This window comes from Dipodomys merriami, unplaced genomic scaffold (assembly GCF_024711535.1).
Source record: "Dipodomys merriami isolate MVZ:Mamm:240054 unplaced genomic scaffold, mDipMer1.0.p SCAF_15, whole genome shotgun sequence".
Taxonomy (NCBI): Eukaryota; Metazoa; Chordata; class Mammalia; order Rodentia; family Heteromyidae; genus Dipodomys; species Dipodomys merriami.
The window spans coordinates 18,561,726-18,705,904 of record NW_027202826.1 but is presented as its reverse complement, the minus strand read 5'-3'; the positions used below and the strand labels follow the sequence as shown (position 1 = coordinate 18,705,904).

The 144,179-nt window shown below is 40.1% G+C and overlaps 4 protein-coding genes and 1 non-coding gene across 10 annotated transcripts; 3 read left to right on the top strand and 2 right to left on the bottom strand.

Moving 5' to 3' along the window:
• The first annotated feature begins 23,891 nt into the window (after positions 1 to 23,891).
• On the top strand, positions 23,892 to 26,252 carry H2az1 (H2A.Z variant histone 1). Its single transcript, XM_070022336.1, has 5 exons — positions 23,892 to 24,072; positions 24,563 to 24,640; positions 24,979 to 25,092; positions 25,447 to 25,576; positions 25,817 to 26,252. Exons 1-5 carry the CDS (start codon positions 24,070 to 24,072, stop codon positions 25,876 to 25,878), a joined length of 387 nt encoding a protein of 128 aa, XP_069878437.1. The 5' UTR covers positions 23,892 to 24,069; the 3' UTR covers positions 25,879 to 26,252.
• Positions 26,253 to 27,335: 1,083 nt separating this feature from the next.
• Dnajb14 (DnaJ heat shock protein family (Hsp40) member B14) lies at positions 27,336 to 67,019 on the top strand. Of its 2 annotated transcripts, none has more exons than XM_070022334.1 (8): positions 27,336 to 27,556; positions 41,728 to 41,899; positions 48,423 to 48,568; positions 56,237 to 56,422; positions 58,361 to 58,455; positions 59,182 to 59,291; positions 59,954 to 60,126; positions 62,260 to 67,019. In XM_070022334.1, the coding sequence occupies exons 1-8, from the start codon at positions 27,424 to 27,426 to the stop codon at positions 62,382 to 62,384; spliced, it is 1,140 nt and encodes a 379-aa protein (XP_069878435.1). In that variant the 5' UTR covers positions 27,336 to 27,423; the 3' UTR covers positions 62,385 to 67,019. The 2 variants fall into 2 exon arrangements, with proteins under 2 accessions (XP_069878435.1, XP_069878436.1); XM_070022335.1 differs by lacking the exon at positions 27,336 to 27,556 and adding an exon at positions 35,618 to 35,800 and having other exon boundaries at positions 62,260 to 67,018.
• A 1,655-nt stretch (positions 67,020 to 68,674) lies between these two features.
• Lamtor3 (late endosomal/lysosomal adaptor, MAPK and MTOR activator 3) lies at positions 68,675 to 120,758 on the top strand. Of its 5 annotated transcripts, XM_070022330.1 has the most exons (8): positions 68,675 to 68,780; positions 69,333 to 69,379; positions 70,781 to 70,815; positions 74,804 to 74,862; positions 76,746 to 76,879; positions 78,730 to 78,793; positions 97,663 to 97,777; positions 120,401 to 120,417. In XM_070022330.1, exons 2-7 carry the CDS (start codon positions 69,371 to 69,373, stop codon positions 97,761 to 97,763), a joined length of 402 nt encoding a protein of 133 aa, XP_069878431.1. In that variant the 5' UTR covers positions 68,675 to 68,780; positions 69,333 to 69,370; the 3' UTR covers positions 97,764 to 97,777; positions 120,401 to 120,417. The 5 variants fall into 5 exon arrangements, with proteins under 5 accessions (XP_069878431.1, XP_069878429.1, XP_069878430.1 ...); XM_070022328.1 differs by lacking the exon at positions 97,663 to 97,777 and having other exon boundaries at positions 120,401 to 120,758; XM_070022329.1 differs by lacking the exon at positions 120,401 to 120,417 and having other exon boundaries at positions 97,663 to 98,078.
• Positions 84,988 to 120,811, bottom strand: Dapp1 (dual adaptor of phosphotyrosine and 3-phosphoinositides 1). Its single transcript, XM_070022327.1, has 9 exons — positions 120,711 to 120,811; positions 115,091 to 115,213; positions 110,382 to 110,515; positions 99,914 to 100,044; positions 93,317 to 93,364; positions 91,125 to 91,187; positions 89,885 to 89,970; positions 87,379 to 87,466; positions 84,988 to 85,076 (listed from the first exon to the last, which is right to left on the bottom strand). The coding sequence occupies exons 1-9, from the start codon at positions 120,809 to 120,811 to the stop codon at positions 85,008 to 85,010; spliced, it is 843 nt and encodes a 280-aa protein (XP_069878428.1). The 3' UTR covers positions 84,988 to 85,007.
• A 7,835-nt stretch (positions 120,812 to 128,646) lies between these two features.
• Trnaa-ugc (transfer RNA alanine (anticodon UGC)) lies at positions 128,647 to 128,716 on the bottom strand. The gene has a single exon. It is a non-coding gene; the product is annotated as a tRNA-Ala (tRNA).
• Positions 128,717 to 144,179: the final 15,463 nt, after the last annotated feature.

Below are 144,179 nucleotides of genomic sequence, written 5' to 3'. Positions count from 1 at the left end.
TTCTTGATCCATTCATCTACTGAGGGGCATCTGAGTTTGTTTCAAATCTTAGCTATGGTAAATAATGCTGCAATGAATATAGTTGTGCTAGTAACTTTAGTATGACCTTGTTTGTGATCATTTGGGTAAATGCCCAGAAGTGGGATTGCTGGGTCATAGGGGAGCTCTATGTTTAGTCTTTTGAGGAACCTCCATACTACTTTCCAGAGTGGTTGAACAAGTTTACACTTCCACCAACAGTGCAGTGGGGCTCTCTTTTGTCTACATCCCCTCCAGCAACTGTTGTTATTATATTTCTTGATAATGACCATTCTAACTGGGATGAGGTGAAATCTCAATGTTATTTTGATTTGCATTTCTTTTATGGCCAGAGATGTTGAGCATTTCTTCATGTGTCTATTGGCCATTCTTATTTCCTCTTCCAAGAAGTCTCTCTTTAAGTCTTTAACCCACTTATTAATGGGGTAGCAGATCATTTGTGTAAGCCACCCAGACTATGGTACTTTATTACTGTAGCTCTAGACAATTAGTATAATTAGATTAGGTAAAACAAATGATAACTTCTTGTATAGGCTTTCATTTAGCTGTTCTAGTTCTAGAAATACCAAAAGAACCATTTCATCCAGAAACTGTTAGTGTTAAAAGCATTTTTGAGAACAAGTAAGCAGATGGGAAGGAAGGGATTATGTAATTGAATATCAGATTAGAGGATTCAAAATTGGCCTAGGCATAGATTTTAGCTTGGCAATTACTACTCTACATCCTCTTATTTTGCTGTTCCAATCAAACTCCTATTAGGCTAGGTAAAGAGATGGCTGATTATTTTACTCCTTAATTCTTAATGATTTTAAGAGTAGAGAAGAAATCGGACATTAGTCTTATGATTCTCTAGAAATAGGCTTTTAAAGACCACTGCCCTGCTGGTAGCTCATACTTGTAATGCTAGCTACTATATGGTGCTGAAGACCTAGGAGAGGAAAAGCACCAGGAGTAATCTGGTCCCCTCCTACCTCTCATTGAGGCTTTTGATAATCTCCTTCTCTTTCCAAGGCCTCTCTCTATCCAGAGCCTCCTGTGTTTATTCATCTTCTTAACACTCAGGAGGCTGAGAGCTGGGGATCAAGATTCAAAGCTAGCCTAGGCTGAAAAAGTTAGAGACTCCAAAAAGTTAGAAGTGGAGGTGTAGTTCAAGTGGTATAGCACTAGCCTGGAGTGAAAATTTCAAAATTCCAGAAAGAGCATGAGGCTCTGAGTTCAAACCCCAGTACTATCTCACACACACACACACACACACACACACACATACACACACACACACACACACACACACACACACACACACACACACACACACACACACACACACACACACACACACACACACACACCAGAAAAGAGAGTTATCTGAGAGTTATTGACTATACTGTTCTATCTTTTTACCCAACCAGAACCTAACCACCTTTCTGGTGGAGGGGTGTTCCACTTTATGAGATAGGGCCTGCCTTTAACTACAGAAGGAGAGATGTCTCATGTTGGCTTCTGCAGCTTCCCTTACAATACAACACAGACATCTGCCTGAAGCCACAGATAGACATACTAGGCAAAACCAGATGTTATGTGTCCAGAGAATCAGGGATCACTTCAAATCCAAAACTAAGTACCTTATCCAAAAATGGATTCAGGTTAACCTATTTCTGCTCACCTTTTCTGTGTGTGTGTGTGTGTGTTTGTGTGTGTGTGTCTGTCTGTCTGTCTCTGAGTTGTTCTTGTTGTTGTTTTTGTTTTGGTTTGGTTTTCCTCAAAGCTAATGCTCTACCACATTAGCCACCGCTCCCCTTTCAGTTTTTTAGTACCAAATTGGAGATAAGAGTCTCACGGTCTCTCCTGCCCTGGCTGCCTTTGAATCGTGATCCTCAGATCTCAGCCTCCTGAGTAGCTAGGCTTACAGACAGACCTGAGCCACTGGCACCCTGCACACTTTTTCTTCTTGTCTTGGATTTCATCTTAGGACAAAGCAGGAAGATGATTATCTAGAGATGAACAATGAAGAAGAAGAAGAGAGGTTGACGTAAGAAAAGGAAGGGATTCAGCTGGGAGATGGAGAGACAAGGACTTGTCTGGGCTAGTCCTATTGGTCTCCAGGACTTTGGGAGAAATTCCTTTCAAACACTGGAAAGCAAAGCAGCCGGAGATGGCAGAGTGTTGCCTGTGTGCCTGGTTGCATTCAGCTTGTGTGACTTAAAGAAAGTCATACCCTTCCTAGGCTTCAATTTCTTCATATGTGTTGTGTTTCTCCAGGTGGTGGCTCACCCCTGTGGTCCTAGCTACTCAGGAGGCAGAGGTAGGAAGATCACTGGCTGAAACCCAGGGCAAAGTTAGAACAATAGCCTAGCTGCAAAGCAAACTAAAAACAAAAGGGCTGGGGGTGTGACTCAAATGATAAAGTACTTGGCTAGCAGAATGAGAGAGCTGAGTTGGTCCCCCAGTACCTCTGGATATGTTGTCATTTATAGAGAAAGAAAACAAAGCCCAGGGAAGTTATAACTTGTCCAAAGTCACAAGGTGAATCCAGCAGGGCAATTAGGACAATTGTTCCCCAAACGATGTTCACCCCCAACTGCTAGTCCGGGCTTCCCCCACCCCCTCCAGTATACCATTCGTTGCCTTCCGTCCCAGAAATGACCCACATAGGGAGATTAAATGTATGGGGGGAGGGGTTTACTCTTCTCAGGTAGTCATGTAGGGCAGGCTGCCAAGTTTCTTGAATTTCTTCTTCTTTTCTTTCTTCTTTCTTCCTTCTTCCTCTTTCCTCTTCATATCCCTCTTTTTCCTCTTCATCTTCCTCTTTTTCCTCCTCCTTTTTTCCTTCTCCTCCTTCTTCTTCTGTCTTTTATCTTCTTGTGCTAGTACTAGGATTTGAACTCAAAGCCTGGGTACTATCCCTTAGCTTTTTTTCACTCAAGTCTAATGCTCTACTTCTTAAGCCACATCTCTACTTTCAGCTTCCTTTTTCAAGCCCATTAATTAGAAATAGAAGTCTCATGTTCTTTCTTGCCCAGACTGGCAATCCTTAGATTTCACATAATCTAAGAAGAAGAAAGTAGTTTCATATGAAATAGAAAGTTACAAACCTAAAATGTCCGGTTTTGGGGCCTGACCTCTGGGCCTGGGTACTGTCCCTCAGCTCTTCAGCTCAAGGCTAGCGCTCTACCACTTGAGCCACAGTGCCACTTCCGGCTTTTTTCTTTTTGCTTATGTGGTACTGAGGAATGGAACCCAGGGCCTCATGCATGCAAGGCAAGCACTCTACCACTGAGCCACCTTCATAGCCCCTAAAATGTTTTCTATACTCTTACTATTTTTTCACTACTGGATATGGAATAAAATTTTTGCAATTGAATCTCAAGAGGTTACTATGGGGAAATGTGTAAAATACAGCTCAATCATCTGTTCTTGTAATTAAAGTAACTATAAGAAGTCATTATTTCAGCGTAATAAGTTTGTAGGAGCTTATGACATATTAATAGGAATATAGAGCTCAGAATAATGAGAATGACTTTTCCTTACAATTCACACCATTCCAGGAACATGGTGCTCTATTCTAGATATGATGCAAGAAGTACAAGAAAATAAGAGTAACAACAAACCATTGTGAGACAGGTAAAGATGCCGAAACTCCAGTTAGTTCAGGAGAAAGAGAGTGAAGGATTTGGTAGCTTTCTTCAAAGCCTTCAACTTGCATTAGTTAGGTGTACACCATGTGGCTGGAGGATAAGACAAAGATGAATTAGCAGAAACTCAGGTGTGTGGTGGCTGGCATTTTATTTCATGGAGAGGCCTTGGTGGGCAGCCAGGGGTCTTTTGTACTTCATTTCATGGAAGACAAGAAACTCTTTAGCATGTGACTGAATTCAGGAAAAATAAATTTGTAGGACACATTTTTGCTGTTTTTTGTTGTCATTCATTGTTGTTAACATTGGCAACATTGTTGCCTTTGAGTTCCATTGGGACCAGTTTTCAGAACTTAGATTGCAATCTTTTTTTTTTTTAATGCCAGTACCAGGGTTTAAACTGAGGACCTTAAGTTTATCATTGAAGACTGGTACTCTATCACTTGAGCCACAGGTCCCTATGCAACTTTTTGGCCACTAATTGGAGATAGGACATAATTGGAGATAAGAACTTTTCTGCCTAATCTGCCTTTAAACATCAAAATTCTCAGATCTCAGCCTCCTGAATAGCTAGAATTACCTACCCCAAGCTTGGGTTGCATTCTTTAACAAACATCAGGATGTTGAGAGACTGTCACTTCTTCATAACTATTTAATATTAATAGCTATTAATATTAAGACATATATATAATCTTTAAAATTACTTACAGTGGTATAGTGTTTGAGTTCACAAAATGTCCTTCATGAGGAATCTCACTCCATTCTTCAAGCATTTCTACAGAGCAGAAGCCAGTTCTGTCCCTGGAAGCAGGTTGAGAAGTAAAATGACCAGTCAGTGACTGTAGCAACCAAAAAACATATCATAGGGAGATATTGCTCTCTCTGTTCAAAGCACACTTTATTTGAGTCATTCCCCCACTTCTAGTTTTTGCTGGCTAATGGAGGATAAGAGTGTCACAAATTTGTCTGTGTGGGCTAGCCGAGATCCTCACATCTCAACCTCCTGAGTTGCTAGGATTCTTGATACCTGCCACCAGTCACTGGCTCCTTTCAATTGCTTTTGACAACATTTGTATATGCATTTCACTTTAAATCCCATATACACAAATTTTGATGCTAGGTATTTTGATTGCTGATTATAGCTCTGTCATAATTGGCTTTTGATTAGTTTTTTATTAGCATTAGTTTCAATCATATGAGTCTTTGTATACAAGAAATGAAGAAATACAATGACAACCCTTACTATCAATGGTATCCCTAGCACCTGGTACGATGTCAAACAGGTATTAGGCACATTAGGAATATTCATTAAGTAAGGGAGCTCTATCTGGCAGAGCAAACCACACAGACAAAACTCATGTGATTTAAATAAACATCTATATACCCATGCCTCAGCAGCATTATTTACAAGTGACAAAGCATATAGAAACAACCCAAATCTCATAAATGAATAAACAAAATATGGCATATGCAAACAATAGGATATTATTTCACCTTAAAATGAAATTCAGAGACATGACAACATGAATGAGCTCTGAAGATGTTATGCTACATGATATCAGATACACACACACACACACACACACACACACACACATTTTGAATTCTACTTCTCCAAGGTGTCTAGAGTAGCCAGATTCATAGAGATTGAGACAGAATAGTTGTGGCTGGGGCTGGGACACCAAGGGATAAGGAGATACTGTTTGAGGTGAGAAACATCTGGTCTAAAGCTCATATATATGGCCTTCGAAGTCATTCAGCACATGATTGGACAGACAAGAATGACTCTCTTATACTTCTTGTCGGCTTGTCATCTGACTGTCCTGATCATTTTCTTATGGCTCAGAAATGATGTTATAAATATCCAAATAGTCCTTGGCAGAAAAATGGTTCTGCATCCCTGGTAGAGTTTCCATTTGGAAAGAAGAAACTGCTCTGGGGATGGATGGTGGGGATGGTTGCACAGCAAGGTAACCAGATAAAATGAGTTCACACATTTAAAATGGATAAAATTATAAATTTCACGTGTATTCTAAGGTTTTTAAAGTTAAAAAATACATCAAAGTGGCTGTAGTTCAATGGTAGAGTACTTGTTGAGTATAAGTCCCAGGGTTCAACTCCAGTAAAACACACACACACACACACACACACACACACACACACACACACACACACACGAAATCATCAGCCAATCATTTGCTTTTAGTACTGTGGTATTATGTTATACCCCAATTCCACCCTGAGACTTTTGAGATTTAATGTGGCTTTTAAATGTTTTTCCTTTTTGGGTGGGGGGAGGCGGGGGGAGGATGGGAAGGGATGGGAAGGGGAAACAAAGAAGGAGGCTACAATGCTTGATAAGAAATGTACTCATTATCTTGCCCATGTAATTGTAACCCCTCTGTACAGTATTTTCACAATAAAAAAAGAAAGAGAAAATCAAGAATCATAAAAAATAAAATAAATAAAATAAAATAATCACTTGAGCCGGGTGCTGGTGGCTCCTGCCTATAATCCTGGCTACTCAGGAGGCTGAGGTCTGAGGATCACAGTTCAAAGCCAGCCAGGGCAGGAAAGTCTATGAGATTCTTATCTCCAATAAACCACTCAAAAAACCAGAAGTGGCACTGTGGCTCAAGTGGTAGAGCTCTAGCCTTGAGCTGGAGAGCTGAGGGACAGTGCCCAGGCCCAGAGTTCAAGCCCCACAACTGACAAAAAAAAAAAAAATCACTTAAATTTGAAATAATTTCTACTACTAAGATAATTATTATTTTTAAGAACTATAAACAATATGGAAGGAAGTGAATACTGTTCCCCTAGATGAAAAGTTAATTCTCAGTAAACATAATTTCTTAATTCATTTAGAACTTCTAATTATGAAGAGCTGAATTTTGAATGTATATTTATGTAAGTAGGGGCAGTAAAAACTGCTTACCATCATTCATGAAGGCATTTTACTTTTTTGTTTTTGATGTTATTTTGTAATATTTGAAGAATTTCTCCTAATAAACATGGCCATATATGGTCCCATGAAAAATAACCTATCCTTAAAACTACTGTGTGTATGTGTGTGTATATGTGCGTGCATGTGTGCATGTACATGCTATAATTGGGGCTTGAACTCAGGATTTTGGTGCTGTCCCTGAGCTTTTGTGCACAAGGCTAATACTCTACCAATTGAGCCACAGCTCTATTCTTGGGACTTTGGTGGTTAATTAGAGGAGTCTCACGGACCTTCCTGTTCAGGCTGAGCATATCTCAGACTCAGATTCTCAGATCTCAGCCTCCTGACTAGCTAGGGTTACGAGCCTCCAACATCTGGCTCTTAAAAATATTTTGCAGAAATAAAATGAGCTATGTAGAAAGTCAGGACCAAGTGTAGGTCTAGCCTTAACACATAATAAAGTAACACTGTTCCCCTTAAGGCAATGTGAATAATGGAAGTACATGACACTGTTTACAGCCGTGTAGATAGGAAAATAAGATATCCAGAGAAAAAATAAGAACAAAAATGGATATTTACTCATCCATTGGGAAGAATAATATTAACTTATTTTTAAAGAAATGGATGGACCTGGAAAAAATTATGTTAAGTGAAGTAAGTCAGGCCCAGAGACACAAAGGATTTATGTTTTCCTCTCATATGTGGAAGTTAGATCTAATTTAGAAATATTCAAGTAAACATAGATGTTTGTATACGTGTATTAATGGAAGTATGGTACTTGCAGTGGAAAATTCAAGCAGTATAATTTCTCAGAAAAATGAAGCTGGTACTTGAGATGTGAGGCAGGAAAATGAAAGGGAGGGAGTAGATGAATGAAGAGAGAAATGGGGGTGGGGGACGCAGTCATAATATTCAATGCATATCCTATGAAACTAGGAAAACAGAGGTAGCGTGGGATTGAGAAGGATAGTGGGAGAATGATGTCAGGGATAATATCAATCAAGATACATGATACTTATAAACAGATTTGTTGAACGGTAACCCCTTTGCACAACTACTTAAAGATTAAAATAACCACAACAACTACTACAAGAAGTTACATAGACCCATGTTGTTCAACTAGTGCCATACATCAGAGTGCTCCAGGACAATAGCAGGCATTAGAGCTCCAAAGCACTACAACACTCTTCTAGTGATTGTTCAGAAATTCTCCTCCCTACCACAAATCTCCTGCTCCTTAAAGATCCTTCCAGCTTTGAATGTTCACCCCCCCCCCACCCCATGATATTGGTTCTGCTTACAGTAACAACCAGCTTGAACCTTCTCCCCACTGTGATGGAATGCCTAACCTAAACAACTTCAAAGAAAGACAGACTTATTTTAGCTCGCTGTTTCAGAGGCTTCTGTCTTTTTCTGGCTTGTGGTGAGGGGACTTGGTGGAGCAGAGCAGCTTATATCATGGCAGCCAGGAAACAGAGCAGAGCAGAAACAGGAAAGCTCAGTGCAAGATACAACTCCCCAAGGACCGCCCCCCAACCCCCTCCACCCATGATCAGTCAGGCCCCACCTTGCACAAGCCCACCATCTACCGGAACATTATGGAAATTTTGAGCCCATCCATAGATTAATCCACAATGAGGTCAGAGCCATGATGATCATCTCTGGGACACTCTTACAGACACACCCAGAGGTGTGCTTTACTAATCTAAGCAAATAGATAATAACCATCAGAACTAGGTTGCTGATCATAGGCTTCTACACTTAGCTTGGTCCTTAGTTTTCAGTATCTAGCAGATACCTTCCATGTGTCTCCCTCAGACAAAGCTTCTTGCTACCAATCATTGTGTGCTGTCTGATCATTCTGATTACCCTAGCCACCTGGTATTATTATAATACTTGTGTAACACTTGGTTTAGATGCTCTATCAATACATAACACTAACGCATTTGATTACTTTCATCTCAAGTATTTCTAAATTATGTTTCAAACAAATAGCAATAAAATATTCACCTAGAGTCAGGTCTCAGTAGCTCACATCTATAATCCTAGCTTTTCAGGAGGCTGAGATCTGAGGATCATAGTTTGGAGCCAGCCCAGGCAAAAAAGTACCTGTGGGACTCTTACCTCCAATTAATCACTCAAAAACCAGAAGTATCTCTGTGGCTCAAATGGTAGATCACTAACTTCGAGCACAAAGAGGCTCAGGGGCAGCAACCAGGCCCTGAGTTCAAGCCCTACAACCAACCAAAATATGTCAGGGGCAGGAAAATAACTTAATGGCAAAGCATCTTGCCTACCAAATGCAACATCCTAGGGTTCAATCCTTAGTATCCCCCAAAAGAAAAGGCAAAACATACAGTTAAAAAATATTTATTCAGCATGCGATTGCTTTTCTTGGTGTTTTTTTCTTGTTTGTTTATTTGTTTTGAGACAGGTTCTCCCTACATAACCAAACTAGACTCAGACTTGCAATTCTCTTGGCTCTGCTTCCCAAGTTCTGTGATTGCAGGTGTGCACTACCCTGTTTGGCTTTTTGTATTGTAAACTTAATATCTTCAAAGTGTATTATAAGGAGTAAATAATTTCATGAGAAATGTCCTTATTATGCCAGACTCAGAATTTTGAATGGGTGAGTAATGAATCTATTCTAGACCTCAGTCAGCAAAACTTTCTGGAGAGAGCCAAACAGTAAATAAATATATGAGGCTTTGTGTGACACACAGTCTTCATTATTACTATTCAAATTCGCGTTTGTGGCAAGAATATAGCCATAGGCTTAACTCTAATAACACTTTATTTACCCAAGAAAAACACAATTAGTTTAAGTCAGGGGGAAAGTGACCCCCCCCCAATAAAAGTACTCAAATCTATGATCTTGAGCAGCTAACACCAAGTAGATTGTCAGTCGTTAAGATGGAATGTGGGTGAGTACTTACTAAGGAAGAATGTACAACCAAGTGCTAGTTACTGGTCTGATTCATAGTTGAGGACCCCTGCTTTGTAATGCATGGGGAAAGATAAGCAGCTATGGGAAATTACCTTCTGAAAACTCTAACCATTAATCTCCAATGTAAGTCTCAAATTTTGATTAGTTACTTATAGACTCCAAGTGCCATTATTCAAATTGCAGACTATTTGAGAGAAAAACTCTTGAAAGAAAAACCACACCTTATTCATAGTGCTGTGTGTGTGTGTGTGTGTGTGTGTGTGTGTGTGTGTGTCTTATGATTGGATGACATTCCTAATCAGTTCCTTAGGTCTCCTTGGGATTCAAACTAGTTTGTCCTGTACTGACTTAGATGCGTTTTAACCATTCTTCTCATTATTTGGACTTTTTTCCTCTTTACTCTTACTAGTTTTTGAGGGAGACACATTGCCTTGTGTCTTCATAACTTTCATGATCTTTACTGGGATTTACACATCTGGGTGCAGGGCTTGTGGAGGTTTCCAGTGTACTTTCATTTGGTAGTCTCTTGCAACTTTGTTAAGATAGAGTGATGGCTGGGTAGTGGTAAGTGGAGGGATAGTGTGGGTCTTGGTTGACAAATAGTCAATTCCATTTGTCTAGATACCATGAGGGACTCTACTTAGGGTGAGAAGCTTTATTTCAAAGGCTACTGCAGGTAGTAAGCTGAAGGTTTGTATTTATGTTAAAGTCTAATAAAGAAGAGTCATTGTGCCTGCTTGGATCTCTTCAGACAATATAGGTTTAAAGGTGCATCTCCATGTTCTAGAACATGTTTCCTTTCCCCCGAGTGATAATAAGGACATGAGGAGCTATTCCTATTGTGTAATACCAGGAATTTGGTTATATAAGGTGGGAAGGGCAGGCACTTAGCTTTATAGGAGAGGTTAGTGAAGGTAGAGTGAGATGAGCAGAAGAAAAAAAGCAGCTAATGTTATGTTGCATTAGGAAGTTATGGAAAGTGAAGAGAGATGGGTATACCTATACAAATAAATAAAACAGACACTAGGCAACACTAACGAGCAAGGAGAATAAGAGAAAAAAGTAAACAAAATAAAAAAAGAAAAAGAAGACACAAAGCTGGGCACAGGTGACTCACATCTATAATCCTAGCTATCCAGGAAGCTGAGATCTGATGATCAAGGTTCAAAGCCAGCCTGGGCAGGAAAGCTTGGGAAACTTTTATTTCCAGGTAACCACCAAAAACCCAGAAGTGGCGTTGTGGCTCAAAGTTGTAGAGTGCTAGCCTTCAGCAAAAGAGCTCAGGCCCTGATTTCAAGTCCCAGGACAAAGGAAGCAAGCAAGCAAGCAAGCAAGGAAGGAAGGAAGGAAGGAAGGAAGGAAGGAAGGAAGGAAGGAAGGAAGGAAGGAAGGAAGGAAGGAAGGAAGGAGGAAGGAAGGAAGGAAGGAAGGAAGTCTGCTGGTAAGATTTTCGGGTTGTGTGCTTTCCCTGAAGCTACATTTGGTGATCCTTGGAGATCACTTGATTTTTACCTTGCATTGCAACTTTATTATCAATAGCCAGCCAGAAAGGCTAAATTCTGGTTCCAAACTCCTTTCCACTTTCCTTCTGCTGCATTGCTTCACTGTAGTAGCCTGGATCCCCCATGAACTTCTTATTATTTCTCCTTTGTTCCTTTCTCCCTCCTCATAATCTGCTCACTTGGGTATCAATGGACTTGTCTCATTTGTGAAGGGAAAATAGTGAATGCTTCTGTCATCTTGTTCTGACTCCCTTCCAACTTCTTTATTTTTGCCAATCCTGGGGCTTGAACTCAGGGCTTAGGCTCTGTCCCTGAACATCTCTGTGATCAAGGTTAGTGCTCTAACACTTGAGCTACAACACCATCTCTGCCTTTTTCTGCTTATGTGGTACTGAGGAATCAAATCCAGGGCTTCATGCATGCCCCTCCCTTCTAACTTTATAACTTTTGAATGAGGTTGATGTATAGGCTGTTGTCTTTTGAACTACTTTAGCCATTAAGGAAAAAAATATCTATTAAGATGAGTATTTTTTGGTTATCTACTATCTGAAATCTCTATGAGATGTTTGGGGAAGAGGATAGAGTATGTAAGACTAAGCCAGGGGGGAACTGCCATCTTGAGGTTTAGTAGTGAAAAGGGACTAACAGAGACCTAAGGCATCTAGAAGTCAAGAAAAGTGTGTTTGGAGAAACCGTGCCAAAGAAGAAGGCAGAAAACATATGCATTTGGAAACTTGACAAATGTCACAGCCAACTGTTTTTGGAGGTCTGATGGGAATAAAAGCCAGATAGAAGTGAGTTGATAGAGAGACTTGGTGAAAGTCATCCATCTGCTTAGAAAAGATGATCAATGATAAGAATAGGCCACACTTGTGATCTGAAGATTGTGTTTAAAAACCAGTCAGGAAATAGACAAAAGTGGAGGTGTAGCTCAAGTGGCAAAGTGTCAACCTTGAGGAAACAAACCTAAGGGACAGCATCTGGGTTCAAGCCCCAGTACCAATACACACACACTCAGAGAGAGAGAGAGAGAGAGAGAGAGAGAGAGAGAGAGAGAGAGAGTCTTATATGGGTAAAAACTCACAGTCCTCCTACTTCTGCCTCCTGAGTGCTGGGATTATAGGCATGTCCCACCAGGCCTACCAACTAACCATTTTCTTTTTAGTTTCTCAAGCAGTTGTTGCAGTGATAGAAAAGTGAGAGACACAAGACAGAATGAAAGTTTATCTAAATAAGGCTTAATATCACTGTGGTGAAGTGAGCCTTGGCAGGCACAGAAAGCCAGGGCAGAACTCTTTACTTGTTGAGCAGGTCTACTTCTTCTACTGGTGGAAGTATGTTGGAGACAGATCAAATGTGTTTCCTGTTGCTGTTTATTAAAGGAAAGTTGTCGTTTTTATTTTCAAAGCACTTTGTAGCTCTTATGTCATTAATTAAATACAAGGTCTTTAAAGAGCTATTCATGGTCTTTCATGTGGTTGCTTTTTCCAAAGCCAGGACAATGAAAAAAAAAGTTTTGTCTTCAGTTGTCTCTTTATGATTTACAATTATGTTCTAAGAACAACTATTCATTAGTACAGGATGTCTAGCTGGTTGAACAGTTTCTTAAAAAGCTGAGTTCAAGTGCATAGCGACACTAAATACTGGCTGCAAAATATATTATAAGTTATGCAACAAAATCAAGTCACAATAAGCTGCCTGTTACTTCTTGGTATGAAACACAATTTGCTCATACGTGTGTGTGTGTGTGTGTGTGTGTGTGTGTGTGTGTGTGTATGCTGGTTTTTGAATCAGCTAAGATTACAGACATGAGCCACTGGCTCCTGAATTGCTTCTCAGTTTTTAAAGAGATGAAACCATCAAACGTTGAAACCAAAAGTCACATAACTAAACTTACCTAGTTGAAAATAAGATATAAGAATAAAAACAGGTGATTTTTTTCATATTATGAAATGCTTTCCTAACTAGGCTACCTTTTGAGCGGAACTCTTTACCTGACTTGTGCAACTATAACCCCTCTGTACAACACCTTTATAATAATAATTTAAATAATAATTTAAACTAATTTAAATAATAATTTAAAAAAGACAAAATTCAATGTAGGTAATTTTTCCCTTGTGTGTGTGTGTGTGTGTGTGCGCATGCACGCGCGCGTGCACGTGTGTGCATGCAGGTCCTGGGGCTTGAACTCAAATCTAAGCACACTTCGTGCTCATGCACTCTACCAGTTGAACCACAGATCTACTTCCAACATTTTTTTTTGTGGTTAGAGTCTTACTTTCTTGCCCAGGTTTGTTTCAAATCACAATCATCAGATCTCAGCCTCCTCTAGCTAGGATTACAGGCATGAGCCACAGGTGCCTGGCTAACTTTTCACTTTTATAAAATGAAAATGGGCTACATAAAGTGTTTTCAGTGATGATTCTTTGTGTTAATATTTCATTTTGATACTAAGCATTAGAGCTGTAAAAGAACCTTATATAGCTAACACAACTCCTCATTCTACGCAGAAGTGTAATGTTCAGCGTTAATTAGACAAAGGCTTCTTAGTTGAGAAATATGTCAAGTTCAAGTTGCCTTTTACTCTACTACTGCATCATGGCTTCTTATCTTTTGTGGTCCATGTTGCTACCTATGTTTGTTCAAGTTCCTTGCATTTGATGAATTGTTTTTTTTTTCTCTGCCCTTCCCACTATCTATTCTTCCTTTCATCTCTTGCCCTCTCCTCCTCTCCTTTTTTCCCCTTCAGCATAAAATCATTTCCTTATCTAAAATCAATATGTTTTTCTCATACTTCAATATTTTTGTTCTTATTTAAAACCCACTGGAGATTGAAAGTAATATTTCAAAAGTTCACTTGAAAGCATCATTTTCACTGTTAGAATATGGCATCAATTTCATTCTTATTTAATCCAATTTTTCAGTATTTATAGATGGTTATTAATTTTTAATAACATTTACTAAATACCAAAGCAAAAACCATAAAACAACATGTTTGCTTCTATCTCTACTCTTTTTCTGGTTGAAAAATTCTAATTTAAGAACATTTTTTTCATCCACTTTTTTTTCCTGTTGATGCCAGTACTGGGGATTAAATTCATCACATTTTACCACTTGAGGTACACCTTCACTTCCAGCTTTTTGCTGGTTAAATGGAGATAAGAGACAGGTTCGCTTCAAACTGTGATCCTCAGACCTCAGACTCCTGAGTTGCTAGGATCATAGTCCTGAGCCACCAGCTTATTTTTTTTTCTTTTTAAACCAGAAACAAATATGTAGTTTCTTTCTCCAATCCTCACACACAGATACCTTTTGCTGCCCTTTACTTCTTTCACTTAATGATGAATGCTGGAGATCACTCCATATCAGGGTGTAAAAATGCTCCTTCTTCATTTTCACAGTTCTCTCACTCCACTGTGTTGATGGCCCATAATGACTCACTAAATACTCTTTTGGTGATTATTTTCATTTTTTCTAATGTCTTGCTATTATAAATAATGCTATAATATATAATATATACCTACATGTATATGTTCTTTTGCATTGTTGCAAAATACAGTCCTTTTAAAAGTAACTCACATTTATAATCTTAGCTACTCAGGAGAGAGAGATTGAGTTCATCATGGTTCAGAGCCAGTCTAGCCAAAACAGTTCATGAGACTCTACCTTAACAGAAGAGGCTTGGCATAATGGTTTACATCTACTAACTCAGCTTTGATGGGAAGTGATGATAGGCTAACCTAATAAGCCTAAGCCCCCATTTCAAAAAATAACTGGAGCCAAAAGGACTTGAAGTATGGCTCAAGTGTTAGAGCACCTGCCCCAAGCTCCAGGACTAGCAAAAAAGGGGAGGGGGGAAGGGGAACAGCGGAGACCCAGACTCAGCCATTCAGCACTCTCATAGTGGGACTTGAACTCTGGGCCTGGGCACTCTCCCTCAGCTCTTCAGCTCAAGGCTAGCACTCTACTACTTGACCCATAGTGCCACTTCTGGTTTTTCTGGTGGTTTATTGGAGATAAGAGTCTCATGAACTTTCCTGCCGGGACTGGCTTTGAACCGAGATCCTCAGATCTCAGCCTCCTCAGTAGCTAGGACTACAGGTGTGAGCCACCAGTGCACAGCTGGTTAGCAGTATTCTTATATGAAAGTATTATAAATTTGTTACATAATTATGGATCTCATATATATATTCTATCTTCAAGTGCTAAAGTAAGTCATAATAGTCACTAGTTTAGTGAGCTCTTTCTGCAAATGAGTCAACTTTTACTCCTTACAACAATATTGATGGGAAATAGACACTTTCAGAGTAAAACTGTGGGCAACAGCACTAATTGCTATATTTTTTCCTCTTTTCCAAGGATTTTGTAAACATTTCTGGACTTTCAGTTTAGTTTGGAGACAAAAAGTGACATATTTCATCTTTGAGTATTAAAACAAGCATGCTGTTTCAACTTTAAAACAGGAAATAAAAAGTCACAAAAAAACCAATACGTAAATTTCCATATCCTGTGGTAAGATATGATGAATGACACAGACAGCCCTTGTCTAGAGTTGTTGGACTAAACTGATAATGGAGGAGAGATCTTTGACTGCTTCCTGTTGGGATTCTGAGTTGTTGAGAAAGTTTACTGAAGATTTAATGACTGCTTGATGAAACATTAGGATCCCAGAAGACAGTGAAACCAGTGTTCATCTAGGATGACAGTGATGTCTTCAGTGTTAAAACTTTATGTATTTTACTTAAGACAGACAAAATTTCAGGCATATGTGGACACAAGCATTAATTAAATTATCTTTGGAGAGGTTTTTAATTCAAAAGCACAAAGCCATAAAAAGAGTGGAGAAACTGCATCTGGTCCTAATGTCTCATGGTATTCCCTGCATTTATTTGTTTGCCTTTTTAAGTCGTACTAAGCCATGCTCGTGTGTGTGTGTGTGTGTGTGTGTGTGTGTGTGTGTGTGTGTGTGTGTGTGTGTGTGTGTCCCTAAACTAGGGCTTGAATACAGTTGAACACACTTGTCCATTAGCTTTTGTACTCAAGGTTGGTACTGTACCATTTGAGCCACATTTTCATGTGCAGCTTTTTGGTGGTTACTTGTAGATTTAATTCCATGAGGGAAACCTCGTGGGCTTTCCTGTCTGAGCTGGCTTTGAAATGTGACCCTCAGCTCTCAGCCTCCTGAGCAGTGAGGATTACAGGTGTGAGCTACCAGTGCTGGGCTACTTTAGATGTTTTCAGGCACAAGTGGAGCATTAGGTACAAGTCCACTGAAAACTCTTCAAATGCCATGGGAATGTAAATAACCAGCAGACAAGTTTTGTTTTAAGAGTATTTGATCATGCCTCAAACATCTTACACTTTGGACTGTTTGTTCACTTTCAGGCCACCATAAATTTCCTATGTGCAGTGACACTATCCTTTCTCCATGCTGGCGCCTATTAGGTCTCAATAAGTATCAACTTGGGGAAACTCCTTAAAACAGTTGCAATATCTAAGGATATTTTCTGATACAGAGTAGCTTTCACTTTTTTCTACAGTGTTAGCCAATGACTGACTCCAAACTGTCTCCTCCCCGCCCACATCCCAGGGTAGGCTTTGGCTTTATATGTCTTTAGCTCTGGAGTTTCAACCTGTGGAAGGGTGTGAATACATTTGTCTTGTCTTTAACTTTTGATTTACTTCACTCTCTTTCCTCAGGATTAACAGGGGACCTGGATTCCCTCTGATATGAAGAAAACTGTGAGGAAGTTCACATTTACAGAATAATTTGGTCAGTGGGCTTTTCTCAGTTACCACTGTAACAATGGGCATAAGGTATTTACATAACAACAAAGTTTTGGTAATATCTCAATTAGCTATAAAATCTACAGCACTATCATCATCTTCAGTAAGCAGAGTGTTAAAGGTCAAAAGCAGAGAACATGAACAACAACCCCCTCTTGCGCTGTCCCCCGACACATGAATATGGGAACACAACCTTGTTACATGGCTACAAGGAGATACCATGGTGCACACCGAGCACCAGACTTTACGCTTCTGTATTGTGTTTTCTGGCTGATTTTCATCTCTCAACTGTGTATATTCCTCTTGCTAGTCGCACATGGGTCAGAATACTCCTTGGAATATATCTTTTTGTTTTTGCTTTTTTTTTTTTTGTCGGTCGTGGGGCCTGAACTCTGAGCCTGGGCACTGTCCGTCAGCTCTTCAGTTCAAGGCTAGCACCTTACCACTTGAGCCACAGCCACAAGCCACTTCCGGCTTCTTCTGCTTTTGTGGTGCTGAGGAATTGAATCCAGGGCCTCATGCATGCAAGACAAGCACTCTAATAAGCCAACTTCCCAGCCCAGAATATATCTTTTAACATAATTTAAAAAGCACACAGTAAAACATTTATGGAGGGCACTATATTTCAACTTATGTAAATGTACAATGCTCATTATGTTAGGCTAATCTGCATATCTAGTGCCTCAAGTATTTATCATTTCTTTGTGCTGGGAACATTCAAACTATTTGAAATGTACAATTCATTGCTGCCAGTTATCCTATCATGCTACAGAATGGAAATTGCTTCTCTCATACAGCTACACCTGGGTACCTATTAACTAGGCTCTCCCAAGCCTCCCTTTCCCCCCAAAATACACCTTTCCCAGCCTTCTGCCCTTATTGCCAACATACCTACTAGAAAATTCCATATCAAGGTATATAAAGGTACTTTTCATAATTTTTAAAACTACTTACTTATACCCTCTGTTTATTCACATCTAACCTTTCACCTTCCTACTTTGGTATATGGTCTTCTTACTTTATGTTTCAGACCACCAATCTAAATAAGAAAGGTATTTTCTTTGACACACTTTCTCAAGGTCTTAGTATTTCTACCCTAAACCTTTTTCCTTCTTTTCTGCTTGCTTTCTTTTCTTTCTCTCTCTCTCTCTCTCTCTCTCTCTCTCTCTCTCTCTCTCTCTCTCTCTCTCTCTCTCTCTCTCTCTCTCTCTCTCTCTCTCTCGTTTTTTCTGGTCCTAGGGCTTGAACTCAAGGCGTAGGTGATTTTCCCTGAGCTTTTTTGCTCAAGACTAATCCTCTACCACTTGAGCCACAGTTCTGCTTACATGGAGATAAAGAGTCTCACAGACTTTCCTGGCCAGGCTGGCTTCAAACTTTGATCCTTGCATCTCAGCTTCCTGAATAGCTAGGAGAAGACTTGATTTTGGGCACCCAGTCCTATACCTTCTTATTTATTATACCCACTCACTTTTCCTTTAAGTGTTTTACAACCTTCTCTTGGTTTTACTGTTATTTCACTGCTAGCCAACTTTACTAGCATTATAGGTTTTAGTTGCTTTCTCCTCCTCTTCTTTGTTTATGTCAGGGTCTCACTATGTTAGATAGTCCAGGCTCAAGCTCATTACTGACCCCAACTCTCAATCCTCCTGCCTCAGCCTTTCTAATGCTAGGATTACAGGTGTGTCACATTACACCTGGCTAAAAAAATGTTTCTTTTTCATGATCTTTTTTCTGCACTACTTGGTAGATTAACACCCTAAAATTGAGGAATGAAACACCTTTCTCTTCTCAGAAATATTCATTGGTTTTTCAGTTCCTCAAGGTACAGGCTGCTATCTTTCTTCAAATATAGAGGGTGATGACCTACAGTGGTCTCCTGTTATTCCTGGCTTCCTGTCTGCAGTTTCAGTTGCCTGTGGCCAACTAGAGTCTGAAAATGTGAAATTGAAAATTGTAGAAGTAAATGATGTTTCAAGTGTTCTGAATGTCATGATGAAATATGGCACTATCCTGCTCCTGCTTACCCAGTGTGTCCACACTGCATACACTACCCACTCATGAGTCCCTGGTAACTGTCGTGGCTATCATATTGGATGTATTGATACTGCATTCATGTGTTAAATAGCCCTTTCATAGTAGCCCACCGATGAGTCCTAACATCTTCATCACTTCTTATTACTGTGGTACAGTATAACATCATAATAAGGAAATAAGTGCAATATAACAAAATGTTTTGAGAGGGACTATATTCACATGATCTTCATTAGAGTTATGCTCTATTTTTGTTATTATTGTCCTCTTTCCTCTCCTTCTTCTTGTAGGTATGTATAATAAAAACACAGCTTATAGAGATTAGTACTATGTGTGGTCAGTACTATTTGGGTTCTGGTGCAAGTGAGATGAGCCTAAATAAAACTGGTTCAAAAAAGCTGGGTGCCAGTAGCTCTTGCCTGTAATCTGGAGGCTGAGACCTGAGGACTGAAGTTCAAATCAGCCCTGGCAAGAAACTGTGAGATTCTTATCTCAATAAGCCAGAAGTGGGGGGTGTAGTTCAAGTTTTATAGCACCAGCCTGGAGTCAAAAACTAAAGGACAGTGCTCGGGTCCTGAGGTCAAACTCTAGTACCAGTATTTTTAAAAAGTGATCAAACAAAATAGATATAAATGTAAAGATCCAATGTAAACTTGATACTGCATTGTATCAAAAACCCTGCTCCATCTTATTCTCTCAGGTGTGACCTACCTTCCCACAATTCATTTTATGATCCAAAATGTTTTTGTTGTGTATTAAAAAAAAAAAAAACCTCCTGTAATCCTAGCTACTCAGCTTCCTACGTTGCTGCAGGAATAGCATCAATGAACCACTAGTGCCTTGCTCCAAAATGGTTCTTGAACTTTAATCTTCATTCTAGTCAGCAAGAAGAAAAGAAGAAATGGACCCTCTTTATTTAGGAACTTTCTGAATATTACACTCACCAGTGCTGCTTACATTATTTTGGTCAAAACTCAAAATTTATTTTGATGGCCAAAGGTAGTTTTTATTCTGATGACTATATGCTATGATTTCAATGTTTTTCCATCCAATATCAAACTAATATTGAAATGTAATCCCCAGTACAAAGGTGTAAAGGTGCTACCAAGTATGGGTTTTGGGAGATGATTGAGACCTATGGGATCTGCCCACACGAAAGGATCAGGAGCTCTATAAAACCCTTTCCTCACTTGAACTCAAGGCCTCAATATCTAGCTTTTTTACTCAAGGCTGGTGCTCAACGATTTCAGGCATGCCTCCACTTGCAGCTTCTTGCTGGTTGAGATTTAAGAGTCTCGTCGACTTTTCTGCCAGGGTTGGCTTTGAATTATGATCCTCAGATCTCATCTTCCTGAGTAGCTAGGATTATAGGATTATATAGCCATCAGTGTTCAGTCCATAAAAGGTTTTAATACAGAAAATATATGCTATATTGCCTATCCATCCCGTGGACTCAGCACTGTGTCCTTGATTTTTACCTTCTTACATTCCAGGACTGCAAGAAATTTCTGCTCATTATCAGTTATCTACCTCAGTGCTATAGGATTTTCCTATAGACAAGGGACACCATTTGGTCTGCTGAAAAGGGGCAGTTCTAAGACTAATAGGGGATGGGGAAAATGTAGATAGTGTTATCACTAGGAGTGTTATCACTAGGAATCTGCCACTTGTGCTTTCTAACTGCCATTTCTTTACACCAACCTGCCATTCTAGCCAAACACTTTCCTTAGTTTCATTCAACATAAGCTCTTCCAAAACACACTGGTTCACAATTTTCCCTGTCTTTTAAACTATTAAACTGGCAGCCAATCAGGTAGTTACTTTGTGATGGGTTTCCTAATGTGGCCTTAATGCTTAAAGCATTATCTGAATTGTCCTCCTAGTTTAATGTCTCAGCTAGATTGAGGGAAGGACTCAGACCTATATATCCTGTGTTGCAATTGCTACTGCTTGGCATATTGCCTGGCAAATAGAACAACTAGATGACCGCACTCTGTCTTTTCTAACCATCTGACAGAGCAAAGCTACAGTCACATATTCCATTAGCAGGGAGTGGTTATATCCTGGGTGTTAATGTATGGTACTGTATTCTGTTTGGCATTGAACAAAAAGGATTGAATAGTGCTGGAATATGACATACATATATTATGTACATGTATACACATGTATTATTGTGAACACAAATATGGAAAAGATAAGCCAACAAAATTAACATGTTTGCATAATTGCCTTTTCTAGGGCAGGAAAAGTAGTAGAGCTGTGAAGAGGAAAAACTGACATTGTCCTTGTCTTCCTTAAAAAAAAAAGTTTGACTATATGAAGCTAATTTTGGATTTTAGTTGGAATGTGGATCACTCAGTTTTGTATCCCTGGGGCAGGCTTCAGGTTTTTTGTTTCAGTATCAATAGCAGCAACTTTCATCCATCTCCCAATACCCAGTTATTTACTGAGTGATTACATTGACTGAGCACACACTATTATGTACTTTTTTTGTATGTGCCAGTATTGGGACTTGAACTCCAAGCATAGGCACTGTCAGCTTAGATTTTTTGCTCACAGCTGGTGCTCTACTACTTGAGGCACACCCTTGCTTTTGGCTCTTTGTCATTGATGGGAGATGAGTCTCATGGACTTCCCTACCTGGTTTAGCTTCAAATTGTGATCCTCAGATCTCAGCCTCCTATGTAGTCAGAATTACAGCTGTGAGCCACTGACATCTGGCTTATCACACTTTAAATACAATCTCCCTGAATCAACCACAGTGTGAAAAGAAGCGGTACTATATCCTTTTCTCCTTAGAACTGGAGGTTCAAAAATGTAATGTGACACCAGAAGGTACAGCTTCTGCAGGAAAGGGGAGGCTACTTACTTCTGAGTTTATTTTCTCAACCACTCTGCAGTGAAACAAGTGATTTCCTTTAGCTGGACTTTATAGTGGAGAGCTCATACAGAACCATCAAATTTAAAAAAGATACTAATGTTGATTTGTGAGGAAACGTCAGGAAACCTCATTGGAGCTGGGGGTAGCAACTGCACCAGGCTTCCTAGAGGGGTGCGTGTGTGTGTGTGTGTGTGTGTGTGTGTGTGTGTGTTTGGGATTTGCATTCTCAATCCAATTTCTAGCTCACAGCTGGCCCTCTACCATTTGAGTCACACCTTCAGTCTGGCTTTTCCCTAGAGACATAGTCTCTAGGGGCTTTGCTGAGCCGGCTGGCTTTGAATTTCGATTCACCAGATCCCAACCTCCTGAGTAGCTGGAATTACAGGCGTGAGTCATTAGCAACCGACTCTCATAGTTATATGTCATATCAACTTAATGATTTATCATAACAATTCCTTAGTTCTAAGGAGAAGAAAGAATAAGGCTTAGTTGTCAAACTTTCTGGGACTCTTTTCTCTAGCATTAACCTCCTCAAAACACGGAGGTCTAACAAGATAAAATCTTTCATTCTAAAACCCAATCTCAAGTACTGTGAGTTTGTTTGAAAATTCTCTTCATGTTGAAACTCATTACATTAATAGTGTCACACATTATGATGCACTATAAATTGCCAAGATTCCGATCACTACACTCCCCAAGCGGTCAGAGATGTCTACAGGTGTTATTAATCTATTCCTTGGGAGCCTAAGTAGCAGGCATGATGGTAGTACTGTGTGTGCAGTACTTTTTTTTTTTTAAACCCATCATTTGTAATTGATTACCCGGACCATCTGTAACTGCTCGCGATTCGTGTTAGTTACCGCAACTGACATTTACTGATCATCCATCATATTAGCAAAATGTTTAGAGTAGAAAAGTTGACGCATCGTTGCTTTGATGTTTCACTCAATCAACTTTACAGAGACACCAGGCTGTAGTTACAACTCACTGATGTGTAGTTTCCAGCAGAAATGTGGTTCGTGATGAGGAACAGGGTGAAAAGAGGAGGAGGAGGAGGGAGGAGGAGGGGGGAGGAGGGGGGAGGAGGAAGAAGGAGGAAGGAGGAGGAGGAGGAGGGAGAAAGAAGAGGGAGGAGGAAGAGGGAGGAGGAGGAAAAGGAGGAGGAAAAGGAGGAAAAGGAAAAGAAGAGGAGGAGGAGGAGGAGGAGGAGGAGGAGGAGGAGGAGGAGGAGGAGGAAAAGAATAAAAAGAGGGGGAGGAGGAGGAGGAAAAGGAGGAAGAGGAAAAGAAGAAAAAAAGGAGGAGGAGGAGGAGGAGGAGGAGGAGGAGGAACAGAAGAAAAAGAGGAGGAGGAGGAGGAAGAAGAGGAGGAAGAAGAGGAAAAGAAGAAAAAGAGGAGGAGGAGGAGGAAAAGGAGGAAGAGGAAAAGAAGAAAAAGAGGAGGAGGAGGAGGAAGGAGGGAGGGAGGGAGAAGGGAGGATTATTTACTCCCAACCGAGGGTAAAATGATCTTTAGAGACCAGTAGGACTGGTGGTGACTTGGTCCCATTGGTTGCCTCACAGGGCGGGAAGGGAGCGAGCCGGTGGCTGGGGACTCGCCCAGAAGCGTCCATCAAGGTGGTGCGTCGCGGAGCTTTCCCCACCGGCCGTGTCCGCGCCACCTGTCAGACGGGAGCAGCGCCCACCCCGCACCCAGCACGGAGGCGGGGGCCGAGGGGGGCGACCGCGGAGAGGCAGAGCGCAGACGGCTGGGCAATGGGGGAGGCCCGGAGCGATGCCTTCACGTCGGCCCCCAGACCCGCACTGGGGCACCGGGCGGGGTAGGCGATACCGCGACTGCAAGCCCCTCTCTCAGTCGCCGGGCAGCTCCTCCTCCCAGGCACGTGACCGCGGCGGGATGGTCTCTACGCCGCTGCAGCGTTGCTCGCAGTGTTTCTTTCCTCCCGCCGCCTTGCCCTTCTTTCCCCCCCCACCTTCTCGTTCCCGTCCCTCCGCCTCCCCCACTTCTCTCCTCTTGGACCAATCATAGCTCGAGTTGTGGAGCGCCCGCCCCTCTCCCCTTTTCTTCGCTTGTTCATTGGCTGACGCTCCAAGGACGCGTCCCGAGGGCGGGTGGCCGCCATTGGTGGGATGAGCAATCCGAGTTCCCGGATGAGGGAACATTCTGCGGTATAAAGGGAGCAGGGAAGGCGGGAGACAGCGCAGTTTGAATCGCGGTGCGACGACGGAGTAGGTGTCCGAGGCCTCGCCGTGCGTCCGACTAGCCTTTTCTCTGCCTTGCTTGCGTGAGCTTCAGCAGAATTCGAGATGGTAAACTTCGCCGGGGCGCCGGATGACTCCGCGGGTTTTTGCCGGCGGGAGAAAAACCCGTTACCCGGGCGGGGAGGGGAGGGGGGATGGGGGTGAGATGGTGACGGTTGGGGACGCGCCGAGCCGGGGTTTGGAGGCGCGGTGGGAGGTGTTTTGTTGGCTGGGAGCGGAGCAGCCTGGGATCTAGCGGCGGGCGGCGGCGGTTGGGTGGCGCGCGCGGCGCCGCTGGGGGCCGGCGGGCTGGCGGCGGCGGCGGCGGCGGCGCGCGGCCGCGGCGGCGGGGGCCGGCGGGCGGGGTCGCCCTTGGCGGCGCGCGGCGGGCCGAAGACCCCGGCGGGGCGCGCGCGCGCGCGCAGGCGCAGGCGGGGGCGCGCGCGGGCGCCCGGGACGCGCTCGCCGTGGGGGAGGGGCGGGCCGGGCCGGGCCGCCCTGGGGTAATCGTAGATTTCTCCCTTTCCTCCTCCGCGCCCGGGCGTCCGCGCGCCTGCAGGCTGGTGGTAAGGCTGGGAAGGACTCCGGAAAGGCCAAGACAAAGGCGGTTTCCCGCTCGCAGAGAGCCGGCTTGCAGGTAGGTGGCCGGGCGCCTGCAGTCGGCGAATCGTGGCGTTTGTGTCTTCGCATCCTCTTCTTTTTTTTCCCCCCCTCGTTGATCCCGAGCTCCCGATGGGCGTTTGGCCCGGGCGGGCGTGCGGAGTCGCGCCCCCCTCCCACCCCAGGCCTGCCGATTGATCATTCTGGTAAAATCGGGGGTCATGGGGGGGTTCCCCCCCCCGATCACGTGCGTACGGGCGCGTCGCAGCGCCGCGGTCCGTGCCCCTCGCCTGGGCGCGCTGGTGAGTTCCCCATCTTGGGACTCAATCGCGTTGTGCATTCGTGTTTGCCTTTTTTTTTTTTTTTTTTTTTAAGTTCCCAGTTGGCCGTATTCATCGACATCTGAAATCTAGGACAACCAGCCACGGACGTGTGGGAGCGACCGCCGCTGTGTACAGCGCAGCCATCCTGGAGTATCTCACCGCTGAGGTACGGGGGTGCCTCTGCCCGTAATCTGGAGAAGGTTTGGGGGTTCCGGGGGGCCCTGGGGGGGGGAAGCGAGCGGCGAGAGGGAAGGAAAGTGATGCAAGAAAACTCGCAGACCCGAAACGGCGGCGAGACGGGTGCGGACGCTAGGGGGAGCTCCGGGGAGCCCACCCAGCCCGGGTCTGCTGCTCTTGGAATTGTAATTGCGTGCCTCCTGAATAGCGTTTGCAAATCCGGCCCATTCAGGTAGTGGGAGGCGAAGGCTTGGGTATGGATTTGCATTCCTTAAGGGCTGATTGTGGGCTTTAGTTCTTGGCAGTAGGATACCCGGAAGACCGATGGGATTCTGCCTTCTAGGTACTTGAGTTGGCAGGAAATGCATCAAAAGATTTAAAGGTAAAGCGTATTACCCCCCGTCACTTGCAACTTGCTATTCGTGGAGATGAAGAATTGGACTCGCTCATCAAGGCTACCATTGCTGGTGGTGGTACGTAATTTACAGCAACTTCTAAGTTCCTTTAGAAAAAGGGTGGAAAAAAAATCTTTTAATTTCCATTAGGTTTTTAGATGGATACGTGGGATCTGGTTTATGTAACTTTTTCTTTATATTAGAAGTTGGTATTTCTAAAAGACATAGGTTGCATCATAAGCTGTCTTGATTTCATGTATTGTGATTTTAAAATGTAGATACAGTGAAAAATAGAATTAATCCCTGTCACTCTCCTAGGTGTCATCCCCCACATCCACAAGTCTCTTATTGGGAAGAAAGGACAACAGAAGACTGTCTAAAGGATGCCTGGATTCCTTGTTATCTCAGGACTCTAAATACTCTTAACAGCTGTCCAGTGTTGGTGATTCCAGTGGACTGTATCTCTGTGAAAAACACAATTTTGCCTTTTTGTAATTCTATTTGAGCAGGTTGAAAGTTTAATTAGCTTTCCAACCAACCAAATTTCTGCATTCGAGTCTTAACCATATTTAAGTGTTACTGTGGCTTCAAAGAAGCTATTGATTCTGAAGTAGTGGGTTTTGATTGAGTTAACTGTTTTTAAAAAACTGTTTGGATTTTAATTGTGATGCAGAAGTTATAGTAACAACATTTGGTTTTGTACAGACATTATTTCCACTCCAGTGGATAAGCTCAATAAAGGTCATATCCCAAAGTAGTGGCTTTAAACTTGTTTGATTGTAACAAACTTACTTCTTTTGAAGGTCTCATCATAATAAGAACTAAGTACATCTACTTAGGAATTAAGCAAGTTAATTTGTAGATAAAGCCAGATAATCCAAGCACAATTTTAAAATACTTTATAATAGAACTGGTAGAACATTAGATGCTGGAGTAGAGATGGTTGGTGGGTGTTTGTCCAGTGGCCTATTGGCCATTTGTGACAGGTAGCGGTATACCAGTCATCTGACTAGTGCACCTGGGCAGGTGGGGAAGTCCTGAATATAGCCACCTCTGCAGAACAGATGGTCAGTGTAGACTTGGTACACTGCTTGAAATCAAAATACTAAACACGGGGTATACTGGTCCCTTTTTAAAAACAGATTTGGGATTCCTACTGTGTAATGGTAGTAGTTGAATAATAGCATAACATGTAAGATTTGATGCTGGGTTGGGTCAAGTGGTTCATTTGACACTGGGGTCAGGCAAGTTGTATAGGTTTTAAGTTTATGAACATGTCCACACCTTCACAGGGGCCACAGATTGCACCTAGTTGCTCTTTCAAAGAATTCGTGGGCATTTCTAGACAGTTTTGAGTTGCTCCCAGAGGTGACCCGGTGTTTCCCTGAGGCAACGGTTACTTAGGTGCCGCTCTAGTTCTTCCACCAGAATTGCAGATTGCACGCGAGTGCGCCGGGTCGGCAGGTGGGGAAAGGGGTCAGGGTCCCAGCCCGCGGGGCGCGGGGCTCGGGGCGCCCGGCGGGCGGGCCCCTCCACCCGGGAGTTCCGAGGCCCGGTCCTCCCGCCCGCCGGCGGCGGAGGTCAAGGTTCGCGGCGCTCCGGAGCGAGGCCGGCGGCGGAGCCCCGCCCCGCGGAGCCCCGCCCTCGCCCCGCCCAGCCCGCCCGGCCGGAGTGGGTCCGGGGCCCGGAGGGCTGCGGCTCGCGCCGTCGCTGTCCGCGGGGGGCGGGGAGGCCGCGGGGAGGAGGAGGAGCTGCGAGGCCGGGCCTCCGCCGCGGGGCCCTGCGCTCCGCCCCGCTCGCCGCCCCGCCGCCGCCGCCGCCGCCGCCGCACGCCCCCTCCCGGGCCCGCCTCGCCTCCTCCGCCGCGGCGGCGGCTTCTCCCCGCGTAGCTGCGCTACCGGAGGAAGCGGAAGACGGCGCCCGCCATGGAGGGGAACCGGGATGAGGCGGAGAAATGTGTCCAGATCGCCCGGGAGGCCCTGGAGGCCGGCAACCGCGACAAGGCCCAGCGCTTCCTGCAGAAGGCCGAGAAGCTGTACCCGCTGCCCGCGGCCCGCGGTGAGCCCCCGCGCCCTTCCCCGCCCCGGCCCGCCCTCCTCCCGCCGCCCCCGCCAGCGCCCCCACCCCGCCGCCGCCCCCCTCCGTCTCGCCCCCAGCCGGCCCAGAGGAGACTTGTCAGGTGGGGTCCTGGCAGCTTTGCGTGTGGGGGGCTGGGTGCCCCCCCTCGCGTTCCCATCCCCTCCCCCCAGAGTGCCCAGGCCCCTCGGAGGGGAGAGGACCGGGCCCTCCGGGGGCCAGCCTCAGGTCTCACCGTCTCCGGATTCTGTAGAACACTGTTCCCAAAGCAAACATCTTGGAATACCTGAGATGACATTGCTTTTCCCTGGGAGGGAGAGGCAGAGCCCTCTAAAGACAGGAGCACACATTTGGCAAGAACGATCAAGAGTTTCTAATGATTTGCCAAATGCTCTCTGACTTGCTAGCACCATAATCATCAACAAATTAGGTAAATACATCTCTTAAGACATAAGGAATTAGTTGAATTCATCTTATTCATTGTCCTACTATCCAGACTTCAAAGTAATACAATGAACATTGGAACACTCACCAAGTGCCAAGAGTTCTTGGCATGTTGTGTGAATTATCTCATTAATTTCTCAGATCAGTCTTATGTAGAGGATTCGTTCGATCAGGACTTAGATGAATGAATGAATGAATGAAGAAAGGAAGGAAGGAAAATATCTTACCCAAGGTCACACATTAAGTGGCAAAGCCGGAGGAGTGGCTGAGCTTTTAGATCCAAAATGCCTTTAGCCACTACACCATTGCCCTGTCAATAGGGTAACGTTTTGCTTCAGGTTCAAAGTATTCCCAGATTAAGGAGGTTAAATGAGAATGTGGAGCTCCCTGTTTGACTTTGTTGCCTCCTCTCTCTCTCTCTCTCTCTCTCTCTCTCTCTCTCTCTCTCTCTCTCTCTCTCTCTCTCTCTCTTCTCTCTCTCTCTCTATCTCTCTCTCTCTCTCTCTCTCTCATTTCCTCTCCTCTCCTCTCCTCCCATCTCTTCTGTCTTTCTCTCTCCCTTCCCCCTCTCTCTTTTACATTGTGGAAACCCTTGGTCCCTTTACATTATTCTATCCCTTTACATTAGCTCTAAGGCACTGTACCCAGGAACAGGAAAAGAAGTGAAAGAAAAGAAAGCTAATATTTTTAATTGTAATAAAGGCAACAAATTTTACCATCGTAGCTGGACTTCAGGCATATCATTTAATAGTGGTAAGCTTGTTCACATTGTTGTGCGGGAGGTCTTCTGTACCTTTTAACTCTGAAACTACCAACTAAATTACCACCTAACTCCCACACCCTTTCCCAAACCATGACAATTACAAAATTATACTTTCAAGTTTTTTTGTTTGACTATTTTATATACCTGGTGCAAGTAGAATCAATTATACAGTACTTCCTGTGACTGCTTATTTACTTAGCTTCATCCATTTTGTACCATGTGACAGATTTCCTTTATTTTAAATGCTGAGTAATATTCCATTTGTATGTTATCTACATATTTATTACATATATTCATACATGTGTGCATATGTATCTAGCTGTGTCCACATTGTATTTTCCTATCCATCTGTCACTGGACATTTGGGTTCTTAAAACTCTTGGCTAGAATAATGTGAATCTTGCTACTAAGTGTGAGTGCAAAGATCCTGCTTTGAATTCTGGATATACACCCACAAGAGGGGGTTGCTGGATTATGTAGTGATTCTAATTTTAACTTTTGAGGAACCACCATACTGTTTTCCACAACTGCTGCTCCATTTTATATTCCTATCAACAGAGCACTCAAGGGTTCGCCTTTTAAACCGTCTTCCCTGACAATTTCTGGCTTTTGTTTGTTTTCAGAGTAGCAACTTCAATGGGAGGTGATATCTCATTTTGCTTTTGATTTGTATTTCTCTGATATTGAGTGATGTTGAACAATTTTTTTTTCATCTTCCTTCTGGCCATTTGTAGAAATCAGGCAGTTTATTTTTGAAGTTTTTTTAAAAAAATTCTTACATATCAGATGTCTATATAATTTGGTGCTATTTACTCCCATTCTGTAAGTTGTCTTTTCGCTATGCTGATGATTGTGTCATTTGCTGATTAAAAGTTTTAAAGTTTTATTTGCCTCTTTCTTTGTTTTCTGTTTTTGGTGTCATATCCAAGAAATCATGTTGGGGTACCCCTACTGTATGCATTTATGATTTCATTTAGTTGTTATCTAGTCGTAGAGATACAGTTTTAACATTAAACAAGTAGGCACTCCATAAAGAATGACTTAACTTGAGGCCTGGCTCATAACCACCTAAGAATACTTACTTAAATTAGACAAACTCTTTAGTCTTTGTCTTTTTTCACTTTAGTAGAGGAGACAATGTACTATCTCCTTGGTGCTCTGTGAGGATTAAATGGGTTAATACTTAATAGTAAATAATTGTGAGGATTTGAGATTTTTTAAAGGGGTCCAGACTTACACAGTCTATCCTATTTCTATCATGTAAACAACTTGAACCATTTTGTAAGACACTGAAATATGAACTCACAACAGTTGTTGCTATTAAAACACCAATGTAAGAGTGAGAGCTAATGGTACAAATGTGCTATAAGGGATGCATGTAATCACCAAGTAAAGTGATAGGGCCTCATAGTGGGGTAGTCTAAAAGCCTTAATTCGGATGCATTTTGTCTCTAACATCTTTATAATCAGGACAAGTTACTTTGCTTTTCTAAGCTTTAATTATATACAAAGTGAAGATGTCATCAAAGAGTTGATGTGACCTGAAATAAAGCTAACTTGCAAGTACTTTGAAGAATACATTTTACTTAGAATATTCTCAGAAAACACTTACTGGACTTAAGAATTCAAGAGAGGAAAGATCTAGATAGGACATTTGTAAAGATCTTGATAAAAGGTTTAGTGTAGAAGGGATTAGAACCGTTTTACAATGAGATTTAAATTTTTTATCCCAGAATTCCACTTAGTTTTGACAATTACCAAACTCTTATAACTCAAAAGTTGGTGGTGGTCCTTCAGATCCCCTGTGTTAATGCAAGAGAATATACTGCATTTTGATTTCCATTTTTTGTACAATTAAGGGAATAGAAAAGCATGAGACCAGATTCTAGCTAAGTTCCAAGATTTTTGCCCCCTTAAAGTTTTACTCTTGTCAGACAAGAAAGAAGTCTTACTTATAAAAAAAAAATTTAATTGGTGGCAGTTTTCCTTGAGGAAAAAGCAGTCTCTAAGTAGATGTAGGACATTAATGCTTTCCATGTTTTAGTTGAGTATGTCATTTTAGTGTGCTTGTTTCAGTGGATTTCTTGAATTGTATAAATTTCAAATGTTACACAGTTTTGATTTAGGTTTGAAAGTGTTAATATGCGTGGATTAACCACCAGTGAGGAAATTAAATATTCTGGTATAGTAATGTCATTAGTCAGAAAATAAGGTAGGTTTTGGTAGGGATATATTCTCGTTGTTTTAATGCTTTATTTGCATTGTTATTGTAACATTTTATTTTTTGTAGTAATTGGAGGACAGTTTGAAGGATAGAGCTAATTTTTTTTTCTCTTTTGTTCTAGAGATTGAACTCGGGGCCTCCTGCTTGCTAGGAAAGCCCTCTACCAGTTGAGTCATGCCCCCAACCCTGTTTTCTCCTGTGTCTTCTGGTTGGGTCCTGTAGTTTTTGTCCAGCACTAGCCTTGAACCCAGTCCAGATCCACCTTCGTATTGCTTCCCACATAGCTGTGATTACAGGTGCACACTCACTCTTAAGATAGTCTATTCTTTTAAAAAATATATTTCATTAAGATTTAGTGATTATAGATTATACATTCAAAATAATTCCATATCATCGTTAAGTGATTCCAAATGATTTGCAAATTTTAGTTAATAGACTAATTCAGGTGTTAAAATTAAAGAAAGAAATATTAATAGTATGACCTAAGGTATGTCATTTACTCCCTTGAGCCTTAATTTCTTTATCTATAAAAGGGGATTCATTTGTTTAGCTGTGCCAGGCAATATTATTGGGGTGCAGTGAATAGTAAAGCCCTTGTTTCATGGAGTTCACATTTTAGAGGAAAATTAAGTATCTGGCAGACATAACAGTGTTTCCATTCTGTCATTCACCCTTCCAGTCTCAGCCTCATTTCTCTTATGTGTAATCTCACAGGATTGTTGTGATTATCTATTATTGTTGTTGTTAACAGTGTCATGTATTATTACATGACAAAGATACTTGGATAGTTTATTACTATGGCAAAACTACTGGGATTGAGCCTTGGAGTTCAAGGCAACTTGGGAGGCTGAGGTTGGGAGGATTGAAATTTGAGACCAGCCTGGGCAGGAAAGTTTGTGAGGTTCCCCCCTCCTACCCCTCCCCCCCCCCCTCTCTCATGAGGAATTGGATGGGGTGGCATGAACTTGTTATGATAGCTACAAGGGGAAGATCAATATAGGTGAGTCGGGCCTAGGCACACACCCAGGCAGAAAGGAAGGCCCTATTTCAAGAAAAATCAGCAAAAATTAGTTCTGGAGGTGTGGCTCAGCATTAAGAGCATCTACCTAGTTAAGTACAAGGCCTTGAATTCAAGCCCCAGTACTGCCAAAAACAAAACTGATGAGACAGCTAGGGAGCTAGAGCAATGAATTAAATATACAAAAATGATGTGATTTTTTTAAAGTGATTTTTAAATGATTTTTTTTCCTGGTTATTTAGTAAGAGTAGTCCAAAGTTACCTTCTCAGACATTTTCTTCAGTAGTTAATATGGAAAGCTTTCCTGATGACACTGGATTTTGAGCCTCAGAAATAGAATTTATTCAAATCTCAACCTGGTAGAATCAGAGTGTTGAGTGCAAAGTTGAGCATGCACACTCAGCTCTAGTTGGCAGAAAGCCTCTGTGTCTACAGTTGTAAGGAAATTTTCAGTATCATAATTCCTAAAAATCTCCTGGTCACATTCAGCAGCTAACATAGATGATGTAGAGAAGAACACAAGAGACCTTATTTATGACCTTATTTATGCTGAGAATGAAAAGGCACAAATAGCACACATAAGATTTTCTTGGTCACCTTTTACATGTTAAATAGAAGCAGTCTCATGTCTGCCTGTAGAACCTTTAGAAAGTGATTTCTTCATGTTAGTTGAAAAACTTGTATTTAGAGTCATTTCTTCCACTCATTTTATGGTTTATAGGATAATCACAGTAAATGCTGAATTGTTTTAATCAGATTTCAAGGAAAGAAGCAGGGTCCCTTTCTTTCTCTAAAAATAGGTAGCTGTGACTTTTTAGGTCTTTGGTCGGTGGAAGCCCTTTATCCTAGTTGCTGAGTCTGTGTTTTTGGTTCAGGATCCAGACTTGAACTTGGTATCTGACGGTTTTGCTCATTGGCTAACACTCTACCAATTGACCCAGGCCTTCCTGAATGTTTTAATCACACATTCAGTAGTCTTTAATAGGTCCTTTGCTTTTTGGTATCAGAAAATGATTCAGGCCCCATTGCTTGTACTAGAGTTAACCTCATCTCTAATAAGCTCGGTTTCTGTTGATGGAAGGGTTATCTCAGCACCATGGATGGGCTGCTAGAGCATTCATTATTTGAGGACTTTTCCTTGCATAAGAATTAGGAAATGAGTGTATTTTCTCTTAAGAATAAATAGCTTCTGATTTTATACTATTATTTTCAATTCAAATTGAGTACTTCAGAGTTTTGTTTTGTTTTGTTGTCGGTCCTGAGGCCTGAACTTGGCCTGGGCACTGTCCCTGAGCTCTTCAGCTCAAGGCTAGCACTCTACCACTTAAGCCACAGTGCCACTTCCAGCTTTTTCTGCTTATGTGGTGCTGAGGAATCGAACCCAGGACCTCATGCATACAAGGCAAGCACTCTACCACTGAACTACCTTCCCAGCCCTTTAGAGTTTTTGCTGAAACTTTCTTAGCTTATATTTCTGTCCCTCTTCTTTAGAAGCTATAGTAATTTTCTATACTTAGTAGTTTGGCCTGTATTGTTAGTCTTAGTTCTTGAAGACATAGGAAATTACAGATATATCATGATTACTTATTTGATTTATGTTGCCATGTACAAATAGGTTCAAAGTGGTATCTTGTCAGTACTAACTCATCTATGCTCCCTACTTTCCCATTTTAGTTATCTATAGCACAGTATCAGTGATGGACTGCATATGTAGTGGTGGGCCCTCAAGGTTACACTACTCCATGATGTGAATTTGTCTGCCTGCCCTCATGTTCCTGCAAAATGGCAAGATGGTCTGATGATACTTTTCTTAGGAGATGTCCCTATTGTTACGCCGTGTGTGACTGTCAGCGTTAATGCAGACTGTATACAAAGAATATTCCCATATACCGTTCACTTAAGCAAACTGAAATTCTACAATTTGTTCTTTATTTTTTGTGTTTTTCCCCGAACCAATTAAGTGTAGTTATGGACCTGATGTACCACATTATCCTTGAATAATTCATGTGTGTTTTCTAAGACAAGGACTCTTGAACATAACCATAGGACAGTCATCAAAATTAGGATTTTCCTAAATGCAACCCATTTGAAAATTCTGCTGGTGTTTTCAGATATAAAAGCACATGCTGTGTTTTGATATGTTTTCTTCTGAACTTGTCATGTTTTTTTTTCTTGACTTTGGCATTTTTGATGAGCATAATAACCCAGTTATTTTATAGAATTGCCATCAATTTCTATTTGATACTTCTCATTTATTTGTTAAGAATACCATAAGGAGCGAAGTGTTAGTGTACCAGGAGACATGAGTTTTGAGTTGGTCCTTATTAGTCTGATTACTTTGATCTCTTAGTAAAGTTGGTGATTGCCAAGATTTCCTACTATAAAGGTGATGCCCTTTTGAATTGTAATTATGAAATATTTTCTGAGGATGTACCTTGACAATGTAAATGTCCTATTCCTCAACAAACTTTCACCATCTCCTTGTAGTTACTCACAGATGAGTCTTTCATGAATTAATTTCTGGTAGTTTCCAAATGATAGTTGTTGTTTTTTTTTTTTTTATCATTCCTTCTACATTTAGTTAGTCTTAATGGTGTGGATTCACAGATTCCTGTCTGTTCTTATCCTTACTCATTTTTATGCTCAGATGTAGACAGTGGGCACTCCTTCAAGCTGGCTCTTGTATCTCCTGAAATGGCTTCATTCCTTGACCTTAATTTCTAGCACAAACCAATTTTACGACTTAATTTATCTGTCCTAGGAATAGCTACTTTCCCAGAGAGCCTGATTCTTTTTAGTGGACAATGACATTTAGAAACATGTAGACACTAGATAAGCTCATTTCTAAAGAAAGGTCGTTGCTTCTGGCCCTGTAAGTGGGTAGAACAGGTAACTGTGCATAAGCATGTATACATATGTATGTATATGTATTTAATATGTATATTATGTTTGTTTCAATGTTGGCCTTCCTGTACATTCAGTTGCTATAGTAATGTTCCTGTACTCAGGTATCTGTAACTCACACATCCACACCTCCTTTTTCAATCCAATACCACAGAGTTCATTCTAGTATTTTCCTTCCCCTGGTGCCTACTCTTACTCTCTGACAATGAGAATCATGATTCCCACTTGTTTATTCCTTCCCACTGTGCATAACAAGTTGCTTTCTTGATCATTGGCTTTTGCCCATTGATACAGGCTCTCATAGGCTCTGTCTTAGCTGTGTTTTGGCAATAACTTGCCTTGGCCCAAGTCTCACACGCTCTGCCAGGCTTGGCTGCCAAAATAAAACTAAGAAGTCATCGAATAATTTTTATCCTACTATTTAAAAATTACTTGTCTGTGTCTATAGGGTATGTCATAGGATAACTACATCTATAGGATCAGAATGTAGCATCATTACATACTATATGCCCTCCTTGGTCTTTTAGTCTTGTTTCTGTAACTATCCATTTGGAACACCTTACCTTTTGATATAAGCAACAATGTATATATAATTTTGGATTCTTGAAGTTTAGTAGATTTCCAAGGAGGGCTTGTGGGAACTGTTTCCTAAGTTCTAGAATGTTGAAAACAATTCATCTGTAGCCTGACTGCCTGAAGTTAGATTAGTGGATACAAAGACCTGGGCTGGCATTTTCTTTTCTTGGGTATCTAAATCATGTCACTCCATTATTTTGTGCAAATACTACAGATGAGCAAAGCCTGAAGACAGTCTGCTTTTTAAATTCTTGATGTCATTTGATCTTTTTTGCCTTGCTGCCCAGTTAACTTTGAGTATGTATTCATTTATTTGTAGTGTGCATTAATTATTCGTATTCTTTGGTATGTGGTTTTTCACTTTGATTATGTAGTTTCAGATGTTCTTGTTTGTGTATCAGAATTTTTTTCCAATTATTGTTTTATTTTTTCTATCTCCTTACATTTTTCTTCTTTAGGACACCTATTCTACTTATATTGGATTTTGTTTAACTGTCTTCAGTATTTGACACATTTTTTCATCTTTATAACTTGTATTCTTTTTAATACATTCTTTTTTGCTAAAGTATTACAACTCTCCTAATTTTTTTTTCTATACGTTCTCACTATGTATCCTAGTTTGGCCTTGAATTTACAATCCAACTCTCTTCTGCCTTCTAAATGCTTAGGATTCCAAGTGTGTACCATCACATATGCCTTAGTTTGGTTTTTTTTTCATATTATTTTCCTGAATTGTATCACCTGATTATGGATAATTTCTGAGATAGTTGGAATTTAGATTTATGTTGTCCTTTCACATGTCCAAAGTTGTTTTCTTCTCTTCTACCTCCTTCTCTTCCTCCTCCTCCTCATCCTTCTCCCTTCTTCCTCTTCTTCCTCCTTTTTGGTGCTGGGGTTTGAACTAAGGGCCTAACACGTGTGTGGCATTTCTTGTTCATGGTTGGTGCTCTACCATATGAGCTAGATCTCCAGTCTGCCTTTTTGCTGATTATTTGGAAATGGAGTCCAGTAGACCTTTCTCACCATCCTTCAGTCCCATGAGTTGCTAGGATTATAGGCATGAGCTACTCACACGTTGCTATTTTGTTTTGAAGTAGTTGTTTATAGTGTTCATCTCTTTTTTGACAAGTCTGTATACTGTCAATGCACTCCTGTGATTCTCTTAAAAAATTTTAATATTGATTTTCTTTCCTCCTTACAATAACATCTTGTTTTACTTCTGTCATTTTCCTTTACTCATTTTTATGTGGTATTAGTTTGTTAGTCTTTTTTTTTTTGTCGGCCGTGGGGCTTGAACTCTGGGCCTGAACGCTGTCTCTCAGCTCTTAAGCTCAAGGCTAGCACTCTACCACTTGAGCTACAACGCCATTTCTGGTTTTCTGGTGGTTTATTCGAGAGAAGAGTTTCACGGACTTTCCTGCCCGGGCTGGCTTTGAACCACAATCCTCAGATCTCAGCCTCCTGAGTAGCTAGGATTACAGGCGTGAGCTACCAGCGCCCAGCGGTTTATTAGTCTTTCTAAATACACTTTTTGTGTTATGTTTAAAAATACTCCGCCCAGCTGCATAACTTCTCAGGCCTTTCTTCTCACTTTCATTTTGAGTTTATCTTTTTTTTTTTTCTCTTGTCCCTGTCCTCTTCAGCATAGATCTTCTTCTTAGCAGTTTCCCTTTGGAAGGACTTTGATGATCAGAGTTTTTAGTACCTGGAATGTTTTGTGCTATTAAGGCTTAGTTGTGAATTCTTGTACTCATGTGTTAGTGTGGAAAGCAAAACCCATTCCTTTCACACACTTTTCTCAATTTTACCTGCCATGCTATAAAAAGAGTTCATTATTTTTCAGTTACTCTTATTATTTGGTGGTGGTGGTGGTTCTCAGAGCTGGAAAATGCCCCCTTATGAGCCTCTGCTGCCTCTCATGAAGATACTAGTAGCCCATACATCTTTGGAAGTTTTTGTTGTTTTATTCCTACCTTATATTTGGGAATGTTGAGCATGAAGTTTTTTAGGTTTGTTGGCCGGGGGGGGGGGGGGGGGGGGAGGGGGGGGAGGGGTGGACATTAGGGTATGAAGTTTTGATTTTGCTCCTTTCTTGCTTTGAGTTTATGAGAGAATTTATAGAGCTTTAAATTTTAAATTTTAAGCTCCTGGCTGGGCTCAATGATAACACTTCTGTAACTCCAGCACTCTGGGATGAGGCAGGAAGTCTGTAAGTTTGAGGCCAACTTGTATTATATAGTAAGGTACAAAATAAACCAAACACAAAATGAGGTTAAAATCTAACTATTATCACATCTTTGATCCCAAAACACCCACAAAAATTTTATTTTATTTTTATTTAATTAATTTATTTATTTTTGCGGTCATGAGGCTTGAACTCTGGGCCTGGGAGCTGTTCCTCAGCTCTTCAGCTCAAGGCAGCACTCTACCACTTCTGGCTTTTTCTGTTTATGTGGTGCTGAGGAATGGAACCTTGTATGCATGAGGCAAACATTCTACCACCGAGCCACCTTCCCAGTCCCCCAAATTTTAATGTTTAAGTGTTATGAAAAACTACCATGCTGGTATCCATTGTGATTATGTTAAGTACAGACTAAATTATAGTGAAAAGTTGACTATATAATACATATTTGTTTTTGTCAAAGGCTAATAGCTTGCTATCTCATTTAGTACTTTATAGTCTACAACTAGATTGTTAAAAAAAAACACCTAATTTTTGTATATTTGGCCTCTTAAATTCATTCGCCAAGAAAATAATATGGCTTATATAAATAGTAAGTATTTACATATTTGCAAATTTGCCAAAACACATATGTGAGATGTAACTTTTGATATAACATTTGACATATCCAATATTCAATAGCTTTATTGGGAGAATAATTTGTATACCATATAATTCACTTATGTAAAGTATGATGTAAATAAACGAGTTTTTAGTATACCCACAGAATTGTGTAGCCATCCTGACAGTTTTAAAACATTTTCTCACTTAAGAAAGAAACCTTTGGGCTGGAGACATGGCTCATATAGTTGAGTACCGGCCAGGAGCAAGAAAGCTGAGCTCTAAGAGCTTCAGGTTCTGAGTTTGAGTATTAGTACCACCAGAAAAAAAAAAAAAAGAGAAAGAAAACCATACTCAGTCCTCATGCTACATTTCTTCCCAGTTAAACTCCCTAATCTGTCTGCTGCCCTTAAAAATAGCTAATCTGCTTTCTGCTTGTGTAGATTTACCCATTCTGTACCTTCCTACACCTCTTCCTCCTTCCTCTCTCTACTCCTTTCCTTTCTCTTCCTTGTGCTGGGGGTCAAACCCAAGCTCTTTAACAGACTAGGTAAACTAACATCCCAGCTTATATGTGTGTGTCATATAATTGAAATCATATAGTATGCAGACTTTTATGACTTCTTTCATTAAACATATTTTCACAGATGTCAATACTTGATTTCTTTTTTATCTCCAAATATATTCTATTGTCTGTCAAGTTCATTTTCTACTCATCTGTTCATCTGTTGCTAAATGTTTATTTTTTTTGTTATTCTGAATATTATTGCTATAAATATGACCCAAGTTTTTTTTTTTGTTTGTTTGTTTTTGTTTTGTCAGTCGTGGGGCTTGAACTCTGGGCTTGGGCGCTGGCCCTGCACTCTTCAGCTCAAGGCAAGTCCTTTACCGCCACAGCACCACTTCTGGTTTTTCTAGGTTTATCGGAGAGAAGAGTCTCATAGACTTTGCTGGGTTTCAACCATTATCCTCAGATCTCAGCCACCTGAGCATGAGCCACTGGTGCCCGGCTTGACCCAGTTTTTGTAATAGATGTGTTTCCATTCTTATGGATTTCTACCTAGTAATAAGATTATTGACTTATATGGCAATGATAGCTTTTTAATCATTTAAAGAACCTTCCATGCATTTTTCACCTTTTTATTTTCTGCAGGTAGCATATCAGTATACCAATTTCTCCTCATCCTTGTTAATACTTGCCATTATTCCTCATTTTATTATAGCCATACTGCTAGATGTGCTTGATGTGTTCTCTCTTTGATTTTCATTTCCATAATGGCTAATGATGTTGAGCAACAAAGTTGTGTTTCTTACCAGTCTTTTGTTTATCTCCTTTGGAAAAATGTCCTGGTTCTTTTCCCATTTAAAAGACAATAATGGCTTATGCCTGAAATCCTATTCAGGAGGCTGAGATGTGAGGGTAGATGTTTGGAGCCAGCCTAGGCAGACAAATCTGAGAGAAACTCTTATCTCCAGTTAACAGCAACAAACTGGAAGTGGAAGTATGGCTCCAGTGGTAGAGTGCCAACCTGGAGTAGAAAAGGCTAATAAATTAGCTGTGCTTCAGGCCCCGTACTAGCACACATACACAAAAGTTTACCTGGAGAATTAAAGACTGGGTTTTACTGTGCTGCCCAGGCTGGCCTTGAATTCATGGGTTCAGGTGATCCCCTTTGTCTCAGCCTCCTCAGTGAGAAATTGGTACTACAGGAGCTCACCTCTGAGCTCAGCTCTTTGTCCTTGTTTTTAAATGGCATTTTTGTCTGTCTGAAATATTGAAGTGTAAGGATTTTTTTAAAAATGTGTTCCAAATAGGTTTCTTTTTATCAGACACATGATTTGCAAATATTTCTCCCATTCTGTGGATTGTCTTCAGTCTATTCACAATAGCTGTTAAAACCAAAAGTATGAGGTGTGGCTCAGTTGTGAGAGCCCTGGCCAATGAGTGAAAGTATCAGGTCCCAAGTTTGAGTTCAGTTCTCAGATCAGAAAAAGAGAGAGAGAGAGAGAGAGAGAGAGAGAGAGAGAGAGAGAGAGAGAGAGAAATATATCAAATCAAAAGTAGTTTAGATGAAGTTCACTTTAAAAAACACCTTTTAATTTCTTTGTCATGTGTACAAATATTTGTAGAATATTTGGTTCAAACCTTAGTCATGAAGGGTTACTCTCATATTTTCTTCTTAGAGTTTTGTAATTTTAGTGCTTTTTTTAAACCTTGTCAGTTCATGTTAACTACTCAGTCTAGTAACTAGGATGGCAGATATACACCACCACATCAACTTTTAATTGGTTGAAATGAGGACTTCTTAACTTTGGCCTTGGCTGGCTGCAATGGTAACCATCCAGTCTCTGCTTCCCAAGTAGTTGGGTGGGAGCCTTATATCCAGCTAGTTTAGTTTTTAATATGGCAAGTTTCAAGCTTATACAAAGGAAAGAAAGTTGATTGATGAGTCCCTATAACACTGATATATTTTTTTACTACAATGAATATAGGCCCAATCTTATTTCATATTTCCCTCTATCCCCACCCTGATGCTGTTCTCCCCAGATTATTTTAAAGCACATCTTAGACATAATCATTACTAATACCTTCAGTGTTTAGATTTGTTCCTACATTTAACCACAGTATTTGGTGCTCATTCATATTTGCATGCCAGCCCATCTGGAAACATTTTTCCTTCTGTCTGAAATGTAACATTATTCTCAGTATTCTCTGAGTGAGGCAAGTCTTTTGTTTCTGTTTTTTGAGGTACTGGGGTTTGAACTCAGGGCCTTGTGTTTGCTGTGTAGTACTCTTTCACTTGAGCCAGACCTCTACCACTCTAATGAAAGTCTTTTAGAGATGAATTTTTCTCCTGTTTTCATTTGTTTGAAATGTTTTTATCTTGAGCACTTTTTGGAAAAGTAATGTACAACTCAAGTTAACAGGTTTTTTTTTTTTTTTTGTAATTATTTTAAAGATGGTATTCCAGTAGTTTTTGGTTCCTCTTGCTGCTGTTAAGAAATAAGCAGGAAGTGTAACTGGTCTGTGGATAATCTTATCACTGGATTTTTAAGGGTTTTTTTTGTTTTTTGTTTTGCTGCTGTTTTGTTTTTTGGTGGTAGTCCTAGGGTTTGAACTTAGAGGCTCATACCCCTAGCATACCCCTGGCCCTCACTAATTCTCTCATGTAAATGTGTCTCTCTTAAAAAGTTGCCAGTTTCACTATATGACAAAAGTACAATTATAAAGAACTGGTAGTTTCAGTTAATAACTTCTAAGTTTCTTAACGTCTTACTGCTGAGTGGCAATCGGTGTTGTATAAACAGCTGATTGCCGAAGGTCATTTACAGAGGTCCTATGGCAAACCTTTTTGAAGGACACAACTGTATAACTTCCTCTCACAATCTCATGTATGTTCCTGGATGTAAACAAGCACAGTATCCTTTTATCTTTGTGCAGCACTGTTGGAAATAATCATGAAAAATGGAAGCACTGCTGGAAGCAGCCCTCATTGCCGAAAACCAGCAGGTAGTGGTGATCAGAGCAAGCCTAACTGCACCAAGGACAGCACATCGGGTAGCGGTGAGAGCGGAAAAGGCTATACCAAAGACCAAGTGGATGGAGTGCTCAGGTAGGCACCAGTGTGACTCACGTCTCCATGGAGGCTGATAGCTGTAGAATTAATAGAGCAGACATGGAGGGATTAACTATGGGTGTTTCTTGGCTTCATATGGGTAAAAAAAAAAAAAATCAGCCTGTAAAGTATTTTAACTATACGGAAAGTTCCATTTTTTAAAAAATGAACTATAAATCACAGAAGTTCTTTGAAATACATTTTCAAGAGAAAAAGTATTTGAACTTCTGGCACCATCGATTGTTTACACCATCGTATTGAAAAGGAGATGAGTAATTGTATTGTCTTCTACATGGATGAAAGTGGGAAAATTCATGAAAGGAAAACTGAGGATAATTGGAACAGTGTTTTTAATTTCCTACTTAAAATAATAAAGGATATCCTATTTCTATTCTTTTTCTAGACCGCCTTTATAGATGTGCAACTGTCATATTGCCCTCCTTTTTTTGAATGTTTCCCTCTTATTATTCTCTCTGCTTCAGGCTATTTTAGTCTTACATCATGACACACTTCTACTGAAAGCAGAGGATTGGATAGAGTTGAAAAATTATGAACTGGGTTTTAGAGTTCTGGCCGTACTCATAAATAAAAACTGTTTTCTGGAAGTAAAATGAACCTCTTGAGTAGGAAACATTGGAAAACAGACTGTTTTGTTTTTTCTACATCTTAAGGACATTGTATTGATGATATACAGATGTTCTCCTAGGGAAACTAAAAATGGAGGAGTCTGAGCAGTGATTAACCCAGTAGTCCCGACAGGAGTGAACTAAACTGGATACTGAACTAGCTTAAGAGAGAGATGGTTAAAACTAATCAGACTAAGTCTTTCTCTTTTGCCCCTTTCCTGTTTCTCGTTTAATTTAATTTCTTTTCTCACCCCTTTTCCTCCACTGTTACTGTTTACATATTGTAATTGTACTTCAAATGTATGTGGAGATGCCAGTTTTAAAACTGAGTATCAATTTATTTGTATTTTAGCTTTTTTTCTTTATGTTTAATTGCAAACGTTAATTTTAACACTATCTGAACATGATCATAATAAAAATAAAAAGATTTCATTTTCTCCTGTTAGTGAAGCACTTTGAAAGCATAAATAAAACTACTAATCATTTTCACTATCATAGTACTGTTTCAGATGAGACTGAATACATGAGAACAAGCAAGAAATTTTTCTTTGGATTTCTTTCAGAAAAGCTAAAGCAAGCATGGTACCAAAATACAACTGGGAACCTCATCTGAAACAAATTGCATTTTCTAATAAGCATTCTCAGTGGATGAGCCAAATAAAATTAATTGTATTATTATATAACTGTTTTTCTAAAAAGACTAGAATCAACCATGTTTTGAAAGTTTTGGAGAATAATGTTTTGTTTTGTTTTTTAAAACCTAGGGTTATTTTACCAAACCCTTATTTTCTTCATTTTGTCCATCCTATTCCTGGGTATAGACAGAGAGAGGAATAACCCAAAAGTGTGGTAGAAATATGCAAGGGAGAACAGTATTATCTCTTCATTTTAGCATTTATTGCCCAGAAGACCTGACCTTAGGCAGGGGGACATTTTGAGAAAGGAAGATGAAAAAATAAGTGGGTATAAATACACTTTGTGTACTACTACAGTTGAACAGATGGAGATATAAAACATTGGGAGGGCTTCTGTCTGCTGGCTGGAGACAAAGTTGTTTTCTTGGAATTAGAAGAGATGAAAGCATGAGGAGAGTAGTGAAAGTATGGAACTTTGCAGCAGAGAGGAGGAAGGGGAATGGAAAGATTTCCAGTTTAGCCTTAAGGGCCCAGCCCTATTTGAGACCCTGAATCCATTATGGATAAAGAATTACTTTAATAGTATATCTGTATTAAAAGTTCTCTAAGCCAATAGTTATATTGCATTTTAAAGTTTTATATATGTGTGTATCTATGTATATACATACATGTATATATATATATAAATATATATATATATATTCCTTCTGGGACCAATTATGATTGGAACGTAACTCAAAATCTTTAAGCCACTAGCTTCTATGTAAGAGGTGCCCAGTTGAATCACGGGCTACTTATTCATGATTCATGGAGCAGATTAGCAGCCAAGATGTACATGTAGCATGCTTTTGTTTTTTGTTTTATCTATACACAAGGGACTTCTCTCAAGAAAGCATGTTATCTTGTTGGTTAGCATGATTATGCAAACAAGTTGCCCAGTGACAATTTGGCTCAACGGGGAGAAGCCATGCAATAATACCACACCCATTGCATAAGTAAGAGCCTGCTTACAGTAAGATTAAAGAAAAATTGTGCAACTTAGCAAACTAACATTCTGTGAAACTGAGTTGAAATATAGTAAAATACTTTATTTGAAGATAGTTTTAATATATCACTGGAAAATACCAGTGATTAAAAAATAAGAGCACATGAAACCACTAACTAGGCTATTATATTTATCATCAAGGATATTACTGTTAAATTTTTAACTAATCTGAACTTATGGGGATTTGAATTATGATTTGATTTAAGTTCTAGTTCTAACATAAAAAGAAGAGAAATCATTGTGCTAAAGTCATAAGAGAAATAATCCTTTGTCTCATAAATTTCTAAGTGTTAAACACCTGTTAAGTCTGATGATGTCTGTTTAAATAATCAGCTGTTGCGCATGGGATAAAAAGCAAATTGAAAGAGACTTCTCTCCTGAATACTATGCCTTCATGCATGTAAAAGAAGACAAGAAGTGTGGACCTGACATAGCTTATTCATTATTGAGTTCCAGACAGGTGTTTCTGGTCTTGTACAACATTTTTCTTCAGTGATTGGTCATGGGTTCCACCTGCTACTGCCCCCATACCTCCTTATTTCGTTTTATAGTTCTGGACCAAGGTTGAGGGACTGTATTTGTTGATGGCCTTCTTGCTGGCAGAGCTCCCAAACACTGCAGGCAGGGTATCCTGTGGCAGAGGACAAGGAGCACACACATAAGTGAATTATCCCTTCAAATCAGCTTTCTTTAAAAAATTACTTGGAAAGGCTGAAGGTTTGACTCTTACAGAAAAAAAAAATAGACTTTGAAAAGTGACAAATGCATATCACCAGTGAAAAGGAGCATGATGCACGACAGTATAGAGTAGATGTATGTCTCTTTCAGGTATGACATATTAGGCAAATGACTTCTCATTTGGAGCCTTACTTGAAATATATCATCTTAGCCTAACCACTGGTGGTGATGATTTTATGTCTCTACTGACTTCTCAAGAACTTTTCCTCGAATATGTCATGAAAAGTTGGGAGCAGGGATAATAGGGCAGAGCTGAATGCAGCTAGGAATCAGCGCAGTATTTGTTTTTCTTGTGTACTCTTTATTCTCTCTGTGGCAGCTCTTAGCTTTATCACCCAAACTAGAGCATTGAGAACTCCACATGGTCTTCCCTATGCTATTTAGCAACCCTTCTCTTACCTAGCATTTTCCATGGCCTGACCTTTTGAGTTGAGGAGATATCAATAAAAAAAAAATTTTAGAAGTGCAGTATGGAATATCATTGAATATTGTACACATTCAGATCAAACAATGGCTTAAGGAATGTTTATCACTGCTTTTTCTTTTCTCTATTTAAGAAATGTCTTCAGTGTTTGTAGCATTGTTCTTTGTTTCTTTGTCTCCTAGTATATTTTGTTTCTCCTCTATTCCAAGTGACTCTTGGTGCCAAGTACCTTTTTTTTTCACTATGACACATCACCTTATATCTGAACATGTCCTTTCAGAACCTCACCATTTTTGCTGTCAAATTGAAACAGCTATCCATCCATTCCTGCTGCCCAACAGTCTGCCCATCTGTCTGTTTACCTATGGTGAACAAGGTGTAACATCTACCTCAGACAGACTTTAGTCCAAGGAGTAATCAGACCAAAAACAAAAACCAAAAACAACAGCAAAGCCCTCTGAACTCAAAGCATATAAGGAGTGTACCAAACCTAGGGATTTGGATTCTTGGGGAAAAGAAGAGCTAAGCTGAGTTCTGAAAAGGGTGTAGAAACTAGCTAAGCAAGACAAGAGGCAGAAAAGGAGCTTCTGGGCATTGATTTGCAAGCATTTAGGGAACAGTGCCTGTGTAAAGTGCTGATTGTAAGAAGGAAATGGGAAGGAAAGGAGAGAGGTCATTGAAGTATGGCATATGCCTTTTCTCCTATGTTCTGGTTCTGAGACAACAAGATTTTCAAATCAAACAGATCTGAATTTCCATGAGGCTTCTCTGATGACTCTATTTCAAATACTAGCTTTACTCTTCCATTCTCCATTTCCCCTTCGTCACTTGATTTTTCTCCAAATATTATTCACCATGTGATGTCTTTGCATTTAACGTATATATTGATTAATTGTTTGTCCCCCTCTCAAGTGTAAATTTAGTGTGATTAATGTTTTTCTTTTTACTGCTATATTCATCATGATAGCATCTGAAATTGTGCCCAGCACTGTCAGTATGTCTTACTGAAGAAATAAGTCCTGATTCCCATTTGTTACTTGATTTTATGGTAGGCGCAATTTATGCAACCATTCTAAGCCTTTTTATTTTCTCACTGGTTAATTAGGTATAATAATACCTATCCAGTAAGGAACAAATGAAGTATTTTGTGTAAAAAAAGATAACATAATTCTTAGAGTCTTTTATGTGAAATCCTTGTAGTCAAATGTGGTTTGGAATTTAGAATTCTTCCTCTTCATTTAGAATAAAATTAAACATTATATAGTATCTAGCAGGGTATGGGGCAGCAGTCTATAGCATTTTGGCAGCAAAACATAAAAATATTCACACAAATGTGATAAAAGTTCTGTAGTAGTTTTTTATCCTTTCAAGTAAGTCTTAGCCTCTAAAAGAATTTAAGCCAGGTTTAGAATAACTAATTTTTCAGAGCTTTATGGGTATTGAATATGGACATGGGATTCTGGGCCTATACCTAATACAGATGATTTAGGAATTCTCTAAGTAACTTCCCTTGCCCTCCCCTCCTTTCTTCCTTTATGTCACATACTTTATTAATATACCTAGCAGAATGAGTCTCTAAAGATGGAAATTCTGTTTGTTTGCTGATACAGCTCATAGGAAATGTTTCTGTTTTTAAGCAAAATTGACTCATGTTAATTTTAAATATCTAAAGTAGGAAAAATCCAATATTATTGTATTACTATGACAGTTTTGTTGATATGATTATAAGAAAATGGCTGTATACATCTATAATTTTGTATAAGGCCTCATTTTTTTCACCCTGTCTGTAAAGCACACAATGAATGCTTTCACTGTAAAGTGAGAGGTAAGACTCATGCACCCTCAAGATACTTACTGTGAACTTGTATGTGCTAAGAACCGTGGTGGTTAATAGGTTTAGGGTTTTTTATTTTTAATCCATCTTGTCTCTACTATGCCCCTACTCCCCCTTTCCATTGTCCCAGATTAAATCCACGTGATGCATACACTCCACTACTTAGCTGCTCTTCTGCCTGTATGTCATGCTTTATATAATGCTAAATTAATCAGGTTGTGTGAGAATGTACATAGTGTTCTGTATTCCATTCAGAGTATTTCTTTTCCCATAAAATATTATACCTTAAATCAATTTCATACTTAAGGTATAAACTGTGTAATCTTTAGGAGTATGCACATCAGAATGGAAATTGTATATAACAATTTTTGAGTTTCATGTTATATTTTATTCATAAAGGATTCATGGCCTTTTTCATATAGTGACTCAGATATGCTAATAAGAATTCTCTCATTAGCATAATGATGCTTGATGGTCAAACCATAGGGTACTATAGTTGATTTCTAGACACTAACCTGTTACTTTTGTACTTGTTTAAATAAACACTACACAATTGACAAAATTATTAGAAAGTAATAGATATACATTTTTAGCCATGACATTAGTTTTGAAGAGTTTGGGGATTTATTTTATTCACTTCCATACTATATGGTTCTTTTTCTTTTGTGCTGGGTCTAGAGCTTGACCTTAGGGGCCTGTGTGCAGTTCCTTAGCTCAAGGCTATCACTCTACAACTTGAGCCATAGCTCCACTTGTGGCTTTTGGGTGGTAAGTGGAGAAAAGAGTCTCATGGACTTTACTGCTGGGATTGACTTTGAACGGTAATACTCAGATCTCAGCCTCCTGAATAGCTAGGATTACAGGCATGAGGCACCAGTGCCTGGCTTTATATAATTGTTCTTACACTCCTGTTTTACTTATAGTGAGTGTACAATCTTAATCTGCAATTATTATAAGCCTTATTTCTCTGTGGTTGTGATACTTGAACTAAGGACATTTTCATAGCTTATTCCTCTTAGACTGGGAAGCGGTAGAAGCAATGGTCTATGGCCAAAAGAGAGAATAAAGCAATTAAGCCTTAGAGGAATAAGCCATCATTAGATTTTGAGATATAATGCACAAATAGTTCTTTGTACTATTTTAATAAGTTAAAAATTAGAGACATTATTTGACCTTCTTCCTTGGAATTTACATCATAACATGCTTGCTTTTTCACAGCATAAACAAATGTAAAAACTACTATGAAGTACTTGGAGTTACAAAAGATGCTGGTGATGAAGATTTGAAAAGAGCTTATAGAAAGCTTGCTTTGAAGTTTCATCCAGATAAAAACCATGCACCAGGAGCAACAGATGCTTTTAAAAGTAAAGTAAACTTTTTAAAACAACTCCTTTTTTTTTTTTTTTTTTTTTTTAAGAATTTACCCTACAGTGTTTCAGAATAGTGAATTCTGGTTTTGGACTGATGCATTTAGAAAATAGCAAGGGTCTGAAAAATCAATTAAGTTAGAATTTAAATTTTAATTCTAAAACCCAGAGCCAAGCAAATGCAATTTGGTTGCTCAACAGCAAGAGGCCTGTTTGACATAGTCTTAAGCAGCCCAGCAGGTAGGTGCTGGCTTGCATGTGCCTGTTTTTGCACATTTCCCTGTGGTTGAGGTCAACTGAAAGTAGTATGCACTTTTTATGAGGTTGCTTCTGTTTTGTTTTCAGTACTGTGGTTTAAACTCAGTGCCTTGCACTTGCTAGGCAGACATCTTATTACTTGAGCCACAGTTTTCTTATATTTCTATTAAACCTGGAGAGTGCTTACATTCTTTATATGTGTTTTTAGCTACCATGGTTTTCTCTTAAATAGTTTCTCTTGCTTATACTTCATTTTCTTTCTTCATGATCTTCAACGTGGTTTTTTTTTTTTTTTGCCAATTTAGTAAATTAAGGTCAGACACCTGATTGTATAATTTCATATTTCATTACAATTTATTTGTAACAGTTAACTTGGAATTCATACTAAAATACTTGAATTTGTGATCATCTTGTAAGTTTGACATTCATAGAGGTCAGTATGCAATGTTTTTAATGTTAGGGTTTTAGAATAAGAGGAAAGAGATGCTCATTTTTAAAATGTTTCAAAAAGATATAAAAGACTCAATTGGGTCTTCCTTAAAATATTCAAATTATTGACAAAACAATTTAAAATTTTTATTGTTATTATTAAGGTGTTGTACAGAGGGCCTACCATTTCATAAGTCAGGTAATGAGTACATTTGTGGGTTTTTTGGGGACAATGTCACCCCTTCCTTTACTTTCCCCCTCCCATCCCTGCCCCTAAAGTTACATAGGTCATTTTCCACCCAGTGTAGACTAAATAGCACGATGCATTTGTTCACCCTTCCTCCGTCCCTCCCTTCCTGTGCTCCTTTCACACCCTCACAAGAAGAAAACAACAAAGCAAAAAATAAAATAACCACCACTAGAATACCAACAACAATAACAACAACAGAAAAAACATGTTTTCATTTCCTGGAGTTTGTTTCAATAAATCGTATTTTAAATGTTTAGAGAAGTTATGTCTTTGTGTTCCTCCCCTCAGGGTATCCCCCTTTAGTCTGGTTGTTTATATGTGAATGCCTAGAGTCCTGTATAGGTAGTTTTATTTTTGCAGGAAGTTGCCAAGGAAAATACATTAGGGAATCACTACTGTATTCCAATAAAGGCCTTGCTGTAACTGTGCAGCTGAAAGTGAAACACCACTTAGCAGAGCCTCCTCAGTTTACGTTGAAAGTGATATGTTGAGAGTGTAGGAAAAGCTACTGAAGTCCAAAAATGTCAGCTTACAAATCACATTTCTCTCAGTTTGTTGCATGAAGAAGGTATCCAGAAAACAAGGTTATTATTTTTTGTTATTTAAATCTATACCTTTTCTGTTATTAACAAAGGTAATATAGACAATACTTAAGTAAATTTCCAATGCAATTGTACACAAGTTGGAAAGTGATAAAATGTTCTAGTAGAATAGGTGTTTAATCTGTTTCATTATTGGTGCATAGTTTCTATGAAGAATTTTTTATCCCCCCCCATGAAGAATTTTACATTTTATTTAAACTTTAGTAAATGCAATATGTTTTTCATCTGTGCAGCCAGAGAAAAACTAGAAAAGTAACATTTTCAACAGTTATTTTTTTGGCATACATTCCCCTCAAAGGTAAAAGTTTCATGTTATAAATGAAGAACATTTAGTTTTTTGGTGTCTTAAAAATATTTTAAAATATTTGGCAGTGGGTTATTTTCATGTTTATATCTGTGAGGTGCTTTCAATGTGAATTTTTCATTAATGTTAAAATGTTACATTGCTGGATTGAAAGCATGTAGCTAGCATTGGTCTGGGACTAACACTGGATGTTAGTATTTCTTATTTCTATTTTGTATTTTGAAGAGGAGAACAGCCCCACAAGCTCACTAGACACTTTATGTGATTTTACAAAGATGGTTGTATTTTAAGTACAGTCATTTAGAGTTTAATGCTCTGCTTTGTAAATAAGAGACAACACTTATCAACATGTTTGGTGGTTATTTATCTCTAGAGGAGCAGCTCACATTATTTAATACACAAGAGGTTATCTGTAAGTCAGAATGCTAATTTATTAGTTCCAAAGAGGATCAGAATTGGGAACTATGAGCCACATTTCACCGGGGAGAAACTAGGTAGTAAAACCTGAGTTGTAGGCCAAGAATAGTTGTACACACCTTGATATCTCAGTTATTTGGGAGGCTGAAGCCAGAGGATTTCAAGTTTGAGACTGTCTCAAAAAGAAACAAAACAAAAGAATCTAAGCTGTAACTCATTGTCCCAGTGAACAGATATAATCAGGAACTATTACAAGCTGGTGTCATTAGGACAAAAATGACAAGCTTTATTCCTTCAACATGTAAGATTTTTTTCATGTTTTCTGAATCATCCTTTTTTTGTTGTTGGTGGTGGTGGTGGTTATGGGGCTTGAACTCTGGGCCTGGACGCTGTCCCTCAGCTCTTCAGCTCAAGGCTAGCGCTCTACCACTTGAGCCACTTCTGGGTTTTTGTGGTTTTGTTTTTGTTTTTTTAAACTCTTGGTTATCCTTGACTCTCTTATTTTTATTTTATTCTTTGGGTTGGTTGTGGGGTCTGAACTCTGGACCTGGATGGACACTGACCCTCAGCTCTTCAGCTCAATGCCCCCAAGGGCATGGCCCTAATGCCCTACTTCCAGTTAAGCCACACCTCCTACCCTCGACTGCCTCCCAATAATGCTGTCCTTTTATGGATCCATCAAGGGACTAATCCAATAATTAGAACAGAACCCTCCTGATCTAAAGATCTCTGCAAATGCCCTCAAAAACATACTAGAAAATAGGCCTTACTAGTCTTGTTAGGCATTTTTCAGACACATTTACAGTTGAGATTAACCATCAGGGTAGTGTTCAAAGTGGCAAGGTAGAGTGTTAGAACGTTGAGTACCATCCAGAGGTAACAAAGGCATATCTTCTTGGTGTCAGCGGAGTACAGACAGCAGTAATGACATCCCTTCTAGCCAAGGAGACCTGAGTGAAGTCTTGCCTGGCGGTAGTAAGGATTCCCAGGCTCATCCCTGCTTGGGATTCATCAGCCAAAGGAGGACCCTGAATGTTCATCTCCACCGGGAAGTAATGAGGTAGTTTTTCCTCTGTTCTCCTGGAATGAATAGTGTTGGGGGCAGAAGTTGAACTAAAGAATTGACAAAAAGCCGGAGTCTCATAATAATCAAAATGCCAAGTTTCAATTGAATCGCCTGTTCATACACCTAAGACCCGGAATCTCAACCAAGGTGAATTTTAAAAGTCAGTACTTAATTGCATATACGATGATAGAAAAGTTAGCATTTCCCAGCAAAGATTTTAAAGTACCTATTACAAAAGTTTAGTGACCAATTACAAATATATTAGCTAGAGAATTAGAGTCTCAGCAAAGTCTAGCAGAGAATGAAAGGCATACAAAATGTGAAAACATTCCAACTCAGAAATTGAAAATAACCATCAGCGATAAACAGAAGAGAACAAATGGTTTAAGAGGACCAACTAGAGTAATACTGAAGGGAAACTTACAACTCTAATAGAGAAGAGAAACAGCTTCAAATCAGTTTTCTTTTTTTGGGGGGTCCGGTCGTGGGGCTTGAACTCTGGGCCTCGGCTTCTACTTCACATATAGGGAAAAAGAAAAGCAAACCATCACAAGAAAAAGAAAGCGTTCAGGCCTATGACCAACAAAAAGAAAAAGCAAAAGAGCCAGTAAAATTGGAAACAAAATAATAGTAGTAAGCACCAGTGTCTCGAAAACTAGTTTTTTTTTTTTTAAAGATTAATAAGATTGGCAGCCTGACAAAGAAAAAAAAGCTAGAGTGACCATTACCATTAGATATCATCCAAAGGAGAGACTGAGGATACTGTGAACAGGTCCACATAAAAATAAACATTTCTAGGCTACATATGGTGGATCAATTCTAAAACAAAAAAGAAAAATCACAAATGGACTTCTCTGAAATAAATACGTGAATATTGTATAGAACTGCTTAGTGAATTAATATAATTATGAAACCCCAAATAGAAATTTCCAGGCTCAGATGAATTTACTGTGCGATTTTCTACCAACACTCCTTTTTTTGTGTGTGTGTAGCCAAAGCTGGTCTCAAACCCACAGTCAACCTACCTCAGCCTCCTAAATCCTGGATTAAGGTCATGAACCACCATGTCTGGCTTTTACCAAACTTTTAGAGAACTAAAAGCATTACTTCATACATTGTACCCAGACTGAGCTGTTCTTTCATTCTATTTGGAACGATTCATTTTCTTTAAGGCAGGGACCCTGGTGAGAGTGGAGATTGATGGTATTTATTTTCTCCACAATGTCTAGGAGTCCATCTGGAGTTTTTTTCTTTGAGATATAACTCAACACATTTCCCAGGTTAGTCTGGTCCTGAACTTGGGATCCTGCTTCCTCAGTAGCCTCCTTACTTCTGGGATTACAGGTGCCAACCAACTGGTCTGGTTTCATTTGGGTTTTGAGTAGACAGTCCTCGGTTTTCCTGTCTCAGTTAGCTGTTTCATAGTATTTATTCATAAAAATTCTACTCATCAGGTCCCAAGTCCAAAAGCAATAACAATACATGGGTTTCCAGAGTATCTTCAGGAGACAATTCAAAACAGCTGTAATGCTTTACATATAAAAGCAGGAACTACCTTATTCCCATACTGATGTTTCTAACAATCATTTCATAGATACAGCTGATATCTTATACTAGATTGCAAACCTCTTGCAATAAATACAGGTTATTTAAAAATGCTTTTGGCTCCCCTGTGGTGGCTGCCATAGGTACTGTTCAAGCAAATAGATGCTCATTAGGTAGTTGTTTTTAGATGACTGCATATTACATTGAAATTAATTTTACACAGACATTGTAGGGGAACTTTTTTCGTGTCACAGTAACTTGAAACTAGAATTCAAAGAGCTTTCAGGTATTCCATGAACCTTGTTTTATGAAATGTTAGTAAATGATTCATCTACCAGGGGATGCCTCAAATGGCGTGTGTGTGTGTGTGTGTGTGTGTGTGTGTGTGTGTGTGTGTGTGTGTGTGTGTGTGTGTGTGTGTGTGTGTGTGTGTGTGTGTGTGTGTGTGTGTGTGTGTGTGTGTGTGTGTGTGTGTGGTAATGGAACCCAATGGCTAGGGGACTTTTATGTTTATAATGTTACTTTTGTGTAAAACCTGAGCTAGAGGTCAAAATGATATACTTACTCAAAATGATACACTTATCAAGGTATTAACATATACCTAAAAATGAAGCATAGCAATCTATCTCTGCTAACACTGAGTGTCCAGTAGTAATATAAGTTTTAGGATTTAATGTTAATATACTATTGTCTGGTTTTTTCCTACCAGCCCCTCTCCCCCCTTTTTCCTTTTTGGGGCACTGTCATGGGGCCTGGGCGCTGTCCACTTAAGGGTAGTGGTCTACCATTTTGAGCCACAGTGCCATTTCTGGCTTTCTGGAGATAAGAGTTTCATAGCCTTTCCTGCCCCAGCTGGATTTGAACCCCTATCCTCAGATCTCAGCCTCCTGAGTAGTTAGGATTACATATGTAAGCCATCAGCACCCAGCTGGCCACTCTTTTTCGTTCAGACAGGTTCTCACTGTATAGCCACAGCTGATCTCAAACTCACAGTCCTCCTGCACAAATTCAGGGCTAGTGTAGCCTGGACAACATATCAATACACTGTCTCTAAGAAAAAGACTCCAGACTCAATGCCGGACTCCTAGACATTGCAGAGAAAATACCAATACTGTGTCCACTGTCATCAAGTTGAATGCCTTAAGGAAAATGAATCATTTCCAAATGGAATGAAAGAACAGCTCACTCTGGGCGGAAAAAAAAGGTTTCTGCTGTAGATTTTGTGGAGTAATGGGAGTGTACATGACCTACTGAGAAGCATTTGACTTCAACAATACTTACTTAGCCCGTTGAGCCCTTCGGGTCCTCATCTGTACAGCGGGAGTAGTAATGAATAATGTAATAAAGGATTTAATGCAAAAACAGTAACTACTCAGTAAGAGGGAAATACTGTTGTTATTGGTTTGAACAATCACCTCACCTGCCCTGGGGTTTTTTTGTTTTGTTTTACTTTGTTTTTGTTTTTTTGTTTTTTTTTGGATAGTTTTTCACTTGGTAGCTCAGGCAGCCAGCTTTGAATTTATAATCCTGCTTAGCCTCCCAAGTGCTGGGATTATAGGCATGCTTGGCTTGAGATTTGAACAGAAAGAAGTAAGTAGGGTTTTAAAGGGTGGAGCACAATTTTAATAAAAGATAGTTGAGACTTGCTGGGCTAGTATAAGAAGTTATGTTGAGGGCTGGGGACAGAGCTCAAGAGGTAGAGCACCGGCCTCGGTACAGTGGTGAGGCCCAGAGTTTAGTTCCTAATACTGAAGAAACAAAAAACAAACACAAAAAACTCTAAAGTATACAGTGGCCAATAATAGGATAAGACCAATAGTAATTTTTTAATATTCCATTATTTTCTAAAGTCACAAACAACTTTTAATCTTCACAATGATAGTTATTATCTTAATCTGCATTGCTTATGAACTCTATGATCTTCCACAATAAAACTATTTTTAAGTTTTTTAAATATGTTTTTTATTGTAAAAATAGTGTATAGAGGGGTTACAGTTACAAGTAACTGTAACATGAGTTACATTTCCTATCCAGCCTTGTTACCTCCTTCTTTATCCCCTACCATCCCTCCCCCCACCCCACCCCAAGTTGTAAAGTTCCTTTTCAACATAGTGTCTTGTAGGTCTCATGTTTACAATAGGTCAACCTGTATCCTTGTTTCAGCATTTTGTTATTTCCCTTTCCCTCCCCAAATTAGAAAAATATATATACAAGATGCAGGGCACCCACATCAAATACAGTGAAAACAGGTTATACTGGGAAAGAACATACAAAAGAACAAAAAGAAAAATCACATAGTACATTTTAAATATGTTAAAAGAAAACAATAGCAAGAAAGGAAAAAACAGTTATGTCCCTATCTTGGGGTTCATTTCACTTAATATTTTGAAAATTATTTTGAAAGGGTGGGTGTCCAGTACTTGAAAAGATAGGTATAATTTTTTTTCCTTTTAGATATTGAAAGGACAGTCATATCATGGTGTGGTGAACATGTGTAAATTCAGTGCCTTTGTTTGAGACAGTACAGTTGCAAGTTGAAGGCACTTACTGGTCTATAAAGTGAAATGCAGACCAGCCTGGACTCTCAAGACTCAATTTAAAAAATCTAGAAAAAACAAAGAATATTGATAATATAAATGATTGAAAAAAGTACTTATTTTTAAAAGAAATCACTATTATATCATAATTTTCTTGATTGGTTTCAAGTTTTTTTTAAGTAATACTGGCTTATCTGGAATAACTTCTTATAAGATAAAAATTTTGGCTTGCCAATTTTCATTCATTGTTTTTTCAGAGATTGGAAATGCCTATGCTGTTCTAAGTAATCCAGAAAAACGAAAACAGTATGACCTCACAGGCAATGAGGAACAAGCCTGTAATCACCAAAACAATGGCAGATTTAATTTCCACAGAGGTTGTGAAGCTGATATCACTCCAGAAGACTTATTCAATATATTTTTTGGTGGTGGATTTCCTTCAGGTACTTTAATGCTAATTATGAATACTTGTGTTTTGTGATGTCAGAGTTTTATAGCCTCCTGTTAGCTGTTTAGAGACTACCTACTTTGCCTTCATTTTTTTTCACCATGTTAGGGTCCTGTGATGATGTTCTGTAATGATAAGAGAAAAAAGTTAGGATTATTACTTATAGTCTGACTTTTCCTAGAACATATTTTCACTAAAAACTGGAGTCCAGATATTTGTTTTTTGTTTTTTGTTTTTGTTTTTTTTTTTTTTGGTTGGTCCTGGGGCTTGAATTTTGGGCTTGGGCACTGTCCCTCAGCTCTTCAGCTCAAGGCAAGCGCTCTACCGCTTGAGCCACTTCAATTTCTGTAAGACACTGCTACTGGAAATCCAGAAGCATCTTGATCTACAATATCCATTTGATCATTGTTGTTTGGAGATCTCTGTAAATATTTGATCAATAGCATTCTAGACGACTAATTTATTAGATCGATCTGGAGGTCCTCAGCGGTACTCCCATTGAAATGGTAATTCATCTGATTCCTATATAGTTTTTGGGTTGTTGTTAAGACGGAAATCCTTGACTAGACTGTCAAAGTGAAATAGTGGAAATTCCACTAATAAGAACCAACATAATGCTGCTTACATTTACTGGGAGTTATTTGTGTTGGAAGTAAATTGTCTTTGAGAATAAAGAAGTTAAAATGATAGTCCTGGCTTGTTAACAGTATTAACTTAAAGTGCTGAGTTAAACATTCAAGATGAGGAGAATCTTTATGAATATGACTTTACCTGCTGGTACTCACTGACTATTGTTAAGAAAGGCTGTAATCATCGATGGGATATTTTTACCAAAGATCCTTGAAGGAAAGAATAGATACACACACACACACACACACACACACACACACACACACACACACACACACACACACACACACACACACACACACACACACACACACACACACACACACACACACACACACACACACACACACACACACACACACACACACACACACACACACACACGAAAATACAATCTTCATTTTGACATATATGAATACATAACTTTCACAGAAAAGTAATCAAAACTGGTAATTTTGGCTGAAACTTTTAAGAACAATGAGAAGTCTTTGAGGCAATAGTGAACTTTTCTGTAGCTTATTTGCAGTTTTTTGCTAGTTATAAGTTTATTTTGCCAGTAATAACCTTCTCTGATTCATCACTTTTGAAAACAACTTGAATGTCCATCTATGAAACTTTAGACAGTTTTTTTAAACATGAATTAGACTGCTATCTCTTGATTTCTAGCAATGTTTGTGATTCATTTAAAGGCAAAATCAAACTTTCAGAGCAGTGATCTGATCCAAAGATTGTTATAAAAGAAAAAGAAAACAACAACAACAACAACAACAACAAAAAAACTATGCCCAGCACAGGGACTCACACTTGTCATCCTAACTACTCAAGAAGCTGAGATCTGATGATGATGTTGGTTCACAGCCAGCCTGGGTAGGAAAGTCCATAAGACTCTTATCTCCAATTAGCCACCAGAAAAAGCTGGAGGAATTGCTGACTCCAGTGGTAGAGCACTAGCATTGAGCCAAAGGACCTAAGGGATAGTGTCCAGGCCCTGAGTTCATGTCCCAGTACCAGAAAACAAAAACAAAAAAAATCAAAACTACCAAAAAAGTCTTCATGCATGTAAATATTGCTGGGGAATTCCTTCCCTGACTTTCATAAAAAATAAACTTTTGCCACCCCTTTAAAGAATGTAAAGTCTGGGAAGAATCATTCCCAATTTCCATTTACTCATCAATCATAGGAGGAGGCAGTAAATTGCTAAAAATAAACATCTATTATTTTCAGTCATCTTTAAGAAGAGAAAATACATTGTTCTAATTAGAATTATGACACCTCTAATTTAACCTTGCTTCTAATTTTCTAGGTAGTGTGCATTCATTTTCAAATGGCCGTGCTGGCTATAGCCATCAACATCAACATCGACACAGTGGACATGAAAGAGAAGAAGAAAGAGCAGATGTATGTTTGTCATAAGTTTAGAAATTATGAAATGGCCATTTTCTGCTTGAGGAAAGCAATTTGGGTTGTGTAAAAATAGGGAAAGTTGTTTAGGAAATGCGCTTTCTCTTACCAGAGATATTCAGAAGAGACTAGAAAATCCCCTGGGGCTACTATATGTCCAGGTCAAGATAGGGGTGTTTGGATAGTATGATAGCTTCAGGTTTGTTATTCTATGATTCTAGTGAAGATCCACTGTGCTATACATGCTATGAAGGTTCCTTCTTTTTTAGTCCTAAAGGATATGGAATTATACAGGAAAATTTAAATTAGAAGCAAACTTTTGTTCTAATGCAGTAGTATCTAAGTGCCAATAGTAATTGAATTACATGAGGTGGAAAGGGAAAAGGTGCTAGACTAGAAATTAAAAACCTGGGTCCTTGCATTTCCATCTTCCACCCTCAGATCCCAGATAAAATTAGTTTTGTGACCTGCAGTGTGTTGGTAGTTTCTATGTCTGTGTGAGAGAGAGACAAGGACTTACTCCTTTGTAAAGTGAGGTTGAATTATATCTGTGTTTCAAACATTGGAAAGGAATCACTGTACAATCAGACTTGAAAGCAGTGAAGATGATGATTAAAATGATGATCACAAATGTCCATTTTTGCCTATAAAAGTATATAATAACCATTGGGTTGTTGACAGTCTACATGTAGATTATAATTTGTTGTTTGATTTTTTTAACAGGGAGGTTTTTCTGTGTTTATCCAGCTGATGCCCATTATTGTATTGATCCTGGTGTCATTATTAAGCCAACTGATGGTCTCTAATCCTCCTTACTCCTTATACCCCAGATCGTAAGTAGCTAAGTGAAGTTTTACAAAAATTAATTCTTGTTCTTTCTTATCTAACTTCTGTTAAAAGGTTTCATGTTCTAAATTTTTTATGTGTACATTTAGTACAAATATAATAAATTTAAATTTTCAGATTTATGTTTTTAGTTTACATTTGTTACACTATGAATGACAGAAGTACTGTATTAAACTTGTATTTAATATGTTAAGTTATGTGTTGACAAGATATAAAAGAAAAATAACTTTAAAACAAAAAGAAAAATAATTGATATTACATAGATTTGTGTTACTAAGTGGGAAATACTAAGGTCAGGCCAAAACAAAGTTAATTCAACATTTCTTCTAGACAACTTGAATGTTACACAATGTATTTTAGGGTAACATCATATTGGCAATGACTTTATAGTCACTAAAAACAGGCTTAGTACACAATGAAAGTAAGTTATTTCTTCCAAATAAGACTTTGTTAACTAAAAATTGAGAGAACTTAGTAAGAACATAGTATTTTCAAAGTGTGGTCTCATGAAATTATGGTTTTAAGCAATTTGAGAGAATATAAATATTATTAGAATTATCTTTTAAATAATTTTTGTTACCTCAGTTTGTAGTAGCATATTGAATATCCACTTTAATTTTTTAAAAATGGTCTTGTATCTCTTTTGCAGTGGATCAGGGCAAACAATTAAAATGCAGACTGAAAACCTGGGTGTTGTTTATTATGTCAACAAGGACTTTAAAAATGAATATAAAGGAATGTTACTACAAAAGGTAGAAAAAAGTGTAGAAGAAGATTATGTGACTAATATTCGAAATAATTGCTGGAAAGAAAGACAACAAAGTAAGTCTGTCAAATATTTAACATCTTTTAAACATTTTTAGTCTTTGGGATTGATTACTATAAAATTCCCTTGTCAAAAAATGGCTCTCGCATTACCTAGTACATAATTGGAGCTTAGTACACAAAATTGTTATAGCCAAGCCCTTAAATCAGAGGGCTCCTCATCTACTCAACCAACCATGGAGACAAACACTTGCCAACCAAAAATATTCAAGGGGAAAAATTATGTCTGTTGCAGACTTTTTTTTTAAACCATTCTGGTTTTTTAAAACAAAAGGAGTAATTTGAAATAAACTGATAGAAGATAAGGTTAGGAATTGGAGATTTACATTTCAATTTAGGTCCTGTTATTCAGGGTGAGCTTTGTTTTATTAACTCTTAGGATTTTTGGAGTGTTTTTGGTGGTGGTGGTTTTTGGTTTTGGTTTTTGGTTTTCTGCCATTCACAGGGCTTGAACTCAGGACCTGGGTACTGTCCCTGGCTTTTATTTCTTTTCTTTTTCTCAAGGCTAGTACTCTACCACTTGAGTCACAGCTCTACTTCTGGGCTTGTGTGTGTGTGGGGGGGAGTAATGGGGAGCTCTGAATTAGAGATGTCTTATGGATGACTTTCCTACCCAAGCTGGCTTTGAACAGCGATCCTCAGATCTCAGTCTTCTGAGTAAGCTAGGATTACAGGCGTGAGTCACCAGTGTTAACTCTTAGGTTTAGAGAAGTGTATTATTTTAAAAGTGTATTATTTATAAGTAATTTTATATTATTTGTAAGTAAAATGTAAAGAGTATTATTAATTGAATTGCTAGTCCTAACTCAGCTGATTGAATTGTTACAAATAGAATATTACATTTTATTTATTTATTTATTTATTTATTTATTTATTTATTTATTTATTTATTTATTGTTGGTCGTGGAGCTTGAATTCTGGGCTTGAGTGCTGTCCCTGGGCTCTTCAGCTCAAGACGAGCGCTTTACCACTTGAGCTACAGCGCCACTTCCAGTTTTCTAGTGGTTTATTGAAGATAAGAGTCTCACAGACTTTCCTGCCCGTGCTGGCTTTGAACTGTGATCCTCAGATATCAGCCTCCTGAGTAGCTAGGATTACAGGCGTGAGCCACCTATGCCTGGCTCAAGAATATTACATTTTTTGGGCTGGGAAGGTGGCTCAGTGGTAGAGTGCTTGCCTTGCATGCACGAGGCCCTGGGTTCGATTCCTCAGCACCACATAAGCAAAAAGAAAAAAAGCCAGAAGTGGCGCTGTGGCTCAAGTGGTAGAGCGCTAGTCTTGAGCTGAAGAGCTGAGGGACAGCGCCCAGGCCCAGAGTTCAGGCCCCACCACTGGACCCAAAAAAAAAAAAAGAATATTACATTTTTTACCTGAGTATATATTAAATGTGGTCTCGCTGATATATGTAGACCAGGCGGTCTCTATTTTGGCCACTGTCTTCTATAAAGCAGTTGATCCCCCCCCCCACCCCTTTTTGATTATATTGTCTCTAAGTACTCCCACTTTTTTTTTGAAGTAAATTTCAAAATTACTATTGACAAGCAAGTAAGCAGTGAAATGGCTGAGAGGAAGGAACCAAGGCTGTTTCATTTGTGGTTCTTGTGTTTGTCATTAGTAACTGTCCTGTCCTCACACTGGAGCACAGAAGCACTTGCTTGTTCAATGAATGTCATTATTGTGGTTACACAAGCATTTTCCTGTTCCTTCAGTACCACTGTGTATATTTTTTTAATATAAAATCAGAGCAAGATTTTAAACTTTATGCTTAACTTTGGGAATTATGTGATACTTAACAAAAGATTAAGCAAAACCAACCACTACCTGCCTTGAATGACCAGTTTTCAGGATGAGGCTTCAGAGCTGTGCTTTTAACCCATTGTGTTCAAGACTAGGCAGGATTCTAAATCCTTATTTCTTTTTTGTTGTGTGACATACTAGACTTTAGGTAAGGTTTTCATTAAAAGAACAGTTTGCTACTAATAATGGATTTTAATATTGGTACTTGGATTTTTCTTTTTTCATTTAGCCACTTATTAAACATTGAAAATCTTCCATGAAGCATTTTTTAAAATTTAAGCAGCTGGGTTATATGAATTATTAATTAGCAAAAATATTTTTGTTTGATAACAGAAACAGACATGCAGTATGCCGCAAAAGTATACCGTGATGACCGACTCCGAAGAAAGGCAGATGCCCTGAGCATGGACAACTGTAAGGAACTGGAGCGGCTCACCAGTCTCTATAAAGGAGGATGAACTGGAATTCATGTTTATACCTTTTAGTATACTATTTATGGTTTCTGTAAATTTAGTTTCATCATGAGAGCTGAAGAAAAAGATTTGATATTAAAAACTACACTGAGTAGTTGGTTCCTGAAATCTTGGACTGTTTATGACCTACTGGCTTATTTAAGTCATAAGAACTGAAGACTAAAATTATTAATATTTCAGTATGCATCTGCAATTATTTTTCATCTTAAAAGCTTCTATGATTCCTAACTAAAAATGTCTTGAGAGGATTCTCACACCTGTAGCAACAGTTTTAGTGATTTCCCCATTATTTCCTACATCATGTAAATATTTATGAAATGATTGTTTTGTGTACAATACAGGAATTGCCTTTTTATTTAAATTATTTTAGTATTTGGCTTCATGAGACATTTATTTAAGTTGATGGAATACATGCTGTATGACCAGTTACATTTTCCCTGTTAGGTATTGAATATATGGAATTTAAAACAGCGAAACTTTTTCAAACAGAAAAAACAAAAATCCCCAAACTGTTTTAAGTAAAATCTTATAGCATTATCTCCTTAGAAAAAATGATATTTTAAATATTACCATTATATTCCAGAATATGTATTGAGATAAATGAGCTGAGTATGAGTTTGCTCTTTAGTTTCATGAATTGTTAAGCCATAATAGAAACAACATGCTATACTTATAGATTTTCAAGAAAATATGAAGATAACTAAAAGAGTTGTCAACAGAGAATTATAGTTATGCCATTTGCAATTCCATTAACTAAATCTTAGCCCCAAATGTTTCCTTACCATGCCTTTGAAGGTTGCTAGAATTTATGAAGGAAAGAACTAACTTTCCCCCCATGGAAATTTGCATTCCTTAGTGGCCATTTATGCAGGATTCAAAAGCAAATGGATTCTTCTACAAATAAGTAATGAGAAAAATTATATAAGCATACAGCTTTGTGCCTTTCATTGCCGACTCCTAAATAAATAAGTATATTTAATCAGTTACTGATCAGAGCATGATTGGTTTGGCCACATGTAACTGAGCAGTAACAGTGACATAGTAAGGCATCCGTTAAAAATTCTGAGCTAAAATCTGTTCTCCAGTGAGCATTTCAGTTAACCTTATAGGAATAAACCCCTTATAATTAAATCCATAGAATAAATTAGGGAAAAAAAGAGTAAGAAGTCAAGAGTTTTTGGTGCCTATATATTGGATTTGAAACTATTTGATTTCTGTTTAACCGTTGTAGTATTTTAATGTTTTTGCTTCATACAGTGCAGAAACGTTATTTTTGGTAATTTTTTTTGCAAGTGAGAATATGCTAGGTATAGTGGCTTTGTTTTTTTGTTTAAAGATTTTTTTCTAGGTCTAGTTGATTCATGGAATCTGTTGAATAAAACCACAGTAATGATATTCTCTTAAAAATGTTCTCTTCTATCCCCTTTTCCAAGAAAGCTAATAGAAATGCTTAAGTTAGCAGCTGAAACTGAACTTCCTGTCCTAGAAAACCTGGACAGCTTTTCTTGAACCTATATAATAAGTTTTGTTTATTTAAAAATAAGTTTATAGCATTCTAACTAATTTTGAAAGTTGGTATGTTTCAGAAAGATTTGAATGAAAAAAATTATTCACCTTTCCAGTTTTAATGGGGAATTTGCACTGTTGTGGATACTAACAAAAATTAAACCTATTGACTATTTCTCCTCAAATGCCAGTTTTAAGGGCATAGGTGAACTTGAGTGAAAATAAATACACATCATAATTGCATACCTGGCTTTTGGACAGTATTATGTTTCAGGTTCATTGCTGCATCCCTTTATATTTCATAATCTATTCTAAGAAACGTGTTTGATGAAATAAAAATGTCAGACTATTGTGAGAAGTGATTGATCGAGTGCCTGACAATTTAAGCCACATATAAAGTATGCAAGTAAAGACTGAGTCCTTAATGTCACCTATGTCATGGTGTAATGGCCCAATAAGGATTTGAATTTTAGGTTAAAATTACAAAGAAGACTTCAGATATCCTGAGATGCATGATTCTCATGTTTGCTCCTCTTTAACAAGTTAAAAAACAATCTCAGCATTTTGCTGTTATTTTCAGCTACATGAACTTTGAAGTTTCATTTGTTTAATCACGGCTCAAAGCCCTTGACTTAGCTTATTAACCTAGTTCTCTAACTTGTATTTTGTAAGTTTGGCAGCAGTTCTGTTCATTAATGCATTATATTTTTATCCCCATGCACATACACAACAATACACACAACACATACCACAATGTACAATAAATATACTACACATCGCACAACACTATTATTATTTCTATAAGGGGGAAAAGCAATAGTACCTTTTCTCCTCATCTTTTGATTTCTTTGTTCCCAGATAGACTAGTAGTCAGTAGTCAATCATTTGCACATTTTCAAATTTGATCAAATAAAATAATTGAATCTTCGGTAATGAGAAATTTCAAGTTATTCATTTATTACTGATCTAAGGGGAAAACCATCTTTTGGGAACTGGTTGCATTTGAGTGCCTAAGTGATTCAAACCATTGCATACTTCTGTGTGTGATTTGCAAAGCTTTGGTAGCAGAAAGTGCTGTCCTTAGGTATATGTCTGCCAGGGTATTCAGTTACTCTGCTTCTGTGTCAACTCAGGTGTTCACAAGAACAGGAATGTGGAATGCCAGCCTTTAACTTTAATTGCACTTTCATGCTTGATTTTTCTTCCTGTTCAACTTTTTCCACTAATCTATAAAATAAAGAGAAAAAAAGATGTGATTTCCCTTATATACTCAATATTTTAAAATGCAGCTTTTTAACATGTGACGTGCTAATGTTACTTACTGTATTCCTATTTCATTTTTTTTAATTGACTGCCTTTTTTTAAAGCAGTGAAGACCTGACAACCAAATGAGCCATCTTGTCCGTTAAACAAGTATTATCACATAGGACCAATGGTTAAAAGAGGAAAATGTGTACATTTATTTAGCATCTCCTGGAGCTTGGGTTCATTACTGTCCCTCTTCCTACTGCCTGAAGCAACGAACAGGACTATCTGAGCAGAACTAATGAAAATAAATGATAAATATGAATTTTAATCTTCAAAAAATGGCTAAAACCTCCAGTGGCCACATTGTACTAACTAAAGTTCACAAAATTCCTATAGACTGGTAAAAAACAAAAGAAGTCTTGACAAGTACCTCCAAACTTTTTCAAACAATTAAAAAGTAGACAGAATCTAGGCATAGTAGTAAGACATTTATAATCTCAGCACCTGGGAGGCTCAGGCAGATGTGAGTTTGACTCCAGCCTGATAAATAGCAAGACTCTGTATCAAAAATAACAAAAAACAGGGCTGAAGGCATAGCTCTGGTGGTACAGCCTAGCACACGTGAGGTGGTGGGTTCAGTGCCCAGAACTATGCTAAACAAAGTGGGAGGGTGAGGCTCTCAAGGAATTCTTGCACACTCCTTTAATAGACTGGCAGGTGATGTGGTCCTAAAGTAGATTTCTTTGGTTTCATTATTATTAAATAGATTCTTCCATATAAATGGAAACATCTTTCCTCAAAACATTAATTTAAAACATACTCCTTATATTAAGGATTATGTGACCATATTTCTTTTGTAAATTTCCCCTTGTGTAACTTTTTCCTGTTATGTGATTCCTTTTATCTGCTGGTGTAGGGGCCAATAGATTTGTGAATATTCTGTGATGTGTCCATGTATAAGTGTATATATATTTTTTCCAGCTAATACCTCAGATGTGTGATTGTTTAATATATACTACTGTATTTGCACAGAGCAGGGCTTCCATTAGTTATTAGCTGTGGGTATTTTTCTGAATTTGAAATCGGTTTAAAGAATTTTATTGGTGTGAATTCTTTGTTGCTTTTTTTTTTCATGCTTTAATGCAGATATTCCGAAGGCCCATCTTGACACATAATTGTATCATTTTCAATCTAGCAATCTGGAAATATGTAAGGATATGTGTTTCTTGAAATGTTTAGTAAGCTGTTAAAATTGGGGGTGACTGGTTGCTAAACTGTCTGATAATTTACATAGCAGATGACACCTGGCATGGATAGAGCAAGTCAGTCACTTCAGCACAAGACTGCACTTTCTATATACTGATACTCGGCTTTGCCATCTGAAGATACCATTAGAATAGTGAGATTTTTCATCAACACTGAAAAATTTTTAGTCATTACTTTTGAAATGAACTTTTTAAGTTGGCTGACTATAAGAAGAAACATGATGTTTTGTATTTATGTTAAGTGCTTTTTTTTGCTTTGCTTTTAGTTTCGATTGCTGTGTAAACTCTCCATTTAAAGTTTAATATTTATGTTTTAAAAAGCTACAGGTAATTTTCAAGGTGTGATGGGACTTTAATGGAAGCCTTGTAAAAGTTAAACTGATGAAAGAGATATTACTTTGTCTATAGTGCATTAAAGATTATATAATTAGGTTTAAAAATAAAGTGTCTGATTTATAAAATATTTAAGGTTATAGCAGACTTACATAAAATAAAATTTTCTGTGAACTCTTAATGGAAATGCATTTGATTTTTAATGAATGTTCTAATGAATGATTTATGAATTTTTGTCTTTCAGTCTGTAGTTTATCTCGGTATATTAATAAAACAGCTTTGTTCTCATCATAAGATTTGTCTATCATATTTTATACTTTATACTCTTTTTATTCAACTACTCAAAAAAACACTACGGATGCCTTATATATATCCTAGGTAATGAACTAGGTGCTGGGAATTAAATAACTGATTAAGATTTTTTGCAACCTGAGGAGTTTACATAGCAAAGAAAATAATAGTTACAATCTTGATAAATGTGATGAGAGTATGAGACCGTGTATCCAGGCAGACCTAAATAAGTCTGCAAGAGTTGAGGAAGGTTTCTCTGAGAAAATGAGCTTCAAGATGAAACCTCAAAGAGGAGGTAAGTCGGAGTAAAATGAACACCTTAAAATATTTCAGGCAGTTTGCTAGGCTGGTGGTCATAACAAAAAATTTCATGGAAATGAGAAAATCAACTAAAATCATAAACTTTCATTTCCCTAGAGAGACTAAGGCATCCTCCATTGGTGTGTGACTTTGCCATCCCAGGTGATGTCTGGTGCCACATGGAGTTTGCCACCGGAATCTGGGGAGTGGGGAGGCCAGGGATGTGGTTAAATATCTTGTGGTGCACTGTGCAGGCTCCAGAGAATTGAGTCCTTCACAGATCCACACCCCAGGCGATTGGAGACTCCTCCCTTTGACTTAAGTTTTCTAATCCTACTAGTTTTGTAAGCCTAATAACCAAGGCACCAAACAAAACACAAAGGCAGTATAGTCTTTAGGAGGTTCAGCCGCAGTCACAGGGAATCTGCCCACAATCTGGAGAACGCTTGGAGGAAAGAGCAGGAACAGGGACACCCGTGGGCAAGTCAAGAGACTGGAACACCTAGGAACCCGGGGCTTCTGGTTACAAGCAATCTGGTGCATGCTCTTCATTTTTTCAATATTAAACCTCCAAGTTTCAACAGCAAGGAAAGGTTTTAGGCCAGACACAGGTGGCTCACGCCTGCAATCCTAACTACTCAGGAGACTGAGGTAAGACGATCAGGGTTCGAAGCCAGCCGGGGCAGAAAAGTCCGTGAGACACTCATCTCCCATTAAGTTTCCCTACACACACACGCACACACACACACGCATACACACACACACGCGCACACACACACATGCACACACACACACACACATACACACACATGCACACACACAATACACACATGCACACACACACATACACACACGCACACACACATACACACATGCACACACACATACACACATGCACACACACATACACACATGCACACACAAGGCCGACGTGGGGCTGTGCTTCAAGTGGTAGAGCACTAGCCTTGAGCACAAAAAAGCTCAGAGACAATGCCCAGGCCCTGAGTTCAAGGCCCGGGACCGATACACACAAAAAGATGTTAAGATAAAGGCTCAGGAAAACAAGTGACACGCGTGCATCTTTTTCGTGCCAACCATGATGCCCTGCAGCACAAACCGTAGCGGCGACTCGGTGGAAATTCAGAGGAGAGCAATCCTGCGCGCTTCCTCCAGACTGCGGCGCGCAGGCGCACACCGCAGCCCGACTCCGCCCGGAAGGGGCGGGGCGTTCCGAGCCGTTGCGCGCGCTGGCAGTTCCTTCGCGGGGTTTCTCCGGAAGTTCTAGTCCTTGGCCATGAAAGCGTAACAAATGCTTCCGGGGGCGCCGACCGGAGGGGGGGAGGTGGGGGGTGGGTCACAAGTCATGTGACAGCAGCCTGCCGGGGATTCGCCTTGACTTCCAGGACGGTGGCGATATTCCCGTGGCCCAGACCCCCAGGTAACCGGCGCCCCCTCGCCTGGTGGCCAGGCCCGGGGGTGGGGAGTTGGCCGAGCGGAGGCCGCCCCACCGCCCCGCTTTAGGCCTGGGGCGGCTGGGCTGCCGCGGTGGAGTGAGCGGGCCCGGCCGGCCACCGCCGGGCACCGCCGGGCTGAGGAACTCCGGTTCCTCCCGCTCCCTGGCCCCCCGACCCGCGCGCCCCGGCCCCCCGACCCGCAGCCCGGCCCCCCGACGCGCGCCCCGGCCCCCCGACGCGCGCCCCGGCCCCCCGACCCGCGCGCCCCGGCCCCCCGACCCGCAGCCCGGCCCCCCGACGCGCGCCCCGGCCCCCCGACGCGCGCCCCGGCCCCCCGACCCCCGCAGCCCGGCCCCCCGACCCGCAGCCCGGCCCCCCGACCCTCGCGCCCCGGCCCCCCGACCCCCGCAGCCCGGCCCCCCGACGCGCGTCCCGGCCCCCCGATCCGCGCGCCCCGGCCCCCCGACCCCTGGGCTACCCGGGCCGACCGGGCTGGGGACGGGAGAAGGGAGAGTCACCGGGAGTTTCCCTTCCAGGCTTGCAAGATTGATCCTGCGAGGGAAAGGGGTTCGTCATGGCGGATGTGAGTTGTCACCCCCACCCTAGAGGCCGGGGAGGGCAGGAGGGTTGGAAGAGGTAGACCTGTTTCTCTTTTACTCCTTGTCCCGCTCCCCGTCCCCCCACCCCACCCCGCATTAGTTATTTCCTCGGGGGGTCTTTTGTGGGATACCCAAGCCTGAGTGGGTTGTCATGGTCCGGAGTTGCTGTCTGCAGTGGGTGTGGAAGACCAAGAAGGTGCCTGAGGTTGAGAAGAGTGTGTTCTTCTCCAGTCTCCTAATCCCGTTGGGACAGAAGAGAAACAGTGTATTTGGCACTGGAAATTTGAAACAATAGTTTCCTGACCATTATGTGGTTCAGTAGGTCATATGCTCTGAATCATTTTCTTTTTTCAGCAAGTGGTCATACTTGTCTTCATTAGGTTCGTGGTAGCAATCTGAAATGATTCCTAACCCAGATGCCTCTTCTAACAACATGAGTGGTTTGTGTATATTGTGTTTAAGATGAGAGCAGAAGATAGAGGCGGTACAAGAAATTATCAATTGGAGAACAGACTCTGATTCTTTGAAGTAGGGGATCATAATTGATACCGGAACATGACAACTCCTTTGTATAACTATTTGCAGATAATAAAAATATAGTGCTGTGTAAGAAAAAAAAAAACCTGATACCTGGGTTGCCAGTGAAATGCCCATTTAAGAGGTTTTGGTTCTTTACTTCCATGTTAAATAGTTGACATTGTCATTTGATCTTTAGTCATGTGAAGAAACTGTATCTTAGAAAAATTAATCAACTTAGTACCATTAGAAATAATGGTAGAGGGTGGGGATGTTGCTCAAGTGGTAGAGCAGTTGCCTGGCAAGTGCAAGGCCCTGACTGCAAAACTTAGTACTGAAAAATAAGTGATTCAGGCTTGTGTTTGGGAGGCTTAGGACTTAAGAGCATAGGTCACCCTGGCTTACATAGTCGTTCAGGGCCAATGAAGGATACATAGAGAGCCTTTATCTCTTAAAAAAATGGCGAAATGTCTGTTTATGGACATGGAAAAAGCTTAATAAATTCTTAAGTGATTACATTAGCCACAGACTGTAAAGCATTATGAAAAGTACAATCTAATTTTTACAGCTAATATGAATTTGTGTTTCCTATTTCCAGGTATGCTAATAATACATCTCAATAAATTTTACCAGCAGTGTCATGCTGTAGATTCTATGATTATCTCTATTGAACTGATACTGAATCTGAGACTTAGAAGAAAAGGTTAGTTAACTTGCTCCAATTCATACCAGTAAACATCCAAAACAGAGAAAGATAAAATACAGTAAGAAAAGTTGTAAGTGGTGACTTAACATCCCTAAAAAATAGGACAGGATTAAGAAAGCAGAGAGAGGCATATTAAAAAAAGATTTTTAATACTCTCTTGCAGGACCTAAAGCGATTCCTGTATAAGAAGTTACCAAGGTAAGAAACTTATTCAGTATATAAAAATTTATATTGTTACAATTATTTAGAATAATTAACAGTTTTATAGCACGCTACTTTTATGAGGTATTTTGTTATTCCTCTTTAGACTTATTTGTGTATACTATGTGAAATTAGCATTTTTTAAGTAACAAAACCGTGGATATGATAAGTGATGGTCTTCAAATTTGTAGATAAATATCATAGGCCTAAGGAAGGTATGTGATTTGCCTAAGGTTAAACAGCTAATGCATGCTTGAGACTAGAATTCAGATTTTTTAATTATTAAATTCTCTAAAATATACTGTCATAGCAGATAGCTGTTATACTTTGAAGTTGATAGAGCAATTTTAAGGAGGAAAATTATTAAGAACGTGTCTTAATGGCAGAGTCAACATAATCAAGAACACTAGTTTCAGACGGCTATTCACACTTGAATATCCACAAGACTTCCTTTTGTCTACAATAGTCTATTTCATGTACGATTTTAGAAAGGCTCTTGTGTTGTGGTTAACAAACACTTCCCTTCTACAAATTTTACTGGAGGATTTGTCCCTTGAATTAAATTCACATTTAGTTTATGACAAGTGCCACTTTTGTCTGCACTTACAACTTTCAAACAATTCAATTTCTGAGAGTTAAGGACATGAAAGAGAGAGATAAAACTTGAAGCATCGGAGCTGGGAGGGTGGCTCAGTGATAGAGTGCTTCCCTTGCATGCATGAGGCCCTGGGTTTGATTCCTCAGCACCATAGAAGCAGAAAAAGCTGGAAGTGGCACTGTGGCTCAAGTGGTAGAGTGCTAGCCTTGAACTGAAAACCTGAGGAACAGTCCCCAGCCCAGAGTTAAGGCCCCACGACCAACAAATCAAAACAAAAAAAATTCTTAAAGCATGCATTTTCACATTCCAAGATGAAATGGTTCAGAATTCAACTGAATAAATGTTGAGATAATAAAGCAGAATGATTTTGATGAGATCCTTTTTTCTTATTTTCCACATGCGAAACTATATAGAAGGTTGTGGATGTTAATTTATTTTTATAGTAAGGAAAGAAAAACTTCTTCCTTTGCAGTAATGGGGTTTGAATTCAGAGCCTCATGTTTGTTAGGCAAGAATTCTACAATTTAAGAGACACCCTGTTTGTTTTCCCCCTCCAGTACTATGGCTTAATTTCAAGTCCTGGAGAGCTCTTGATTCACTTTTTTTTCTCACACTCAACTTTTTTGCTCGCTTTTCTACTCATGACCCTCTCTACCACTTTCATCACTTCTGCTTCTTTTTTTTGCTAGTTATCTAGAGATAGAAGTCTCTCAGATGTGTCTTTCTAGACTGCCTCTTGATACCCCTAGCATTTATTACTTTAGCTATTTTTTAGACAATGTCTTATACTTTGGCCCAGGCTAGCCTTGGACCCCCATTCTATCTCTCCCTCCCAGGTAGCTGGGATTACAGTGGGGAACATCCTCTTGTTTGGATTTTTGCTTGACTTATTTTTTTGTTTTTTACCTATTAGCTGTGTCTTTACACTGATTACAGATCACTGGAAATTAATTATACTATTTTATAGTTTTATTATTACATATGTTTCTTCTGTTTTGAATAGGAAAACTTGAAGTATGTGAATAGCTATTATTGATTTCATGTTAATGTCATGCTTATTTATAGTCTCTTCCTAAAATTGTCAAATTATAGACAAACTAATTCTAAAAATCAGGAGTAAGATAGTCATAACTGATTTAGAACCATAGAAATGACCTTAAAAGTTGAAACTGCAAAGAAATTTTAGTAATCAGTGGGGGAAAATAACATTTGTCTTCAGATCTTTGAAACTTTTCAAAACATTTAAACTTGGAGTTAACATAGAGGAATGAAAGCTGATACTAATTCTGTGTATTGATGTTGTGAAATAGCTCCTAGATTTCGCTTAATGTACATTCTTTATGTCAGTGTCACTTTCTCTGACAATTTCATCACAACCATTTTTCTCACTTATGTCAATAAAACTTGTTTTCCCTATGTTCTTGTCCTGCCTATTTGAGTAGCTCTAATGTTTAATAAAAATAGTTGAAAATAAATTCTTGTTTCTTCTTCATGATGTTTTATCTTTTAAATGAAAGGGGGAAATCATGTAGGTTGTGCTAATCTGAGAGATAATTCAATTTAAGAGTTTTGTAAAGTTTAGCTACCTGCTTAGTGGTAGACCACTTGCCAAGCGCATGTAAGGTTTTGATCCCTACCACCACAAGGGGCTTGGGCACTGTCCCTGAGCTTTTTTGCTTAAGGCTGGTCATCTTCTACTTGAGCCATACCTCTGCTTCTAGCTTTCTGGTGGTTAATTTGAGATTGTCTCAGAGACTTTCTTGCCCGGGCTGGAACTGAATCTTGATCCTCAGCTCTCAGCCACTTGAGTAGCTGGGAGTACTGGCATGAGCCACTAATATCTGGTGATTAGGATTTTTTTTTAAATTTAATTTCAGCAAACTAACATGTAAATATGAATTGTGCAGATACTGCTTTAAGTTAAAACATTAAGGCAGACACAGGAAGGTGTAAATCCAGGGTATAGTAGGAGCATTAAACAGTTCTGAGAGTTGGGTACCTAGTTACTTTGGAGTCTGAGATCTGAGGATTGTGATTCAAAGCCAGCCCGGGCAGGAAAGTCTGTGAAACTCTTGATCTCCACTTAACCACCAGAAAAGCAGACGTGGTGCTATGGCTCAAAGTGGTAGAACATTAGCCTTGAGCTGAAGAACTCAGGAGCAGTGCCCAGGTCCAGAGTTCAAGCCCAGTGACCAACAAAAAAAACAAATAAATAAAAATCTCTGAGTTGTGCTTTACAGATAATTAAAAAGGCTTTGTGTAAGTACTAAATTTGGGGGAATATTTCCTCATTGTGGTTGTTAACACATTGAATTCTGAAGTGTATATTTCTTAACCACTAATTTTCCAACTACTTAAACTATTGTGTTTAACTACATTGATGGTTTAGTGCTTAAAGTGCAGTGATAAATTATGTCATTGTCAGTATCCACAATTGAAACCACTACTGTTACTCAGTAAACTTTTTTTTAACATAACTTTTACCAGCCTATGCTTTATAAGCATTATGCAGCTGAGCCTAGACATTAGGTCTTTCTAACTTCACAGCTTTGACATAACTTTTACCAGCATATGCTTTACAAGCATTATGCAGCTGAGCCTAAACATTAGATCTTTCTAACTTCACAGCTTTGACCATTTCAACCTAATGCTTGTTGTGTAAGTGCAGCTAAGGCTTTCCTTCTTGCTGCCCAACATATTGCGTTAGCCTAGAATGATCTTCCCACTCTTCTTCTATTACTGGCTGCCATAAGATCTCTGTTGAGATAGCACCTTCTGGGGAAGCCTTCTCTGACCCAGCTGCCTGCCTCAATCCCCTCTTTTGTAGCCTCTCATGTTCCCATGGATCTCATAATGGCACTTTCCCACAGCTGTAGCCTTACCTTTGTTATCATGCAATCATTCCGTTGATAGGCATTCAGCTTAGATGGTAAATTTTGTGAAGTCAGTGATGGTTTTTGCTTATCAGAGCATCATGAAGTATCAAGTGCTGTAAATACTAGGTACTCAATATTGGAAAGAATGAGAAAAAAGGAAAAAGCTTCTCTCTCTCTACAGACACACACACACTCACACACTTTTTCTCTGGTTTTCTGTCACTATAACCACTGTCAGTAACCTTGTCTGTTTTTGGTAATCATGGGATTAGCAATTTTAGTGCAAAATAATGATGTTTTTAGATCTTCATCAGTAAACTGTATACCTCTGAAAAGAGTAGTGTCAATGTGCAATATACATTTGTTGCATTTGAGTTACAAAAGCATAATTATAAATAATTGTTATCTGATAGTTTTACAGAAATGTGCATAAGAATTACCATTATAATTCTGAGGATCATTCTTTAAGAAAATGAAATATTTTATAATATTTAACTTTTTGTCTTTGTAGTGTTGAAGGACTCCATGCTATTGTTGTGTCAGATAGAGATGGAGTACCTGTTATCAAAGGTAAAGCCGAATACCTAAATGCAAAGATCTTGTTTGCTTTGAGCTAAAAAAGTGTGCATTTACATCTAGGTAGTGCAAAAGGCAAGAATATCATCCTTATTTAATAAAGATATTCATGGTTTTGAAGGAAATGTTTGCTTCTAGAATTTCAGATTCATTAGATTTATTACAGGCCCAGGTTTCTTTTTTTTCTTTTTTTTTGGGGGGGGAGGGGGGTCCAGTCGTGGGGCCTGAACTCTGGGGCTGGGCGCTGTCCCTCAGCTCTTCAGCTCAAGGCTAGCGCTCTACCACTTGAGCCAGAGCACCACTTCCGGCTTTTTTCTTTTTGCTTATGTGGTGCTGAGGAATTGAACCCAGGGCCTCATGCATGCAAGGCAAGTGCTCTACCACTGAGCCACCTTCCCAGCCCCACAGGCCCAGGTTTCTATTGAACATATTTATGGTATAATATATACCATAATACGGTATAATATATATCTATATCTAGGTGATGAAAATGAGCAGATAGTTAGAGATACATATGTTATATCCGTGTACCGTTACCTGTGTGTGTGTTGTTTGTATATAAATGTGTATCTTTTAAAGTTAATATTGCAAGTAGTTTTAGGATGGCTCTCTTATTTGGTTCATCATATACTGTTTCACTTTCTTAAATCAATTTTTTAAATGTTTATGTAAGTACATAATATAATGTTTATATAGTTATATAAGGGACTTTCATTTTGACATGTCCATCTTTGCATACATCTTGATTTTAGTCACCCCCCTCCATCATTCTTCCTAACCCCTCTCTCTTCCCAAGTCCATCTTATTGTTTCCATGTTCTCTCTTCACACATGTTTATAATGCATTTTTATAATAAGCACATACACATACATTTCCTGTAAGTGCTAGGTATATGTTTATATTTTAGGTCTGATATCACATATAAGGGAAACCATGTGACTTTTGTCTTCTTGAACCTGGCTTCACTTAATATGATGGATTACAGATCCATCCATTTTCCTGAAAATGACATAACTTCATTATTCTTTAGGGATATATAGTACTTCATTGTGTATGCATACACGTACATATACAAAATTTCTTTATTTCTCAGTTGTAGGGCGTCTGTGCTGTTTCCTAGCTTGGCTATTGTGAATAGTGCTGCAATGACCATGAACATGTAGGTTCCTCTGTTATATCCTGACTTACGTTCCTTTGAACAAATGACTGAAGAGTGGTATTTTAGTATCATAAGATAGTTCTCATTTTAGATTTTTGAGGAACCTGTATACTGATTTCCATAGTGATTACACTAGTTTATATTCCTACCAACAGTTTATTCGTGTTCCTTTTTCCCATATCCTTGCCAACATTTGTTGTATGCTTGATGATAGCTACCCCGGCTAGAGTAAGGTGGTGTTTCAGTGTCTAAAACCTTTTATATTCAGAATTACTTAGTCAACCAGAATCCAATAAGTTTTTGCCTGATTTTCAGCTTTTATTATTGTTAAGAATACATGATATTACAGGATAAATGTAGACTTGGTATATTTATTATTTCCACCTTCTGGTATGATCAGCATGGATAGTCTTAGTTATATTGAGATATTGTAACAATTATTATATTATCATAGATTAAATAATTTCATTTGGTTTGTCATGCCAGAGATAGAAACTAAAGCCGTTGCACATAATAAGCAAGTATTCTATCACTGAGCTATATTCATGCTCCTAATTACTAAACTTCCGATTTAAATTGATGAGATCCAATGAGTTAGATTACCGTGACTTCAATATTGTGAAACCGAATGTTGTGCTTATTTTTAATAAAGATGTCCTTAAACTTGTCTCTATCATCTTCTCAGTATAATTTTTATTTAAATCATTTACTCTTCCAGTGGCTAATGATAATGCTCCCGAACATGCTTTGCGACCTGGTTTCCTCTCTACTTTTGCCCTTGCAACAGACCAAGGGAGCAAACTTGGACTTTCAAAGAATAAAAGCATCATCTGTTACTATAACACCTACCAGGTAAGTTCATAATTATTAGATGAGGGCTGGGAAGGTGGCTCAGTGGTAGAGCACTTGCCTTGCATGCCTGAGGCCCTGGGTTCGATTCCTCAGCACCACATAAGCAAAAAAAAAAAAAGCCGGAAGTGGCGCTGTGGCTCAAGTGGTAGAGTGCTAGCCTTGAGCTGAAGAGCTAAGGGACAGCGCCCAGCCCCAGAGTTCAGGCCCCACGACTGGACCCAAAAAAAACATAATTATTAGATGATTTGCTTATTTCAGTTACTCTTTTTATGTCCTTAATGCAAAAAAGCTTTTGTTACAATTCTAAATTTTAACTTTCGAAAGGATGAAAGTTTAAAATTTTAGCCTTGAAATTGATTATGCTAAAATGGGTGATTTTCTTTGTTTCTATGGAAAAGTACTTAAGAGACTTCAAAGTAAAGCACATAATATCCTAAGAAGGGTTAGTTAGCTCTCCATTCACTCCAGCAGATGGTGCCATTACCTGCTGATGAGATTTCAGACAATAGATTCTCAAAGGCCACACTCTTATTGTGGCAGATAAAACATTTTTTGAGAGTCAGATGACAGACTACTTAAAATTATTGTTTATTTCGTTTGGAATGCATATATAACAAATGAGGTTTTTATTTGTGAGGAAGAAGTGAATTATTAGATTATCTCTTGATCTCCAGCCACCTGTTCTTAGAAGAATGGCATCCTTTTTCTTTTTTCTTTTCTTTTCGTGGACTTGAACTCTGGGCCTGGGCGCTGGCCCTCAGCTCTTCAACTAAGGCTAGCACTCTACCATTTGAGCTTGGAGATAAGAGTCTGTCTCACAGACTTTCCAGTCCGGGCTGGCTTTGAACCGTGATCCTCAGATCTCAGCCTCCTGAGTAGCTAGGATTACTGGGGTGAGCCACTGACGCTGGCTTGTGATCCCTTTTCTTTAAGGTGACATTTTTTGGAGTGTACCACTGATAATACATAGTGACAATTTCTTTTTAAGTTAGATATTTTTAACATGTAATAAGAAACCAAACTGACTTTACCATAAGAATTAGGTTGAAGTTGTTTATATACTTAATTCATAATGACACATGGAAGATAAAGCTGTCCTAGCTCCCCTTTATTCATGGGGGATTTGTTCTAGACCCCAGTGGATGCCTGCAACTCAGATGGTATCAAATCTAACGTACTGTTTTTTTCCTACACTTACAAACTTATGGTAAAGTTTGATTTTGAAACTGGGTTACAATAAGAAATTTACCAATAACAGATTTTAGCATCCTCGGCATAGGATTTTTATTTTCTTATTGAGAATTGTCACTTAAAGGAGCTTTGTGGCTGTATATGTGCTGGATATAAAGACATTGCTCTTTCTGCGCTTGCATGCCATTATTAATAAGGGTGACTTGAACACAGCCCTGCAATGCTGTGACAGTTATTCTGATAACCAAGGTGGCTGCCAAGTGGCTAATGTGTCTTAACAGCATATGCGGTATAAATATACCAAAGGAGAACTCACAGCACATTGTTTCTCATGCTGAGTGCGGTGTGATTTAAAACTTAGGAATCAAATCTAGAATTTTCTATTCAACACATTTGGACGGACTATCGTTGACCTTTACTATATAAACTGACACATGGCTTTAGAGCTTAAAAGAAAAGCAGACATGATTCCACTTTCAGTATTTCTGTTTTAGGAAAGTGCTTGCCTTCAACTTCTTCATATTTTGTGGTGTAATACCATTATTTTAGACTAATAATAATGGCTATTTAAAAGTTTCTGAAAGACTAAAAAAATTTCAGGTAGGTAATATTACCTTTTCACAATATAACATGTTAATTACATCTTACTTTCTTTTTAGGTAGTTCAGTTCAATCGTTTACCTCTTGTGGTGAGTTTCATAGCCAGTAGCAATGCCAACACAGGTATGTTTTAATTACTTTAAGTACAGCTGTTAATTCTTTACATTACCCTATTATCTGGTATAATAATAGATATGTTGTGAGAAAGTTTGAATGTGTGACTTTTCTCCATCTTCCTGGTTATATAGCTAGAAAATGGAGTAATACTTGCTTTCTCCATCTCATGGGCCTATTTCCAGTTGATGAGACAATGTATGGACATCTTTTTGAAATAGGAACAAGGGAAATTCAATGTTATTTTGAGTGATCCTAGTTACGGTGTTTGAGCTCAGTGTCTGGGCTCTGTCACTACTACTTTGAGCCACAGCATCACTTCCAGTTTTCTGGTGATAGTAAAATCTCATTCTCTCCCCCTTCTTGGGGATTTGTGTGTAAAATATGACAGTATTCAATTGTTTTGTGGTAGTACATTTGCTTCCTCTTAGACAAAGTAGGATTTTTTTCTTTAGAGATCTGTCACTTTCACATTGAGTTGAGAGCTATGACAAATTCCTTCTACTTTGTGTCTTCAAGCTAAGTAGGTCACTGAAGACCACTTTTCATACCTAAGTTTCAAAAAACTGGTTTATATTTGATGACATGGGCAAATTGTATACAAATTGTACTGACATTGGGATAAAGCTCACCCTGATCATCATGTATTAAATCACTAGCTGTTAGGTACTATGGGAATATTCAGAAGTACATTGTAGTCTATAGAACCCTCCCTTGACAGTCTAAATGTTTATTATTTGGAACAAAGAACACTAAGGAATATAACTTTCACTCTGGTCAACTTAGAAGGTAGACACCCTAATTTCTAGTGTTTGTCGTAGATTCATTATTAATCTTCCTTTTATATATGTAAATATGTTTTATACTCTACCATTCATCAATATTTTCTTGTTGATTTGAACGACCCATTTTTGTTTTAGATTTGTCAAAATTATAATTTTCTGATTTTATTTGCTCAATATTGAGAAAAACTGATTCACTTCTTGATACAAGGTTAAAATTTGCTTTGAAAAGTGTGTTTATAAAAATCGTATGTACCCTGAACTAATGCATATTTTGAAAGTGAGATGATTTTGCTTTCAAACCCCTTAACAAATTATTATATACGTGTAAATCCTTCTGTTTCTACTAAAACAGAGGCATATACTTTGTCAATTTACTTTTTTTAAATTTGGCAATACTGACTTGCTAGGCAGTCATCCATCTCCTTTAATAATAGATTATGAAAATAAACTTCATAATTTTGCCTGCTTTACTCAGAATTATAGTATCTCATTTTTGATGTTGGGAACAAACTAGTAATTAAATTTTGGACAAGAGCCTAAAATGACATTCAGGGAAATGTTTCTAATATATATTTTAAATCTCTTTGTTTTAGGGCTAATTGTCAGCCTAGAAAAGGAACTTGCTCCATTGTTTGAAGAATTGATCAAAGTTGTGGAAGTTTCTTAATCTTATGATGGTTTTGATGTATACCTTATCTTGTTATAAAAATACAAGTCAATCTAGCAATCTTTAGACAACAGTAATACTTTTCTCTGTATGTATGTAAGAAAGAACCCCTTTTTCCACCTTATACTAAAGAATCAGCCTGTAGGTGTAATTTATAGACAGATCAGGTATTACATTTACTTTGTAAGGTCTTTTCTTTAGCAAGATCTGGGGATAATGGGGATAATCCGAACTGGTTCAGTCTGTCACAGCTCCTGTGGAGTTAGTGCAGTCGCCACATACGGATGGGATCCTGTTCAGTGGATCAGAATCAAAACGGTGCATTGGTCCACATGAGCCAGCGAGTGCTCTCTATCATTCAGGACTCCCAGACTGCAAGGGCACAGCAGACCCTCTTATTGTGAATAATAACAAGGACATATTTTTCTTCTGTTGTGTTTTATTTGCACTGAGTATGAGAAGATAAAATGGCTTAGTAAAAGTAATAAAATCAGTACAATCACTAACTTTATATATATTTACTTTGCAGTGTAGATATGTGTCACTAATGAGTTTTTTCAGAGGGTGCTTCTCTTTAATGAAAAGGAAAATTATAGCTTACTCTTTTCTTCCTACTCTGCTCTCTATAACCAATCAGTGTTTTAATGATTGTTCTTTATAGAATTTAAATATGACTTGTTACTGAATCCTGTTTTCAGTATGTATATAAATGTGATAGTTTTAGCCATTTTTTCATACATGGGTATAAATAAAATAGTATTTTTAAAAATACAGTTTGAGCACTGTACAGATCTTTTTCATTTCAGACTTCTACCAAGGTGTTTTATAGACTTAATTGACTTTATCCACTTTCAACCACATAATGAGTCTTGAATGTTTCTTGTAGGAATTTGTTTGGAGATTGTTTTACTCTTTTTGTATAATGTCAGAACATAAACCTCATTTGGGGCCTAACTTCACAGTTCTAGAATATATTTTAGGCTCAGGAATGCAGTCCGTAGATCATTCCAGTGGTTACTTTCCTCCTAGATTCTTTGGCAGTTTGTCTCCTGTTAATTCAGTATATATGCATCGAGCACCTACACTGTGTGATCACCGGTGCTAGCATAGTACACAGTCTTCAATACTGTTCACATGGTAGTTCTGTGCTTCAGGGCTGCTTTCACATGGACTATGGGATTGGTGTCCCTAGTGGTTGGTAATGAGACAGTCAACCAAACATGCCACTTTCCTTCCTCCCATTTTTCTATACAAATAAGAGTAATTGTGCTACTATCTTCCTTTAAAGAACTACCAGTTTAGTAAAGGAAGAAAGTATAGAAAGATTTATGGTAAAGCTGTACAGAGGGTACCTAGAGTACAAAATAAGCATAAAATTAGAAACAGTTACAAAAAAAAAAGTACAGGAGATGGTGTTTTATATGCTGGGAGCTGTAAACAAATTGCTACAACCTGTAAAAGTCTAGAATTCCCATTATTTTTATGTATTATTATTTATTGATGTTATTACTTAGTGATGTTCTGGAACTTGTTCCCAACAATATATAATGCATGAAATAGGAAGGTATTTTAGGGATGAAGTGACCCAGTTTTTATTTGCAGATGGCAGTAATTGTATAGGCTTTAAGCTATAAGCTGAGATAAGAGAATCCAAAAATCAAGGTCTGGCCTGGGCAATCCATGTTCCCTAACAAAACATTTGCATCCCAAGTCTGTCTACCTTCAGGTAGATTCCTTTGCAAGACACTTCTTTTACCTGCCAGTTAGCTAGACCTGTGCTATTCAAGATGTAGCCCACTGCTTGGGCTGTTCTGAACATGGTTCTTAGCAAGTACAAGCTGATTTTTTTTTTTAAAGAACATCCTACCAGTTTGACACAAGGTAACTTTTGATATCTTAAATCTCATAATAAAAAAGGGATTGTGATACTTGTATCTTTTATTTCATTTTTCTAATAATTTTTATTGAAGTTTACAAAATTCCAGACTCTGGTAGGTCAGAAAGTTTTAAAAAATGAAATGTCATCCTCTATCATAGACTGTATAAGAAACAGCCCAATTTTGAATAATAGAAGTGTAGGAGTTATGTGGAAAGGGCAATGGAGGAAGTTCATTCTGATGAAAGTTTAATTTATGGAGGGTGAAATGCCACTGCAATTAAGAACTAGAGGATAATTTTTTCAATTTCTGATCCTTTGTGGCTCCTAGTTTGAAGCACTGTTGTTATTTATGGTATTAATCAGGCTATTTCTTTTAAATGACAAGTAATAAGATGTTTGAACAGCAATTTTGTGGGCAAAATTAAGTTCTTTTTATTTGCTAAACAGAAGCAAGAGTATAAATAAACGTGTTTTACAGAATGGCAAAACGATTATTACCCTACATACACAAAAAACACCAGTGTTTCTAAGACAATAACACCAAACCATCCATCTTAAGAAGGGCTTATTTGTAACTTCTTCCTTTTGCAAACCTTACACCATCAACTTGACATTTGCTTTATTACATATAATACAAACTGTACCAAGATACATTTGAAAACCTTTTGTGGTGCTAGGAAGTGATTGAGTCAGCACCATGTGATTGGCAGGCAAGTGCTTTACCACTGGACCCACATCCCCAGCTGGAAAGCCCTGTTGAAATAGACAGAAATGTACTGGAGTTTCTGGCCTAGATGTTTAGATAATACAAGGAAGTTCTTTAGCAAGGCATCTGTGATGGTTAATCTTGCTTGTCCATTTGATTGGATGTAGAAACACTACTGGGGTAGTAAAGTACACCACTGGGTGTATCTCTGAGGCAGATGATTAGAACGGAAGGACTTTGACCTAAACAGTGGTCTAATCCATCAGTGGATTCAAAATTTGTGTAGACTGTTGGGACTGTGGAAGGTGAGCCCAGTTGAAAGAACCAGGTCACTAGTGGTCTGTGTCTTGCTCTTGCCTCTCCTGTGTCCTTGTCTCTGGTCGGCTTCCTGACTACCACAATGAGGGCTGTTCTGATCTACCATGTTCCCACCTCCTGCCATGGTCTGAAACCTCCAAAAGAAGAAGCCAAAATAAACAGTACCTCCCTTGAATGTGGTCTCTCAGGTATTTTGGTTGCAGTGACTGACAAAGCTAACACATTATCCCTTTGCACCTAAAGAACAGTATTTTAGACTTGAATTCTAATTCTTGGTTTGTTTGTGTGTGTGTGTGTGTGTGTGTGTGTGTGTGTGTGTGTGTGTGTGTTACTTTTTCTCTCCCTTCAAACCTTTAAAAACAGTATTAATAATAGAGAATCTGTTCATAAACATTGGACACCAGTATTTCATTCCCATTTCAGTCTTCCTACTCTGGTTTGCAAAGGCTATGCAGTGTGGTGTTTGTATTTCATGTACATGTTTAGTGTTACTTCCCAATGTTGCTCTGTAGTAAGGCAGGCCTGTATGCTGATAGAGTTAACCTTACAGAGCTAATTCTGGGGACAAGGTTATAACACAGTTTTTTTGTTGTTGTTGTTTTCAGAATTCTTTTTAAATACATCTGGAGAAATGCCAGGAAAAGATAACTTAGTGCTTACAAGTACGCTTACTAAAATTTTCTTTTCTTTTTTCTTTTTTTTTTTTTTTGGGGGGTCCAGTCGTCAGCCTGAACTCTGGGCCTGGGCGCTGTCCCTCAGCTCTTCAGCTCAAGGCTAGCGCTGTACCACTTGAGCCACAGTGCCACTTCCGGCTCTTTTCTTTTTGCTTATGTGGTGCTGAGGAATCGAACCCAGGGCCTCGAGCATGCAAGGCAAGCGCGCTCTACCACTGAGCCACCTTCCCAGCCCCACGCTTATTAAAATTTTATTAAGTTATTGAACTCAGGGCTGGAGTGCTGCCCCTAGACGTTTTTTTGCCCAAGGCTATCACACTACCTCTTGAGCCACAACTTTGCTTCCAGCTTTTTGCTGGTTAACAGGAGATGAGTCTCAGACTTTGCTGCCTTTGCTGGCTTTGAACTGAGAAAGCCTTAGATCTCAGCCTCCTAAGTAGCTACGATTATAGGAGTGATGCTTGAATTTTTTCTTATTCTTAAAAACATTTCACCAAAGTGACAAAGAAAGCTCTTAAAAAGCACTTAATTGTAAAAACACATTAAAAATTGTGCATTCATTTTCCTTTATTGTCCTAACAGTCCACAGGGCAGTTACTTCATACATAGTATTATCATTAGAAGTGAAAGACTTCTAAGCTTTTTAAAAGGAGAAAAATGAATGCAGCAAACCTTTTCCTTTTAGTTTGGAAACTTTGGGCTTTGGTATTTGAACAAAAACAACCTCTCATTTGGAAATCCATGATGTTTGTTATTTCAATACATTTCATAAAGCGGTCTGAACCTCCCCAGTAAAGGCTATTTACTTCCTGCTTCACAGCACAGCCTGGAGATTAGTTTTGCTGACCCAGTGACTTGGGGGCAACTAATGTCAACAACCTTGGGACACCCTGAGTGACAACAAAGGTACTTGGTTCTGTGTGGTGCGCTTTGAGCCAGAGCAGACCTCAGAGTGGTAGTTAATCAGTTTCCATCAGAACCGCAAGCATTGCAGGGTGGTTTCAAGGAGACATTGTCAAGGACAGCTGCTTTCCATGAGTCTTGTAAACACTATTTATGTTCCCAGTCACCATCTGCTTTGATGTATTTTTTAAAAGAAAATCCTTAGTGAGCTTGCATCTGAAGCCTCCCATGGACCACAGCACCAGGAGCGTTCCTCTCTGCCCTGTCCGAGCCCTCCTCGGCAAGAAAGATCTACTTAAAGATGAATGACCGAGATCGGATTGTGCCTTCCCCTTGGTCGAGCTGTTTTCTTATTTGTGACTGTAATAAAACAGATGGGCATTGATTACTGGGTGATTTGAAGATAATGAACTCAGTAAAATGTGTTGGTTAGTAAGGAAGACATGCAACTATAATTATCATTCTACCCATCCCAAGTTGTAATCTGGTTTTCTGTATTATTCTCAGGGGACATTGTGAAGTGTAAATTGTACCATGTGCAATTTGGGAATTAGTCTAATCCTTATAGTAAACCATGACAATGCTATTTAAGTGAGTCAGAAGGAAGACTACAAATGTGAAATTGTCCAGATGGAAAGATGTCTAACATACTGTTTTAAGCATGTAAAGAACAACAGAAAATACCTGAAATTTTTTGAATAGTCATCTACACAGGAAGAAGTCTTAAAACTGTATATTTTTATTTTAAATTTTCAATAATGTGTCATTTGGATAATTGCAAGGTAGGAGGAGTAAGAAATTCACATCAGAACAAAAATTTCATATAGAAAATTTCACTGAAAATCAGTGAAGAATTGGAACAGTCTCCAGATGAATGGTATTTTAACTTGGATTTCAAACTGAAAAAAAAATTTTTTAAGCCAGTAACAAAGGGATATTCAACAAGTATTTTTTTCAGATTTCTTTGTTTTGGAAAATGGGAGTGGTCTATGGATTGAACCCATGGCCTCCTAACACTGAGCTATAGTCCTAGACCTTAGATTTTTAATTTTGTGGAAACACTTGTAGATTATATAATTACACACACATACACACGGAAAAAGATGCCTTTGCTTTTGAAAACCTCAAATATTTCATGATAGTAGGTCTTGAGAGTGTACTTAAAGGTCTTTATTTAAAGACTTGGTTCCCAGTGTGGCAGTATTGGAGGTGATTGGACCTTTAAGGGGTGGGGCATAGTGTGAGGCTTTTAGGTCATTGGAGCACAGCCCTGGGAGATGAATGTAGTCCTCTGGAGTAGGTTTTGACCCCATGAGAGTGAGTGGACTCAGAAGACTGAGCCTGACCCCTGAGTTGCCCACTTTTCAGTTTGTCAATGTTGATTTTTTCTCTCTCACATTCCAATCATTGTATTCAACAATCAGGTCATCACCAGAGCTCACTAATGCACTTCTATGTTCTTGAAACTCTCTGAATTAAATAAGCCTTATTTCCTTCATAAGTAGCTTGCTTCCAGTATTTCATTATAGCAACAAAACTGGACTAATGCATTGGTAGCAAATTGTAGTATGTTGTGAGTTCAAGCACTTGTCTAGTGTCACAGACTTGTAAATACATGCAAAAATGTCTGACATTGGAGACTTTATTTTGAGGTGGGGAGGGAGTCTGGTTGTGGGGCCTGAACTCTGGGCCTGGGTACTGTCCCTCGGCTCTTCAGCTCAAGGCTAGCGCTCTACCACTTGAGCCACAGCACCACTTCTGGCTTTTTTCTTTTTGCTTATGTGGTGCTGAGGAATCGAACCCAGAGCCTCATGTATGCAAGGCAAGCACTCTACCACTGAGCCACCTTCCCAGCCCCAGATTGGTGACTTATGAGCACTCTGACATGCTCTTTTTATAAGGTACCATGTGATTTTTTTGTTGCTTTGTATGTCCCTCCCCCACAGTATAACCATTGTTTTCACTGTATTTGATGTTGGTATAATTTGGGGAGTGGAAGGGAAAAAACAAATTGTTTAAATAGGGATACAGGTTGACCCATTGCAACAATGAAATGTACAAGACACTATGTCAAAAAATGAACTTTACAATTTGGGGTGAGGGAGAATGTAGTTGTGGAGATGGGAGGGAAAGGATGGTAGGGGGAAAACAAAGGAGGAGGCAACAATGCTTGATAAGAAATGTACTCATTACTTTGCTCATGTGATTGTAACCCCTCTGTACAGTATTTTCACAATAAAAAAAACTTTTTAAAAAAAGCATATAGCAAGCAGATAAAATACCTTTTGTCCCCTTGATGGACAAGGTGCTGCTTGCATTGGGAAGCTAAATTCAGTTGCGTTATCAGGTGACAATTTGAAAGGATTTTCCATTCAAGAAGCATGTTAGTTTGCCTTTGAGAGACCTTCATGTCCCAAATGTCCTCCCAACAAAACCAAACTAACCTGCGAACCAGAATATGGCTACCCCATTTCCTTTTTACAAGCCTGTCTTGATCTTTTTTCATGCCCCCAAAGAAGGAACAGGTTATTGCAAGTAGACTTGCAGGTATTGCAAGTATTCCTTTGGTTCTTGGCAATACTCTGCCTCAATAGGAGTATGGTTGAAATCATCCACACATTATTTCTCAGGCCTGAGACATGTGAAGACTATAATAACTTACCATCTTCCATCGAAGAATCTTGATCCACTCATCAGCTTCTACCCCTGTCTTTGCACAGAGATAAAATGTCCTGAAAGGAAATACTAAACTAACAAAACAAAACAAAAAAGAATGTAAGATACTCCAAATGATTACTTATGTTGAACATGAATTAAGATATTCTAAGGGGAAGAAGAACTGAGAGAAGGGACCTTGGTAAGTAGTAACAAAGACCTGTTACACAAGAAGTAACTTGAGGCTATTTCTGCCAGCTGAGGGTGGACATGTCTAGGAAGTTTAGATTTATAATATTACAAGTACATATACTTGAAGGAGACTCCAATGAAGGAAATGTCCAGGATACCGCCAGATTGCCTCGCTGTGCATGCTCCAGGTAGGATACAATTCATGTGTTCACTCAGCTGAGTATGATTGAAAGATGAATCGTGTGCTATGATTCAAAGAATAAGCATGGCAGAGAAGAGGGATCTCTGAATTTTTCTTCTGTTCTGCTTCCTATGGATGTAGATAGCTTCCAACTATGTAGGACAGGGTAATTAGACAATAAAACTCCATCACATGGTTATTTTGCCTATTTCTGTCCATCAGTTAGTGTTTACTGACAGAAAAGGAACTTTTCTCCTGGCCCAAAGGGCTTCCTAGATGTACAATAATTCTTCATTTTACTGTCCCTGATTATTTATAATGGAAGTTATTGGAGTGATAGTCCTAATTTAGATCTTCTTTCCTCTTTTTCCTGTACTTCAAGTTGAGTTGAGCCAGGGACTGCTGGTTCACACTTGGAGTCCTAGCTACTCAGAAGGACGAGATCTGAATATTGAGGTATTGAAGCTAGCCAGAATCTTATCTCCAGATATCACCAAAAAGCTGGAAGTGGGTTATGACTCAAGTGGTAGGTCACTGGCCATGAGTGAAAAAGCTCAGGGACAGTGCCCAGGGCCCTGGGTTCAAGTCTCTGTACCAGTACTACTCAGCTCAGTATGACTCAAAGATGAATCCTGTACTATGATTCAAAGAATAAGCATGACAAGCAAGAGAGAAAAAAAATTGATTTGAAAAATGCTAAAAATATTTTCCTGTTCCTAAAAAGGCCTGGAACTGAAGTTTAGAAGTGCTTCTCCTAAAGCCCCTAACTGCAGATTTTGTAAATAACTGTCATCAGTGTTGAATAATTAAGGACAGAAGGGAAAATCCTGAGACAGTTCCCTTGGCAGGTGAGTTTGGGAAAGGAGTATTGTGAATAGCTTCTGGAATTGTCTCCCTGTGAAAACACCATTAATTCCCCACTTATATGGATTGCTTTCCCTTTCTTCTTGCTAATAGAACCCCAGGCAATAAATCATAATTACGTCTGCAAATCATGATTATGTTATTACTCTTCCTAACCTTCCCTTGCCCAGCGATAACCAGTGGTAGCCACAGAGATAAGGAGATGAAGAAGTTTCCAGTGAGACCCTGGCTTTCCTGATTAAAAACAAAAAGGATAGACATGGCTGAGGACATTTCTACATCTTTCTTCATGCTCTGAAAGCATGAGATCTAAAGTTGCAGTAGCCACTGGGACCAGAAGTAACCAACATGAGGAAAAGACTTGAAAAAGTGTAGACACACTCAGCCTGATCTTATCATGGAGGCTGCCTGTTTCTCAAGCTCTTCTAAGAAAAATATACCTCTGCCAGCTCATATGGTGCATTGGGGTGAGTTTGAAACAGATCGCCATTGTTGGTTGATGTTACAGAATTATAGTTGGTTTTTGCTGGTGTAATAATGATTCTGTAGTTACACAGATAATATTCTTATGCTTAGGGGATACATACTTAAGTCATTTGGGGTAAAATGCCATAATGCAACTTGCTTTCCATTTCTTCCAGAAATTGTGGATACAAAGATAAAGCAAATAGTGCAAGTTACTGAAGCAACTGGTAAAGGATTGATGATATAGTCTTCTTGCTTGTAAAACTCTAAAACCTGGCTGGTAATAGACACTCCTTTCATTATTTATTTTTGAATATTTTTTATCTTTAAGTAGTTATGCAAAGGAGTTGCCATTCACCAAAGCAGTTTATGGATACAGTGCATCTTAAGACACTTGTCCCGGATAGAAAATGGTCATGTTATACAGATTGTATTAGAATAATACATTTCTGTGTCATAACATTGTAAATAACACATCAACGGAGCCAGCAACATTAGAATTAAAATGAAGAGGAAAACTTAAGAGGCATAAAGCTGTCTAAGATGTGAATGGCTGAATGTCTGTCTTCATTGTGCAGTGCACAACTTAACCCAGCCAACTTGCCTCTGTTTAAACTGCTCTAAAGGAGGTATTGTGTCATAGGCAGCTGAATAAGCTTCTAACGTGTACCAGTGTGGTAGGCCAAGTATGCATCCCTCAGAACCACACATTGTAGACATGAAGACACTCATGTTTTCATTCCTCAGCTAAAATAAAAGTCAGATAAGAAGACTATAGGAAAAAAAATGTCCTTTATGAAAAGCAACTTACCAAAAACAGTTTACCCTTTCCTGTGAATAATCAAATTGTACAGCTGAACACTCTGTTAGGTCAAGGATCCGAATTGGTTCTGGTGACTTTTAAAAAGGGAGGAACAAAAGAAGAAGAAAAATGTCACAGAAAGAAACACACAAATGTATCCACCACATACTCCCTTGCAAGCTTTCTACCATGGAGAAATGTTCATTTCCCTCCCCCCCAGCAGCTCTGCGAGTGGGCAGCCTTATGAAGGGACATCATGTGGTTCCTGGGTATGCCAATAGTCACTCCTGAAACTGAACAGTAGAAACACATTGCCTTGACAGATTTACATTTAGTGGAGACAGATTTTTAACACATGGAGGGAAAGTCTCATTTTTTTTCTCATATTTTTTTTTAAGACCTCTACTTGGTCAGAAATCGTGTGTAAGGAAAGCAAAAATAAAAAAGTGAAATGGGCATAAGAAATGGACATTTTTAATAAAGGTTTCAGGAAACTGTTCCAGGGAAAGAAGAAATAAGGGTCTCTCTCTCAAAAGAATAATTTAAAAAAAATTTTTTAAAGAAAAATTCCATTCTCCTGAACAAAGCTGAACTTTAGCTAGCCCAGGACAGAAATTTCTTGGCGTCCATATTTAGCAAAGGAACACTGCTCCAATCAAGAATCAAACTCCCATCTGGTTCACACCTATAATTCTAGCTATTCAGGAGACTGAGACCTGAGGTTTTGGACTGTACTCACCAGGATGCTCAAATCTAAGAGATTCTTATTGCCAGTTGACCCAGGGAAAGGAACTAGAAAGCACGGCTCAATTGGTAGAGTTCCAGCCATGAACAAAAAAGCCAAATGAGAGCACAAGACCTTGAGTTCAAGCCCCAATACTGACACACAAACAAAACAAAACAAAAAACTCCCTTGCATCTCTAGTGATTTTAGTCTTTCAGGAGGACAGAAGAAAGTTTGTGGGGACATTAAAGGCAGATGTTCCTTTCCTCTGGGGAGGTGATTTAGTTTTAGGGTTTTTTTTTATTGTTATGATAAAGGTAATATACAGAGGTATAGAGTCAGGTAATGAGTACATTTCTTTTTGACAATGTTACCCCTTCCCTTGCTCTCTCCCAGTTTTTCCCTCCTATCCCTCCCCACAAGTTGTATAGTTCCTTTTCAACATAGTGTCTAGTGACTACCACTGCTGCATTTGTTCATTCTGGAGAGGAATTTTAAAGGAAAAATTACTAACATGTATCTCACCATTTGGTCTTTGAAGTATTTGAGTTCATTCCTGTGCAAAGTGAACCATCTTGTTTTCCAGGTCTAAGGGAAAGAATAATGACAACATAAAAGATGTAAAATACAGAAATGCAATGTCTAAACTAGATGATGTATTTTAATTTAAAAATATTGAAAAGATTATATAAACTAAGCCTTAACATAATGTAGTGTATCATTTCTGATGAAAAAACTTTCAGAGCCGAGCTCCGGTGGCTCACGCCTGTAATCCTAGCTACTCAGGAGGCTGAGATCTGAGGATCACAGTTCAAAGCAAGCCCTGGCAGGAAAGTCCGTGAAACTCTTATCTCCAGTAAACCACCAGAAAAACAGAAGTGGCCCTGTAGCTCAAGTGGTAGAGCGCTAGCCTTAAGCTGAAGAGCTGAGGGACAGCGTTCAGGCCCAGAATTCAAGCCCCACAACTGACAAAAAACAAAAAAAAAAACAAAAAACCAACTCAGAATATCTATAAACATTATTCCATGATTAAGCAAGCTCCTAATAGAGATATCATTAGGTTATTTAAAGAAGTAAAGAGAAGTAGCATATCATTCAAATGTTATTTTATTAACTTTATGATAATAAAAATGAATGTGTTTTGAGGCATCTACAGTGAATTACATTTATCCTGGGGAAAAGTATATATATTTCTTGAAAATGTATATATGTAAAATTTATATTTACATTCATATATGCATACACATAAACAGCTCATCCATAGATATGTCAAAATTATTTTTACCTACAAACAAGCCAATTGAAGATCAGAAACAAACCATATGATATTCTATTCTGGGGGTGGCAATGTACCAGTTTAAAAAAACACCAACGCCCCCCCCAGAATATTTAAGAATAAATATGTGCCAGGCACTGGTAGTTCAGGCCTTTAATCCTAGCTACTTAAGAAGCTAAGATTTGAGGATCCTGGTTTGAAGCCAACCCAGGCAGAAAAGTCCCTGGTGAGACTCTTATCTCCAATGAACCACTCAGAAACCAAAATTAGAGCTATTGCTCAAAGTGGTAGAGTATAAACCTTAAGCAAAAAAGCTTAGGGACAGCGCCTAGACCCTGAGTTCAAAATCCCATTGACTGATAAAAATAAATAAATAAATATACTCTCTGCACATCAACTTTATAATAATAATTAACAATTTTAAAGAATAAATATGCTGGCCAGACATGCTGACACATGCCTGTAACCTCAGCACTTAGAGGCGGATGTAGTAAGAACGTAAGATTGAGACCAGAAAGGAAACCCTGTCCCCAAAAAACAAATTTTTAAAAAGCTATGAATGAGCCAGACCCTGGTGGCTCACACCTATAATCCTACTACTAAGGAGGCTGAGATCTGAGGATTGCTGTTTGAAACCAGCCCAGCCAGGAAAGCCCATGAGACTCTTATCTCCAATTAATCACAGAAAATACCAGAAGTGGTGCTTGTGGCTCAAGTGGTAGACCACTAACCTTGATTGAGCACAGAGTCTCAGGGACAGCACCCAAGCCCAGAGTTCAAGCCCCAGGACTGACAAAACAATAAAAAAAATTTTTTAATGCTATGAATGCGAATATCCCATATTCTCAGAGGACATTGAATCTAGTAGGGACACAAAGAATTATTATGTGAACATTATGTTCACATTAGATCCAACCAGTCAAGTCCCAAAGAGACAGATCAAGTATCCTACTCCTAAAGTCACAGACACATGGCACCAAGGATCAATGACTTGTTAAAATAGAAACGCTTTATAGGTACAATCACACAAGTGGGAGGGGCAAATGGACAGACTGGACTTATAAAGTCCTAAACTATATTAACTTTGGGATTTATAACGTAGTGCCAGAGCTGGTTTTGGCATGCCTTTTGGTAGACATCATATACAGCTCTGTTTTTTTTTTTAAAGACAGAACAGAAATGTACTAATTTACTCCCGGTATTCCCAATTCCTTCCATTAAAAGAATTACATATTTTCATGAACATTAACTGTAGGCTACTCCCAAGTCATTTCATTGAATTCTGACTTATTAGTCCTAAAAATGAACTCTTGAAATAAGTAAATATTGTAAGTGGGTCAAATGAGTTGGCAGTTGTTTACAAGAAGTAGTAAAGATGAGAACTGAATCTACATAGCATGTACTTTTTGTGGTTGGCATGAGCCAGTCCACACTTCCTTACCTTGACCAGGCCTCCCTGCTTGGTGAGGTAGCCTTCCTTTGTGCCCAGCTGAAAGAAGAAAAGAAGCTAGAATAAAGCTTAGAACAGTTGCAACATGATGTCTGTTTTTGCATCACTAGTATTACTGTAGTATTTATTGCAGTGCCCCACCCGTGGCAGACAAACATTTTGCTACTGACCTACATCCCAGCTCTTCTGTCCCATTTTATGAAGACCAAGTTTGTCTCTGCTCTCTGGATGCTCTTTCATTCTTCACTTAGGTGCTTTAGGTGCTTAGCACTTTCCGTCTGCCATGAGACACTATTTACAGACTGAATTATCTGATGTCTTTCCATAGCAACAGAAAGTGATGAAAAGGTTCTTTACTAGCTTGTTGGCAATTTGTAAACAATAAACCACATCACTCCACTTATGAAAGGTAGTGCTTGTTAAAGTGCATTATGGGCTGGGCTCTGGTGGCTCATACCTGTAATCCTACCCACTCAAGAAGCTAAGATCTGAGGATCACAGTTCAAAGCCAGCCCTGGCAGGCAGGCAGGCAGGAGATAAGTCTGTGAGACTCATCTCCACCAGAACAGTGGAAGTGGTGCTGTGGGTCAAAGTGATAGAGTACTAGCCTTGAGCTAGCTCTAGCTCCTAGGCCCCAAGTTCAAGCCCCACAACCACCAAAAAATAAAATAAATAAATGAAATGCACTATGCAGGCAACCTGTATTGTGGCAGGGTTATTTACACAAACACATACCCATCTGTGATCAATACCCATGGTTAGTGTTCAATACCTACCACTTTGACACCGTTAGATTCAACCAAAAAGGTATTTAAAATGTTTGGAAGGATCCAGACGTCAGTGACTCATGCCTGTAATCCTAGCTACTCAGGAGGATGAGATCTGAGGATCGGGGTTTAATGACAGCCTGGGTAGAAAAGTCCCCATGAGACTGTTATCTCCAATTAACCACTCAAAAACTGGAAGTGGCTCAAAGTGATAGAGTGCTAGCCCTGATCAAAAGAGCTCAAGGACAGTGCCCAGGCGACAAGTTCAAGCCCCATGACCAACAAAAAAAAGCAAGTTTGAAAAGAATTGCATCTGTGCAGAACCCATATAGACTATTCAAAAAGTATTATTCCCTAAATACTGGGTCTCATAATTTACATAGCATCTGTACCGTATTAACTGTTGTAAGTAACCTAGAGAAACTCAGAGTACACAGAAAATGTGCAGCTTTATTCAAGTGCTGTGCCATTTGACATGAGGGACTCGGGCATAGAAGACAGGGGTATCCACATGGGGTCTTAGCACCATCCTTACAAATGCAGAGGGGTGGCTTTACACATGGGAAACTGAATTAAGAAAGATTCTTTGCTTCAGATCATCCCAGAATTTGTCTTTTGCTATATGCCTTGTAAAATTTTCAGAGGGAAGAAGTAGCGCTGTGGCTCAAAGTGGTAGAGCGCTTGCCTTTAGTGAAAAAGCCAAGGACAGGTCCCAGGCCCTGAGTTCCAGCCCCGTGACAAAAAATATATGAAGAGGGAATCTTAGAAGGAGCATTTCTTATATTTAATCACATAGTCATCTTCCTTCCCATCCTTACACTCAATCTCAATTTCCCCCACTGCCCACTGGCTAATATTAATTCTATGAAGTGCAAGTTTATTTATACCTGATTTATTCAAAAGAGATTATAGGGCTGGGAAGGTGGCTCGGTGGTAGAGTGCTTGCCTGGCGTGCATGAGGCCCTGGGTTCGATTCCTCAGTACCACATAAGCAGAAAAAATCCAGAAGTGGCACTGTGGCTCAAGAGGTAGAGCACTAGCCTTGAGCTGAAGAGCTGAGGGACAGTGGCCAGGCCCAGAGTTTAGGCCTCGTGACCAAAAAAAAAAAAGAAAGAGAGAGAGAGAGATTTGAGGTATTTCTTCAACTCACAAATCATTCATTTGTAAGTAAAGACAAGAGTGTGGCTGAGCAGTGTAGGGCACTGGATTGAGGCTCTGCCTTCTCAGGGGGCACTGCTGCCAAGTGTTCTGGGTTGGAGGACTGACCCAAGTGGGAGGCAATATTTTAGCACACACATCCTTAACACCTGTGCCTTAAAATGAACCGCGAGAGCTGTATTGAATAGAAATCTGCAAAAGACAAGGACCATCAAGATCAAGAAACTTGTAATGCCATAAATTTCTAAGGAAACTGAATTCCTAGTAGGATATCTTGTTCTAAAAATGACGCAGAATGCTTTATTTGTAAGTAAAAATAAAATGAATTAAAACTAGGAAATGACTTGGCTGACATCAAGGTTCTTTTTATGGGAGTTTCCAGAGTATTTTTTTTCCCTAAGACTAGTTCTTCCTACTGAATAAAAAGAGGAACAGCTGTACAAAGAATTGAAACAAGAAATATTATACAACCACTTAAAAATTCTTACAGCGTAGAGTCAGGCATAGTGGCATACACCTGTTACCCTCTTCACTACGAAGACAGAGGCAGGAAGATTGACAGTTCATAGCTTGGGCTATGTAACACTAAAAAGAAGAAAAATTCTTATGTCATGAAAGTAAGGATAAACTTCCAGATGTTCTTTTAAATAATGTTAAGCAATATTGGTCAATTTGATTTATTTTAGTGTTTACAAAATTAAATTCACTGAGTTGAACTTAGGCATTATATTAAAATGGCCAAATTACCAGTTGGTGTTGTCCATAAAGATAAAATAATTAAGGATAAATTGTTAGATAAAAGACCTTCATAGAATTAGGCACTAAGGACTGGGAATGTGGCTTAGTGGTAGAGTGCCTAGCATGTATGAAGCCCTAGGTTCAATTCCTCAGTACAACATAAACAAAAAAAGCCAGAGGTGATGTTGTGGCTCAGGTGGTAGAGTGCTAGCCTTGAGCTCAGAGAATATCAGGGACAAAGCTCAGGTCCTGTTTTCAAGCCCCAGGACTGGCAAAAAAAAAAAAAAAATTAGGCACGAAAATCAAGGAACAATGCAACTCAGCCATATAATTTCCCTCCAAACAACATATTATGAGCCTAGGATTTTCTATGGTTTTGTTGGTGAAGTCTTCATATAGAAGAACTGAGTCTTCATTCTATCCAGGATTTAAGAAATGAAACAATTACACTGTAGATTTATCTTGAAACAAATTCATGATCTGCAACAGGAAAGATGTTTGTAAGGGCCCAAGTGTATACAACCCAAATGTTTAAAAATATACTACTAGACTACTAGCCTACCTGGTTGCTTGCTTTAAATGTAGTCAGAAGGCTTTGGGTAGACTAAAACAAGGTAGGCACTGTGCAAGTACTATTCCTTGGGTTTTTGTTGTTCATTGTTTGTTTTGTTCTTTTAGTAAAGGCTAGAATTCTACAACTTGAGCTACAGCTCTACTTCTGGCTTTGTAGTGGTTCACTGGAGATAAGAGTCTCATGGACTTCCCTTTCTTGGCTGGGCTTTGAACTGTGATCCTCAGATCTCAGCCTCCTGAGTAGCCAGGATTTCAAGTGCAAGCCACCAGCTCCAAGCTTTGATCAGGGCTTCTTGAGGAGGGTTTCTGACTACAGGGGTGGAGGTGGCACCCTGTGCACAGTTTCAGAGACCAGGTGGGAAGGTGGCGTCTGCTGTGAGCTGGGGTGGCAGTGACTGGAACTCAGAGCATGAGTTGGGTGACAGGGTAGAGCGTTATGATGGGTAGCAGGAAGAGCAACTGTCAATTGCTTACATTCAACTAATGACAATATAAGGATAGATATCGATATACATTGAGAATAATGAGATCCATAATCCCCACCGTTAGCTGTCTATGGAAAGGGAAATGGCTAGAATGCCTCTTATGGATTTTGCATAAGGATTAGAAGTACTGGTGTGAGCACACAGAGGGCTGAATGGATGTCCTCATGGTAGTATGATTCCTCCCTTTCAGTGACAACTCCGCTCAAATGTTTCCTCCAAGAGGCCTCTCTCACTTCCCTTCTCTCCCTTACCCTTTCCTTTTACTCCCTGCTATTCAAATACTAGGTTGATGACTGTCTATGTATCACTCCTCACTAGAACTGATGCTCCATAAGGGGAGGACCTTTGCTTAATTGCTTACCTAATTCTAGTGCTTAGTGCTCTGGGCATGGTAAACACTTAAAAGTTATTATTTAACAAGTAAATTACTTGAATTTCTTCTTATTCCAGGAATACAATGATCAGTTGATGTCCAAACATAGTAATGTCCCCAAATGCAGTTTCTAAAGATGCTCAATAGTTTTACACAATGGAATATCTTTTTTTTTTTTTTTTTTGGCTGCAACTAAGTTCTTTTTCCTATAAATATCAATGCATTCTCTTCCTCTGATGACAGTGATTATGCAAGAACTACATGTCCAAACAGAAAGGAGAAGACAACTTCCTGAGAGCTCTCAGTGCACTGTGTGGCTACTTGGGAAAATGAATGGAGGCTGACTTCCCCATGTTCAGTAAGAGACAAGTTTTCTTTTTCTTTTTTTCTTTTCTATCGGTCATGGGGCTTGAACTCTGGGCTGGAACGCTGTCCCTCAGCTCTTCAGCTCAAGGCAAGTGCTCTACTACTTAGCCACTGTGCCACTTCTGGTTTTCTGAGTGGTTTTTTGGAGATCAGAGTTTCCTGGACTTTCCTGCCCGGGCTGGCTTTGAACCATGATCTTCAGATTTCAGCCTCCTGAGTAGCTAGGATTACAGGCGTGAGCCACCAGCACCCAACTAGAGACAAGTTTTCTAACCAGACTGGAACACTTTCCTCAGCTCTACCCTTCCAGCCATCCAGGAAGACTAGTGATCTCTCAGAATCTACTAGCAAGCAAATTCTTTTGTCTGTATATTTGCACAATAAACTTCATGTAGCATGAAGCACTCTTCCATGATTTAAAAACTCCACTCAACCAAAACCCTTCTCTCTATGTCAGTGTTTAGATACATAGGCCGGTGACTCCATCTGATTTCTTGAAGTGAGCAAAGAAGTAAATAACAAGGCTTTCTAGAATTAGGTTGAAAAATGGCCTGTTTCCATTGAAGCTATGCTATATCTCAGGTGCATATCAAGTCTATAGATTAGGTATTATCTGCATTTTACTCTCTATAAAGGACACACGTGGAGGCCACAGTCTGATTGCCCTTGAGTGCAGATCTTTAGAAGTGTAACAGAGGACAATGTGAAGTTAAACAGAGAGTGGAGAGGAGAAGGATGTTGCAGTGATCGGTGGAGGGTGAAGGATGAGTAAACAGGAAACAATGATGGGACTAGTTGACTGAGAAACAAGAATGGTATAGAATATAGGTTTGGATCTTGTCTTAGGTCTTTTCTGACTTGGACTACTTATCACATTACTTTCCTAAATTTTTCTAATTCCAAGGTCTGAAGCTTCTTCCTCTAATTCTAATAAAACCAGAATATCTTTCTCCATTTCCACATTTATTTATTTACTTACTTACTTATTTATTTAGTCAATTATGAGGCTTGAACTCAGGGCCTGAGCATTGTTTCTGAGCTCTTTTTGCTCAAGGCTAGCAGTACCACTTTGAGCCACAGCTCCCTCTTCTGGAGTGGTGAATCGGAGGTAAGAGTCTCATGGACTTGCATGCCTGTACTGGCTTCAAACCATGATCCTTAGATCTCAGCCTCCTGAGTAGCTAGGATTACAGGTGTGAGAGCCATTGGTGCCCAGCTGACAATTGTCTTAATAAAACTTAAAGCTGAGCTTCTGCTAGTGATTATTTTCCAAATATAATGCTTTCTATTCAGAATTCACTCTTGATATCATTCGATTGTTGTCTTCATCCTCCTTCTATATTCAGGATCTTTATAGTAGGAGTCATTGGCCAGCAAGGATAAACAGAAAGAAATAGAGCCCAACAATGATAAAGGGACGAGTACTAGATGGGAATGTGTGAGGTCCTGGTTCACAGGTAAGTATAAATGGACTCTGGGGAAAACCATGAGCACCCCACTCACACTGAAAGTGAACAACAGCTCAACATCACAAAGACATGCAAAGGTTTCCAGCTGAGTACTTCAGTCAGTAAAGGAGAAAAGGCTAGGAGAAAAAACAACAACAACAAAAAAAAAACACCAGTTCCTATAGTCAAGCCAGAAAATTCTTCCATGAACAGTTGAAATGTTAAAGAAATATTTTTTTTTCTCAATTTAAGAAGCTTGTCAAAGAACAACTATTTAGTCAACTAGGTGGACACATCTGTCACCATTCTACCATTAACTTGCTTGGCCATTTAAAGACAGAGATTTAAGTATTGTTTTCTAAGTTATATCACTAAAATATATGTGTGTGTGTGTGTGTGTGTGTGTGTGCACGTGCACGCGCTGATAAGCCTTGAACCCAGGGCCTCCTGCATGCTATGCAAATGCTCTACCACTGAGCCACCTTTCCCATCCCAAACACTGAATTATTTTTCTGATTTACTCTATTTACTGCAATGCGATTGCAGCCTTCAGATACATTCTTTTCGAAATTTTATATCCCAAGCTAGATTTTTATGCATACGGGTGGACAATCAACCTTATTTCACCTGATGGCTTTCAGACAGTCAGAGAGTTTTTGGTCAGACCAGTGGTTGCTTACAGAAGGCGCTGTCGGTACGAGGTCACTTTCCGTCCTTCCTGTCTGCATGGCAGTGTGAACCCGTACGGATTCATAGATGGAAGGTTCTTCTACTTTCCTTGGATAGGGATGTTTCAGGACAATCAGAGTACCTGAATGAAGATGAAAGGACAAAAATAATCACATAAGGTCCTTAGAAGGAAGATCTGGATGCAAACTGGACAGCCCCACTTGAGAGTGGTCCCTTTTTTCATATTCACTTATTCACTTTTTTAACATTCATGAACTACCAAACATAGACAGATACTTAAGCTGGGCATTGAAACATAAGCTTGAAACAGATCATTCTTGGTCTCCTAGTGATGGAGCTAGTCATTTAAATAAGCAGGGCCATGAGACCAGTGATAGCAAGGTGAGCAAAGCAGGATGTCGGCCTCTGAGAGCCACAGGAGAATGTGTTTTATAGAATATTCAGGAACACTTTCATAGGGGAAGTTGCTCTTAGGTATAGATCTTGAGCAATCACTAAAGCGGGCTTTATAAAAACCATGAAAATAAACATACACAAAATGCCTGGACATACGGAGACCTCTTCCATTTCCTTATTACCCAGCCATCCCAGAACAAACGTGATGTAGTGCATCTCAGAAAATAGACTCAGAGCGCACTCCCCATTCTCTCTACCACTAAACTTAACTAAAGGGAGCTTTTGCTTTTCCTGAGTGGGAAGGTGAGAGACAGGCTCATCTAACAAAGGTCTCCCTATCCATCTGCAGGAAGGGACCAGGCAGATTAAGGGCTCAATTCTGGAGACTGAGACCTTGAGGCCAGAGAACTTCATTCAGAGGCTTAAAGAATGTGCCATTAAACACTTCCCCTTCTGCAACCTTCCCCCAGGGATTAGTCAATCAGAAACTAGAAACTTGGGCTACAAAGAATCAAAACTAAAGCCTTTTTTTTTCCTTCCTTGCTATGGCTTCTTGCTTTTAATCTCACTGTCTTTCGTACGGCAGGTGCATCCAAGAGTGTACTAGACAGGGAAGGAGAGGCAAATAATTCAGCCATTCACTAATACAACATTTGTGTTGCCCTGTTGTATATCAGGCATTTGTCTCAGCTCTGGGATTATTACAGTTTGCATTCCAAATTAGAGAGGAGAAAAACGATGGGGAAAAATTCAGGTGGGAGAGCTGTTATGAAAAAATAATGAATGAAATAGAGTGAATGAATAGCAGGTTGAAAGGACAGGGTGGAGAGAGGGTGATATTTTCCACAAGTAGTCATCTTTGAAAAGATGATTTGAAAGATGGTAAAAAGTATAGATGTTGAATAAAGGCAAAGAGAGAGAGAAAGAAAAATACCTTCTCAGTATTAGGAACTCCTAATACAGATGTTTGATGCACAGACACAAACACACACACACACACATACACACCATTTTATACTGCTAGTCTATGTACAATGTCTCATTGTAAAAACTGCCCCATACTTTCAGGTATGCAGGCCCAGGTCATGTGCAAGCATAAAAGAAGGTATGTTGCTAAAAGCCAGATGAGGTTGGAATGAGAACCCTGATCCCCCCCCACACACACCCCGACCCCCGTCTTTGTAGCTCAGTAGCATTGATGTCACAATAAAAAAATGGCTTCGCCATTCTCAGAGTCCTCGGCCCTGCTCTTACACATTGTCTGTGATCTCCTTTGCCAGTGCAGCCCTGCTTGAGAACAAATCCAGTCATATAAGAAGGGCTCAGTGACAGTTTTACAGTTAGAATGAAAGCAGTGACATGTAAATCAAGAGTAGCCGTTGAGCAGGCTCGGGGTCTCAGCAAAAACCACTTGTCATTGTTGTCGCTGTGTGGCCCAGGACTGGCTCTGCCAGAAAGAAAGCCCTCCTTGCCCCATCACGTGCTGGCCAGTTACCCTGATGTCACAGAAAGACCCTGGACTGCTACCGTAGTTCCTCAATACCTTTTGGACTTGGACAGCCAGTTCAAGCTGCTGCTCTACTTCTGACTGAAAATAACGATGCTTCCTTCACAAGGTTATTTTAAATACCAGATTAAAAAAAATGTTTGTGGGACAATTAAGAAAATGGTTGATGTTATTGTTGTTTAATAGACTATTTTAAATCCCTTAAATGAAATTCCAACAATTGCATCTTTGTTTTTTTTTGTTTTTTCTCTTTATTTTATTTTTTTGTGAACAAACTGTACAGAGGGGTTACAATTACATGGGCAAGATAATGAGTACATTTCTTATCAAGCATTGCAGCCTCCTCCTTTGTTTACCCTTCACATCCAACAATTGCATCTTTGGAAACATGGGTTTTTAGGTTCTGTGAAAAAGAATCTAAGCCAGAAGCTGGTGGCTCATGCCTATAATCTTAGTTACGCAGGAGGTTGAGATCTGAAGATTGACGTTCAAAGCCAGCCCAAGCAGGAAATTCTGTTAAGATTCTTATCTACAATGACAACCAAAAGTCAGAAGTAGAGGTGTGGCTCAAGTGGTAAGAGTTCTAGCCTTGAGCAAAAAAGGAAATCAAGAGAACAAAACCCTGAATTCAAACTCCAGTATTCACAGAGACCGACAGACAGACAGACAGACAGACAGGCAGGCAGGCAGACAGACAGGCAGGCAGGCAGACAGATAGATAGGTTTAGTGATTCTATTGGCAATCTTTGACTATATTCCAAGACAGATTAATATCCCTTGAATACTTCCACCACAGCAGAGAAGAGAAGGCTGGAGCCTAACACTCAAAACAGCACATACACACTCCTAAAGGGAAGCTGTGTTTGTTTTATGCCCTAAAATTTGGGCTCACATTACACATCCATAAGCAAGTGTTTAAGGGCAAGAATTATTCATCTCTTATATTATTTATTGGTGACTAATAACATTCATCTCACTATTGACACTCAATATATTCTTATTCTTATTGAATTACAATAAGATCACATCATCTGTGTTAATTGCTGCCCTCGGGTTCAGAAAGCAAATTTTCCAGCTGATATAATCGATTCCTCTATTCCTAGCTGGAAGTGGCTTTCTAGGAGCTTCTACAGGAATAGTCAAAATCTCTCTCCTTCCTTCTTTGCAAATAAACATTAACGAGGTTTGCTGATACCTAAAGGAGTTTTATAATTCCATTTCTAGTCTCACAAGGAGAGACAGACTGAGGAAGAGGAAGAAAACTAGTTAGCCAAGGCAAATATCCAAGTCAAGACGGGTTCATTATTTTTGGTGTGGTCTCTTGATTCTATTATTTATATGAATCCACTACTGCACTGGCTCAAAATCTGAGGACACTACATGCACATGACACACACATACTCACTTCTCCTTAAACTATCACTTCTTGGGATGCTAATGTACTTTAAATTCTGGCCTTGGATCAAATGGAATTAATCACCACCAGTGAGATTTATAAACTGCAGTCATCAGGAAGGGGTCACACCTGCATACAAAGAACCATGCTAAATATTGTATGTGCCTGATGCATTTCACTCTACAACACAACATTAAAGGAAGAATTCTTTTTATAAGACGATGAAGGTAAAGCTTGGAGAGGTTATATAACTTCCAGGAGGAATCAGAGGTAGCAAATGGCAGAGGCTGGAGTTCGACAAGGAATTCAGATGTTAATGCATTATCCTAGAGCCTAAACTCCGAGCCCCAGGTGTTATTGTGTGGATATGTCTATGGAACACATCTAGGGCACACTGCTATATTCTGCAGTAGACAAGACTTCACATGTATGAATCAGTTGGAAGAAATGGTAGATTCTTGAAGAGAAAGGGAGATGGGAGTTGTTGCCTTTTCTCACCAGGACTCATTGTCTTTATTGGTAAAGGAGAAACTACATGAGCCCTAATCCCAACATCCTACAAACCTCTCTAAACACACAGGCTCAAGTGAGGAGAAAGAGCATTAGGAAGCTTCGGAAGCCAATACGTCCCCTGCTTATGACAAATGCACCATGTTCAGTTGAAATGTGTTCTTGCCGGTATCGTTTTCTACTTCCCTGTGCTCTTTCTCACTCAGACTTTAACTGTTATTTTGCCTGATTGTAAATTTCCCTAGGGCCTGTTTCAGGTCCTTTCTAGAGAGATCTAACTTAAGTGAGGCTTAGGCACTTGGTGGATATTTTCTAGTCAACCTTTCTGTTTTAAGAGTTAAAACAGAGTAAGCCATAGGACTATAACATGTAAATCCTACAGTGTGGCATGTCCTGTGCCGGGGAACGTCCTCATCAAATGCCTGGAAGCCCTGCTGAGCTGTGATAGCACTGCACTGCCAGGTCTTGGTGGACCCAGTTGCAGGGAGGGAGGACAGCAAGGTGCATGGATAGAGCCTGAGCCTGAGAATCCCAGGGGCCTGGATTTCCATGCCAGCTTGGAAGTTTAGGAGATGGACAGCCTTGAACACCAGTTTTTTATTTCCTCACTTGAAAATGAGAACACTGTGTGTGTTGCTGTGGGTGGGAGAGATTAAATAATTTGATATACAAAAAATGTCCGACAAAAATGGCCCAGAACTTAGTAAACACCTACAAATGTTGGTTTTACTCACTTTCTTGCCTACATTGATCTTTTTGAAACACATTTCATCTACAAAATACAATACAATACAATAGCAACAACAAAGAGGCATTCATTTTAGGCTAACCTAAACTGAAGAAGTGATTACTGTTTGTGGTTTGGGCAAACTTCCTTGTTGCCACTAGTTCTTTGCAGAAGGATCGCTACAATTCTTAAAATCAACTTGAACTTCATTAGTTTAAAATGCCACCTGGGTAAAATGGCTGGTGTCATGAAATAAAATAAGAACTCTAACCATTATCAAAAGGCTGGGAGTTTCCATATCAAAACAAAAAGAGAAGTGGAAATTTGACATTTACGAAAGAACAAGATAGGATCTTAAACCAAGAACCAACCATTATAAAGGGTAGTTATGAACACAGCTCTTGACTTGTGCCATATTTCATTATGTGGACTACAAGGTGATTAAAGTCATCACACAGTATAAAAAACTGTATAGGACAATTTCATTTGAAAAGATTTGAAATGTGAGCAAAGGGTAATTATTATTCTATTATGTCCACATTTAATCATACAGATAATAGTTCAATTCCTCAGGACCACATAAACAGATAAAGCTGGAAGTGGTGCTATGGTTCAAGTGGTGGAGTGCTAGCCTTTAGCTGAAGAGCTGAAGGATAGCACCAAGGTCCAGAGTTTAAGGCCCATGACTGAAAAAAAAAAAAAGATAATTGGTGGTTTCACTTTCAAAAATATCTACAAAACTTAGCAAAGTACAAAAAGGTCCAGTAAAAAAAAAATCATTAATGGACCAAAATTACTAGGAAAACTGCTCTTAACTATCCAAATTTACTGAGCATAGATTAGTTGTCATAGACAGATATGAAGATAAATTGGTTATTTATTTATTTACTTTTTGGTCCAGTCATGGGGCCTGAACTCTGGGCCTGGGCGCTGTCCCTCAGCTCTTCAGCTCAAGGCTAGCACTCTACCACTTGAGCCACAGTGCCACTTCCGGCTTTTTTCTTTTTGCTTATGTGGTGCTGAGGAATCGAACCCAGGGCCTCATGCATGCAAGGCAAGCTCTCTACCACTGAGCCACCTTCCCAGCCCTGAAGATAAGTTTTATACAATAGCTTGTTATTACAAATGAAAAGCAAACTCGGAATTTAATCTTCAATTAGCATATGCCTTTGCCAAAACATAGGAATTTGCTTAAGTGGAGCTGTTGACATACAGCCCACAATTCCCTGAGGACCATGTGTGCCCACTGTGACATGCTGTAGAAATGAGTAGCATTTATACGTTCTGGAACATATCAAAAGATAAAACTGACAAAATCTTTCTCCCTGAAGAATTTACATACTAATGTAGGGAGAAAGATTTTTTTAAAATTAAGTAAATTATACAGTATGTTACAGGAGTAAGGGCTAGTGTGTGTGTGTGTGTGTGTGTGTGTGTGTGTGTGTGTGTGTGTGTGTGTGTGTGTGTGTGTGTGTGTGTGTGTGTGTGTGTGTGTATAATAAATGGATGTATGTATATCTGTATTGTGAAATTATTGGGTTTAGTGAATTACAAGGGTCTTAAGAGTGCTAGCTTATTAAAACGGAGAACTTAGTGGAGTGAACATAAATTTCAATGGAGATTATAAAAGAGGAAAGGAAAAATACAATAATAGAATCCTTCAAGTTGGTAGGAGGATTAGATCCTGTTTAGGAAACCTTAGATTAGAAAATGGAAGTTCTCTCAGTTTAAAGAGTAGAGAATGGGACAAGAAGAGGGAATAGACATTTTAAAATAATATTAATTCCTTTCATCGATGCTGTTGCTTCTCTTGAGGGCAAAGACTTTTCTATGACCCGAACCAAGGATTCAAGCAAAAGCAGGAGGTTTGGGTTATTTGAGTATCAGCTGTATTGACTTCAGAACTAATGCCGTGCCTGCCAGAAGGTGAAAGTTTCTTTTTAATAAACTTATGCTCTAGAAACTTCCAGGAGAATCTGGGCTGGAACTGGCTGACAAGCATGGTCAGATACGTTCTGTACGAGTCCTCATTCTGGGAACGTGAAGGTGAGCACTGGGACAGTGCCTCATCCACCTGTGGACAAATGCTTTTCCTGGTGATTTCAATCAAACATACTACAGAAGCAGAAATTCATCATGCACAAGAATGAAATCCTCAGAGGAACAATCCGCTGACAATTAAGAACTGATATGAGGACTGGATTTTTCCCTCAGTCCTGAGGCTTGAACTCAGGGCCTGGGCACTGTCCCTGATCCTCTTTGTGCTCAAGGCTAACACTCTACCACTTGAGCCACCAATACCACTTCCAGCTTTTTCTGCGTAGTTTATTGGAGATAAGAGTCTCACAGACAGGAGTAGATTCTTTTAAATACAAGAAGGAAAGACCTGTTTTTAGAGTTGGACCTTCCAGTTTCCAGAATTCACCATTCTTCAAGGGCTACAGTGGTGACTCTGAGCTTAAAAGTCATTGTGACTAAAGCACACTTCTCTCATTTCCTGGGAGACAGATTGGAACACTCATTTGTCATGAGTTTTGCCCTCGGTCCCCAGCCTCAGCATCTTGTCTTCATCTGGTTGGGTCAGATAAGAGGGAGAGTTACCAGAATCTCCCTCACGGGTTTAAAGCCAGCAAGCCAAGTACATATCCATCAGCACTAAGAGCTGGAAGCAAGAATTCAATTAACAGCAAATTCTTCATTAGCTGATGGATAAAACAGAGGAAAGGCAGTAGGGAGCATAACAATCTTATTTTCCTGAGTTTTGTTATAATAAAATAGTTGTGCAGTGTTCATGTATTGCAAGTTTTAGCTTTGGAGAAACTACTATAGGAATCCTAGTTAGAAAGCCATATAATTCTTGATACATTAGTCACAAGCTTTCTTTAGTCAGAATAAGGAGGGTGAGTACTGTTACAAATGCAGATTCAAGGTGTCTTTACTTTGGAGCAGTCTATGTGGGTCCTGTTGCTGACTGAATGGATGGGTGGGAAAGGCTCAATTTATTTCATTGCAAAGAGCTTTGAAATCTGCTAGTATTTCCTCTCAACTTAGAGAAGGTCCTGGAAGGATCACAGAGAATAATAGAGAATATTGAAAATGGTCTAGGAACATTGTTTAAAAAAAAGAAGTGGTGCTGGGTGCTAGTGGTTCACACCTGTAATCCTAGCTACTCAGGAGGCTGAGATCTGAGGATTGCAATTCAAAGCCAGCCCAAGTAGGAAAATCTATGAGACTCTTATCTCCAATTAACCACCAGAAAACCAGAAGTGGTGCTGTGGCTCAAGTGGTAGAGCACTAGCCTTGAGCTGAAGAGCTGAGGGACAGCACCCAGGCCCAGAGTTCAAGCCCTACAACCGACCAAAAAAGAAAGAAAAAGAAAGAAAGAAAGAAAGAAAGAAAGAAAGAAAGAAAGAAAGAAAGAAAGAAAGAAAGAAAGAAGGAAAGAAGGAAAGAAGGAAAGAAGGAAAGAAGGAAAGAAGGAAAGAAAGAAAGAAAGAAAGAAAGAAAGAGGCAGTCTGAGAATGTGTTTTAGTAGTGTTTGCGTAGCATGCATTAAGCCCGGGCTCAATTCCACTAAATAGAAAAGGCCAGAAATGGTGCTGTGGCTCAAGTAGTAGAGCGCTAGCCTTGAGCAAAAGAAGCTCAGGGACTTTAGTGCCCAGACCCTGAGTTCCCCTAGGACTGGCAAAAAAAAAAAAAAAAAAAAAAAAGGAAGAAAAAAAGAAAAAAAAACAAGCTTTACTTGGAGAGAAAAGAATGACACAACGTTAATTACAATGGTGTTGCAGGCTTCAGAGTTCTACTTATTGTCATCCATTCATCCATCTGTCCATCCACTCAAAGAACCTGCTCTGGGTTCAGGTTCTGGCAGACGTAGAGAAGGACAAAACAAAGTAGTCAAAACAAAGCTCCAGGTTCAAAAACCCTCTCTCCATGTCAGTCACCAAGAATTGAATAAAATCAAGTGTCAGGTTGGACACAAGTAGTCGATCTACCGGTAAAGATGTCTGAGAAGCTGAAACGTTTATCAAGGCCAGGGTAGCAATGGAAATAAACACCTCCCCACACTGGACTAACTGGTACTGGCTAAATGATGAATTAAGTTTTAGGGTTGATTGGGAGACTTTCAGTCAGAATTTTAAGAAGATCACAGCTGAGAATAGTCTACCACAAACCTAGTGATGTCAGTATTAAGAGAATCAACTGTTTTGTGGTTTCTATTGTGTTGTTTTTTAAAATCTGTATTAGACGCTGCATGATTCTGAGTAGGGTCTATCCAGGCCACGTAAGCAACAGCAAAGGCAGATGCTGTCCTGGCACCTTTTACCTCCACAGTGATTAGCAGCAAGGCCACTGCCAAGTTTACCAGGAAAACACGTCTGCACAAGTTCATGGTGACAGGCTGTACTTTAAGTCTTAAGTTTCTCTGTGCTACAGGTTCTTGGAATTTCCAAGCCTGTGGTGACCTGCGATTTATTTCTCACCATTTAGGACAAAACAAGTTCTCGTTCTGTACCACAAATATAAAGGTGACCCCGTGCTGACTTTGTTTAGACAAACAAGATGGACAATTCTAGTACCGGGACAGTGTGTGCTGTCACTGAAATGCCTATGGTAAAAACTTGTTCCTCAGCTAGGCCCTTTGAGGAGAAGAACATTAGCAAATAGGGCCTAGTGGAAAGAACTTAGGTTTGGGGGGACATGGCCATAGAAGACAATATTGAGACCATGAGGTAAACAGCTTAATCTGCCTCATGCTCCCTGCTGTGATGGCCGTGGGGCCAAGAAACCCTAGACTGAACTGTAGCCTTAAGCCAAGTAAACCTTTCCTCATAAGTTAGTTAGCCTCTGGTAATTTGTTACAGTGATGGAAAGCTGACAAAGAACATGGATTCTTTATCTTATTATTATTATTCAACATGAATTTTCTGGTATGACTCCTACCTTTTCCAGCCATATCTAAATCCAGTTTGAAACTAATAAGAAATCGAGGCAATATAAACATAATCGTATCACTCAAGAAGACACTTTCAAGTCCATATTTTCTAGTCAAAATCCAGCCATTTAAGTGTAAACTTAGTTTTTTTTAAGTTCAAAATTAAGTTCCATAGGTATAGGCCACACATAAGTGTAATTATAAGGAACCAAAAAGTCTTTGCTTGCTCTTATCCTTCTTGTGTTTAATATACATGTAGTATTGAAAGAAATTATGTGTCTTTAATCAATGCACTAAATAATAGGTTTTGATTAACTCAAAGTAGACTATTTCCTCCTAATGCTGAGATGCTAATATATAACGCTAGAGCATATGAAACAATAAGAAAATTGTTTGTAAATATATCAAACTGCAAATTACATACACAAAATTCAATAGAAGTGACACCTAAGAAGTTACTTGAAATCATCCTTGGTTCTCCATCTTGAAACATTATCTCAGAAGTAACTGTTTACAGTATACAATGGTTCAAATATGGTTTCTCACTTCCAAACCTCATGTTGAAGGGTTGGAGGTGTGGTTCAAGTAATAGAACACTTGCTTAGCAAGTGTGAGGCCCAGAGTTCAAATCCCAGGGCTGCCCAAAACCTCACCTTGGAAAGTAATCTCCATTATGAGATATTGGGAGGAGAAATCAGGTGGGACCTTTTAGAGATAATTAGGGCTCACCCTCATGAATACATTAATTTTGTGAGCGTAATGGATTAATGGACTAATTGGGAAATGGATTATATCAAGAATGAGTTCATTTATAAAAGCTCTTTTGGCTATGTCTCTCACTGTATGGTGCTCTTTGGCAAGACCCAATCCACACGAAGTCACCTACTTCAAAGCAAATGTGGATGCCATACTCAAACTTTCAAAATAAACCAAACAGGGCCAGACATTCAGTTAATATCAACAGAAAATAGACTAAAACATCTTACCTGTCTCACTTCCAACCAAAGGCTGATTGGCAAAATGCTTGATAAAATCTTTTAAAGATGAATATTCATTAAAGCCAAATTTAAATGAATATCCAGTATATTCAACATGGAAGTGTTTGACTGAGTCTTTGGCTCTAAAAGGGAAAAAAGAAGCATTGAATGTTATTTAATAAATGACTGTTTTCTTTTTGAAGGCAAAATGTAGTCAGAGGCATTAGGAACTGAGAATATGCAATCATTGGAATCATTGTAGTTTTAAAGAACATCACTAATGGCATAGCATGGGCCTTTCAATTTCTCACTCTCCCGAAAGGCCAGAGGCAACTTTACCTCTTCTCAGACTTGGCGAAATAGTGTTTGAATATGAACCCCCTTGCAGAACATGAGCTATGATGGCAGCATAGAAATGGCACGTACCAACCTCTCCATCTTCCTGCTCTCCCCTGACTTGTTTGGGAATAGAATGTTGCTCTGTCAATTAGTTATGAGAGCCCAGTACTTTTCCTCTCTTGTCTGTTTTACTGCCTACTGAATAAAATACCAAATTTCTCATGTTGCCATTTTCCTATTTCATTTTTGTTTGTTTTTGTGCTGGTACTGGGACTTGAACTCATGGCCTCGAACTCTGGCTCAGCTTTCATGCTCAAGTCTGGCACTCTACCACTTGGGCCACACTTCCATTTCTGACATTTTATTCGCTAAGTGGAGATAGTCTTTTGTCTGCTTGGGCTTCCTTTGAACCAAGATCTTCACATCTTATACGTAGGAGCCACTGACAACCTGCTTTCAACTTTATTTTTTTTTTTTGGGGGGGGGTCCGGTCGTGGGGCCTGAACTCTGGGCCTGGGCGCTGTCCCTCAGCTCTTCAGCTCAAGGCTAGTGTTCTACCACTTGAGCCACAGCACCACTTCTGGCTTTTTTTCTTTTGCTTATGTGGTGCTGAGGAATCGAACCCAGGGCCTCATGAATGCAAGGCAAGCACTTTACCACTGAGCTACCTTCCCAGCCCTCGACTTTATTTTTGAAATGAGGTAGAATATAAAATTAAATACTGCTCTGTACTTTATTCACCCCCACCCTATCTTCCTAGCCCCACATCCTACTCTACACAGCCCACATTGCAGTGTTAAATTGCATTAGGGTCACCTAGACCATAAAAACACACCCAGATTCTGATTCAGTAGGTGGAGCAGAGAATTTATATTCTAACATGTCCTTGGTTGATGCTGCTAGTCTAGAGATTATACCTTCAGAATCCTTGCCCTGGACCTACTATTGTCTCCAGTGTTTCTGTCTCTGACCCTTAGCTCCTACTGTTCCTTTCCCCTACAATGTCTTCCTCCTTGTCTGTGCTGGGACAAAACCCAGCTACCTACCCACCTTGACTTTAAATATCTCTTCCTCCTTAAGCCGAGTGTTTTTCCTCTTCTGAATAACCCAAACATTTCTTTTATGTTATCTACTATGCTCTGCTTTGTAGTAATTTTGAGGTGTTATTGGCCTTTTGAGATTGTGCTTCCTGAAAACAAGTCTTTGTACTTCCTCAATACTTATTTATGTGACTGATGCAGAGTGGATATTTGAAATATTTAGTCTTAAAGGAATGACTGAATAATTGAGCACATACAATCATCCTTCTGAACTGGCCTATGGCTCATGCCATTTCCAGTAGGTTTTTAAATAGAATTCCTAAGTACATACAATGGAAATCAATGATTCATATTTTAATGTTTCATGAAGATGAAATACATATTCCATCTATTCACAAGGAGCTTATTTCCTAAGCATTGAGATAAGACATGTATACATGAAAGGTTAATTAAAATATTCAATCCAATAATTCCCTGTATTCTGATTTTTGCAAGGTCCAGTCAATAAAGCACCTGCAGCCTAACCATCTGATAGATATCAACAGTGTGGCTGTCAGTCAAAGAAAGCAAAGGTCTTGCTGCCACTCATCTCAAAAGTTTCCATATTTATTACTTAGAAAGTAGATAAACAAAACGTGAATACACGAAAAATATTCATGAGTTGTTTTTTTCTTTTGAACTCCCATTTTCTCCATTACCCACTATTTCCCCTCTCCTTTTCAAGTGGGCCTGTAGATACGTTGTGGGCAATAAAAGGGGTGACAAAGCATTCTGGGATGGAGTACATACATCATGTTCCAATTATTTGGTCAAATGCTATGCTGGATAAAGTTAGCAGGGGACTTTGCAGAATACCAATTCCCTAAAGTAATTTATCTTAATATGGGAAGATTACATGTGTACACTTGCCCTCATCATATGAGCTCATCTCATGAACAGGGAATTGTCCCTGTTCACAGAAGAGGAAATCAAAGAGACATGCTTTGGCTGGAATGGAAGATAGCAAACATCTGTGCCATAGAGGCCATGTGACATGGCACTGCAGTGGTCTCCATGAGGTGACACTGGTCCCTGGGTGACAGCTGAAAGAGACTAGGGACCTCAATTATTCAGCAACAAGGGAAAAGAGAAAAAGCAAGACATGAAGAAGGGGGTCCTGAGCTCCTATTAGGAGCCACAGCCTCAGCTAACAGCTTCATGCCAGCCTGGTAGGATTCTAATGGAATCTGCATTGGGTCTGGATGTCGGTCTACAGAAACTGAAATGATCAACTTATGCTCTTTTAAGCTACTGGCTGCTTTTGGTGATGATTTGTTATACAGCATAGAAATCAATAAAGAGGCTCTAAAACCCAAAAAAGAAGCTAAGCATGTATGTTTTCTCTTGGTTTTTGAGCTTATTGAAGCTTGTTACCAATCATCTAGAGACCTATGTTCTTAAGCAGTCTTGTTTTCTTTCATTGAGAGAAGAGATTAAAACAAACACACAAACAAAAGCCACAGCTGATTTGGATGGACAGAAGGATTAAGGAGAAGCAGAAGGAGGTCCTGCCATTGCGTAGTGACAAAGAGGTGGTAGCCATGTAGAGGAGGAGAGAAATGAAAAAGTTTCTCATGCCAGCTCACCCTGAGGAGCTATACTGGGAAGAAAAACTGGTACATGGAGGTACTACTGGGATAGTCATACACTGGCAGTTGTAGGTCACTGGTGAATGATGGAGGGGAGTTAGTTGAGTCTTCATATCCCCAGCCTAATCCTTGGAGAACTACTTGATGACTCAAGTGACTTTCTGCATGTGTACAGAAGACAGAATGACAGAGGCCAATGAGAACCAGCTACCACCCATGAGGATATAAGCTCGGTTGGCCTCTTGGGTCTGGAATGCTAGATGAGAAGGAGGCTGCTAGAAGAAACTCTGACTGGAATTGACAGTCATTGCATGGTTGTATGTACCTGGAGTGGACTAGTTAACTTACTTACCATTGGTAGAATATGAAGCCTTAAAAAAGAAAGACAGTGCCAGGTACTGTCAGGCTCAATCCTGTAATCTGAGCCTCTCAGGAGGCTGGAATCTGAGGAACACAGTTCGAAACAGAAAACCAGAAGTGTAGCTGGGGCTCAAAGTGATAAAGCACTAGCCTTGAGTAAAAAAGTTCAGGGACTGCACCCAGGCTCTGAGTTCAAGCCCCACAACTAACAAAAAAAGAAAGAAAGAAAAAATAAAAAGAAAGACTACTTATAGAAAATGCAGTACAATCCTATAATCAGACTAATGGGGAGGTGGATCATGGTTTTGGGCCAATCTCAAGATCCTATCTTTGAAACAAACCAAAGGCTGGGCACCAGTGGCTACACACCTATAAGCCTAGCTATTCACCAGTCTGAGATCTCAGCATTGTGGTTTGAACCCAGCTCAGGCAGGAAAGTCCATGAGACTCTTACCTCCAATTAGCCAGCAGAACGTTGGAAGCAGAAATGTCACTCAAGTGGTAGAGCACTAGCCTTAAGCAAAAAAAGCCCAAGGTCAGTGCCCAGGCCCTGAGTTCAAGCTTCAGGATCCATGTGCACACACGTGCATGCGTGCATATACACATATCCCAGAAAAGCACAAAAATAAATCAAAAGGACAGGGGGCCTGGACCAAGGGGTCAAAGTTTCAGAACTCAGCAAGCAGCCTTGGGTCCAAATCCCAGTATCGCTCTCCCTGCCAAAAGTTGCATATCACCTACATTTTAAAAATGACTATACAAGTTATCTAGTCACAAATCATTCTGGTTTTCCAGAATGTGCAGCAAGGCCCAAAAGGGCACTCACTGGACCAGGACTCAGGGATTCAGATTCTGGTACTATTTCCTTTTCTTTCTTTCTTTTTTTTGTCAGTCATGGGGCTTGAACTCTGGGCTTGGGTGCTGTCCCGCGCTCTTCAGCTCAAGGCAAACACTCTACTGCTTGAGCCACAGCACCTCTTCTGGTTTTCTAGTGGTTTATTGGAGATAAGAGTCTCACAATGTTCCTGCCCGAGCTGGCTTTGAACTATGATCCTCAGATCTCAGCCTCCTGAGTAGCTAGGACTACAGGTATGAGCCACCTGGCGCCCGGCTTCTGGTACTATTTCTAATGTTGATGTATTAGATGCTAGCTGGCTCATCTTTTGGTTTTCATGCTCATCAGTCAAATAAGAGGTTGAGATGAAAGAACTTTCTAAACCTCTTCCAGTTCCCACATTAAAACAAACAAAAAAACCTGTTAGTGGATGAAATCCTTTAGCCTGCTAGCCCAACAAGAAAGCTCCTGAGAGATGGTAAACTTAAGTGTGGAACTGACTCTAAAGCATCCTACCTGACAGAGAGAGAGTACTGCCCAGTGTGTTCACTGCTGTCTCTCAGAAGGTAGCTTCCGTCCTGTCCATTAGAGAGGAGAAGCGCTTCCGCCGCGTGGCGGGTGAGGTTGCCGTGATACCACCTGAAATAAACCAGGAACGCACTTTTACGAAGCGCAAAACAAGATGATTCCTCTTGAGGTGGGGTTTCCTTCCAGACACTCCCCAGCAACATTTCCCTTCATCAGCAGGCCAAATGCTAAACTTTCAGCCCCCAGGTCAGGACAGGGAGACCACTGGGTGCAGTCCAAGGGGAGAGCAGAGAGGGTTGGCAAATTGTAGAGGTATAGCTGAACTCCATCAGGAAACATCACCTCTGCACCTGGTGCTTTTGCTTCATTAGGCAGGAGTCCATCCTTCATGGAGAATCCTAAATAATTCAACATGTGTCTCTAAAACTTGACATGCTCATGTATAATGATCATACTAGTATCAAAATAAATGATGGCTCTCACATGCTTTTGAAGATAGAGATGTTTGAAACAACACAGAACATGGGCAGACGCTCTTGGGCAGGGCCATAGGAGGAGAAGCAGGAAGTGGCTCAGTGGCTACCAACAAAGTGTGTGTGTGTGTGTGTGTGTGTGTGTGTGTGTGTGTGTGTGTGTGTGTGTGTGTGTGTGTGTGTGTGTGTGTGTGTAGGGGGGAGGGGTTAATGTCAAGCAAATCCCAGCAGGGAGTGGGAACAAATATATGGACTCAGAGTACCACTTGTCTTTCACAGGAGTTACTAGGAGCCAATTAACCCAGGCTTTAAAAACTGCATCTGGTTGTGAACATACAAGTATGTGATGAAATCCAGGAGAAGCCATAGCTTCTCCCAAAGCAGGCTGACTGAATGCTGATGGCCCAGAAGGTCTCCAGGGGCTGGGTAGAAGAGAGGCCACAGGGACTCTGTTTTCTGAACCATCCTGTTTTGCCACTTTTATTCCTTAACTTCTCCTATTGTTTGTCAGTTTGTTTGTTTTCACCCCTCTGTATAAAATGTCTAAGTTGAGTGGACAAAATTCCAAGGCCAGTGACCTGCTTCCTTCCTGGGACATGCCTTGTGTCTCTCTCCACTCCGGGATGTGCACAATACACCTGCAGGTACATTCTGGTCCTGCAGACATTTCTTCCTTATTTCCATATCCCTACACAGCCTTGTTTAAAGTACTTCAACCGGTGGATTTATGTATGAATGGAAGAGCTCGGCAGATTTATGAATGAATGGAAGAACTAGGAATGCAGTGTAGCATCTCCACCCAATAGGAAAACAAAACAAAACTTGTGGGACAGATTGCCATTTGTAAGCAGAAAGAAGCCACCCACAGGAGGAACAGAACAACACGTCAGAGTAGGAAACTCCCTTGAGCCCAGGTGCACTAGATACTTGCTATCTGCTGGCCATCAAGAGTCGCAGTCCACTCACCGCCCACTTCTAGAATCCAGGATTGCAGAAATACACAGGCACACATAGGAGAAACAAGCTTTTCTGCTCCATCCAGTGTGACATCTATGTAAGCACTTTATACTTTTTACTTATATTCTGTAATTCAGCCTGCTTGATTTTTTTTCTTGTCCGGAAAAGGGAATTTACATACAGCATTTATTAAACGTCTCATTAAGTAGGATACTGGTGGGGCTCTGTATACACCTGCAGCATTCAAAGCCTTGTTATGAGAAACTCGGTTGGTTGAGTAATCACGGAACTTCCTTTTCTTCCCTCTGTTCACAGAAACGCTAAGAAGTTGTACTCGTTTGGTAGAAAAGAGAGAAGTTTGAAAAGCTAGGAAGTTACCTAAACATGTGGGTTCTGGATAAGAAGGTTTACTGACTTGTAAACCCAGTGTGCCGCTAGAGACCCTTCTTCACACTTCCCATCTGTTTGTGGGTATAAAGGCTGAAGCCAGTTGTCTGTGGGTAGCAAGCACTCACTCACCACCAGAATCAAAGGTTGGCTTCTGAGTTGGGGTCTTCACACAGCAGCAGTGTGTTATGTGTAAGCAGTGCACTAACTCCTAAGGCCACCTCCTGGGTGGTCTCATAGCTTTGCTACTAGGAAGTCTGTGATCTGGGCTGTGTCCTTGACAAATGTCACTGGCTGCATCTATGAAATGATGATCATCCCTCACTGAATGTGAGGTTGGGAGAGGAAATGACGTGTTGTGTGGGATGGCATGGTGTGGTGCATATGGGTGGACAGTAGCTAACCAGTCGCAGCAGAAAGGCTACTTGGCTTGGGAAATAAGAATGTGCTTTGCACCCAGGTATTCTGGGTCTTCAAGGAACCTAATTTCTCTGCTCTTGAGTCTCTGATGTAAAGCTGTATCATGGATGCTTTTGGAAGAGCAGAGCTATTTATACAACAGAGCATCCTCAGAGAAGGCACTATTCCCTAGGTCAGCAAGCCATCAGCCAAAAGCCAATCTTGCCAGCCACCTGCTCAGTATGACAGAACTAACAGAGGCCTCATTAAAATGGCAGTCCCAGCCATTTGTTAGCTGGACCTTTAAATACATGTAGAAAAAGTTATCTGGTTGGGCGTTAGTGGCGCATGCACAACTGTAATCCTAGTTACTCGGGAGGCTGAAATCTGAGGATCGTGGTTCAAAGTCAAACCGGGCAGAAAAGTCTGTGAGACTCTAACCTCCAATAAAAACCACCAGAAAACCAGAAGTGGCGCAGTGGCTCAAGTGGTAGATTGCTTGCCTTGAGCTGAAGAGTGCAGGGACAGCGCCCAGGCCCAGAGTTCAAGCCCCATGACTGACAAAAAAAAAAAGTCTTCTGACCTTTGATCTAGTCCAACCTTTTGTACACATGTGAACAGTAAGAGACTAAAAAAAAAACAAACAAAAACTAACAAACAAAAAAACAAGTGATCAATTTCTCACTTGAGGGAATGTCTGAGCAGAAACCTTAAATATTTAATTTTAAAATAGCCAAAATCATTTTTATTATGTCCTTTTTGTTGTACCTACATCATACAGCTACACTGTCCCCACACTGTCTTGGGTATAACAATTCTTTTGGTTATCCCCAAGAATTGTTGGGATTGTTGAGTAATTAACTAGCAGTTCTTACTGCCAGTTTCTTACATGCTGTCTCTAGTACTTATTTACTGTTTTCTTGTCCTTCTCTTCAGTGGCATTTTGTTTGTATTGAGGGCAATAAAAATCATTTTTCATTCTAGTACCGAAAGCTCTATGATGGTAGCTTTTTATGGGTCTGTTGGAGAATTTGCATAGGTGGCCTCTGGACTGAGGCTAGAAAGGCATGGATGAAAGCCTAAATCGTAAGGAGAGTTGCTGAGGGCTTTTCCTGGCAACTGGATGCTAAAACTCAAGGGTTTCTTAGAAAAGAACTCAACAGCAGCCTTTCTTGTCTTTTGCCTCCCAAGTTGGCTCCAGGGAAGGAGCCCATGCCTGTTCTAGTATTGCTGGGTGGCAGTTACAGAAGGCTCTGTGTGTCTCCATCCTCATCTTTGCTGACATCTTCACTTATGGCTTCCAGTTGCCATGACAACTGCATTCTCTCTTCCTGTTTCCTGCTCCGGGGTCCAGCTCTGCCTTACTAACCTGTCACTGGGAACTCATCAGGAATCTTTACTATGAAAGATCTGCCTCTGAAACACAATTCCTCCACACTGTCCCTATTTATATTGATAGAGGAAACCCTATCGGCCCTCCTCCATGGCTGGTGCATAGCTCCCAACTCTTGTCCTGCTGGATGCAAAGTATCAGGGGAGCTGTGAAGTAGCCCATCTCATGTTGCTTTGGCTGCCACGCCTCTCCCTCCCCCCACAGGCTGGCTGGCTCAGGATCTGCTACAAAGAGCATTGGATGAGATAGAACCACCCAAGATGTCTGCCCCGTGCCAAGGGCAGGGGTCATAGGCACTGCAGGGTCCCAGGAGCTGTCGGGAAGCTGGTCTTTTGGTAATACAGCCCAGGGCTAGAGGGTTCCTTCCTTCTCTGGGGGAGAGGGGAGGAACGGGGGGCACAGCATGGCAACGATAAATAAGGTTCCTCCTCTGCCACTCTCTTCAACTTCTGCAGCCTGAACAACCCTGGCATCCGTATCTCTGCCTTAAAGAAGCAAAGTCTGTCCACCCAGAGCTTTTCACCCCCTGCCCCGCCACACCCTCTCTGCTCCCCCTGGCACCAAGTGTGAAGCCAAGCCATCAAGATGGTTTTATTTCTGCTTTGCATTGATGCATTTAGGATGTGAGACATGGCCTTGGACTGATGTTTTTATTGTAAATGAGGCATGGAAATGAATAGAATGGTTTCACTTTAGAAGACTACAGTTCTGAGGGATAGATTTGCTGTATGTAGGTCAAGGTATAGGATTTACACATCCCAGAGCCTTGAAGAAGAAAGCAAAGAACCAATACTTTCTCAAATTGAACCACTTCATTATCTGTTGGTATCTATAAAAGAGTGAACATGAGAACTTAGCTATTTAAATAACCCACTGAAGTAATATAGAAGTAAGCCATGAAGACAGAGGGCTTAGTGGTTGACACCTATAATCTTAGCTACCAAAGCCGAGATTTGAAATCCCATCTCAGATTAGCTTTCGTGGATGTGTGACAGATAAGTAAGGCTTTCACAGCTGATAGGTGCTGTTTTCATCTTGTTTTCTTTTTAACTGGTTTGTTTTCTTTGTTTTGTCTTTTCTTTTATGGTACTGAGGGTCAAAGCCAGGATGTAGTACTTGCTAGGTAAGTGTTTTGCCTTACATCCCAGCACTGTATGCATCTTTTGTAAGAAGAGGGAAGCTGGTCCTATGTCTTGGGGTTGCAAAGACTGACAGTTAAGAATCCAGACCAAAGATCTAGGTTTCACCCAACTGGAAACACTGTTGCTAATCCAGCCTTGTAAGGGGATGTATTCCAGGGTTTAGACTGAAGGGTTGATTTCTCTAGGAAATTCCCTCCCTCTCTTGTGTAATCTTGTTTCTTTTACTAAATATTCTGATGAGCTGTGTAGTTGTGTCACCAGGATTCCTTCTTCCAGGCAAGTTTCTGATGGTGCCACATACCTAAACTTATGTTTGAGGCACAAGTTTCATCCTGTTCCTACCCTGTTGGTATTTAAAAGGTTCAACGTTGTCTCTTCAGAGAAGCATGCACTCGGGGACTCATAAACATTGTGCTGCAGAAACTTCCTCATTCTCTCTCTTTTGAAAAAAAAATCCCACTGCAGAGCAGGTTTTGTGTTTATGGCATTAGCAACACCGCCTCCCTGTCAACAGAGCAATGATCAGAACTCTTTCCTTCCTGACCAGATCAACGCCAAAGAAACCAGGCTACGACGACTCAAACGTCCCAGCCCTGTCCCCATTCCAGAAGATTATCCAGCAATGGATTGTGGCCACATTTTCTCCATCTACGTGGAAAAGTCGTCTGCGCTTTTGACAATGAATGAATCCCCAAGGAAGATATCTCACAGACACAAATGAATCAAGACTAGAAGATCAGGATAGAAAAGAAAAGACCAAGATGGAGAGGGGCTGACCATCATCGCAGATGAAAAGTGAACTATCTCAGTTAACATCCATCCAAGAAGCAGTTTGTAAAGGAGATCAGCTTTCTTACCCCAAGTCCTGGAGCAGCTCAGCGTCCCCATCCGATCTGCTCCACAAATCTGAGGGATCCTGAGCGCTCATCTTTCTTTCTAGAAGTTCTGCTCTGCCCATTCGCACCCTTCAAGTCTGCCAGACGCTGTGGGAAGAGAAGGAGAGATGGACTTGGCCCCTGCTCACGCTCTCCTGTCGCCACCTGGTTGTGACGGGAGCCCGCTGGGGCTGTGAGTCTCCAGCCAACAAGGAAATGAAACTGATTGCCCCGCCCACGACGAGCCACCCTGGCCCCCAGCACTGGCAGGAGCCTGCTGTCAGTCAGGAAATATGCAAATGAAGGTAGGCTCCCCTGACACCCGCAGGGCATCACAATCTAGCAGCTTCAGCCAAGGGACCACAGCACCTGAGATACCACGGATGGTGCCAACTCTACCTAGGAGGCCAAGTCATAGTTTTTCTAGTGTTCCCAACCTGTGGGTTATAAAGGAGATTCTGAGAGTTTTCACCCCTCAAGAAGCTCCCAGACAGACATCTTCGGAGTTGGTAAAGAAATCAGAGCCCCACTTGGGCCTGAAGTTTGTTTGAAGCATTGTCTCAGTATTTCTGCATCACCAGCCCAGCTTTCCAACATGCCCTTGGTGCTCAGGTTGGAGACAATGATTTGTCCCACCAGGGAGGAAGAGCTCACCTTGGGGACAAGTCTATCCAATGAGGCAGTTCACTGCAATTCTGTCCATGCATGGAGAATAACATCTGCCTGAAGGTCCCAGAGGGAAACTGTAGCGACTCAGTCCTTGGAAAGTGGAGCGAAGTGCGCCAATGGATGAAGACAGAGTTGGCCATTGTTTGCTACCTTTTCCGTGGGTACCTGCAGGAAATAGCGTGCATCGGTCTGCTTGCCTTCTCTTCCCTCCTCCCTCTCTCTTCCTTCCTTCCTCTTTCCCTTCTTCCTTCCCTCCCTTTCTCCTTCTCTCCCTTCCTCTTTCTCTCCCTCCCTCTCTCCCTCCTTCTTCCCCTGGCTCCTTCCTTTCTTCCTTCTTTCTCTCTTAGGATTCCTAGAGTGCTCTCTCAGGAAGAGCATTCTCTGAGGTTACCCAAATGGTGAAGCTTGTGCTGAGCCAAGCTATTGGACACCACAAAAAGCACAGCTAGTCTTCAGAGACTCAGATTGCTGCTGGAGGTCATTCTGTTCCTACCAGCCTTTTGTTCTTCCCTCTGACCTCTGCTTACTCTAGTGGCCTCTGAGAGATTCCTGAGCGCCTGGAGACAGCTTGGGGTGGGGGAGGAGATATACCCTGCTTGCACACCCCTAGCGATGGAAAAAAAGCAGTTAAGATTCTTTTGGCTGCAGGGTTTTGCAGAGGCCAGGGAGATGCAAGGGTGCACCCAGCAGCAATAGCGGAACCGTCCTACACCAGATTTCCTGTTTTATTTTTTCTACAGCCCTTGGTTTAGTGTGCTAGTATCTGTTTGGTTCCCATTTTAGCAGATTCTAGTTTTACCTTTTCTTCACTGTTTTTTTTTAGGGGGGGTGGTGAGGAGGGAAGTAGCAGAATTTGCTAGGATGACCTTTCCCCCACCCCCTTTATCATCTTCTTGCTCCCTTCCCTGCTCATGTTGCTGGACCACCTGTTGCTTTCTCCTGTGGTGTCATCCTTCCATTTTTGTCACATTTTACCCAGCACCCCAGCTTCCTTATGGCTGCCTGCCCTGCGCTCTTCACAGTCTGTATGATGGTGGTAGGCATGCTGTAATGTTGCTAAATTATCTCACCAACATTGGTGATACTCAGAAAATACTTCATAATCCACTTCATATTAGATCACACAGATGTTACTTTTTTAAAAAAAAATTGAGAGACATCAGGTTTTGTTTCCAAATGCCTTCCCAAGGTGCATTTTTATAAAGATGTTAAATGGGGTTGGGAGAGAAAGAGGAGGACAGTAAGAGGGGTGAATTGGGATCCAGAGGTGCTGGACATGTCATAACGGACATGTTGGATTGAAACCCCTTTGTACTGCTATTTGCAGATACTTTTTAAAAAGCTACACACTTCATTTATTTACTTTATTTACTTATTTCCTGTCGGAGCCTAGCCCCAATTGTGCTGGCACAGGAGGCAGGGGTGGGGGAGGTGGTTAGGCTATGAGGGTGGGTCTTTATAAATGGGGATCTGTGCCCTTGTAAAAAGGACGTAAGAGAGAACACTCATCCCTCTTCCCACCAGGTGAGGCTATAATGAGGAACCATCAGGCTACAACCTGGAAGACAGCTCTCACCAGCATCAGACCACATTGTCCCCTGACCTTGGGCTTGCAGCCTCCAGAATTGTAAGACCTAGTCTAGGAGAGAACAGCTTGAACTACTGAAGACTTGTGGTTTCCCGAGTGACTTAAAAATCCTGGAAATCCAGGATCAGCAGACCCAAGCTACGAACTGTCAGATGCTCAGTAAAGGTTAAATGTAATCAAGGAGATATAAAAAGTGAAGTAAGCCAGGCCCAAAGAAACATAGGTCCCATGGTTTCCCTTATTTGCAATATCTAGTATATGTCTGAGTCAAGAAGAAAAGGTCAGATAAGTTGATGTTAGGGAAATGAGCCCTACGATATGTATTCAAATCTTTTTTTTTCTTTCAAGCGATCGTTTCTAACACATTTATAAGATTATTTCTTTGTTGCTTTGTATGTCCCTCTCCCACAGTATAACCCCTGCTTTCACTGTATTTGATGTGGGTATAATTTGAGGAGGGGAAGGGGAAAAACAAATTGTTTAAATAGGGATACAGATGGACCCATTGCAACAATGAGATGTACAAGTGGTTATGTCGAAAACAAACTTTACAACTTTGGTGTGAGGGGGGCGGGGAGGGAGGGGAAGTGGGGAGGATTGGGTGGGGGGGACAGGAGGAGGATGGGAAGGGATGGGAAGGGGAAACAAAGGAGGAGGCTACAATGCTTGATAAGAAATGTACTCATTATCTTGCCCATGTAATTGTAACCCCTCTGTACAGTATTTTCACAATAATAATAATAAAAAGACAGTCAAGTGGACATGCCACAGATACAGATGAGTATCGAAGGGGTGATAAGAAGAAGCCCTGGGGGCCTTCATGGGTCACAACTGATCATGTGTCTCTGTTGTACCTGATCACCACACTCTTGACTGATGCATGAGTCTTATTTCCTTACTGGGCACCTGACTTGTGTTAGAAAGCTCACTGATGTTATATTCTTCTACTTTCTCTCCTCTCTCTCTCTCTCTCTATCTCTCTTGCTTTCCTCCTCCTCCTCCTCCTCCTCCTCCTCCTCCTCCTCCTCCTCCTCCTCCTCCTCCTCATTCCACATAGCAGCACAATCTCACATCTGTGAAAAGAGAAGGAGAAGTATTGGGTAGACAGATCACCCGAATGCATTTTAAGAGAGTCAAAGTCAGTGCCAGGGCTTGAACTCAGGGCTTTGTGCTCTCACTTGGCTTTTTTTTCCCCACTTGAGCCACATCTCATGTCTAGTGCTTTGCTGGTTAATTGGAGATGAAACCTGTGAACTTTCCTACCTGGGCTGGCTTCAAACTGAGATCCTCAGATAACAGCTTTCTAGTAGTAAGGACTACAGGTGTGGTCCACTGGTGCCTAGACTCATAAATCTCTCTTGCTCCCCCGCCCTCTCTGTATATATGTGTACATGCATATGCACACATATATAATCTATATATACATACATATGTATAACCTCTATATATTTATATAAAATTTCTTTAAATAATCTATGTAATCATATATCTCACCTTTATCTATATCATATATGTGTGTGTGTGTGTGTATATATATATATATATATCATATATATATCACCAAACACTCATGTACACATCCTATAGGCCTTGTTTCTCTGGAGAATCCTGATATTCATAAACCGTAAAACAGTGGCTTTTACCTGGAGCAATATTGTTCCCTCCAAGACAGTTGGTAGAATCTGGAGATGATTTTGGTGTGGTGCTTGAGCTGCTCATGGCATGTGGATTGTAGTCTAGAGCATCTCCAAGAGTGCAGGAAAATCCCTGTAACAGGAATTAGCAGATGGTTTGTCCTCCTCAAGCCCATGTTTTTCTCCTTTCCAGAAAAACTTGGAAACTCTGGTAGTGTAAATCCCCTGGAGGGAAATAGGCAAATCCACCTACCAAGACTGAGGTGAAATGAATTCCAGTAAGGGATGTTGAAATAGATACAGGTTTGGCCCTGGTTGAAGAAAGAAAATCATCCTTAGTGGAAATAAAGGAACAGCTCCCCCTGCTGGCATCCAATTATAATAGCTGTTTCTCTTTATTGTTTTGATTCAGATGTTTAATGAGTGCACATTAGTTGGAATGGGGTTTCATTGTGATCTTTCTGTGTTTGCATACAGTATACCCTACCAGCCTCACCGCTTTCTTACTCTCTTGAACCCCATTCGTTCCCATTCCTAAAACTATATCAACAGACTTGATTGTTCTAGTTTCATATATGTATATATAAAGTATGTTGACCATATTTATCATTATTCAGCTTCTTCCCTTTGATACCCATTTTCCTTTAGAACAGTCTTTTTCAAAGGAAGCACAGATCAATATTTTTTACCGAATCAGAACTTGAAATATTTAAGAGGTTTTAGAAGATCTAGAAAGAGATGTGATCAGTAAGTGGAAATTTAGCCAGGATAAAAAACTGTGTTTATCAATTATGAATGACCACAATTTTCATTTGAACATCGCAAACGTTAAGTTCACGAGGCTGCATAGTTCAGGTGTTCTTTTCTTTCTTTCATTTTTCTTTCCTTTTTTGACCTGGTACTAGAGCTTAAACTCAGGGTCTTGTGTTCTCATTTGGCATTTTTGCTCTACCACTTGACTTAGAGCCTCACATCAGCTTTTTACTGGTAAGTCAGAGGTAAGATTCTTTTTTAAAAAAAATTTTAAAGACTTTTTTTATTGTGGAAATACTGTACAGAGGGGTTACAATTACATGGGCAAGATAATGAGTACATTTCTTTTCTTTTCTTTTGGGGGGGTCCGGTCGTGGGGCCTGAACTCTGGGCCTGGGCGCTGTCCCTCAGCTCTTCAGCTCAAGGCTAGCACTCTACCACTTGAGCCACAGCGCCACTTCCGGCTTTTTTTGTTTTTGCTTATGTGGTGCTGAGGAATCGAACCCAGGGCCTCGAGCATGCAAGGCAAGCGCTCTACCACTGAGCCACCTTCCCAGCCCATGAGTACATTTCTTATCAAGCATTGTAGCCTCCTCCTTTGTTTTCCCTTCCCATCCTCCCCCTTCCCCCCCAAGACCCCCCCCCCCCCCGCACCAAAGTTGTAAAGTTCATTTTCGACATAACCACTTGTACATCTCATTGTTGCAATGGGTCCACCTGTATCCCTATTTAAACGATTTGTTTTTCCCCTTCCCCTCCTCAAATTATACCGACATCAAATACAGTGAAAGCAGGGGTTATACTGTGGGGGAGGGACATACAAAGCAACAAAAAATCATCTTATAAATGTGTTAGAAACAATCGCATGAAAGAAAAAAAAACATTTGAATGCATATCTTAGGGTTCATTTCCCTAACATCAACTTATCTGACCTTTTCTTCTTGACTCAGACATATACTAGATATTGCAAATAAGGGAAACCATGGGACCTATGTTTCTTTGGGCCTGGCTTACTTCACTTAATATAATTTTTTCCAAGTCTTTCCATTTCCTAACAAATGGGGCAATGTCATTCTTTCTGAGGGAGGCATACAATTCCATTGTGTATATATACCACATTTTCTTGATCCATTCATCTAATGAGGGGCATCTGGGTTGGTTCCATACCTTAGCTATGGTAAATAATGCTGCAATAAACATAGTCATGCTGGTAGCTTTAGTATGCTCTTGTTTGTGAACATTTGGGTAAATGCCTCAAAGTGGGATTGCTGGGTCATAGGGGAGCTCTATGTGGAGTCTTTTGAGGAACCTCCATACTAGTTTCCAAAGTGGTTGAACAAGTTTACATTCCCACCAACAATGCAGTAGGGTTCCCTTCTGTCCACATCCCCTCCAGCATCTGTTGTTATTAGAGTTCAGAGGTAAGATTCTTAAAGACTTTTCTTCCTGGGCTGGCTTCCAATTACAACCCTTCAGTCTTAACCTTCTGAGTGGCTAAGATTGCATGCATGAGTAAAAATGAAGCCAGTGTCCAGCTCATTTTTTTTAATAGAGGAGAAAACTGGAGTTCCAAAAGAGGGCTAAGGTTAAAGAACTAAGAATGTGCAGTCCCAGGAGGTGTATCACACCAACCTGTGTCTAGTTAAAAAGAGACTGGAAAGAGAAAGCCAGAGAAAGAACTAGAATGGTTGTCCCTAAGGTCTGACACTCTGTGTGATGGAAAACAGACTTAGTGTGTGTGGTCCTGGAGGAAGGCCCAGCTGGAAGTTCAGGACCCAGGGCAGGAGGGAACACTACCCAGCCATGCAACCTTGTAAACATTACTGTTTCGTCATGCAGCTTTCAATAAAAAGGCAAATTTAAATGAGCTACAATCTATAAAGGCAAAGGACTTGAGGAGACACAAATGCTAACAAAATTCCATAGTAATCAAAGAAATCTACGTTGTAATAGCAATGGGACACTTTTTAAAAATAAAAAAATAAAAATAACCAACCCCACTAGGCACCAGTGGCTCATGCCTGTGATCTGGGCTACTCATGAGATTAAGATCTGAGAATCATGGTTTGAAGCCAACCAAGGCTTCCATGTTGTTCATATGATGCTGTTCATAACTGATGGTTTCTCATTGATAATAAAACACCAGACTTAACTTCTCATTGGCTCCATTGACTCTCAGTTCTTCATGGCTATGTCTTAGCTGAACTGTTCTAACCCCTCCTTTACCTGGCATCTTACCCTTATATTTAGAGGAAAGTTATTCTATATTGCCTTTAATGTTTCTTTTAACTTGGACATGTGACTTTCTTGGAAAGAAACATTTGAGATTGCTGCTGCCTGTTTGTATATATATCCGATAGTGTTACTCTGTGGCGATCAGGGGGCCCTGCTAGGGAAGTGAATTGGCACCATTTTAGAAGTGATGGTGTTTATACATTGTGAAAATAACTCAAAGGAAGAACACACAGGTGTATTTAAGAGAACTGTTCTCATTTCCTAGAAGTAGACAATCGATTTCTTAGCAGGTAATGTGAACAGATCAAGCGATATGAGGCTCCCTTCTGCCCAGCCTTTACTTCAGTACTTCCCTTACCAATTTAAGACACCGAGTATCAAATGAATATGCAAACATCTGCATTTGAGGCCTGGTGACAGGTGCTGTCTGTGCGTGTGAGGGGCGGTGCCATCTGTATGGAAAGGTCATGCTGAATTGCGTTGGCACTGATTTTTGAGCATTGACAGCAGGGGTTAGAATGAAATCTTGAACTCACCAGCTAGTGTATTTGGGGGTTTGCCAAGGCAGCGACTAACTCAGTGAAATGAAACTAAGTCACATAGAATGCGTGTGAGTTCCGTAGGACATATTCCAAATACCTTTTGCCTTCTCGATCAAACAGTAGGTATCGATGGCTGGCAGCAAGAATGATTTAACTAACTGGCCACTTGGGATTACTTCTAGGATTACTTAGTTGCCTCGAGGCTCCCAAGGGAAATTCAGTCAAGAAATGGTGGACCTTGAAGTTACCACAGCCGTTGGGAGTCAGTGCATGAGCTAAGCCAACATGTCCAAGCCTTTGCCCCACCTTGAGCAGCAGGAAAGAAATGAATGGAAGTGTCTCAGAACTTAGCTTGGAGACACTCTTTTTTTTTTTTTTTTGGGTCCGGTTGTGGGCCTGAACTCTGGGCCTGGGCGCTGTCCCTCAGCTCTTTAGCTCAAGGCTAGCACTCTACCACTTGAGCTACAGCGCCACTTCCAGCTTTTTTCCTTTTTGCTTATGTGATGCTGGGGAATCGAACCCAGGGCCTCGTGCATGCAAGGCAAGCGCTCTACCACTGAGCCACCTTCCCAGCCCGTTGGAGACACTCTTAAAGGAGATCTCCTTTAGTTACTCTGTTTAATAGGCTAGGGGAGTGAAAATAGAAACTTGAAAGTATTTGCCTGCGCTTCTGTCACTGATGAACTTCCCTTAGTTCCTTTTTTCCAGGGTTCAGCAAACCATAATGCCATGTTAAAAATCACAACCTGTTTTCTAAGGCAGAATTAGATGAATGGGAAACTTGGATCTCAGATAGATGTCTTCGGTATTTTCAGACCTTTTGTAAAATAAACTACCTAAGGGTAAAAATCTATCCACTACGTGTCCTTGTATGACTTTCTTTGAAATTGAATAAATAAATACATAGTTCCTAAAATAGTCCTGGAAGCTATGAAATTTTACCCAACAGTAAATACCATTATCATCACCACTGGAGACCTTAATTTGTGCAGTAGCCCCACAGTCTGGAGGGGGGGGGGGGGACTCGTTTGTGTCCTCTCTCTATAGGCTGGACCCCTTGTAGTGAGGATATTCTACCACTAGGTGGCAATCACACTGCATTGGTACAGATGCTCTGGTTTGAGTTTCCCCTCCTTTGTAGGACATTAAGTGATGCTATTCAGCACCATATGTCATCTATAGAAGAACCAAACCAAGCTCTTAAGAGATTAAGGTACAGTTTACAACCTGTCTCACCAAACTTTACATGCTTTAATTCTTAATTCTACTCTTCCCTTCCAAACCTGGAAAGCTTTACTAAAAGAAGAAGGAAGAAGAAGGAGAAGGAAGAGGAGGAGGAGGTGGAAGAAGAGAAAGAGGAGGAGGAGACAAAAAATAAGTAATTTGATTCTAAAACTTTAATTTTATTTCTAAAAAGTATTTTCTTGTCCCTATAAGTGTAACATATTTTAATGACTTCCATTTTTCTTAGCCTTTTAGTGAACTATAAAACTTCACTGTGTGTGTGTGTGTGTGTGTGTGTGTGTGTGTTCACTTACAATAAGGAATGTAAGAAAGTGTGGTGATGCAGTGCTGTAATCCCAGCACTTGGGAGGCTGAGATGGAAGGATTTCAGAGTTCGAGGCCAGCCTCAAACAATAGAGGGGCTGTTTCAAAAACTCCAAACAGCAGCAAAGCAGGAATGTAGATGACTCTAAGACTGCTCGCTGGGTTCCTGTCATTAGGTAGTGATTGGAAATAACGAAAAGACCCTCTTTCGGGTTATTAGTACTCCAATGGAAGCAGTCTGGGAATATTCTCCAATAACCAGGAGAATGCTTTGGCTACAGGGAAGTGTCCAAAATAGAAGGAAGGGAAGAACTGTCATGAAGTCGTTTTCAGGAAACAACAACTGAAAACAGGGAACTAAAAAGGAGGACACAGGCTAAGAAGAAGGATGAGGACCAAGACAATGAACGTACCAGAAGCCAAAGGAAGCCAGAGCTATGGAGGGAATTGAGCCAGCGGGGCGGGGCTTTGGAGTGAGCTGTGAGCTGTGGACCACGCCCCCCAGCATTCCCAACATCCCCTGGAAGGAATGTGCATCTTTGACAGTCACCCCAGGTGATTCTTTGTCCTCCAAACATTGAGGACCATGCGGGGTGCCCACAGAAGGGCCTGCAGACCCCAATGGTGGGATGCTGGGTTTTAGGGAAATAATGCATGCTGGCAGCCAGAACCCAAACGAACCAAACGCCTCACCACCTAACCAACCCAACAGGGTCCTGTGGTCTGCGCCCATCCTTCTACACAAGAGAAGGCCCAGTCCCTGCTGGACCACCCATGAGGAGGAAGGGAAGGAGAGAAAGGGGGAACTTCCCACCAGAAGGAAGCCACCCCTATTCAAGATGGTGGCACCTACTAAAAATAAATGGTGGCATGTGAGAGGAAGCCCAACCCTCCTTCTTCATTATGTCCTGCCTGTGGCTCAGCTCATGGGCTCCTCTATGGGCTTCCAGCCACCAAGGCTTTCTGGGGTGACTGAGACTTGTGTGTGCTGACCCTGGGGCCCAGAGGTCCCATGGGATGCGGCCTAGGGTGGGCGGGGCGGGCAGTAGCACCCATCCTTCCACCCTTCCTGCTCCTACCTCCCGCTGAGCTTGCTCACTCGCTAGCCAGAGTTTGCGTTCTTGGATAGAAGGGCATTGTGGTTCTCCGTAGTGTGATTTCTTGGATATGTTTTGCCTTTAACAACTGTGAATAGTAACAATAATTCTAGGCTCCTTTCCCTACACAAGAGCAACTCTAAAGGGTCTGAAGATCCAGGATGATTCCCATGAAATCATGGCTCTCGGGGTTACTTTCCTCCCCATCTTTTCTCTCGCTGGCCTCCTGGCCTCAGCCTCCCTCCCTGCTTAGTTCTCACCAGAGCGTTTCCAAATGGCAAATATGGATAAAGACTGAAGGGATGGAGGATCATACCATATAGCACAGCTCACTAGAGACGCTTGAAGTTGATGGGCGGATGCTCAGCTGAGATTCTTCTTCAGGACACAATGTCTGGTGATGCACTTTGCCTTCTGGCCACTAGGCTACTAGGCCCTGCCATTCACACAGGCGTCCCTTGTCCAGCGCACACATGACCACCATTTAAAGGGACACACTCTCTGGCCAGGTAAACCTTAACTACCACCATAGATTGTTGGGTCTGTGGTGAAGTGTGTGTGTGTGTGTGTGGGGGGGTAACTATGTGAGAGAAGAAAAGAGGAGCAACCTTAAATGTGCTGAAAATAAAGTCTATTTTTTATCCAAGCCAGCCTGGGCAGGCATGTCAATGAGACTCTTATCTCCAATTAACTACTAAAGAGAAATGGCACTGTGGCTCCAAGTGGTAGAGTGCTAGCTTTGAATGAACAGTTGAGGGACAGCACCCAGGTCCTGAGTTCAAGACCCAGGACAGCCATCAAAAATAAATAACTTAATAAATAAATAAATAAATGAAAATATTTTATCCTCATTAAAGCTAGTACCAAAATCTGCAAATACATGTCCTACTGGAAAGCTCTTCCATCTGAGTTTGTAGTATAGTTCTCTGCTAGTTGAAGTCTCTCCGCTCCTCCCCCCTTCCCCTTCTCCAGGGGCATTTGCAAGAATTGTGAGATTCCAAACTCATCTTTTAATTATAGGATAAAAGGTAAAAGGCTTGAGTCATACTCAGAGAATGAGGTAGGGGGGTTATTCTGTGCTACACTTCAGTGCTTCTCACCAGCCTAGAAGGTCTGCCAACTAGGTTTCCATCCACTCACGCACCCCCCCCTTTCTCAGGTCTTCTCAGTCCCAGGAAGTTATGACAATGCACTCAGGCCAAGCTTTGTGCCAGCTATTTGTTGTGGCATTAGTAGCAGCAGCTGTCGTACCTTTCTCCAAAGTGGCATATATATTTAATCCTGGCCAGCACAAGGGGCCCATCCTCCAGCTCTTCCTTTATACAGCCCTGTGCAGAACAACTCCCAAAGAGTTATAATTAGAATTTGAAAAGCACATAAACAAAATTCAAGCCACTCTGGCCAGCCTCAGGAAATCTAAAAGAGGAAAACTTTCAAATTGAAACCCTTTGTCCAATGACTTAAGGATAATAATAATACTAATAGAAAAGTTTGTAATAACAAAAAATAATAATTTGTGAAAAGAAAACACAAAGCAGTAGCCTTAGATTGAGACAAAAACTAGTCAGACAAAAATGGAGCAAACTACCTGGCAGAAAGAAGTATTTCTTTATTGAGGATTGTATTTGTTTGTTTTGATCTTGTGTTGGTCCTGGGGCTTGAACTTAGGGCCTAGGCACTGTCCTTCAGAGTTGTCACTCAGGATTAATGCTCTGCCCCATGAATTACAGCTTTACTTCTGACATTTTACTGGTTAATTGGAGGTAAAGGTCTCATGGACTTTTCTATCCTGGCTAGCTTTGAACAGGGAACTTCCGATCTCAACCTCCTGAGCCATGAATATTCAGCTTGAGGATTACGCTTAAAGGGAACATTTAGCTAGAGAAATCTGGGGATTTCTCTGGGCTTGCCGGGCCTTCTGTGACCTTTAACTTGTGTCTGGAAAAGCTCATTTGGAGCATTTGGATGGGCTAGAAAGTGAACTTGTAGGATATATCTGTGCAGAAATTCCTTAACAACAGAAAGTTCCTCATGCACCTGAAAATCCAGCTGAGAGTTTAATGAACACAAGACAGGTCATCAGGGAAGCGGGGAAGGAGTTCAGACCTTCTCATTCTGGGATGCTAATTGAAATTAATGGCACTGAAAAGCGGCACACATGAGAAGTGATCTCTGGCCTTCCTATTTTCTTCAAAGCATGTGAGATGTGTCCTCCTTTGACAGGAGACAGAAAAGATGTTTTTGACCCAAGAAATGGGATTGGGGTTATTTACCCAGTCACTTTTCAACAGTGCACACCAGGTCAAATCTAGTATATAAACCTTTGATGTTACTTGCTTATTTGGGTCTTCATTTTTCTTGTGAGGTAACGTAACTTACCAGAATTATTTTGTTCCCAGGGATTAGTGGCTCACAACTGTAATTTTAGCTATTCAGGAGGCTGAGATCTGAGGATCACAGTTTAAAGCCAACCCAGACAGATAAATTGGTGAGCCTCTTTATTTAACTAGGAAAATGCTGAAAGTGGAGGTGTGGCTCAATTGGCAGAGAGCCAGTTTTGAATGAAAAAGCTCAGGAAGAGCTCAAGACCCTGAATGCAAGCCCCAGAACAGCACAAAAAAGTTGTTTTGCTTTTATCCTGTTAGTGTATGATGTCTGTGCCATCCAGAGAAACTAGGAGGTCAGAGGGAAGTTTATCTTCCCTTCAAAGGGAGTGAAAGAGTTGCAGATACAGTTTCTGCCTAGGAACCTGTGGAGTAGCCTCAATGGTGAGCTATATAAACAAAGGGCCACTTCATCAGCCATAGGTGCCAGAAGTGAAATGCCTCTCACTAGAAGGAAGGACATTTGACTTTAAATTGAGAGTCAAATTGAAAAAGCTTGCAAACCAACAAAAATGAAAGCAAAACCAACTAAACAACAACAATGAAAAAAAAATCCAAACAAGGAACACTAGAAATGCAAGTGAAGAATAGAATAATCCCTGGATAGTTCAGGTAGTCATAGGTTATTGTCTGTGTGATCTCATACATCATTGCTATTTACAACATTAACACCACCCTACACCTAATAATCCATTCCTAATATTGTATACCAAATTGTCACTTTAGATATATGAAGAGATGTTCAACATCTCAGGCCATAAAAGAAATGCAAATCAAAACAACATTGAGATTATACCTCACCCCAGTTAGAATGGCCATTATCAAGAAAACTAGCAATAACAGATGCTGGCAGGAAGAAATATATGCATTATCCTGCCCATGTAATTGTAACCCCTCTGTACAGTATGTTCTCAAATAAAATAAAATAAAATAAAAATAATTTAAAAAATAATTAAAAAAAAAAAAGAACTTGGCCAAATGGGAATGCTATTACACTGTTGGTAGGAATGTAAACTTGTTCAACCACTCTGGAAAGCGGTATGGTGGTTCCTCAAAAGACTTCAAATAGAGCTTCCCTGTGACCCAGCAATTCCACTCATGGGCATTTATCCAATTGACCACAAACAAGACCACTCTAAAGCTACCAGCACAACCATGTTCATTGCAGCATTGTTTACTATAGCCAAGATATGGAACCAATCCCGATGCCCCTCAAGAAAACATGGTATATATATATATATATATATATATATATACAATGGAATACTATGCTTCCATCAGAAGGAATGATATTGTACTATTTGTAAGGAAATAGAAAGACTTGGAAAAAAATTAAGTGAAGTAAGCCAGACCCAAAGAAACATAGGTTGCATGGTTTTCCTCATTTCTTGTTACTAAAATGTTCCTATAAGTCTACAAGTAAACACACTAAGGGTAAAAGACAAAAAAGTACACCTGGACATGATAAATTATATAGGACTATAGACATTCACACAGTGAGATCAAAGAAGGATATTCTCAGGAGAAGATCACAAAGGCTCAATAGCTACATGCATATGATAATATAAAATGACATTTATTAAAATGAACTCCAAGAAATGGAAATCAGGGTTGTTTTTTTCCTCCTTTGTTTTTTGTATTTTGTTTTTGTATCTTTGTTTTTTGTTTTCTGTATCTTTTGTCTTGTTTGTAAGTTTATCTGTTTTGGGGAGGGCTGGGGAAGCACAGAAATGGTGAACAAATGCAGCAGTGATATTCACTGAACACTGTGTTGAAAATGAATTATACAACAACTTGGGGGGATGACAGGAGGGGAAAACTGTGAGAAAGCAAGGGAAGGGGAGATTTCAAAAAGAAATGTACTCATTACCTGACTTATGTAACTGTAACCTCTCTGTACAACACTTACAATAACAATTTAAAAAGCATTTTAGATGTAGTAAAAGTTAACCATTGTTACCTAAATTTTTCCAGAGCATCACTTAGCTAGTATGTTTCCCTAAGGTTTCTTAGTATCATTGGTGGTCATGTTAACCCTTGGATAACCTCTTTGAAATATTCCCTCATCTATCTGATCACCACAGCTTCTTCTTGAAGCTGTAATTGTGAAATGGGAAGTAACAAGCTGAGGCTTGCATAGGGAATTAGTAAAAAGGGGAGAAACCTGATTGAAACTCAGGCTTTCTGTCTTTAAATACTTACTGGTATCTATCTGCTCTTCCATGTTGACTTTACCCAAGGAGTTCTGGGGATCCTGAGGGAGTTCAAAAGTAACTTGCTAAAGCCAGGCACTGCTGGCTCATGCCACCAGTTACTAGTTACTCAGGAGGTTGAGATCTAAGGTTTGTAGTTCAACCCCAGCTCAGGCAGGAAAGTCTGTGAGACTCCTATCTTCCATTAATCACCAGAAAACTGGAAGTGGCACTGCGGTTCAAAGTGGAAGAGCACTAGTCTAGAGCCAAAAAGCTCAGGTACAGTGCCCAGATTCTAAGTTCAGACTAAAAAACCAAAACCCAAACAAACAAACAAAAAAATCCCTTGCTGGCTTGCACACTGGCCTCTCTTTGCCTGCATGATGAGCCATGTGCCTCCTGGCTACAGACAGTAATTCTGACTGTGAGGCAGAGGGAAAAGATCCATTTCAGAGCCCTGTAGAATGAGAATCACCAGGAATGGCAAGTCCATTGCTGAAGGGGTTACAAAGAACAAAACAAGTTCTGCAAGGGATAAATTAAACAAACGTCTATAACCAGTTTTTTTAAAAAAGAAAAAAAAATCAATTTTCAAAAATCACTTCCCAGCAACTCAGGTAACTTGCCTTCACAGTTACCAAAAGTAACCACCTTGTTTTTCCTCCTCTTCACCATAACCTCTTTTCACCATGAATTTGAAAAAAAAAAAAAGACAATGCAATCAACACTTGATGTTAACCTCATTAATGGTTTATTTTTGGAAGAGAGTTAAAAGAAATTATGTGGCCCACCTGTGAGAATTAAGCATCCTCCAGTACTCATTGAGCCTGCAATCTGGCATCCTGAACTCTGGCTGGCTTCCAATTTCGACTCTATATTTAGCCTGACTAAAAGTTCCTCTGCAATTTAGCCGGAGGCCATATTATCAGTTCCTGAGTTTGCATGTGGGGTGACCCATTTCCTCAGGGGCCAGCCTACCTTCTGAGCTCAGCTGTGACATTGCTCTGTAAGGGAATTTCACAGGCCAGGTCATTCAATGCCAGGAACTCCACCTGACCATCTATAGGATGGAAGAGTCTACCAACACCTGTCCCAAGAATAATTAATGACTAGAAATGACTCTGGAAATCTGCAATACTATATGTCCCCAGTGTCTTCCCACCTCAGGAAGACGGGAAGCAATTTTTCACCATGTGTGTGACCCGGGTGAGCTATCACATTTAGACAAGGTTTAGGAAAGGCAACTTATTGGAAGCAGGAAAGAGGTCATGTGAGCTGGTGTCCAAGGCTTTGAGAAAGACCGACTACCAAATCTGCTTCACTGTTGTGTTTTTCTCAGTCAAAATTGGTTTGTTGTTGTTTTGTTGTTTTCAGTGTTGGGGCTTGAACTCAGGATCTGGGTGCTGTCCCTGTGCTTTTTTGCTCAAGACTAGCATTCTATCACTTTTGAGCCACAGCACCACTTCCTGATTTCTGGTGGTTAATTGGAGACAAGAATTTCATGAACTTTCCTGCCTGGGCTAGCTTCGAACCATAATCCTGAGAAACAGGATTTTTCTCTCAGCCTCCTGAGAAACAAGGATTACAGGCATGAGCCTGAAATAAGTGTCTGACTCAAGATTGTTTTATCAGGTTTTGTTTTCCTGCAATAAAAGCAAATGTCATTGTCTTCTATTTTCTAAGATGATTATCCAGATGCTAAGCAAGATCATTTAAGATGATTGATTCTAATGATAGGAATCTTTCACAGGTTTTTGAACAATGATTATTGGAATACATTTTCTGGAAGTACAGGAGGGTGTTGTGTTTGCTTTGAGGAATTTAAAACTCTCCAGCTTGTTTTCCTGCTTACTGGATCTTCCACTTTTTCTGGGGTCAGTTGTTAGGTCATAGAGTCGGCTGCCACCTCTATCCCTGAAGCAAGTCATGAAGGTGCCCTGTGCAGAGGTGTGTTCTTGTGATGCTAGCTCCTTGGAGCTCACCAGGATTATAAGTGACATATGTTATCACATGTCTTAGGCTCTCAGAAACAAGAAGATTCTGGGGTAGGTTATAGAGAAGGACAGATTTACATGCAGTGGTATAAGGACAACAGCTACTATAACCAGGGCAATGGCTCCATCTTAGCTGAAATTGCAATGATTGTACCTTGCACTTTGATATTAGATCGAAGGCCTAGTCACCTGTAGTTCTGTTACAAAATTGTAACCAACATTTGCCTCAACACTGCTGGCACTTTCTAGAAAAAATTTAATCTGAGGGAACATTTTCCGTCCTCCTTTCTCTAATTTGGATGGTGTGCCAAAACTGGAACAGTTTTCTGTATCCCTAAATATCATCTTAACTGTTCACCAGGGCCTGACCTAGCAGATGTTTCTTTGTGAAAGACATCCCTGATGACTGCTGGGTGAGTTCATGAGCTCTTGGTAAATGACCTCAGGCAGCTTACATGAAACGTGCCCTCATATTCCCCCATGAATTGTCTCTTGCTTCTGTTTCGTCATTGGCCAGTGTCTGTCTTCAGTCACTGCATTAGAAGCCAGATCCTTGCTCTTCTGAATCTACAAATAGCTCATTGTAGACTGTCTTTGTATTTGTGGAGGTTGTGGTTGTCTCAGGAGGGTGAGGTGCTGAGGACTATGGTATGGGCTACAACTCAGACTACTCTCTGTACTGTGGTCTACTCCCTGAATCTGCCTCCTCCTAGCCAGGCTTACTGTTTCTGGAGCAGGTCAGGCCTCCATCACCTCACTCCAAGAACATGTGACTTTGGTCCTAAAGAAAGGAGTATGCAGTTCATCATTCACATCCCTGGGAGCATGCTAATGCTCATGTGTGAAGATGCTGCACCCCCTGCTCTAAACATTGAGTGACAAGTAGTCACACCTAGGAAAAAGCAATGCCATTATTCTATTTCTTCATCTTCTGCCTTTGTGTATCCTTTGACTTTGTTGTGATGCTTGGGCTGGAAGCTAGGGCCTTGTATGTACCATGCAATCACTCTAAGGCATGAGCCACACTTTAGCCCACAACCTATATTTTCAAACACATTTTGCATTGTAAATCTTCTCTAAGAACCCCATCTCTTTCCGAGCAGATCAGGCATCTGTCTATTCTTGTACCCTCATTTAGTTAGAATCTTCTTTCAACTGGAAATATTTCTCAGCCTATTCAGAAAAAAGTGGATTTTTTTCCTTCAAAACATAAGTCAAAATATCTTTGATGAATCATCTCAGGAAACATTCTCCCTAGGATCCTTCGAAATTAATTTCTCCCCCAAGCTAATAGTTATAACTCCTGTGTCCCTAACCACCCCCACTCCCCTCCACCCCCACCCCATAGCATATGTCATTCCTCTTAACACTCTCCATCTCTGTCCTACTTGTACTTCTCATGTGTAGCTTGGATGGAGAATTTCCACCCTTTGAGAGAAGAGGTTGTGTCATCTGTCCTTGTGTTCATTTCTTTGTCCATCATTAGGCAAAGAGCCATGCACTAAGTGTTCACTAAGCATGCTATGACAAACAAAAAGTACTGTACATTTGCCAGCCTACTTAGCACTGCATTGTAGTTCTGAGAGGTGCAAAAAGGTTCCAGAAGTCATCAGAAAGCTCGAAGAGATCTCCTGAATTCATTTACCCCAAGTTCTAAGCACATGGGTATTATAGCCTTACCGCTTCGTGATGCTTTGGGAACAAAATGTCAGACATAGATGGAGCCATTGGCTGTGCTCATTAGTAAAGTACAGATGTCCTCAAAAGCCATCTGCAAAGAAAGCGATCTTGGGCCTGCTGCATGCTCTCTAATCCCGAGGCAGTGAAGGAGTGCAGTGTCGTTTTCGTTCAGTTTGACTAGCAGCCGCTTTGTTTAGACACCTGCTACTCTTTAGAAACCCAAGGTAACTGATAGCTGTGTGCTAGTACGTGCCCAGACAGCCACCCAGGTCCAACGCATCAACTAAAATTATCTTTCTTGAGGGACCTATTTGAATCTGACATTTGCTCGTTTATTTTCTTCAAAATGTACGGAAGAACCAAGAGCCTGGCTCATGACTACCCCGGAAATAGAGTTCTATCTATTCTCTTAACAAACACACACTAGTTTCAGGCCTGGGGTGGGGAGGTGTTCAGAACTTTATGGGGGTCAATCACCGATGTCTTTTAGAGGAAGGGAGGAAGGCAGGCTGGTGACTGAGGAGGAATTTCTCAGGAGAAAGGCCCAGGCTCTGGCTAGCGCTGTTCTTCTCCGTGTGGAATCCTCCACCCTCTGTCCCATTCTTTTGCTCCCAGTCGTTTTTTGTTTTGTTTTGTTTTTTTGGTGCTGATTCTGGGGCTTGAACTCAGAGCCTGGGTACTGTCTTTGAGCTTCCCACCGGCCTACTCAAGGATTGTTCTCTACCACTTGAGCCACAGTTCCACATCTGGCTTTTTTGGTGGTTAATTGGAGTTCAGAGTCTCAGGGATTTTTCTGTCCAGGCTGGCTTTGAACTGTGAGCCTCAGACCTCAGTCTCCTGAGTAGCTAGGATTACAGGCATGAGCCAACCAGCACCTGGCTGCTCCCAATATTAATCACCCTTCGACTTTACCTAAGCCATATACATAGAGGAGGAAATGTTTTCTTATGTACCCTTAGGTTCTTTGGCTGGAACTGAACATAGATAGACAAGAAGGGAAACAGCAGTTGAAAAGTGTGTCACCGCACACATACAGGCCCACTCACTCAAAGGCTGCTTAGGACTGGGGCTTATACACTATTTTTTGTATGTTTTTTATTGTAAAAAATGCTGTACAGAGGGGCTACAGTTACATGAGCAAGGTAATGAGTACTTTTCCTATTAAGTATTGTTGCCTCCTCCTTTGTTTTCCCCCTACCATCCCTTCCCTCCCACCTCCACAATTACCCCTTTTCCTCCCTCCCCCAGAAGTTGTAAAGTTCATTTTCAACACAGTGTTTTGTACATCTCATTGTTACAATGGGTCAACCTGTATCCTTATTTAAGCATTTTGTTTTTTTCCCTTCCCCTGCCCAAATTAGAGAAGTGTATTATACACTATTTTAACTGAAGAACAACAAATGTGTAAACAAATGGTATGACAAATGAAAGAAAATATACCGAATAAATATTAAACATATCAGTAAACAGCAATATGTAATATAGAAATTTATATTTAGAAATTACAGTCACACCCAGCCGCAATCCTACTGTGTTAGGTGGAATATTGGCTCATGCAAATGTCTACATCCTACTCCCAAAACTTAGGAATATACTTGGTTCCATCACAAAGAGAACTAAGGCTGCTACTCAGCTGCCTTAAGGTAGGGAACGGATTTTCTTTTACCTGGGTGACACTGGCCTAGTGTCACCACAAGCGCCCTTTAAAGTAGAAAGAAGATCCTATCGGACCTGAGAGCTGGCAGCCTCAGGTTTGTCCCCATAGTACTGACACTGAAGATGGAGAAAGATGGCTCTTATAGCCAAGGAATATAAGCAACCTCTGGAAGCTGGAGAGGGTCCAGAGACAGATTCTCCCCTGAGGTTGCAGAAAGAACTCAGCCCTGCTGATATGCTGATTTTAGCCCTGTGACCCTCACTTTGGACTCCTGACTCCTTCTAATTTGAGGACGATGAGAAGATACTGTAAGGAACTAGAAGACAATGAATTTAGGTTCATTGAAGTCACAGCGTTTTTGGCAATTTGTTAGAGTAACATCAGACACATATATGTAAACATTTCAATGTATTTTTTTGTGGGCAGATATATTTTTGTGTGTCGCTAGGTATCTGAAAGCAGGGCTCTTTAAGGGATTACTTTGGAAGCAGGAAAGGAAGGAAGGAAATAATGTAAATGAAGGCTCAGTTACCAGTCCAAGAATGCAGCCATCAGGGTCACTGCCGTTGGTGCCTGAGGCTGGCTGGTGTCAGCAAAACTCACATGGGAAGATAATACACAGAGCCCCAGTAACAGGGCCATGGGTGGACCCAAAACTTCCAAGTCAGACTTGTCAGAACCAACTGCTAATAAGTTGAATCATGCATACTGGCTGGAGAGCCATTATGCAGCTGAGTTAGGCAGAGGCTGATGATGCAAAGCTGATCTTCGGTGATGAGATGTGTTCTCCAGTTCCCTATCCTCCTTGCCCACCAGCCAGACCATCCACTATCTCCTCCCCTGTACTACGTGTGTGGCACTTACGCATGCTCCAGATTGCTTCTTTTGCCTACCAGGAGATTGAGTTTAAGAGCCCTTCTTTCATAACCTTCCTAATTCTAAAGTAAGGTGGATGTGCGTGACTCCATTTTGATTCTGCTGGCTTTCACACTGTATCCACGCAGAAGGAGCAGGATCTCCACAAGATCATCCATGACTTGATGTACCTGAGATGCTAATGATTTGACTGACCCTCATCCCAGTGGGGAAACCAGCCACATGACCTGCAGAGAGAAGTAAGGATCTCATGAAAGACACTTGCCAGTCTTGGGAGGGTGAAATGAGGATTGCAAGATGCTGCCAGTGCTCCCTTAGAAGCAGCTGACGTCTTTCTGCCATAGACTGCACCATCAAGTAGGTGCATAATGATAGCCAATTATGGGTGTCAGCCACCGGCCCACACTAGAAGAAGCATTATGCATGCATGATTTCCTGTGACCTAGCTTTGTCTCCCAGTGCTACAGGGGGCTCTGGGGGAAGCAGAGTGTTGACATGATCTCTGTAGTCTCTGCCTTGTGTGGATTATCTTCTTCCGGACAGCACAAGGTGGAATCTGTGACTTGCTTAGATGCCAAAGGCAATGGGTTATATGACTCAGCTTATATTCATTTAGGCTATGTTATATTATGTGGCAAAAGGCACATGGCTATGCTCCATTATTTAAGATTCTTGTTTTCAGACAGAGGCTGGACATTCACTCTCCTTGTGGGCTTCAAGAGGTGGCCATGTTGGAAAAGCCAAGTGTTGAGGACTTGCACCTGCCCTGTTGGATCCACGGACAGAATCCAGTCAATGGCCAGGAAGAAGCTGGGGTGTTCTGTCTTGAAGCTTCAAGGAAATAAATTCTTCTAATAAACTAAGGGAGGCTGAAAACATCCCCTAGACCCCTACTCCACAGAAAGTGTATGACAGTTATGTTATTTAAGCCACTTAATTACATGGAAATTTGTTACAATAGAAAGGAAACACAGATATTGTCCTCATGCTACCCAAGAGGACAATAGGAGTGTGCAAGTTAGTAACTTGCATGAGGTTGCTGCTAGGAAGTAGAATAGTGGGTACACAGGGCAGTCTGACTCTTGCCTTGGTGTATGCTTAATTGCCTTGTTGTATGCCCGCTTCCCCACTACAAGGGCCTTGGAGATAAAGAAGCTTACTACCTTATGGATGGACTGTTTAGGGAATTTGGTTTTTATCTAAACAGAAGGGATGAGGACAACAGAAAACACAGAGAAGTAAAAATAAAAATGTGGAAGAAAGTACTTGGGATGGAAGGAGCTAAAGAAGGAAAATCCTTAAAATCAGGTGTCATGGATCATGTGATGTTTGGATGCGCACTGGTGGGAGGGTCTTATTGTAAGCTTGTAACACAGCAGAGTTAGTGGTTCATGAACTCTGCAGCAGGCCACTAGGACTAGAACTTTTTCAAGGTTGGGAATGCAAGAGATGGCAAAAATAGAAAGACAATTCACCAGTTCTGGCTGACCATGGGTACACTAACCCCAAGTTTTGCTAATGGAAAAAGACACCTCTACTAAAGGATGCAGTATGGGCATTGTTCAGGGGAACCATAAAACTCCACAAAATGAAAACCAGGAAAATACAACATCAAAAGAATCTTTCAGGTTAGGAATTCAATGCCAGAAGAGTGAGCAAAGTCTGTCTTGATCACTCTGTCTACTCTTTTATTCTCTCAGTGAGCCTGGTTTATTTATTTTATGGCACACACATATACATGCATGTGTATATGTATACACAAACACACGTGTATAAAAACACACATATATATGTGATACAGATATGCATTGTGTATTGTATATTATGTATATGTGTAATATGTAGCCATATCTAAATTATAATTACAATTATATAACTAGATATAAGAATATTCTTCTATATAAGAACTATAATTACAATTCTATGCCTATATATCAGAACATATGCATAATTATTCTTCTACATATTTGACACAAATCTATAATTGTTTCTTTAGGTGCAATTTATTAGTCCACATTTTCATATTTTTTGCCCCTAAATCTCTGACCTCAATCCTGAGGCTCCTTTTAACGAATTCAGCAATATATGTCTGATTGCAGATTCTTCACCATTCCTGACAAAGTAACCATGATTCATAGCAAGATAGAGTTCTACTGCGAATTAAAGAAACCCCTCCCGAGCCAGAGGTCTGACATTTGCTTTTCCAGACAGTGAAACCTGAGAGAAGTTGTTGTGTAGAAGTTTCTCAGCTTTGCCTCCTGTCTTAAGACTGAGTGCCAACTGTCACCATTTTCTCATGAACCAACCCTGTCTCCTTTTTTTGTTTTTTTTTAAAGCATTTGGTAAAGGTTCTTATCTGGAAGAGACCTGCATTTTAATCTATCAGCATCATTCATCATTATGTTGTATCCTTAACTGAAAATGACATTAAAAAAATCCATTACCTTTGAAAATCCCATGGGTGTTGAGATTAGCTCTCGCCCCCACACAGATCATCAAGCTGTGGCTTCCTTCGGGATTACTCACAGGAGCAAGAAAAGCCTGCTTCGTGCATGGAAAGATTGAAAGCCACTAGTCCACGGAACTTAATTTAGAAGCAACC

What these genes read in the sequence shown, in the direction of transcription:
- H2az1 (XM_070022336.1), top strand. An exon ending in CGCAGAGAGCCGGCTTGCAG is followed by an intron (nt 24,641 to 24,978) that starts GTAGGTGGCCGG and finishes TTTTTTTTTAAG; the next exon opens with TTCCCAGTTGGCCGTATTCA. An exon ending in GGCTACCATTGCTGGTGGTG is followed by an intron (nt 25,577 to 25,816) that starts GTACGTAATTTA and finishes TCACTCTCCTAG; the next exon opens with GTGTCATCCCCCACATCCAC.
- Dnajb14 (XM_070022334.1), top strand. Translation starts at nt 27,424, where the DNA reads ATGGAGGGGAACCGGGATGAGGCGGAGAAATGTGTCCAGATCGCCCGG. An exon ending in CAAGTGGATGGAGTGCTCAG is followed by an intron (nt 41,900 to 48,422) that starts GTAGGCACCAGT and finishes GCTTTTTCACAG; the next exon opens with CATAAACAAATGTAAAAACT. An exon ending in AGCAACAGATGCTTTTAAAA is followed by an intron (nt 48,569 to 56,236) that starts GTAAAGTAAACT and finishes TTGTTTTTTCAG; the next exon opens with AGATTGGAAATGCCTATGCT.
- Lamtor3 (XM_070022328.1), top strand. An exon ending in GTTACTATAACACCTACCAG is followed by an intron (nt 76,880 to 78,729) that starts GTAAGTTCATAA and finishes CTTTCTTTTTAG; the next exon opens with GTAGTTCAGTTCAATCGTTT. An exon ending in CAGTAGCAATGCCAACACAG is followed by an intron (nt 78,794 to 120,400) that starts GTATGTTTTAAT and finishes CTTCCTGACCAG; the next exon opens with ATCAACGCCAAAGAAACCAG.
- Dapp1 (XM_070022327.1), bottom strand. Translation starts at nt 120,811, where the DNA reads ATGGGCAGAGCAGAACTTCTAGAAAGAAAGATGAGCGCTCAGGATCCC. An exon ending in TTTGGTTGGAAGTGAGACAG is followed by an intron (nt 100,045 to 110,381) that starts GTAAGATGTTTT and finishes ATCTTCATTCAG; the next exon opens with GTACTCTGATTGTCCTGAAA. An exon ending in TCGTACCGACAGCGCCTTCT is followed by an intron (nt 93,365 to 99,913) that starts GTAAGCAACCAC and finishes TTCTTCTTTCAG; the next exon opens with CTGGGCACAAAGGAAGGCTA.